Source organism: Gastrolobium bilobum, unplaced genomic scaffold (assembly GCF_033153095.1).
Source record: "Gastrolobium bilobum isolate Gb01-03AN ecotype WA unplaced genomic scaffold, APGP_CSIRO_Gbil_v1 utg3205, whole genome shotgun sequence".
Lineage (NCBI taxonomy): Eukaryota > Viridiplantae > Streptophyta > Magnoliopsida > Fabales > Fabaceae > Gastrolobium > Gastrolobium bilobum.
In genome coordinates this window covers 189,413-333,591 of record NW_026899186.1, presented here as the reverse complement: position 1 = coordinate 333,591, position 144,179 = coordinate 189,413, and the positions used below count along the sequence as shown (strand labels likewise).

The window sequence follows — 144,179 nt, the reverse complement described above, 5'->3', positions numbered from 1 at the left end:
TCGGCCGCCTCAAAATCTAGATTCTTTCAATTCAATTCTCAAAATTAAATACAAATTATAGCAAAACACAATTACATAATCTCCATTATTCAAATTATGTGCGAATTAGAATAATAAGTGGAGTCAAAAGAGGGGAATTAAGTTGATCTTGTAAGGGCCAAAAATACTACATCCGTTGTTTCACAAGATATTTTATACTTATAATGTCACAAGTATAGGGTCAAAAAAATATAATTAAGATGTATAAGTCACCAAATCACTCACATATTAATATGCATGGATAAACTATATATTTTGTGACTTTATCATATTGATACTAACAATAATATTGAAATATATAATATAATATTCGTTATTGTACAAATTAATGATTGTAAGATTGTCTTTGTTTACCGAAGTAGCTTATGTTCAACCAAAACCATTGTTTCTTCCACCATCACATCCACACAATCCCAAAGTTTGTAATTGTGAAAAAGAAAATAACTTTTGAAGTTATTGTCTTGAATAGAATTATAGAAACCTGTTCCACTGCTATTTTCCCTAGACTAGACCATAATATATATGCTACTTTTATATGGTGGTGGGGAGTGTTAGTGTGTTATATTATTTTGAGAAAAGTTCACCGATGTTTCTGTGGTTTGCTTCAAAATCACATATGTTCTTGTGATTTTTTCTATCACATATGTTCCTGTAGTTTGTAAAAGGGTATGTTTTTTATCACATATGTCCTTGTGGTTTTTTATTCTTTACAAAACATAAGAACATATGTGATAAAAAAAAAAACCACAACGACATAGGTGATTCTGAAACAAATCTCGGAAACATTTTCCCTATTACTTTTCATCTTTGGACAAGGTATCTTTCTGCAATAAGGATTGGGCTTTTTCATTTCCTTCTCACTGGAGAAATAAGAGATAGAGAGAGAGAAATCCATCTGTAAATTAGGTAACAAAAATTGGTATTATATTTTGCTACTTTATCAACAAAATAAATAATTGTTATGAAATGGAAGATTGAAAACGAAACGACGAATGCATAATTGGCAGGGGTCGGGGGTCCATCTTGGGAGGAGGGTGTCGTTTAGCGAGTTAGCAAATGGAGTTAGGAAGCTGACACGTGGCACTCACTCCCACTTTGTAGTGGAGCAAAGCTTGTTGTCGTTTTCTTATCTTTTGCTGATTAGGTCTCGACATTCTCACGCGCATACCCCCACAAATCATTTGGTGGCGCGTGGGATCCACTCCTGTTCCTCCACTCACTTCATTATCTTGTATTATACCCTAGTCCCACAAACGATATGTTATTTTAATTTTTAATTATATATATATATATATATATATATATATATATATATATATATATGAGGATGGTATTCTTCATAAGATGGAAGATGGTAATTAGGAGAGTACAAAATAACTAAAAAATGAATTGAATCGTGAATCGAATAGAACTGTTCTTAAAATAATCGATTTTTAAAAAATAAGTAATGAACCAAACTAGTTTTTAAAGAACTAGTTCATAAACCGAACTGGTTTTTAAAAACAGTTCAAGAACTGAATCATTTTTAAACCGGACTGATTTTTATTATTTTTTTTTTTCAAAATAGGGTCAACCTGAACCGGTTTCAAACCGAGCCGTTTCCAACCGAACCGAACTATTTTCGAACCGAACCAAATCAATTTTGAACCGAACCGAACCGTTTTTGAACCAAGCCATTTAAATCAATTCGATTCGATTTTTTAAAAAATTCGATCCATATACACTTCTGATGGTAATGCCATACTCGAGTTTCAAATAAGAGGAGAGTGAATTAAAAAAAAAATAGAATTGGATACCTATGAAACAAGCCTATAAGCATGGATTGGATTTCTAAATTTCTTTTTTGGATATATCGTTAGGTCATATTTAATGTAATTGAGATCAAATATTTTCTTTGCACTTCCCTAACCTTTTAAATTTAAGTCTATCCTTAGTGAGATTTGTATAATATAAATGAAAAATGACATGCCACTAGATCTTAATTTAGTGGTCACTCAATTGATTATAGGTATTTTATTTACTCTTTAAAATAGTACATATAATATTGACAAAATATGTAGTATCATTTTAAAAATATATATAAAAACATCTTTATTGAAAAATATAGTAGCTTTTTTACTAATAATATAAAATATTTCATCAAATGTAAATTCATAACATAAAAGAGAAGAAAATGGATCACTTCCTAAGTTCTGTCTTTTTCTTCTGCCATTACAAATTGGCTGGTTGTCCTTTTCTTTGAGGTTAAGTTTAACAGTTTCACATATCTTTAATTACAATAATTGATGCTTTGTAGTGTTGACTCCTTTCAACCTATAGAACATTTACAAACAACATTATTAAAAATAGACGTAGGATCTTCTTTGGGTTCTGAAATTAATGATAATGCTAATATATTGGATCACCTTCTAATTAAAATTACGAAAGGACAAACTGCTGATATATACAAGGTTGAAAATATAAGATACTTAACCTAAACAAGTGGCTGACCTTGATCTCATTCTCATTTTTTTATACCCACGCATCTTAATTTGTTATGTACTAATCTCTTTGATCAGCACGTTAATATTCACTTGTTCGTATAATACAATATCCTTTGCAATAACACATTAATGTGTGATGTGACACAACAAGTGATCCAACTTGTAAAGTCGTTTTACAGCTTATACCAGTATCTTAATGACTGAGAATTTATTTTATCTAACAATGGAGAATATATTTCAACTTTCTTTTTACATTAGTGTTATAATTAATTCTTTTCAAACAAAATAGGATCCTTGCGCCGAAAACAAAACTAAATATAATCTTCATCGATCAAATCAATAAATCATGAGGAAAAAAAGAGAGGAGATATAGATATTCTAATTAAGTTGTCGGTGCACGAGTGATTAATCGCTGCTTTAGTTCGAATTCCTTCGAATACAATATATGGAATAGATTTGAATCTTAATATTCTTTTAAAAATTGTTTTAATTTTGACTCAGTAATAAAATAAATGTTATGCCTTGAACTTTATGATAATATAATCAATTCATATAGTATAAATAAATTACATGGTTGTCAAAAGCTTGTTCGGAGGGCGTCCCGACTAGAGATAATTAAAATTTATTTAAAATTAAATAAAAAGTGTAGTTGCTATTAATTTTATTTAAATAAAAAACTGGAAAAAAAATTATTTTGAAAATTGATATATCTTTAAAAGTTGAAATTGGGTTCACAGTCTAATTATGCTCAAAAAGGTTAAAAACTTAATTTTATTGCACTCTGAATACATACATTTAAAAATAATTACTTAAGTTAATTATGAAAATTATTAATAAACTTCAAATATTTTTTTAATTAAGAATAAAATAAATACATAAATAGAATGAAAATATAAATAAATTAAATAAAATGTTATTATTTAGAAAGAAATTTAAATTATAAAAAAATACTTTATTTTGACGGGAAATTCAAATATATATCTTGACCTTAGGAGGTAAAAAGAAAATATTACATTTACCAAAAAAAAAAAAAAATTACAAAAATCCTAGTCTCTCATAAATGAGAAAAAAATAGAAAATTCAATTGAAATATAAAATATATAAAATAACATCTTAAGATTAAGTTACAAGTTTTCAAGATTCCAATCACAGATTATAAAGATCCTACCTTTCCTAGAGTAGGTTAAAAAAATTATAAAAAATTCAATTGAAATACGAAAACATGTAAAACAAAATTTCAATACCAAACCATTAAGTTTTCAAGATTGTAATGGAAGTCGAAGGCTTAATTTGTTGCACACCAGGGATTGTCAATGTTGGATAACGCAGAGCACATAGATGTTAGAGGGACAGATCTAGTTTATGTCCTTACTCTTCACAGATTGATCTTGTGTTGTTGTGATCGTCACAGGTTCAAAGGTGGACGGTGGCATTGCCATACGATGCTAGGACTTATAGGATGACCTTATCAACACACAAATCACGAGTGAAATGCAATTAAGAAATATTACATCAGTCTCTTAAAGATATTTTAAAATAAGTGATAACTCTTATGTATTTTCTTGTCTATAAATTTGTAAATAACTATATACGTATTTTATGTATTTTTGGGTAATTTATTTAATGGAAAAAATGTTTGTCCTTTTAAAGAATATAATTTTTGTGTCATTTTAGATCCTAACCGTTGATTTTTTGTCAATCAACAATTATAATTTATTGAGTCAAACTTATTAATTAATTAGTAATTCGTGATAAATTATAATCGTTGATTAATGAAAATCAACGGTTATGGTCTAAAATGATACAAAGTTATATCATTTAAAAGGATCAACATTTTCCCCTTATTTAATACATATAAATGTTTTTTTTAATTACCCAATCCGCCGTAATCTTTTTTTTCGCGCAATAGAAGGACCTAAACAGAATTCAGAAAAAATATATAAACAAAATAAGGTATCATGAAGTCGTGAACCGAAAGTGTTTTATTTTTATCATTCTTATAGTATAAATGTTGCATTATTTAATTTGAATACAATACCCACCTGATAGATTCTTTTATAAGGGATCAATTTTTATGCTAAAAAATATAATAAAGTGTACAAGAATAATTTTCCGTTGAAGAGAATATTTATTTTAACCTTTGTAACGATGCTTCTAAATGGTATCAAGTTATTACAATTAAAAAAAAAAGCTACAACCCTTCTTGGTTCCCCTTTCTCTTTAATTTACTTGCTCTTTCGGTTCTTTCTTTCCTTGTTCTACAAATGGAGATTATGCATGGGATATATTCCTTGTATTAGTGATACTTTTTTTTTTTTTTGATAGACATGTATTAGTGATACTTTACAACTCATTAGAAAAGAAAAAATAAAAAATTATTTGACATCATGAGTGAGTGTAATTGATCCCAGTATCTTAGCAATCAAAATCATGTATATTTGATTAATGTTATATTAATTTAATTTTGCTTTAATAGATGGTAAATTAGTTTAATTGCAAGGGAATATTTTTCAAGTGGGAGGGATATAGTACAAAAGGTATCCTTCGTTTATGTGACAATTGGAGTCCTCCCATGCCTTTTATTTTTCATGATAAATCCATAGAATCTACTAGCTAGTTCCATCATATAGTAAATCTATCTATAAATTTATAAAATCCCTCCATATCACATAAATTCAAAGCAATGTATGCCATAATAATGATGAATAGCTCTTTTTAAGCAAAAAATGACCAAGTTGGTGTTTCTTTTAAGGACATGGTTAGATTTGAGACGCATGTCCAATTTTTCAAGTTTCTTATAAAGTTCACACGCATGAAGAACCGGTTAAATTGAAATAAAAATCCTTTTCTGTGGGGTGGGTTACGTCCATATGATGAATGTCGTGGAGATCTCAGTCATATATGTAAAACTTTCTTTAATAATGGAGATGACGGACCAACTAAAACTGATTGCGGCACCTGCACTACACTTTCTATTCTCTTTGTAACTCACTTTAATTATATTATCTTTGATTCCAACTCCCTTCCTATGTTTTCAAAAATGATGATGGGAATTATTATTAAACAATGATGATCATCACACTCACAACTTTGGATCACTAATTGACTATATGAATGTAATTAATGTTTGGGTTTACTGTATGCTATTTAAAAGGATACAAATTGTGTCTTTTTAGTGACTTACACAAAATATGACTTTGTGTAGATTTAAAAAGTTATTTTTTTTTATTTTACACGTCAGCGATGTGTTTTACAAGAGAAAAAAAAAATAACTTTTCAAATTTACACAAAATACTATATAAGCTGGTGTAATTTAAAGGAATAGTTTTTTTTTTCCTTATTAATGTTTTTGTAACATTGCATTGATATGTTAGAAGTGGGGGGAATAAAAAGCAGAACTTGCAAGCAGAAAGTTAATTAGCTGTTTCAAAAGAAGCGTTACCGAAAAAGATGCATTTTTTGTTGTCATGATGGATGTTTAGTTATCAGTTGTACTTGAAATTAATGCTACACGGCTTCTCAGAGTAATTATTATTAGATAGAAAAAAGAAAAAAGACAAGGAAAAATAGTGGGGGCATTTCAAGAAGTGATTTATGAGTGAGTTATTTGAGGGGAAACTGCGTAGAAAAGGATTTGACCATAGTTTTAGTATGGATTTTGTTTTACATGGTGGTTGAGTACTGTAGGTTGGAAGCATGTGACAATTTTGTCCCTTGTATTGTTGGAGCAGTAACATATCATATATGCCTCATCAATTTACTTTATTCTCTTCTTAATGTGATTGTGTTTTGTACTACACATGTTTTAATACACATTTTTAGTGATTCAGGAGTAGGTACTCCATTTTCTAAAAAAAAAATATAAAAATAAAGATAATATAATTTTTTTTTATATTTGATAAAAAATGTAATTAGTGTTTGTTATAGGTGTAATATCCGAAAATATTTGGAACACTGACAAAAATATCATTTTTCATTAATTTTTTTATCTAAATATCACGCAAACAGTGTTATTTCTAAATCTGCCACGGGGGCAAATTCGCTACAGCGGGTAGCGAAATCAGTTTGCTGACATGTCACATTTCTAATGGTTAACAAGTACCAAGTAAAAAAAAATAAAAAAATATGAAGTTCGCTACCTTGGGTAGCGAACTTGGTTAAAACCAAGTTCGTTACCCCGTGTAACAAACTTGGTGTTCACTAAAAACGTGACACGTCAGCAAACTGAGTTCGCTACCACGGATAGCAAACTTGCCTCCATGGCAGATTGGGAAATAACACTGTTCACGTGGTATTTAAATAAAAAAGTTGATGGATAGTGATATTTTAATCGCTGTTCCAAAATATTTTCATTGCAATGGCCCATGGGATAGATTCGAGAGCAGGAGAATATCTTCTTCTTCTTTTTTTAAAAATAGTAGAATATCTTTGGTGTCATGATGTATTGAATTTGCAGTAAATCTTTCATTTATTCTTATTTTTTATGAAATTATTTTCTTATCTGATATTAAAATAAATTATTTATTAATAATTTAATAAAAATAAGATAAATATCATATTATGAGTGAAAAATGTATCAAAAATTTCTGATTTTGTTTTTACCAAATCAGGCCCTCTGTACATGAAGGAAAGTGAGGATGATGTGGACTAAAGAAATGACAGAAAGAGCAACCGGCAAATCCAAGGTGCCACTGCACGATTTTCAGACAGCAGAACCCACAGAAAACACGCGTGTGCCTCTCAGGTTTTCTTCCCTTTTCTTACATTTCTCCTTTCTATTTTCCTTTCATTTTTATTTTTATTTTTTTGTGTGTGTGTGTTGAGCTGAGGTGATTTTAAGTATAGTCCCCCACCCATGAAATTATGTAGAATAGAATGTTTTAGCCATGATTGTTGAAATGATGTATAATATTCATGGATCTTGATATTTTGACGGCCACCTGATCAACTTGATGGGATACAGGTGTGAGTCATTGCCTGATCAGAGTTGATAGAGGGAAAAAAATAAAAAAAGTTAAAATAGAATGTACTACATCTTAGATTTGTTGTAAGTGGACAAGAACATGATAATTGGAATGATTGTGTGGCTTGAATATCCGTATAAACAAATCCAGTGCAGCCTCTATGCAATATGCTAGTTGATAAGCTTATAAAGCATGCGCGCATAGATGGCACAGTGTCAATAATAATAATAATAATATATACAATAATATATATAGCACAGCACAATCTCCTAGTCATTCAGTCATTCTGACGTAAGCATTGAGCTGAATTCACACATAGATTACTAGTTGAAAGTAATATAGTTTTCTAGCTAGCGATCTCAATTAATGTTCAATTTGTGCTTTGCTACTACACTACCATAACCAATGATATTAAAATCGACCCAGTAAATGATTTGATTGAGGTTTTATTGGATCAACCAGTGAATTACAGGTTGAAGACTTAGTAATTATATATAAATTTATAATTTATATTAAAAAATTATAAATATATTCAAATAGCTGAAAAAATAATATAAATTCTAAATATTTTAATATAAAAAAAATAAATTATATATTATTGTCCGGATCAAACAAACACATAATGCTTATTATATTGGTGTTTCAGGTTCGGTAAACGACATCTTTAACTATCAAATCAAAATTTCCTGCATAGTGCATAATTGAGATAATATTAAGATTGTAGGTACATAACTTATGTAAGTAAATAAGTAACAGATAACTTAAATATGTCAATTATGATTTTTTTTTTTGGAAAACCTTTTTTTAGGAAAATATTTTTTTAAAAAAAACACGGGTCGGGTCACTCGTTAATCGGCCGAGTCACAGGTTTTTCACCAAAGCCGATTGAGTCGCACCGGGTCATACTGAGTCTAATACTTGACCGATCCAATATGATAATCAGACTGGTCAGATGATCGGTTCACCGGGTTCTAAGTCGACCCGACCGATCCGGTCCAATTTTCACAACATTGACCATAACCACACCTTAGTTAACATTACTAGCAAGCTTCATAGAAGAAACACTGAGGCCTTCGATAAGTGAGAATAAATGAGAGACAAAGACAAAAATAAATTAATAAATAATTGTAATGAAATATTTATGAATATAAAAACTTTTTTATTAATGTATTTGGGGGAAGGATATTGTGACAACCAAGTTGTGTTACTACCAAGTGACTACCAATCAATCTCACCGTTAGATCGATTATGTTGATCCAACGGTTATATTTATTTCCATCTTTGTATGGTCATGATTCTCCATATTTAAAGTGAAAGCATTAAATATGGGCAATCATAACCATACAAAGGAGAAAATAAATATAAAATATTAAATTTGGGGAATCATGACCATACAAAGATGGAAATAAATATAACCGTTGGATCAATATAATCGATTTAACGGTAAGATTGATTGGTAGTCACTTATTAGTAACACAACTTAGTTGTCACAATATCCTTCCCCATGTATTAGTACTTTGCGGATTGCAATTCAATTTTTTTTTTTTTGAACAACAAATAATTCATAATTGCTATAAACGTTTTTTTTTTGGACAACTGCATAAACGTATTTAATTACTTACCTAAATCATGCTATAATATTTCCATTGTTTTTGTCATTTTGATCATTTTCATAATTTGCTTGATATATAAGATGGAATCAATAAAAGGAGAATAAAAGAATTAATGGTAATTTAATTAATTTTCCTTATTTAGAGTTTAGCATATAATGAGAAAATAAGAAAGAATGAAATCAAGCTTCCAAATCTCTTTATAAACTTATCTTTTGTTTTTCCTCTTAAGATTGAGAGGTTTCATAAAACATTTGCCTTCCATTCCCCTCTCTTGCTTATTAAAAAAAAAAATCCCCTTTTTGAGTATGAATCATTGAATTGTGCTAACAACTTTTGTTTTTCGTGAGATATATATATATATATATATATTTTTTTGATAACATGAGATATTATTTTTAAACCATTAGAATAATGTCATATTGAACTAAAAAACGAGAAGATAACATGTGTTCCATCTTTTCAAGTATTATTTTTGGGAGAGATTTAAAGCATTAATTATGGGATCTGTCCTAAATTGGACTAGTCGCGAAGCGATTAACCGATTTGAATATTTTCAAAAAAAAAAGAGGAGATGAGTCTGATAACTACAATCAATGTGATGAGTCTCACATTGATTGGTAATGAGCTAAGTGAAGTGAATATAAGTGAATAGACCCATGAATCAAATGCTTTAAGGTTTTGGGTTTAGATGTGGTGTCAGACCCACTTGGTGTAATTGGAGTAGCTTAGCCCATTAGTGGTGATCCCCCCACGGGCTTTTCCTGGACCCGCTTGATAGTGGTATCAGAGCCGGGTTAGGCTCGAGCTAGTCTGGTGATTGGCTAGGAGGCGAGTTGAGTACTTGGGCCCTGGGGTACTCGGTTGAGGGTGAGCATATCAATATTGTGTTTTACACTTGAGGGGGAGATTGTTGGAATATTCAAGTGTGATGAGTCCTGCATTGGTTGGTAATGGGCTAAGTGATTTGAATATAGGTGGATGGACCTATGAATCCAATGCCTTAAGATTTTGGGTTGAGATGTGGTGTTGGACCCACTTGGTGTAATTGGAGTTGCTTAATCCATTGGTGGTGGTCCCCCACGGGCTGGGGAAGATTGTTGAAATATTCAAGTGTGATGAGTCCTACATTGGCTGGTAATGGGCTAAGTGAATTGAATATAAGTGGATGGACCTATAAACCCAATATACCTTAAGATTTTGGGTTGAGATGTGGTGTCGGACCCACTTGGTGTAATTGGAGTAGCCTAACCCATTGGTGGTGGTCCCCTACAGGCTGGGGGAGATTGTTGGAATATTCAAGTGTGATGAGTCCTACATTGGTTGGTAATGGGTTAAGTGAATTGAATATAAGTGGATGGACCTATGAACCAAATACCTTAAAGTTTTTGGTTGAGATGTGGTGTCGGACCCACTTGGTGTAATTAGAGTAGCTTAAACCATTGGTGGTGGTCCCCCCACAGGCTTTCCCTAGACTGTCTGACAATGATGATAATGATAGAAGTGATAATATATATATATATATATATATATATATATATATATATATATGGTTATATACTTCTTCTGTCACTGCAGATGGGAAAAAGTGCAGCAACACTTATTTTTATCAGGATACACGTCCAGATCCTGATGTATTTTTTTTTTAGGCCAGGATACGACCCTGTATCCTAGTGTTAATAATTTGCTACAACTTTTCTTATCAGTAGCGAAAGGAGAAGCGACGAACCCATATATATATATATTATATAATAGAAGTGATAATATTAGTCCTGATGATTGATGAGTAAGAGAATAACTCGTTTACACTTTAGTAACTTATGTATTTTGCTAATTGGATCCTTTTTGTAATTTAAATTTTCACAATATTAATTATATTATATATTTTTAAATTATTTTATTATATTTCTGTATCTTACGTTTCGATACGATTCACAATACAAACGATATAAGATATGTATTAAGATTCAACAACCTTTGTTGAATATCAATTACAGCATTGGTTTATTTTATTTTTTGGAAACTGATCATAATTATCTCTTTGAGGCGAATAAGAACCTCCCGGTATTTCCACGGGTTCAACTCTTTGAGCCGCCTAAGGGACTAATCCAGAGTTCGGTTGCGAGTCTAAAGATTACGGTACTTATGCCCCTCCCCAGATGGAGTTGATGGGATTCGAACCGAAATTCTCTCCTACCACTCAGTCCCCATGCTACCAACTGAGCCACCACACTTGAGTAGCATTGGTTTATTTGACTCATAAATTTGTTTCGCAATGTATGCTTAATAAGAACTGTTATAGTCCCCTTTTAAATCTAATCATGAATGTTAAGTAAGAAAACACTATATTAATCATGATAATGCATCCTTTCGGATTACTTTTGACCAGATCAATGCTAATATAATCTAGACTTATACAATTCAATTTCTCATTCTCAAAATGCTTAAATTCTCTCTCATGGGTATCCGAATATGTATCTCCAACGTACCTTATTATATTTAATTCACCATCTATGTAACTGAATATCTTTATTATATCTTTTTTACCAATTATATAATTAACAAGGACAAGTGCTAGATTAAAGAAGGTCTTATGGCTTTCCCAAAAAAAAGAAGGAGGAGGTCTTATGGTACCAAGTTTGCCAAAGATACTTTTATTTATGATAAAATATTATATAAAAGAAGAAAAAACCTCAACTAAAGGAGAACATATTTAGTGTTCCTCGAGCACACAATAATCAATGAAGCGAAGAAGTGAAAAAGACAAAAAAAAAATTGATGAACAAAGAGAGAGAAAAAAAAATTAAATCTTTCTAAAACAAATGTCAAAATTTTAATTAAAGGATCAAGGTGATCCTTGCATCATAAAATTTTTCCAACTAAAGACGTGATATCATACTTAACAAAGACAAGTGCTATCTAAAAGAAGGTTTTATGGTACAAAGTTCGAGAAAGATATTTTATCTTAAACTATTATATAAAAGAAGAAAAACTTCAACTAAAGGATGTGATACCATATATATTTTGTGCGAACTAGCTAGAGAAGCACTGATTCCTGCTCCCTTGCATGGTAGGCCGGGAGATAATAATTTTTTTTTATGACCGTACCATCTGTCTCTGTTGCTTTTCTGCACATAAATCTATTCCGATGTGTTTATGTATATTAGTTTTAGGAATAATGATTCTTATATTATAGATAATTTTATTCGTTAAATATATAAAAATACGTGAAATTTATATGAAGGCATATAAAAAAAAGAGAAATTTGTTTTATAAATCTTATATATTTTTATATATATAAAAAATAATTTTATCTGAGACGTTAAACCCATTAGTTTTTTCGTGATTCACAGTGTTTGAGCCAAGTAACGTACGTTGTCAGTAACACTTTGTGGTAATTAGATGTCCGAGTCACGACAGGAGTGTACAATTGATGTAATATCTACGACCATTGGACTAAACAACATAGGACATGTTCCTTTACAGCTAAATGTGTCCAAATGCATGTACGATGTAGTGCTTTGTTATTTTTCTATTTTATGAACTTTATATTTTGGAGACAGCGAAGAAATTAAGCATGCTTTTAATATTCGAAAGCGTTTTTTATTTTTGTTAATAATTACAAATTTTTTTATAATAATAAAATTATTTTTTTTATTTCTATTATTTCAAGTAAAATTATTTGAAAAATAAAAGCAACTTGATATTTTTCTATTAATTAATGGAAATAAAAAATATTTTCAAAAACCAAACATATTATAAATTAAGGTAAAATCATTTCTTCAGCCGCTTTACGTACACCAATGACAGGTATATGGTTATGGTTCTCCATATTTAATGCTTTCATCCTTTGTATGTTATGATTCCTCATATTTAATACTTTCAAATATATATATGAAAAATATTTGATTGTTGCACGTACAACAGCTGCAGAAATGTAAACCCCATAAATTAAAGGGAAAAGTATTTTTTCAAGCACCGAAAATAAAATTATTTTCAATGAGCCCAAAACGATATCGTTTTGGGTTATAAGATTAAAAAACTATAATGATAAAGACTAATATAATCCTGCAATAAATTAGAATTACAAAAACACTTTAATTTCTGCTTCAAAACGATGTCATTTTGAGCTCACCGAAAATAACTTATCTCTGTTCACTTAAGAAATCTTTTACCCAAAATTAAATACACTGTGACATACTTATTTATCTTTATAATTGGGCCAGGCACATTGAGTGAAATGTTAATGCTATTGGGCTTTTAGCAAAAAAATATTATTTGACAACCCAGCCCAATTAAACTGAGTTAAATATTAAAACAAGCACGTTAAACCGGAATCCACCACACATCAGACCGGTTCATCCGGAACCGGGTTTAACGAACAAAATTGGAAGAACCGAAGAAGCAGCTTAGTTAGATCAAAGATCTGAACACAGATCGGAGAAGAAGAAGAAGAAGAGAATGGGAACGACGGTGGCGGGTCTGGCGCCGGGTTTGTCTCGGAAGCTGAAGAAGGTTCTAGAATCGAGGATCGACACCCCTGATCTCTTGTCTTCGCTCAACACGATCTCTTCCTTCTACGACGAGAACACTCCTCAAGCACGCCGCAACCTCCGATCCACCATCGAGAAGCGCGCCCTCTCAATTAACAGCGAGTTCCTCGACGCTTCCCACGCCGCGCAACTGGTAATTCCTCCTCGCATATCGATGATGCCAATCTTCTTTTTCATACGAACTTCACTTGCTTCTGCTGTTCTGATCCGGTCCGGTTCCTTTCTCTCCGAATTTTCTTTGTTAGGCTCTGGATAGCGTTGAGAACGAGGTCAATGCGCTCGCCGAGTGCTGTGATAGGTGTGGCTTTCCTTTCCAGAAGGTTCCTTAGTTGCAGTTCATTGTTTACATATTTATCATAAGCAGTAGATGTGTGTAAAAGATATTGTGTGCTTTGATTTCGAATGTTGTTGAATGGTGCTCAGTTTATGTGCTTAGTAGTGATATTGAGCTGCATTCACTTCGGCTTCTGCAGGAACTGCTCATATGGACACTAATCACTTTCTGTCCAAGTAATTGATTATGAGATACGAAACAAGCATGTCATACAGGAATGCTTAGTAGTTCTCGTGTATCAATGTACCGCTGAAAAAATATTCAAAGTGACATAACAGTTAGAAAGCATGACTATTTAAATATTTTTCCATCCAATTAATGAATGCATCGGTGGAAACATAGTGAACATATTCACTCAAAGATTATGAGATACAGGAAGCGTCAAAACAATGCTTGTTCCGTGTATTGGAATAGGTTATTGGGTTTTAGGAAAAATGATACCAATTTGTTGGAGAATGAGGTTTCCGGTTTGTTTAGGAAATGACTAATATGTATGATCTCTAGAATCATAATTTAATTGAGAAACTGTATGGCAAGATTTTTCATTCGCTGCATTGTGGGCTTGTAAAATGTAGGTGAAGGAGAAAAATGCAGTTAGGAGGAGATAATTTGTAATCTGGCATTCAACATTTTAGGGGATACACTTATTATTACTTACAATTAGGATTATCAGTTTCTTGTTTGTATCTATTTAATTGTATTATTCTGATGCCTAGTACATAGATGCCTTTCAACATGAAAATATCAATGTTTTATTTGCAGAAAATAAGTCAAAAAATTCACTAGTAAAAAATAGATTGCTCAGCACGTAGTGTGTGTCCCTAGAGTTCTGGTTCATATTGATAATGCTGTGCAATCACTTAATAGGAAGCTCTAGGAAATGTTGTGAGTGATTTGGTTGAATTAATTAGGAAAAGTTTGCTAAGCTATGTACAAGGTAGTTCCATTGTAGCAAGCATGTTAGAGCTGAGTATGGTTTGTGATCGATAGATTCAATTTCTCTATTTGGTGTAGGTGTGGGCTTATAATTCTGCATTATGGTTTAGTAGTGCAGCACCAGAAACATTAGTTCATGAGTCATGCTCTGTCCAGCACTTTGTTGTGGCTAGGATTTTAAATTTGGCCTCATAGCATATCAAGTTTTCCTTTGAAAATTTCTTGTTCTTTCAATTAGAATAAATTTTTTATTTTTCTATTCTGTTGATCTTTTGATAAAATTTTAGGTGTTATATTTTTACAGGATAGCAAAGGCTTTGAACAGTTGTAGTGCTAGCACTGGGGACATTATCAGTACCACAGAGAGGCTCAAACAGGAGCTTGAAACTACTACACAAAGACAAGAGATTGTGGCATGTTTCCTACGTGATTATCAGCTCTCCCCTGAAGAGGTTTAAATTATCGTTTTATGTCTACCTATTACTGAACCATCGCTTTATGAATTAAATATGAGATACATGTATTATGTTCTTCTTACAATTAATTGTTGATCATCTGTAGATAAATGCACTTAGAGATGAAGAGCTGAATGAAAACTTTTTTAAGGCACTGTCTCATGTCCAAGAAATTCATGCTAACTGCAAAGTGTTGCTCAGAACACATCATCAGGTAATCTTCTTGTCCTCTCAACCTCCCCCTTATGATGTGTGCAATTCTGTACCTGTTGTCTGAAGTCTGAATTCTGAACCCAAAATGCCTATTATAATTATGAGTTTACTTGGCAATACTATGCATCCTATTAGGCAATATTTTCTATCCTTGACTTAAGTGGTAAGAGTTCTGCTAACTGAGTTGCTGGAAATTTGGAAAAATCATTACAAAGATGAATGTGGAAACAGACTTGTGTAATATCTAGAATTTAGAATATTTGTAGATTTTCTTATGGGTTTGGGGAAGGAGGAGGTGCACATCTCTGGGACAAATATGAAAGTTTCCTGGATGCATAAGCTCTCTATTCTTATGATCTTATCCATTAATTGGAATCAATTAATCCTTAATCAACACTAGTCCCTGTTATATGACTTCCAAAGATTCCCAGTATGGACAATTCAAAATCCACTAAGATGTTTTACTGGAGGCTACATTCATATTATCGGTGTACTTAATTTTTGAGCAAAAATTATGCTAAATTGATTAACGTGGCAAATAGAAATTGAATAAATCAGGTTCTACAATCATCAAATAAAATATATGTATCTATAAATCAGTATAGAATAACAAGTTATCTAGTGGGCAGGAATCTGCATGATGAGACTTTAGGAAACAGGGGTTTTCTTACTTGTAATTTTTTTAAAACAATTATCTCTTTTTGAGGGTAACATGCTTCAATCACTTGATAAATTTCTTCTGGCATTAGTATGGCCCTATGTGCGTCATTGACCTAAACAAGTTGGATCAAGGTTTGCTGTACTAATGATTGTTCTTTTGCTGTATAAGTAATTTGTGCTATATGCCGAGAGCTATCTTTATGCAATGCCAATTCTCATTGAATATGATTAAGTAGCATTAGACAAATATTATTCGCTTTATATTTTATTTATTTCTGAAAAGTGTGCTTAAATTCAATAACTTCAGGGGGACATAGATATTTAAATTTCCTTTAAATTATTAATGATTGAAGCAGCTGCATCTTTCTGTCTCTTCTTGTTAATAATTGTTATATGTTGCTTGCTTTACTGTCACAATTTACGCTTATTATTGATCTTGTTCAGGCAGAGGTTCTGTCCCATACTTTCTTGCTACTTTATCTGTTTTTTCTTTCTTTCTTTTTTAACAATTGGAATCTTAATTGAACTAAGGAGTTTCATTGCAGCGTGCTGGTTTAGAGCTGATGGATATGATGGCTGTGTATCAAGAAGGAGCTTATGAGCGCCTATGCAGGTGAAGATTCGTCCACTTCAGCATCATGTGGCTAGAGCATGCATTATATTTTCTGTGATTTACAATTTTACATACACATATGAAGTGTGAGTTTTAACCTTTGTATGTATTGTTGATATAAATTTCTAAAATAGACATTTACTGTCTGGTAAGTTTTCTCAAAGACACTTGCAAGTTGTTTCTTGGTATCAAGATCCGCTAGTTTGATGATATATATAACTACTTATAATCTTTACTTCTAGGTGGGTTCAGGCCGAATGTAGAAAATTGGGTGACACTGACAATCCAGAAGTTAGCGAGCTTCTGAAAACAGCTGTGCGCTACCTTAGGGAAAGATCTGTCCTTTTCAAGTATTGTGCAGAAGAGGTGATTTCATTGTAGATTTGACAAAATTGACAAATCTAGTTTTCCTGGGATTAGAAATCGGTCATCTTCCATATGTAAATTGAGATATTTCATATTCTGGAACATATTATCTTGCACCATCTAATGGTGACTATGATAAAATGATTGCTAGTAGACCTAAATACCTAATGTTGATAATAAAATCTTAAAGAATGTTCTTATTTGTCAAATTGAAACTTGGATTGTCTTTATCACCATTTACTTGTGCATCATAAATTATTGATTTACTGATTTTGTAGGTAGCCAATATGAGACACAATGCACTGTTTAGAAGATTTATAAGTGCTCTTACACGTGGAGGACCTGGTGGATTGCCTCGACCAATTGAAGTGCATGCTCATGACCCGTTACGATATGTTGGTGATATGCTAGGCTGGTTGCATCAGGTATGACGTGAAAGCCTTCTGGATGAATGCTTGAAGCCTCTTCTGAATGCTATTTTTCTACCATGGTTTATTTATTCATCATATATTTTTTGTATGCATGCAGGCCTTAGCATCTGAACGTGAACTTGTACTTGTATTACTTGATCCAGATGCTGTTACGGATACTGGACCAACGGCAAAGCAATTCTCCAATAACACTGAGAATGTCTCTGGGAAGACGGAATCTGACTTGATGTTTGTTCTTGATAGAATTTTTGAAGGAGTATGTCGGCCGTTTAAATTGAGAGTTGAACAAGTTTTACAGTCGCAACCAAGTCTTATAGTCTCTTACAAACTCAGTAATACACTTGAATTTTACTGCTACACTGTGAGTTGTCATCTCAGTCCTTTTTTCTTGATAGTAATAATACCATATTTTTATATATCTTTATGACTTTTTATGTTCTTATAGATCTCAGATTTACTTGGGCGAGAAACTGCACTTTGTAATACACTATGGGTACTGAAAGATGCTGCTCAGAAAACATTTTTTGATATTTTGAAAGGTCGAGGGGAAAAGCTTTTACGATATCCTCCACTTGTTGCTGTTGATCTTTCTCCGCCACCAGCAGTGAGGGAAGGAGTATCTGTACTTCTTGAAATTATTGACAACTACAACAGCATGATGGTTCCTGCTTCTGGCCAAAAACCTGCTTTTGATCCAGTTATATCTGCTATACTGGATCCAATAATTCAGGTATTTTTCTCAATCTGGTACCTGCATTTGATAACATGACCATTCTGTGTAATCATGAAAGAGAATGATGTGAAATTGTGAATATTTTCTCAATCTGGTAAATTTTTTTTTTTTTTGGTACCTGCATTTGATAGCATGACCATTCTGTGTAATCATGAAAGAGAATGATGTGAAATTGTGAATATTATTCTAAAATTTGACCTTTGTGATTTCATATGGTTACTTACATAATGGTAGTCTTTGAAAATCTTTGTACTTGGCAGCTGTATATAACACTATGAGATGGTGTAAATATCTATGTAGAACTGCTGCCCTTGGGTTCCAAAATGTTGCTGTTATTTGAAAGTTTGAGAGTTTCTTCCTGGTTCTTGTGAGCTAAATTCTGCTGTTTGATAATGTTGTCACTGTTTCGTTTGCACATTATAGTAAATTTATGTGGTTTCCTTCCCATGTTTCTATCCTTTGTTGTTCCAAACATGATATCACTTGAACTAAATTTGTGCAATTTTTTTGGTTCTTACCTGAGGTTTTTTAAAATCATGCTTGCGTACTCCATCTGCGAACTAGATGCTTTAGTGCAGAACTCAAGGAAAGTATCGAATTAAAGACATTTCTAAATGCTGGCTATTCATTTTGAGAAGTCTTTGTATTGGCTGTAACTTTAATGAATCATTAGATATGTTAGCTTTAGGTTCCTATTTATTGCAGATGTGTGAACGAGCAGCGGAGGCACACAAGTCAAAAGGAGTTGGTCACTCATCAAGAAGGAGTAGGATGAGTTCTGACTCTGGTCAACTCACTAGGTCATCAGTTGATGCAATCTTGTCAAATAGCAGCTCTGCTTCATCTTCACAGGTCCATTCTTGTTCCCCCCCACCCCCCCTAAAAACTTATTTTTCCTTCTCTTTTGGGTTTTACACATATTTGCTGCTTATAGGATTTTAGGTATTTTTAATTCCCCGATAATGAACTTCTGCTTTTGATACGAACTTTATTACTGTGCATTTTAATAAATTATTATTCCCATTTTATCCAAGAAAAACCCCAATGATCTATAGTTATATGGGATAGGTTATTCTACCTACCATTTTTTCTGCCTACCTTTACTTACCACTCTAAAACACCATTAGATCAGAATCTTAACTAACATTTATCTTTCTCTCTCTTCTTGAGATTATGATCTAATGGTGTTTTAGGGTGGTAGGCAAAGGTAGACAGAAAAAATGGTAGGTAGAATAACCTATCCCTAGTTATATATATGCTTTAAATGTGCCCATGTTGTTGCATGAGTCCATGTTTACAACCCTTTAAAATCAGTCCTGCAAGAAATTAAATTAAAACTTTATTTGGAAACTGGAGACCAAAATTGAAATATTCCATCTTAAAGAAATCCCAAGTGATATTGTAAATGTAAAATCTTGTGGACCAAGAAATAAAATGGAAGAACTCTTAACATCGTCAACCTCTGGACTTTTTTATTAGTTCATTGTAAAACTTTTATCCAATATACTAGCTTTTGATTCTGTGCGACATTTGCCTTAACCTACGTCATGTTTTGGCAGACTAGTGAAACCCCCTCCAAGATCTTTCTCATTAACTGCTTGTGTGCTATTCAACAACCTCTATCTGGATATGAGGTTGCTGCTGAGTATGTGAAAAGGCTTGGAATAATGATCGATAATCACTTGCGAGTTCTTGTGGAAAAAGAAGCTGATGCAATCTTAAGAAGATGTAATTTGTCAGAAAAGATGCCTCAGTTCCTTAATTCAATCCATAAGGAGGGGGACAATGAAGTTGGGACCCCATTGGCTGAGATGGAGGACACAAGTCCAGCCATTCTTTCAGAATGTTTAAAGGCTCTGTTTAGTCTTATTTTGGGAAGCGAAAGTTCCCTGCCTGAATTTGAGCAGATGCAGGTTCCAAGGTTGCGTTCTGAAGCTTCTATAGGCGTAGCCAGGTCACTGGCCGAAGCTTATGAGCTTATTTATAAGGCAATTATGGATCCCAAGAATGGCTATCCAGACCCCAGGTCGTTGGCAAGGCATCCTCCGAATCAGATAAGAACTATATTAGGAATTTGATAACGATACCTCTAAAGGTGTACGGCCAAAAGCAGTCTTGAGTTCTTTTCTTCCTTATTATGTGATCCAGTTTTATCAGAATATGAGTTCTATTGATATGTTTTGCTCCTACCCCTTGCTCATTATGTTTGTTAATTACGTAAATAACCTTCCTTATCTATCTTTCTCATTTGAAATTGTATTATACAACAAATAAATTCTGTGATCTACTTCTCTGAACTTTTTGAGATACCTCTAAGGGTCTGCTTGATGTTTTGATTTTTTTTTCTTAAAAATGCTTTGCAGAATAGTCATAGAAACGTGTTTTTTTTTTTTTTTTTTGAAAGTTAAAAATAAAAACACAAAACAAAAACAACTTAGACATGCTTTTTAAATTTGATTCTAAAAATAAAATAATTTTTTTTTTTTTTACAAAACAGGTCTTATAAAATGGGTTTTTTTTTATTCTGAAAACCAAAAAATTGTTTTTAGAAATAGTATCCAAACACGGCCTAAATCTTGGAATTTTAGCATTTTTGTTGTTGATGAATTAATTGTGGATATTCATGATTAAATTCCAGGAAATGCTTTAGAAATTTCTATATTTAAGGTCATTTTTTGGTGTTATAAACCTCTTCCTCCTAAACCCCTAGGGGGTGTTTGGTTCAAGTTATATTTTTATTTCCCCATGCATCTCATTTTGGTAAATTTGGATGTCCATGTTTGGCAAAAGTTTTTGAAATACATCCCCATCTAACACATTTCCCTAGCATTTCAAGCATGTGCGTAAAATGAGGAATAAATCACTATTTAAAAAGACCACTTGGATGGTGGTATTTGTAATTAGATGGGTAAATGAAAAAAAGGACAACATGCATTGAACCAAAATACCCCTAATCTAAAGTGCCAAAGAAAAAATTCCGTACACTAGACCAAAAAATTCCATAAAGTGTAAGAGTTAATTTTGTCATTTCAACCCACTTCTTCATCTTTATTTTATCTTCAACCAAACAAACACTCAGAAAATTTAACTCAATTTTCCTGGTAAAACTTTGGCCAACCAAACAACTTTTTTTACATTTTCCTACCAAATTCACTTTCCAACCATTTCCCCAGTATTTAAAAAATTTCTCCTCAACCAAACGCCCCCCTAAAAAAAAAAGTGAGCTCGATGGTATGTCCCATCGAATGTTGTTTGGTTCCCGGAGCCGAAAAACATAATTATGATAATATCGGTGTGGGTCAACTTCTTGATAGTACATTTGATGAAAAAGAAGAAAGACATAATGGCAATTGGATTGGATCTTGAAAAGACAAATGAACGATTAGAGTAGGGTTTTGTAAATGTAAAGGATCCTTTTTGGAAGTTCGTCTTTTTTTATCTCACTATTTTTAAATCGGTTCGACAGTTGAACTGAACCCAACCGGTTCAATCCGGTAATTGAATCAGTTATACAGTAGAACTTGAATGATCCGGTTGGTCCATCCAAGAATCGAGTTCCACTAGAATCGATTTTCTAGCTGAATCAATTGATTAGAGTAGAGTTTTGTAGAGAATCCTTTTTTTGGAAGTTTGTCTTTTAATTTTGGTAATTTAGGGAACGCTTTTCTCTCTCTTCTGTTGCCACGAACTGGAAATGGTATAGTGATGTCAAGTTTAATCCGACTTATCGTAAACTATTCAAAAATTAAATTTAAATTTATCTTGCAAATGTTTTTAAAAAAACTGAATCTCTGTTTATACATATTTGTGAATATTTCACATTAAAAATATGCAATGATTAAATACAATTTTAAAATTCTTATTATTTTATACAAGCTAAAAAATACGATCAAGATAAGAGTTAAATTCATGGAATTAATCAATCATCATTTCATAGAAGCTTTCGTTGTTGATGTGATATCTTTTACTTTAAACTCTTTTGAAGTTATTGTCTTGAATATAGTTACAAAAGCCTGTTCCATTGCTATTTTTCCTAGACTAGACCATAATATATATACCACTTTTATATGGTGGTGGGGAGTGTTAGCGTGTTATATTATTTTCTATCTTTGGACAAGGTATCTTTCTGCAATAAGGATTTTGCTATTTCATTTCTTTCTCACTAAAGAAATAAAAGAGAGAGAAAGAAATCCATCTGTAAAATAATTTGAGGAAAATAATTACTTTCCATAGAGTGATATTAAAAAAATGAATTATTTGAGGCAAATTGTAATATTAAAATATTACAATTCTGTTCAGCCATTTATGTGACAACTAGAACTCTGATTACCAAATAATGTCGGAGCAGTAATCATTTGGCCAAACAGAAAGAAAGAAGGAAACAAGAATTGCGAGAAAACACTTTTCTCTTTTCTTAATTTTATTTAACCAAAAATAACCTAATGATAATAGAGTTCTCCAAGCCTTAAATATACAAAATAAAATAACAAAAAAGTAAATAACTATAATAATACGCAATCAAATGAGATAACGCACAATCAACGCACACTCAAACATAATCTAAAAATAATAAAAGAGGAAATAATTAACAAGTATTGAAAAGCCATAAACTATAGAATAAATTATAGAAAAGCCCAATGTAAGTCAGTCATCCAGGTGCATCATTCTCCCCTGACAAGGAGACAAGTCAACAACATTGAAAGTACTAGAAATGTTATATTCCCCAAGAAGTTTAATTTTGTAAGCATTGTTGTTGATCTTCCCGAGCACCCTGATAAACCTCTAGTTTATCATGTTTACAGGGCTAATATTGCATGGATTATATAATCAAGAGTATGAATACTTAGGTTTTATATTGAAAATCATGGAAATTAGATTTCTATCTAACATATCTTATTCTTATTGGTTTTGAAGGCAAATTACTACAAATTTGAGCAAGAATGGATTTAAAGATTGAAGTTGGAATTAGAAGATCATTGTTCATCCAAGAAGTTAAATCTATAGTGATGAAGCACATTTAAATGTTATTTAGCACGTTAAAATGTGCTAACTATTGAGCAAATATGAAGGAAGTTTCTGGAAAAGAACATTCAAATGTCATAACTCAACATTCAAATGCTCAAACATGAAGAAAAACCTTTGTTGGAGCACATTTGAATGTCACTAGCAACATTCAAACGCACTGAAAGAAAGGAAGAGCTAAAAAAGAGCGTGTTTTAACGCGGGTTTCAACATTTGAACGCTTTGTGGCATAACAAATTTCAAGATCTAGCACGTTCAATTGTTGATTTCAACATTTGAATGTCCAGTTGCGATGCAATTCAGATTCATTTATAAAATCATCTAATTGAAGATATGATTGGAGATTTCAGTGATGATTCCATAAGATCCTATGGGAAATTAAAAGATATGGTTTCTTCACTATAAATAAGGGATTCATTCAGAAAGAAAGAAGTTTTTGAACAATTGGGAGAGAGAGAATTCTAAATTGAGGAGAGAGAAACACGTTCTTCATGCTTTGGAGCATTAGGAGCGGTGGAACTCACAAAAACACTGGAAGAATTGAAGATTCAACTGCCACCACACCAATGAAGTTTAGGGGATTTTTTTACCTTCTCTTGTTTTTGATTTTGTTATGCTAAGCTAGATTTTTATGTAGTTAAGGGTAGATGGAACCTAATTGAATTCTTATGTAGATGGATTAAATTTTCTTTATAATTTTTCTTTTTATAATTGAATGAATTTATCTATATTTAATACTTTATATGAGTTTGCTCCTTGTAGATTGATTTAGGAGAACTGTATGACAATAGGGATGTTGGTGCATAAATCCTGATTTGATAAATTCATCATAATCTTTGTGATCTAGGGATTGACATAGGGCAATTATGCAATCTTTAGATTCTTGTTGTTAATGCATGTTTTCTTGGGGAATAGTCGGGGAACTGAGGTTCTTTTAAGATCACAAGTTTAGGGGATTTTTTTTACCTTCTCTTATTTTTGATTTTGCTATGCTAAGCTAGATTTTTATGTAGTTAAGGGTAGATGGAACCTAATTGAATTCTTATGTAGATGGATTAAATTGTCTTTATAATTTTTCATTTTATAATTGAATGAGTTTATCTATATTTAATACTTTCTATGAGTTTGCTCCTTGTAGATTGATTTAGGAGAACTGTATGACAATAGAGATGTTGGTGCATAAATCCTGATTTGATAAATTCATCATAATCTTTGTGATCTAGGGATAGACATAGGGCAATTATGCAATCTTTAGATTCTTGTTGTTAATGCATGTTTTCTTGGGGAATAGCCGGGGAACTGAGGTTCTTCCAAGATCACATAGAATTAAGGTAACAAGGGATTGATCCTTTATTACTTTAGAGGAATTGATTGAATTTATATTAAGAACGGTTACTTGATTGTTTAATCCATAACATAAGAAAGATATTGGGGAAAATCGAAACCTTAACTAAGCTCTTTCTTGATTTTGAAAACCAATTTCTTTTTAATAGCTTGTTTAAATTCTAAAATTGAATGCTACTACTTATTTTTAAATTCTATTCTCTTCATCTCAATCTTGATTGTCCAACTAAACCGCGATTAGTGAACTAGTGATTGAAATCCAATCCTCGTGGGAACGATCTCGTACTCCGTACATTTTTATTACTTTCACGACCGGTGCACTTGCCGAAGTTGCAACACACCCTAAAGGGACCATTAGCTCTAGGTAGTTTGTCAATCCAAATAATGCTAAAGCAGTAACCAATTGGCTAAACAGAAAGAAAGAACGAAACAAGAATTACGAAAAAACACTTTTCTCTTTTCTTAATGTTATTTAACCAAAAATAACTTAATAATAATAGGGTTCTCCAAGCCCTAAATAGGAAAAATAAAATAACAAAAAGGTAAATAACTATAATCATGCGCAATCAAATAATATAATGCACAATCAACGCACACTCAAACATAATCTAAAAATAACAAAAAGAGAAATAATTAACAAGTATTAAAAAGCCCTAAACTATGGAATAAATTATAAAAAAGTCCAATCCAAGTCAGTCACCCAGGTGCATCATTCTCCCCTGTCAAAAGAAGATTCGTCCTCAAACCTAACGAGTCTTTATGGTTACTCTCACACGTTATGCCCTCTTCATCATATGACAAGGAGACAAGTCATCAACATTGAAAGTACTAGAAATATTATATTCCCCAAGAAGTTCAATCTTGTAAGCATTGTTGTTGATCTTCCCGAGCACCCTGAAGGGACCATTAGCTCTAAGTAGTTTGACAATCCTGTAAGCCAAAAAATGTTCCTTCCTAAGGTGGATGCGCACCATATCGCTTTCTTTGAAAATGACTTAATTTCTATGCGTGTCAGCTTGCTTCTTATATTTCACATTCTGCTTCTGAATATGATCTTGAGCCCGTGAATGTAATTTCTTTTGCTCCTCAGTGCTCATCCTATATATAACTTTGTTGGAAATAACAACTCCTGGTATAAGGTCAATATAATACTGGATGTATATCGTAGGTGGCATTTCCGATGGCATCTCCTCAGGAACCACATCAACAAGTCCTCTAGCAATGGCTTAACTTGCAAAGGAATGTCAAAAATACCAGAATTTTATTCTATCACCACACAAGCAAATATCTCAATGGCATTGGTAGATTGCTCTTGGGAACCTACTATGGACAACATAGTGTTCTTTGCCTTCTCTTTCAATTCAGATAGACCTAAGGTATTTGTTAGTCCGTCCTTCTTGAAAGTGTAAGTAAGTTCCACATTGTTGGGAGTCTTGGAATTCTAGTATTGTTGTTGTTGATGAATTAATTATGGATATTCATGATTAGATTCCAATAAATGATTTAGAAATTTCTATATTTAAGGTCATCTTTTGGTGTTATAAACATCCTCCTCCTAGGCCCCCTAAAGAAATATGTGAGCTCGATGGTATGTCCCATCGAATGTTGTTTGGTGCCCAGAGCCGGAAGACATAATTCTGATAATATCGGTGTGGGTCAACTTCTTGATAGTACATTTGATGAAAAAGAAGAAAGGCATAATGACAATTAGACTGGACCTTGAAAAAGCAAATGAACTATTAGAGTGGGGTTTTGTAGAGAATCCCTTTTTTGGAAGTTTGTCTTTTAATTTTGATAATTTAGGGAACGTTTTTCTCCCTCTTCTGTTGCTACGAACTGGCAATGGGGTAATAATGTCAAGTTTAATCCAACCTACTGTAAACTCTTCGGATATTAAATTTAAATTTATCTTGCAATTTTTTTTAAAAAAAACTGGATCTGTGTTTATCCATATTTGTGAATATTTCAAATTAAAAATATGCAATGATTAAGTACAATTTTAAAATTAACTTATTATTTTATACAAACTAAAAAATATGATCAAGATAAGAGTTAAATTCATGGAATTAATCAAGGGAAAAATGTTTATCCTTTTAAATAACACAACTTACATCCTTTAACTCTCACAAAGAGGTGGGATCCACACCTTTATTTTTTTGTCAACTCTCTCTCCTCCTTTATCTATCTCTTTCTCTCTCTTAAAATGACACAATTTTATATCCTTTAAAATGACACACTTTTCCCATTAATCAATCATGATTTCATAGAAGCTTTCATTGTTGATGTGATATCTTTTGCTTTAAACTCTTTTGAAGTTATTATTTTGAATAGAATTACAGAAGCCTATTCCACTGCTATTTGCCCTAGACTAGACCATAATATATATACTACTTTTATATGGCGGTGGGGAGTGTTAGTGTGTTATATTATTTTTCATGAATGGGCAAGGTATCTTTCTGCAATAAGGATTGCCCTTTTTCATTTCTTTCTTACTAAAGAAATAAAAGAGAGAGAAAGAGAGAAAGAAATCCATATGTAAAATAATTTGAGGCAAAATAATTACTTTTCATAGAATGATATTAAAAAAATTAATTATTTGAGGCAAATAGTAATATTAAAGTATTACAATTTTAATAAATAATTACGAATATATAAAAAAATATTTCTGCCTACCTTTGTCTATCACCCTCCAACACCGTTAGATCCGAATCTCAAGAAGAGAGAGAAAGATAAATGTTAGTTAAGATTCTGATCTAATGATATTTTAAAGTGGTAGACAAATGTAGGCAATAAAATGGTAGATAAAATAACCTATCCGTTATAAAAAATTAAAATATTACAATTTGAGTATAATAGAGGGATTAAAGTATCTGCACTTTAGATAAACATATCTGTTGTGCACTTAAATGTCGCCGTTTTTGTCTTTTTTTAATTAAAACATCGTGCTTCCGTCTTCTTCACATATCGCTATACCTATCGAGCTTCCATCTTCTTTGCAACAATGGCGTCCCTGCAGAATTCTCCTACACTCCACCAAATCCTTTTTCACGAAAAGTACCATGCTTCTGTAACAATGACATATGTCAGAAACAGAGGAAAATGAATCAAATTATCAAATTAAAGCATAAGAGAGTACCTGGAGGAAAAGAGTTGTGAAAGAGGGTTTGGTGGAGTGTAGAGAATTCTGCAAGGACGCCATTGTTGCAAAGAAGACGGAAGCACGACAGGCAAGGAAGCGCAAGAAAAAATAGCCAAATGTGAAGAAGACGGAAACACGATGTTTTAATTAAAAAAAAAAAGACGAAAACGGCGGCGTTTAAGTGCACAACAGATATATTTATCTAAAGTTACAGTAGAAACTTTAATCCCATAAATTGTCTTTATAAAATATTATGCAACATCTAACAATTAATTTGATGACAACTGATCTAATAGTACTATAATATATACTCTATGGTGGTGTTACTGTTAACCCTCAATATCCAGAATTATATTCCTTGAGTTCACATGTGAAGAATTATATTTTTTATCTGAATATTATTTATAAGGCAAATATGGATCCCAAGAATGGCTATCCAGATCCCAGGTCGTTGGCAAGGCGTCCTCCGAATTAGATAAGAACTATATTAGGAATTTGATAACAATACCTCTAAAGGTGTACGGCCAAAAACAGTCTTGAGTTCTTTTCTTCCTTATTATGTGATCCATTTTTTATCAGAATATGAGTTATATTGATATGTTTTGCTCCTACCCCTTGCTCATTATGTTTATTAATTACGTAAATAACCTTTCTTATCTCTCTTTCTCATTTGAAATTGTATTGCTATACAACAAATAAATTCTGTGATCTACTTCTCTGACTGGCATGCTTGTTATTGTTCATGTTGATGTGATATCGTCATTTAAAAAGGAATCATGCTTGTTATTGTTCATGTTAATCAATCGTCATTTCATAGAAGCTTCCATTGTTCATGTTGATGTGATATCGTTTGCTTTGAACTCTTTATCAATCAAGGAAAGTGAACAATAAACAATTTTGATGCACCCAACTTCGTTTGTTTGGATTGAGCTTTTTCATAATTTATTTCTTTATTTAAAGATTTTTAATTATTATTAATATTTTCTTTTTGTTATTTTTTTATTATGTTGAGTGTACAGAAATTGTGCATTATCTCTTTTGAGTATGCATGATTCTTTTTTGATTCCGTTTTGTTTTGTTTTATTTATTTATGTAAGACTTGAAGAACTTTATTGTTATTATGTTATTTTTTGGTTAATTAAAATTGAGAAATGTGTTTTCTTGTAATTCTTGTTTTATTTTTTGTTTTTGTTTAGTCAATTAATTATGGGATTAGATCCTCTCTCATTAGTCAAGTTTCTGGCTGCCGAAATAACTTATCTTTAGGGTGACGTGACCCAAGGGATTAGACATATCTATCTTTTCATGTACCAAAAAATAACTTATTTTCGCCTTAATATTCTTTGTCTATTAGCCTATCTGAACCTTTGTTCTCAAATGTTTGGAGGGGGAATCTGTAGTTGCAAGAATATAATTATTTAATATGAGATTGGTTTGATTCTGAGGTTCCAATTTACATAATTATTTAATATAATCACTTAAAAACAAAGTATAACATTAATTTTGAAAAAAAAAAAAAACACACTAAAGATTGAAGGTATGGAGTTAAGAGGTTTATAAAAAAGTGAATTAAAATATTTTCAAAGCCAATGAGAGTTGGTTATCGAACAGCCATGATAAAAGAAATTTGGATTTGAATTGGAACATGTTCCGTGATAGGTCATTTGTAAATATTACTAAAGCTCAAAGCATAGGTCAACTTTTTCTTTTCCAAACTTAATCTTCATAAAAAAAAAAGTAAAAATAATTAAAGATTTTAAAAGTGTAAACTGTAATTAGTATTTATTTATTGAAAATAGTCACTTTACTCTTAACTTTCCTCTTCTAAACTTTAATTTTCCTAAATAATAATTAAAATTACTTTAAAAGAGTAAATTGTAATTAGGATTTATTGATTGCAAACAGTCATTTGACTCTCTTGGCTCCCCTGTGAATACCAGTCAAATATCACTAGGCTACAACTACAAGTTTTTGTTCGAGGACAAATAAAATAGATGTTAGAAGGTAAAAGATAGAGAAGAATGATTTTAATTGATTGAGTAAAATGGATAAATAAGTGAATATAAAGGAATGAAATTCTACAACTCACCCTAATATAAAATAACAAACATACTAAAATAAAATTAAATAAAATGTTATTTATATCTCTAATAATAGAGATAAACAAAATATATATGCTTAAAAATCTTGATAGCTTACTAGGTGCAAGTGACCCCACTCCTAGCAACCTGCATCCACCCAAATTGGTTTATATGGGTGTGTTGTTCTTCACTTAACAATGAATGATTTATGTGTAATCAACTTGGACTTTGTGACTCAACGGTAGGTAGATGGGGACTATGACCAGCACAAATTGTAGATGAAATTCGATGGCCTCCTTATCCACTCTGTTAAGGTGAACTACCTTATAGTACTTCCTCAACTACATTTCATCTAACACTTTGAAACTGCTGCAAATTCACTCAAGTACTCAACTATATATACCCATTAAGATTTGCTATGTTCCAACTCAAAACAATAGCATAAAAAAAAGTTCTTCAATCAGTTAAAGGAACTCATCCCTAATCTTTCAAAAATGGTTATTTCAAAGCATTCTCTCATCTTTTGTATGCTAGTGACAATTTTATTGTCAAGCCCCAGAATAAGCCTAGGAGCACGTCACCTCATGCAAACACAAGCAGCACCACCCCCAGCAATGAAACTTCCTACACTCCCACCACTCCCCATGGCCACATTGCCCCCCCTGCCCCCTCAGCCAAGTTTACCTAAACCCACCACACTCCCACCATTGTCTAACATGCCATTACCAACACTGCCAAAACTCTCATTGCCACCATTACCAAGCACCCAAATACCATCTCAGTTTCCCAACACATTGCCACCTTTGCCAAATCTAAACATGCCAACAACACCTAAGGTAACACTGCCTTCTGTGCCAACCCTCCCAACAGCTCCTTTTCTTGCTCCACCCCCATCAAACTAAGAACCTTTGGAGTAGTTTCATATATTGTGGCATGGTGCTTTACAGTGTTTATTGGAATGTTTGAGTTTGTTTATTGTTCAATAGCTGATCCTGCTTTGGCCGTGTGCAAGTGTCCTCAGAGTGCTTTCAGTGATTCCATATGCAGCATATTATTTGTTTTAATTTTTTGTTTCTTGTAGAGTCATTCTATATATGATGATGATGAGCGTCTAATATTGAAGGTTGCTTTGTCTATTTCTTCTTTTCAATATTTATAATTTTGTATGATTGCTGGTATTAATCGAGTTTACTTTAACATTAATTATGAGAATTAAAATATATACATAGACAGGCATATACATTATAAGCTCAAAATAAAAGGATAAAATTGTGCCCTTAACTGGAAATTGTTTCAAATTTAATAATAGTTTTAAATAAATTTATTAATGTTTGTTTAATACATTGAATATTTTTTTTTAATTCAAATTAAGTAAAGAGGAAAAAGTAACCCTTGATTTTTTTATTTTTTTTGGGTACAGTCGAAAAGGAAAAAAAAAAAAAAAAAGAAACTTTTGATTTAAAATGATCTTACTATTATTTTTAATTAAAAACTAATTAAAGGTTTAAGTTTTACTTGATTACCAAAGACTACATGGTAAAGGTTTATCACATCTCTAAAATTTTCTTATTCATCTTCTTAACAAAATTTAACAAGTACCGTATAAATTAAATTTTGATGGATTATTATCTACACTAAGATGATCAAGTTTTAAATTAAAAAAAAAAAATGTTATGAAATTTTTCTAATCCAGACCTCGTATTTAAAATGTTAGTCTCAAAATAATATTTGTGTATATACTTAACCAAAGTAAGAAAAAAAAAATTAACTTAAGATAATTTAAATCGAAGTTGGAGCTTGCCAGTTGCGACAAAATAGTCGCTAGACTTTTGCATGTCGGGGGTTAAAATCTATGAAAATACATTAACCCCAACGAATATTAATTTCACGCATAAAGAAAAATGGAAAACAAAGCAATAATTGTAAAGTAATTTTTTGATTTCACAAACACCCAAAGCAGTTTAACCTTAGGATGAACGTCATCAATCATAGTGAGTTCGTGATTTCTGACAAGTACCACGTCGTAATCACATCAAAAATGTCAAGAAAAAAAGAAGCAGAAAAGGACAAAAACAATACCACGTTGTGTGTTTCTTATTTTCATATGTTGTTAATCTTATCAACAATTTTTTTTTTTATAAATATTTCAATCGGTTCGTTGCTTCGTAATTAATTCGATCTAGGATAAATTCAGAATTAAGATTTTAAATTCCTTTCAAAAATAATACTATAGATATTCGAACAGATGCTCTCGTCCCAACCTACTAACTCCTGTATATCAACTAAGCTACTACTTCCATTTGGTACAATTTCCTTTCTCTGTTTGATTGTTTAATATTCTTGCTAGTGTATGTCTTTCAAACCAAGCATTTTATTTTATTTGGTGTTTCCTTCATTATCCAATCATTGTTTCAACCATCATCAACCACCCCATTTTTCCTCTCTCTTTCTTTCTCTCTATTCTGTGAGTGTTGTGAGGAGAGTTGCAGAGAGCAAAAATAGTGGATTCTAATGGCAGCAGCTTCAGGATCAGTGGGGGGTGACACAAGGAAGGCCCATTTGGCCATGGCGATGGTGCAGCTATTGTATGGAGGCTACCATGTCATCACCAAAGTGGCTCTTAATGTTGGGGTCAACCAATTCGTCTTCTGTGTTTACCGGGATCTCATTGCCCTTGCTATTCTTGCTCCTCTCGCTTTTTTCTATGAAAGGCATGTTCTTTCAACCATTTACCATTATGCTATATTTCTCAAGTTCTAAAATTCCCTCTAATTTGCATAGGTTATACATGCTTTGCACATTTAACTGACCTACAAATTCAGACTTTAGAATTGGAGTTTTAACTTTAAAAAATAAAATAAATTGAAATTGTGCCCTCTTATATCACTTTATCGCTAATGTGTGAGTATCCTAATTATACCATGCTGGCTGTAGACAGACAAGACCACCCATTACTAAGCAGCTACTGTTGTCATTCTTCTTTCTTGGATTAACTGGGTAAGGTTCTTGCTATAATCACTTATTTCCTATTTTCATTATATATGAATGGGACAGTGTTTTATTGATGCATATGGTGTTTTTTCTTCTTGATTCATGATCAGGATATTTGGCAACCAGCTCTTGTTTCTTATTGGTTTAGGCTATACTAATCCAACTTATGCTGCTGCCATACAGCCAGCCATTCCAGTCTTTACATTTCTTTTTACTGTCATGATGGGGTCAGTTTCACTCTTCTCAATTTCTACTTTAGTGTTTTATGTATGTGTGTACAAATATATACCACTAGTTCCATCTTTTTCTAGTACAATAGACACAAACACAAGTTCATAATTATAGTACAGAAATATGTACACTAATAAAAATTATTCAGATAGATACAGGAGGACTTAAAATAATGTGCAGCTTAATAAACTTATTCATGCAGTACAGAAAGAGTGAACGTGCTCAGATATGAAGGTCTGGCAAAGGTTGGAGGAACTCTTATCTGTGTTTGTGGTGCCATATTGATGGTTTTGTATCGTGGTCCAGCCTTGATAGGACATGCAGAAATTGTCCATGTAGCACAAAGTGAAATAAGTGCCAGGGGTCAGCCAGAGCCTTCTGGATGGTTAATCAGTGGTTTACAGGATCTTGGATTAGACCATTTTCAACTTGGGGTTATGTGCTTGATAGGGAATTGCATGTGCATGGCTGCTTTTCTAGCCATTCAGGTATCTATCTTTTTGTTCTATCTATTAAATGATACTTTTATTGAATAAAAATCCATTAAATTGCTGTTGATTATAGCGTTAAGGAAAAAAATAGTGATCAGTGTCACTTCTTGCCTCTGTTACCCATTCACTAAGCCACAGCTTCTATTCATTATACACCTGGGAGGCTGGGATGAATCTTAGTTCTTATTAGGAATTATCCTTTCAACATAAATTCCGATGATTTGAATCAAGGTCTTCGTTAATGGTTTCTCTTTGAGTCTTCTTAGGTTTTTCTCCCCTTTTAATCAAACTATTTTCCGTTTGATCCACTTACTCATAGGAGTTTATTTTGGTCTTCTTCTAACACGACGAAACCACCATAGGCGAGTTGGAAGTGAAAGGAAGGGGAGGTTAAATGATGACTTTCTTTTCCCTTGGATATATGTTTAAAATCAGATATTTGTCATCCAAAAGCCCTCCAAATTAGGGGGAAAAGTTTGGGGGTGAGGGCAGAACAGTTGTGATATATTGATTTAGCTACCATAAAATAAAAAATCCTCCCAAACAAGGGACAACTTATGAAGAAACCTTCCATTTTTCATCTTTCCCCCCACTGTCCTCCATCTAGACACACTCACTGTAAACTCATACACTTTGATATTCGACGAATTCACAAAACTTTCATATCTTCTTTTGGTCAAACCAATCCTTTCATACTTGTTATCACATTAAATGACTCATTGCCAGAAGCACCAATCTTAACATTAGATCAATTGTGCTAACTCAACTTTTGTGAACCCGTTTATTATGAGCTTCGGTTGTTTTATTTGTGAGATCATTGGTGTGTTTAATTTATTGTCATTTATTTTCAGGCACCAGTATTAAAAAAGTATCCCACAAACCTATCTGTCACAGCGTATTCATTCTTCTTTGGAGCTGTACTAATGGTGATAGTATCGTTATTCGTGACTAATGAGTCAACTGACTGGATTTTGACTCAATCAGAAATACTTGCTGTTATTTATGCCGTGAGTCACTAGAATTTTCAATTAATCTCCAATCTCTTGAACTCTTATTAGTCATTGCTATCATTTGATCAATATTACTTCATGGAACTATTTAAGTTGTCTTCTAAACTTTGCCCCTGTTTATTGTTTGTATTGTTTCATTCAACACATAAGATGTCAATTATTGATGTTTGGTAAAGGGAGGCACTCTCAATGAAATGGGAGACAATATTATGAATTTGTGATGCTCCTACTTTGTTGATCAAGGTGCTCTAATTTTCAGGGCGTTGCTATTATGGAAGTTGGGAAAATGAGGAAGAAATAGTTGTTCTTGCATGTGATTTTACAAGTTTTCCTTAGTTTTAGGTTTTAACTTGGATTTAGTTTTGATACACCATTAGTGTAAAAAGTTTTATCTATTTTAAAACCATATGGTGCCACCTGTTTAAAAAACTGTTAGTAGGTTTCTTACTGAAAGTGAAAAACCTTTTGTAAGATTGAAAATTCAAGATTAGCTCCTCTCACGCTCTCACTTGATATGCTATGCCCCCTAAATATATATAACTTTAACGATTTGTTGAAGTAGTTCAAATATTTCTTATATATTGTATATTGGTAACTCAAATCATAAAACATAGTTGTTGACACTTGAGCAGTTAACAGTGGCTCAGACATGATACATTACAAACATCATGCCATCATTCAAATATAATCACTTTTTGCTATTTTGTATGTCAGATCTAAATTTGGAATTTTGGTTCTTGAGTCTTTATTGGTTTACTAACATGTAGGTATTAATGAAAGAAAAAAAAAGCAAAGAACAAATCTGTTGGGATTAGATGAAACCAAATGTTTGCGTTGCATATGGTGACTATAATTCTATTTTACTGATGATCTCTTGGCCACTCTCATGCCAGGCAGTTCAAAAAAAAATGCACAAAATCACTAAAAAGTTTCTGTAAAGCATTACACCCATGTTCTAGGTTAATTTTTGCGACCAAACTAGTGTGATCCCATCTCATTTGTATGAACCACATAGATAGACCACCTTTTTGTTACCTAAGCAACTCAACTTGGCATTGGCCTTATTAGCAAAAGCCACAAAACTGTTTCTACTCTGGGAGCAGCAAAAGTTGAGAATAAGATGGGATTTTAATGTTATGGTTCAGGGATTTGTTCTGTCTGGTGAAGCAAGATTATTAAATGGAGGGCAAAAATAACTTGTAGTCTTGCACAGAAGTCAAAGAGGTCATCATATGTCATTGAAAATTGTGTTTCGGTAATATGTCCTAAAGTGGTGAACAGAGGAATGAAAACAACTGGGGTAAAGAAATGAGGGTATTTTTTATTTTTATTTTTTTGGAGGATTACAAGATTTAAAGTATCCTGTGCTCTTACAAATATTTTGATAGTAGATTGTTTTAGTGGATTTTTAACATGTAGATTTTGACAAATCTTTTCCTTATTTGTTCAGGGAACTATTGCATCTGCCCTTAACTATGGACTCGTCACATGGTGCAACAAGATCTTGGGGCCAGCTTTAGTTTCCCTTTATAATCCACTTCAACCTGCGTTTTCTGCCCTTCTGTCCCAAATTTTCCTTGGAAGTCCAATTTACTTGGGAAGGTATAGCTCCTATTACTTCCTGTTATTGATGCATTCTATTCTAACTAGACCAAGTGGCTAAAACCTACTCACCAACCGCAAAAGAGTAAGACATTTGAAAAAAAAAAAAAAGGGCAATCCAGCACTTCATTTTTTGTAACAACTTTACTATTTAGGACTTATAAAATGTGTTATCTAGTTGAACTTAATAAAGTTCTTCCTCTTTCTCTAGCATTGCACCCTGAAATTTATTGTGAAGTTTCTTATTATTATTATTTTTTTATCCATGTGATGACAGTATCATAGGTGGATCTTTTATCATTGCGGGTCTATATACGGTTACTTGGGCATCTTATAGAGAAAGACAGGCAACTGTTGGAGTCACTGAACCACTTATTCATGAAAGAAGTGCATACCAGAGAGGTCAAATATTTTCGGAGTCCTCCAGCGTATCACCAAACCCCAAGTCATCAGAAGATTAAGGAAATGAATTGTAGAATGCCAATGCCTTGTTAAAAATGGTCTCATGATTCTTCAATCTGTTACTGCTATCATTTTAATTGGTAAATCTATATTTGATCAAGTCCAGTAAAAGCCTACAACCTTGTATAAGTACTTTTAAATTCACTATTGCACCATCAAGTATCATCTATAAATACTTCCATCTTAATTTAAGCATCCCATTTATAATATTTTATGTCGAATTCATATATAATTCATCTTTGTATATTAAATCAGAGTTCACTGTTGCTGAGTACTTAACTCTCATTTTTTTTTTACACTTCCTTATAGTTCTTTCTTTTTTAAATTTTAAAAATATACATATGATATTCTTGGTGGTTATGTACACGACCATGCAAAAGTTGACTAACGATAATAAATTAATAATATATATATATTGGTCGGCTGATTAAAAAACTGTATTATTTATTTATTATTTTACTAAAAAAATCAAATTTTATTCCCATCACTCAATCGCTTCCTCCATCGCCAAAAGACAAAAGTTACGGTCTTTGGTTAAAGCATGGCATTTACTTTCACATGATTGCCAACCCCACATCATCGCTCACTTTTTCAGTTTCCGACAATGTGTTGAAGCTCACCACTGTCATTATTAATCTTTGTGAATTCATGGTTTTTAACAAATGCCACGTTGGATCACTTACAAACTACAGATAAACAAAAACAATCCACAACTACAACCACTAGGTTATTGTTGTACCTGTTCTCATCAATTATTTACCAGCAACCACAAATTAGAGCTTATCAACCCAAGAAATTAATCAAATTCAAGCACCTTTGATTCAAAAGCTCAACACTTTTTTTATCCCCTTTGTCATTCTGTTTGTATCTTTCAGACCAAGCATTGAGTTTGGTGTTCTGTTCATTCTCCTATCACTGTTTCATCAACCAACCATCACCAACCACCCCATCTTCTCTCTTCTCTCTCTCTCTCTATCTTTAACTTTTGTGTGGGAGTTGCAGAGAGCAAGATAGTGGATTCTAATGGCAGCAGCTTCAGGATCAGTGGGGGGTGACACATGGAAGGCCCATTTGGCCATGGCACTGGTGCAACTATTCAATGGCGGCTACCATGTCATCACCAAGGTGGCCCTTAATGTTGGGGTTAACCAATTCGTCTTCTGTGTCTTCAGGGATCTCCTTGCCCTTGCTATCCTTGCACCCCTTGCTTATATCCGTGAAAAGTATGCTCTCTTTTTTTCTTCCTTTCTCTTTATTCTTTCAAATCAACCATTAGTGATTTTATTTGTACTGTATTTCAAAAGCTATAAAAATGCACCCTTTTACTCTTTTGGTTTTTCTCGTTGGAATCAATTGAAAGATGCGGTACTCATCAGAAGGAATTCCTCGCTGACTCCCCTTTGCCTTCAAAAACTTTCACAATTTATTCTTTGATTCCCCCTTTTGTAAAGTTTTGAGTTTTGTGTATTAATTTCCATTTGGTTCTAGAAGACTTTAATCAGTTAGAATTGGATGCTTAAGCGCCTTTCTTTTTCCCCACATGTCCCAATGCATAATTTGGAGGGTTACTGCCTTCGTTGGTTAGTCATGTTTGCAACACTGACCTATCATATGTGAATGTTATACTACCATTTCTGTGACCTTCATTTTTTTACCATTGGATTTTAGGTGGTAGGTTAATCCTATTTGTATGAAAATATACACGTTTATTGCTATATAGAGCTTTCCACCTGCTAATTTAGAGCGTGCTCAATATTTAACTAATATTATAAAGCATATCCTTTTTGACATTAGTTAGAGGTAATTAATTGTCATCTAATATCTGGTTCTAGAAATGTTAATGTTTGTTTGTGGCTAATGGTTCCAGACTTCAATACTATCATCATATATATGAGGATGACTGATTGACTGTAATTTTGATTGTTGACAGCATAGGTTATACGGTATACCTGCTTTGCACATTAAACTGTGCTACGCATTCAAAGTTTAGAAGTGAAATTTTAACTTCCAACTTTTTTGTGTCCACTAAATCATATCATATTCTTCACTTTATTTCAAATGTATGAGTATCTTAAGCATACCATGTTGGATGCAGACGGACACGACCACCCATTACTAAGAACCTCCTGATGTCATTCTTCTTTCTTGGATTAACTGGGTGAGGTTCTTGATACTAGTCACTTATTTCCTATTTCCATTATATTGAATGGTACAGTGTTTTGTTGATGCATTTGGTATTTTTGCTTCTTGCTTCATGATCAGGATATTTGGCAACCAGCTTTTGTTTCTTATTGGTTTAAGCTATACTAATCCAACTTATGCTGCTGCCATACAGCCAGCCATTCCAGTCTTCACTTTTCTGCTTGCTGTGATGATGGGGTCAGTTCCATTCCTATCATTTATCATTTCAACTTTAAACTTTATGATACACACACAATCCTTTTATTAGAACACAGAGACCCAAATGCACAATCTTAATTGTAGTGCAGAAATGTGTACATTAATAAACTTATTTGGATACACTAAGTGTCTGTTTGGATCCTCTTATTTTTAGCTTCTCTTCTCCTTATAAGCAGAAGCTAGGCCAAACATGTTTTAAAAAAAGATTTTATAAGAAAAAAACTCTTTTTTAATAATGAAGAAAAAAGCCAAAAGCCAAAAGCTCCTAGGAGGAGCTTTTTTGGAATTATGTGCTTTTTTTGAAATGAAAAGCCATAGAAATAGAGAGAGAGAGAGGCTTTTCTTGAAATGTGTGTTTTTAATTAACTTTTAAGCTAAATTTTTTATGTAATCACCAAACAACTTTTAACTTCTTTTTTTAAGCTCTTTTTTTAGCTTTTGCTTAAAAATAGCTTCTAACAACTTAAAAAAGAGAGGATCCAAACAGGCTCTAAGACACAAGATAATGCGTACCTTAATAAACTTTTTTATGCAGTACAGAAAGAGTGAACTTACTCAGATATGATGGTCTGGCAAAGGTTGGAGGAACTCTGATATGTGTTTCTGGTGCCATATTGATGGTTTTGTATCGCGGTCCAGCTTTGATAGGATATACAGAAATGGACCTTTTAGTACAAGGTGAAATAAGTGCCAGAGGTCAGCCAGAGCCTTCTGGATGGTTAATCAGTGGTTTACAGGGTATTGGGTTAGACAATTTTCATCTTGGGGTTCTGTGCTTGATAGGGAACTGTATATGCATGGCTGCTTTTCTAGCCATTCAGGTCTGCATCTTTTTGTTATGTCCATTAAATGACTGTTGATTATAGCATTAAGGGAAAAATGTAGTGATCTGTGTCACTTTTTGCACTTGTTACCCATTTATTAAGCCCCTGCTTCTATGTGTTATATGCCTGGGAGGCTGGGATGACTCTAAATGTTCTTACTTATTAGGAACTACATTTTCAAATAAATCCCGATGATAGGAAACTTGTGATACTCTGTAACTTCTGAACAATCCATGTTCTTTTCACATTGTTTATGATTTAGATTTAAGAGTGTGAACTTCGGATAGTTGTAGTTCCTTCTATTGTAAGCACTTCTTTCATGTCCTAAGTCAATTTATGAACTGGGTTCACTTCTCTATACCTAATTTACTTTGGAACATTGAGGTTCTCTGTAAGGCTAAGGCTAATGCTTGATGATACAAATTTCAAAATGTAGCTTGGTCTCAATAGAATTGATACAAATTATCTGTTTCCAGTTTGGGGGCCTACCAAGGTTTGGTCCGCTAATATTTTGATAAAAGTGTTTGTAGAATTATGAAAAAAAATTTGGTGTTCTTCACAATTCCATTATGTGGAGTTTGGAGATTTTAGTGAGCGCTGAAACTGCCTATAAACTGTTGAATCGAAGAGTTATATCATGTTTTCTTTTTATATGAATTTGAAATTCTTTGGAGCTATGTTAGGTTGTAGTATTACAGTTCTTTGGTTGAAAGGAATAGCTACATTTATTGAAGATTAGTTCTTCCCACTTTACTTGCTTTATGACTGTATTTCATATAGTATACTGGTGGCATATCACTGTGGGTGGGTTCTTTAATGAAAATTTCTCCTAAAGCTTTATTACGTCTTTTTCTTTCCCTTTTAATTGGACTATTTTCCATTTGATCCACTTTTCTCATTGGATACTCTATTGATCTTCTTCTGACATGACCAAATCACCTTGGGAAGTTGGAAGTGAAGGGAAGGAGCTGTTAAATGATGACTTTCATTTCCCCTGTTTGTATGTTTAAAATTAGACATTCTTCCTCCAAAAAAGCCCCCACAGAAATCCCACCATACAAGGCAGAAGTTACAAAGAAACCTTCCTTTTTTTCCTCTTTTGCCCACATTCCCCTCCATCCAAACACACTCATAACAAACTCACATACTTAGATATTGGATGACTTCCCTATGCTTTCATATTTGTTAGCACATTAAATGACATAGTCAGAAGCATCATTCTTAAAATTAGGTCATTACTCATTCCAAATCTATTCATTATGAGATTAATTGTGCTTACTCCTAAATTTCTCTTAACCAATTTATTGTGATTTCAGGTTCTTTTATGTGGCAATGTTGGCGTATTAATTCATTGCCATTAATTATTTTCAGGCACCAGTATTAAAAAAATATCCCGCAAACCTATCTGTCACAGCGTATTCATACTTCTTTGGAGCTTTACTGATGGTGACAGTGTCGTTATTCATGACTAATGAGTCAACTGAATGGAGTTTGACACCGTCAGAAATACTCGCCGTTACTTATGCTGTGAGTCACTAGAATTTTAATATCAAAATACCCTTATCAGTTATTGCTGATGATTTTGGCCCATCTTACTACATTGAATTATTTGAGTTGTCTTCTAAAATTGGCCCTTGTTCATTGTTTGCATTTTTTCATTCAACACATCAGCTATCAATTATTGACGGTTTGGTAAAGAAAGGCAGTCTCACTTAATGAAGTGGGAGTCAATTTTGTTGTGGTCCTACTTTGTTGATCAAGGTGTTTTGCATTCAACACATCCTACTTTCTTGCATGTGGTTTTACAAGTTTAACCTAGTTTTGCGTTTTAGCTTTGTATTTGATTTTGATCCCCGTTAGTCTAAAATGTTTCAACTATTTATAGATTTTTTGGTTCCGCCTGTTAAATTTTTTTTGAAGGTTTTACTGGAAGTGAAAAACCTATTTTACTTAAATGATGTGGCACTTTATGGTTTATTAATAGTGTAAAAATTTGTACTCTGATAATGAATTATAATTAAACTATTCTAGTTTTGTTTTTAACTTCAATACTGAATCTGTTTCTGTTGTAACTCATCTACTACCTTCAGAAAACAGTTATGCTTATTCTAAAATCTTGTTGCATTTTATGATTGATGAGAATATTTAACTTCATATCAATTCCTTGATTTTTTTTTTGGTGTTACTTTCACTAGTTGTTAAAGCGGTCCGAATTTTGTTGGTATTTTGGTAATTCATATAGAAAATCTTAGTTCTTGACATCTTGTGCTGTTGACAATGGCTCAGACGTGATAGATCACAAATATCATGCCATCATTTAAATATTATTATAGAAATTACCCAATTCTATTTTGTATTTCTGATCTGAATCTGAAATTTTGGAACGAGAAGAAAACAAATGTTTGCAATGCATGTGGTGACTATAGTTCTTTAGCTAATGATTTTTTAGCCACTGTCATGCCTGGCAAAAAAATCCACAAAATCACTAAATAAGTTTCTCTAAAGAATTTACACCCCTAAGGCATATTCTAGTTTACTTGTAGTAACCAAGCAAGTGTGACCCTGATAGATACCAAAGAATTAAACATTCAAATCAAAACAAACACTGTCAAACAAGATGAACAGGCCTCCTGTAATTTCACATATACAAGTTCAAACGATATCCACCATACAATTTATCAGCTCATTACTAGAGAAAACTAGCTCTCCCTCCCACACACTCTCCTTCATCTTCATACATTCCTTTCCCCAACTGTTTTCCCTCCTGCCCACTATCTGTTTTCGAGGTGTCCCTCCACCCCATGCAATGAAACAAATCCAGCCTACTCTAGGCTAGGGACTAACCGCCCTTTGAAGTGTTAAACCTCTACATACCATTCCTCTCCTGCGAGTGTAGACCCCATATCATTTGCATGAACCATAGATAGGCTACCTTTTTTTGTACTAAAAAAAGAGAGTTGGAATTGGCCTTATTGGCAAAAAGCCACAAAACTGTTTCTACCTGGGAGCATCCATACTTGCAGACTTGCAGTCTTGCACAGAAGTCAAGGAGGACATTATTATGTCATTGAAAATTGTATTTATGTAATATGGTCTAAGGTGGTGAACCGAGGAAAGAAAAATACTGGAGTGAAGTAATGAGGGTATTTTTTTTTTTTTTTTTCTTAAGGATGAAAAGATTGAAAGTATCCTATGTTCTTACAAATATTTTAATGGATTTATCTTCTAATAGAAAATATTGGTGGATTTTTAACATGTAGATTTTGACAAATATTTTCCTTATTTGTTCAGGGAACCATTGCATCTGCCCTTAACTATGGACTCATTACATGGTGCAACAAGATTTTGGGGCCAGCTTTAGTTGCCCTTTATAATCCTCTTCAACCTGGGTTTTCTGCCCTCCTTTCCCAAATTTTCCTTGGAAGCCCAATTTACTTGGGAAGGTATAGCCCCTATTACTACCAGTTTATTTTTTGAAAAAAAGTTTACTATTTAGGAGTTAATAACATGTGTTATCTAGTTGAACTTAATGAAGTTTTTCTTTCAATAGCATTCTATTCTGAAATTATTTCATTGTGAAGTGTCTTATTATTATTATTAATATTATTTATCCATGTGACAACAGTATCATAGGTGGATCTTTTATCATTGCGGGTCTATATACGGTTACTTGGGCATCTTATAGAGAAAGACAGACAAGTGCTGGAGCTACTGTTCATGGCTCTTGGGTCTCTGAACCACTTATTCATGAAAAAGGTGCATTCCAGAGAGGTCACACTTTATCGGGGTCCTCCAGCGTATCCCCTAACGCAAAGCCATCAGATTGAAGAAAATGAACGTAGAAATTGGTGTCATCATTCTTCAATCTGTTACTGCTTATTGGTAAATCTATATTTTGATCAAGTCTATATGGAATGTTATTTCAGGACAAATCGTCAATGTTGTCCTGTCAAAATTATATCTAAAATTTGGAGTACAATATTATGTCTGAATTTTAAGACCAGTTTCGAAATGTGTTTTTATACGAACAGTGGCCACAGTGGCCAAAGTGCCACTGTTAGAAAAAAAAATAGCAAAATGTTAAGCCAACAGTAAATTTTGTCAAAATGTCACATGGCATATTTCGCTACACTATGTAGCGAAATACGTGTGCAAATAATTCTCTCCACGGTGTAGCGAAATATGCTAGGTCAGAACCAAAAGTGCCACGTGTCAAACAGGGAGAATTTCGCTACATAGTGTAGTGAAATTTTCCCAGTCTTACACGTGATATTTTTGGTTCTGTGCATTCTGACGCGGCATATTTTGCTACATCGCTATACAGTGTAGCGAAATATGCCACGTGGTATTTTGACAAAATTTACTATTGACGTAACATTTTGGTATTTTTTTTGCCAACGGTGACACCACTGTTCCGTAATGTGTTTTTATATCTTCGTTCAAATTTATATCTGAATTTTGAAATGCAATTTTGTGGGCTCACCGAACAAACTTTGGTGTGTGGAAAACTATTTACTAAAGGGTGGCTCCATCCCTTATTTTTTATTTTCTTTCATAAAAAGGCACAATCTAGTTGACCCATTTCTTTTCTCATTCTCCATTTTATAAAATACTCGCATCCTCGTATTCAGTCATTCACTTCAAATATTAAATAATTAAAATTATTAATTATTAAATAATTAAAATGTTTAATTAATAAATAGTTATAATTATTAATTATTACATAATAATTTACAATCAATACTAATGATTAATTATTTAAAAATTACTTAAATTAATAACTACTAACTACTAATCACTGAAATTAATAATCAATAAAATCGCCAATTACTATAATTATTATTTGATTGTAATAATATCAATTAATATATCATATAAAGATTTGTGTATTATTATAACAAATTAATGGATAGAAATTTTGTGTAAATCAATCGTAATTAACTATTAATTTATACTTTTGTATTATAATTGATTTATACAAAATTTTCATTCATTAATTATTATAAAATTACACAAATCTTTTATATGATAGACTTATCTTATATATATTATATATGAGATTTGTATTTGTCATTTAACATGACACAATAAATTTTTCTACACACACAACATTTTGTGGGACCCACACTTTTTGAAGAAAAAAAGAAAAAAAAGAATTACGGCACGCAAAACGAATCTCTATAATATTACACAATCACTTTTCCTACAACATAACTCTTGTAAAACCCATTATATATATATAAGAGGAGTATATTTACAATTTTTTTGTTTACAAACTATATTCTGTACTCCTGGGAGAACATGGAATACATAGTATAATTTCCAAAAATTTGTAAAAAAAAATTATAAACGGATCCTTCCCCATATATATAATATATATATATATATATATATATATATATATATATTAATTTATGTAACAAAATAATAATTATTAATAATTATTAATTGTAGTAGTTCTAATAAAGGGTAATTTTTTATTTTATTGGTTACTATTTTAGTAATTATCAATTATTAAATTAAGTAGTTATTAATTAATAATTATAAATTGTATTGATGAGTGATTTGTAAGTTAATTATTAAAGATTATTTGTCTATCAAAAAAAATTATTAAAGATTATTTTAATAATTATTATTTGTAATGGTTAGAAATTAATTAATTATTAGTTTAATATAGTAACAAATAGTTGGACTTATATATTATTTAATAATTTTAATTATTTAATATTTGAAGTGAATGAATATAGAAATTGAGTATTTTACCCGATGGGTGTAGTTCAGTTGGTAACTTGGAGCTGAGTTAGTGGGGTTGGATATGTGTTCGATTCCCGCTGAATGCATTCTTGGGGAGGGGGGCTGAACTTTTAGCCATCACTGTTTTCCCGCACTCCGGATTAGTCTCATAGCCGGCTCAAAGAGTCGAAGCTCATGGGGATACCGGAGGGAGCCAACTCGTCTCAAAGAGATAATTAGGGTTGAGTAACTCCAAAAAAAAAAAAAAAATTTGAGTATTTTATAAAATAAAAAAAAAAAAAGGAGGAAAGGAATGTGCACGTCAAATTGCTTTGTGGCACAATGTGATTGGCCTGTTTCCTTTTTTTTGAAAAAAAAAGGAAAAAAACGAAAAGAGTAGTGTCATTGACTATACTTTTTGATATATTTTCCCACAAACCCAAGGTGTGAATTTTTAGACGAAAACACCCCACTTTGGTCAATAAACCCAATTTTGTGTACCCTGACTACCTAAATACTTCCTACAAAATATTTTTTCTATTTAAAAAAAAAAAATTCAATCTTCTCTCCTCATTTTGGAAACTGGAGACTAAACTTGCTTCCTCATCATTATCTTAATATTACGGCCATCTTCTGTAAATTTTTTCGCCCTCTACCTATCTTTTCCACCCTTCCTCTTCCCGAATGGTGTTACACTGTTACCCCTTTTATTTTTCATTGAATTTTAACACTAACCAATTAAACGGTGTGCTTTAAATTTAAAGCTAGCATACAGAGACAGCGAAAATTATAGCAAGAGAAAAAATTAAGATGCAAAATTAATTACGTAATACTTAATAAGTTAATAGCGAGACTGACCAATGAAAATAAAGCATATCTTTTTGAGCCGCCTCTCATTTTTATATCAGAAAAATATTTTTACAATTAATGCAAATAAGTTATTTGCATTTATTTTTTAAAACGATATTGTTTTGAGATTGAAATATTAAAAATTATAATTATAAATACTATAATAATTCTGAAATAAATTAAAATTACAAAAATATTATAATTTTCGTCTCAAAATGACGTCGCAGTGAGTTTATTAGAGATAACTTATATGCCACAGAAAAAACGAATCTATTTATAATTAAGGAAAGTATAAAACAATTTGTCGAATTTTCAACTTTTCAATTTGAAAAATATTACTCTTTTTTTTTTTTTTTTTTTTTTTGATAACAAATATTACTCTTCTTTTACATAAGATAACTTCTCTCGTACTCTCTCACTCCGATTTTCGCACCTCGCCTTTTTCTTTTTTTTTTTCTTATAATGGTAGGACCATCTATTTTCTCTCTACAATATAAGATAAGTAAAAGGAGAATAATAAAACCCTTTCAATTTTCCACAAATGTCATTTTCCCTACTTAGACTCAAAATTCAAATAGATAATAATGACAATGTCCAATTTTAAACAAGCTAATAATTCATAGGTCCTTTGGATAAAGAAGAAGGGGCAAAAATGTTCTTTTCTTTTATGGGTTTTATTAATCTCCTTTTACATAAGATAATTATCTTATGTTGTAGAGAGAAAATGGGTAGGTCCCACCATTGTAAGAAAAAAGAAAAAAAGAAGAAAAAGGTGAGGTGCGAAAATCGAAGTGAGAGAAAATAAGATAAGATGTCTCATGTGAAATGAGAGTAATATTTCCCTTCTTTTATCTTCATTTTGTTTTTCAGTCAGCAAGACAAATTGGTCATCTTCCTCGTCCCTTTTTTATTTTTATTTTTTATTTTTTTATTTCGACATAACCGACGACCTTCCCAGATCTCTCTCTCTGTTCAATTTCACTATCTATCTTCCAATTCACTGCACTTTTCTCTTGAAAACTCTAACTAACATGACCAAACCCCGTTGTGCCCTTTTTTTTCTTCCCCCCTAAAACCTCACTTTTTTTTTTTCTCCCTAAAATCTCAGTGGGTTAAAGTTTCATCACGAGAAATGCCATGCTTTCTTCAACCACATAACCCCGTTTCTTCAATCCAACTGGGCATTCTCTCCATCGCAAAAAGACATGGTCTTTGGTAAAATCGCTGCACTATTATCCACTAGATTATTGCCCACCCCGCAATCCTCACCCGACCCACTTGCTTTCGGATTCCTCAACAACAACAACAACAACAACCTGCGAATCTCTTCCTCTCTTCAGGATCTCTCCTCGTACCGCCACCTTGATCTCGAACGCGCCGATGCTGAACATGTTTCAACCCATTTGAAGCAACCCCTTCACAAGGTTCAAGGGGGAACAACCAAGAGGTTCATCAGGCTTGCACTGTGCCTTACATTGTTTCTTTTCCTAGTATACTTGGTTTTGATGCTTGCTTATTCTTATTGGAATCAAGGGTATGGGAAATATTATGTTGTGCTTGATTGTGGGAGTACTGGGACTCGGGTTTATGTGTATCATGCTTCCATTCAACACAAGAGGTATAATAGTCTCCCTATAGCTATTAAGTCATTGAGGGATGGTTTGCACAAGAAACCTAGTGGGCGTGCATATGACAGAATGGAAACTGAACCTGGCATTGATAAGTTGGTGTATAATGTGTCTGGGTTGAAGGGTGCATTGAAACCATTGCTCATATGGGCAAAGAAGCAAATACCAGTGCATGCTCATAAGAGTACTTCTCTGTTCCTTTATGCTACTGCTGGTGTAAGGAGGCTTCCTGGGAATGACTCTAAATGGCTGCTTGATAATGCCTGGTCTGTGCTGAAGGAATCTCCTTTTATGTGTAGGAAGGATTGGGTTAAGATTATCTCTGGCACTGAGGAAGCTTACTTTGGATGGATATCCCTTAATTATCATAGTGGCATCTTGGGTGTTAGACCTAGGAAGGCAACTTATGGTGCGCTTGATTTGGGTGGTTCGTCATTGCAGGTTACGTTCGAGAGTGATCAACAATTGAATAGTGAGACTAGCTTGTATGTTAGGATTGGATCAGTGAACCATCATCTCACTGCATACTCTCTCTCGGGCTATGGTCTCAATGAGGCATTTGGTAAGTCTGTGGTGCATCTCTTTAAGAAAGAGTTTGGATCCACGAATGCAGATATGGCTAATAAAAAAATAGAGCTCAAACATCCTTGCTTGCAGTCTGGGTACAGGGAACAGTACATGTGTTCTCATTGTCCTTCCAATAACAAAGGTGGATCAGGAACACCGGTAGTGCTTATTGGTGCTCCAAATTGGCAACAATGCAGTGCACTTGCAAAAGCTGCTGTAAATTTGTCTGACTGGTCCAATCTCAGTGCAGGACTTGACTGTGAAGTAAAACCTTGCGCTTTGCGTGATAATCTCCCTCGCCCGTATGGCCACTTTTATGTGATTTCTGGATTTTATGTGGTGTATCGGTTTTTCAACTTGAGTTCTGAAGCTACGCTTGATGATGTATTGGAAAAGGGTAAGGATTTCTGTGAAAAAAGATGGGATGTTGCAAAGAAAAGTGTTGCTCCTCAACCCTTTATTGAGCAGTATTGCTTTAGGGCACCATACATTGCCTTACTGCTGAGAGAGGGTTTGCACATTAAGGATAACCAAATAACTGTTGGCTCTGGAAGTATCACTTGGACACTTGGGGTTGCCTTGTTGGAAGCTGGGAAAGCATATTCCACTAGATTTGGGCTTCGTGACTTGGAATTGCTCCAGATGCAGATAAATCCTCTTATTCTTCTGCCCATTTTGTTGCTTTCTTTTATTCTACTTCTTTGTGCTTTATCATGTGCTGGCAATTGGGTGCCAAGGTTTTTCCGGAGGCAATATCTTCCCATTTTCAGGCATAACAGTGTTTCCAATGCTTCTGTTCTTAATATCCCATCTCCTTTTCGGTTCCAGCGATGGAGTCCAATGAACTCTGGTAAGCTATTTACACAAATGATGATTTCCGATTACCTAATACCAATAACTTAACAGATGAACTGTTTAGTTCAAAGCTTTTTCAAGATGCTTACTGATCAGTCTTTTTTTTGTTTCTCTTGTAATTTTTACTATTAAATGTAGTATAATGGCCAACATTCAATTATATATCCTGGTAAATATTTTACTACTATGACTTATTTTTGTTGCGTGCTCATCTTGTATCAACGCTTGCAGTTGTCCCAAATATGGATGAACTCCAATTTTCACTTATTCTGTGGATGATTTCAGCTTCTTCTTTTTTTTTTTGTAAATTATAACCAAGTTGCTCCTTTGGGATGGTTTGTGCATTCTGTATACAGTGTACTTGAGATTCCTTTTTAGAATTGACCTTTGAAGCCACTATGGTACTGCAGGGGATGGAAGAATAAAGATGCCACTCAGCCCAAGAATTGCAGGTCCACAAGAAAGCCCATTTGGCCTGGGGCATGGTCTTGGTGATAACAGTGGTGGCATCCAGCTTATGGAGTCTTCCTTGTATCCATCAGCTAGTAGCGTCTCACATAGTTATTCCTCAAATAATTTAGGGCAGATGCAGTCTGACAGCAGTAGTATGCCTGCCTTCTGGTCCCCCCACAGAAGTCAGATGCGCCTACAGAGTAGGAGGTCACAATCTCGAGAAGACCTGAATTCCTCCGTGGCTGAAGCACACTTGGTGAAGGTTTAGGGCACATCATCTTCTGGAAACATTGGTATGATTACGTTAATATATCTCTTTTTAATCGACCAATATTTCCTTCTGAGTTTTGCTTTACCAAGTTTTACATGGGAATTCTTTTGTAACATCGAATCGCCTATTGGTAAGTAATAGTCAAGCTAATGCATATTCTTTTTGTTGAATGTTCCTTTTGTATTTTATTAAGTAATTACAAATTCCTTACATATTAAGATTTCCACACTTTTCTCCTAAGTTTGTAAATTTTGGACTAAAACTTGTACATGAGCAATAACTGTCAAAATTGTACATCAGTTGTAGACCAATAAAATTGGACTGGCCAAGTTGAAAATTTTCTGGGCAATTGATCCTCGACATCTTGTCATTGTACTGGCATCAGTAAAGATGTTCCTAGTTCGTAAAGGATATCTCTGAGTCCATCTATATGTAATGTTTCTCTCAATCTTCACTGCAACTTGTAAGAATTTATCTGTCCTAGCATTTCAGAGGTTTTTGTCATGGAGATGACTGGAGCTAAAGATGCAACCAGATCAATTGATTCCAAATGAATTTGCTTGTCCTGGATTTCACTTCCGAACTGGATTCCTCTACAAGTTGCAACGCACAAAAAAGCTCTCTTATTCTAGGAATCTGCATCATCAAGAGCACTCTCCCCAATGGCTACTTGATGTCTCCATGTTCTGCCTCAGTGGTGTAGTTTTTCTGGTGCCACTTAGGCTTCGGAAGTCAATTCAAGCATCAAAGACTAACCAGCACAAGAAAACCTTTTATTTTTCATCAAATTGCCAATATCAATTAATTTGTGACAGTTTATATACCATTCTTTAGACTAATTTAACTGTCAGTACTACAGAAAATCTCCTCTTGTTTTCATAGGTGAATGATGACTTGGGAAAACCAATTGAAAATGATGAACCACGGGGAGAAGTTGTAACATAGTACAATGCTCACATCTTATACATCAAATAAGCTATTGAATTAATTGCACAACTTGCAAGCAACTTTCGCTTTCAAAAGATGACTGCCATTGCATTTACTATTTTAAGTAAAGCATTTTTGGTTTGAAGATTTAAGCTGCATTTCCATTACTCTTCAGTATTTGCTTTCATTGCAAACCTGAGTTATGGTTTTGGTTTATGAATGGTTACTACTAAACCTTATCCCTACCATGCATTAATTAATTATCAAACTCAACTAATCACTTATTTACATATTGTTATCTTTAAATTTTGATGCAACGGGTATTAATTATCAAACTGAACAAAGCATACGGGTATTTTTATATTCAAATAAAAGACATTTACAGACAAAAAGTACTATTTTAGACAAAAAGTACTATTTTAGACAAAAAGTACTATTTTTTTTTTTTAAGTTATGTTGTGGTTTATTTGATTGTTTCAAAAATTGTTCAACCGATTGCTTTGGGTCAAATTATCTCCACTGTCATTAAAATCTACGAGGCATAAAGAAGTTGTGGATGTTGTTATTTTAATCGAAGAGTCAAGGTTCCTCTGCATTTCATATTCTTAATATCTTATTCACATAGGGAGCCCGATAACCGTGTCCAAAATCCAAAGGTGTCTGAAGTTAAAAACAAAAACAGAAAACAAAAACAACTCAGACATGTTCTCTAAATTTGATTTTAAAAACAAAAAAACAGTTGTAGTTTTCAAAACAATTTTTACAAGACAGGTCTTACCAAACGAGTTTTTTTGTTTTTTTGTTATGAAAACTAAAAAACTGTTTTGCAAAATAGAAATCAAACCCTTTGTTTTGGAGTTTGGAAGGAAAGAAAACCAAAGAAATTCAAGGGAGAAAAAGAGGAAAGAAATGAAGGATATTCTCTTCCCTTATTTGGGAATTAAAATCCTCCAAATTAGAGAAACTTTAATTTTAAGAACAAGAAAGATTTTGGAGAGTTTTGTAAAAATACCAAATTCTTTTCCTTATTCTTTTTAAACTCACAAACAAAAAAAGATATTAATAAAATTCTTTTCTTCTTTTTCTTTTCTTTTCTTCTTTTTCTTCTTTTTCTTAAAACTAACTCCCAAACAAGTCCAAAAGGATCTTCTCCTTGCTTCAGGGCGAATGTATCACTTACAAAGCTAATTAAGATATGCGCATGGTTGCTTTATAAGGCTTCTTCGCAAGGTTTAAGTTATGTTGAACTAAACGGAAGCTGCAAAATTTTAAAACAAGATGTGTGCATTGCGTTAATAGAGGACAAATTCTGTTGCATTTTGCACTAGTACAAGATCATGTTGTGGTCCAATTAGACATAAATTGATAGGGTAATGAGGAATTATTTTTGGATTATATCAATTATCTCAAATTTTGGTATCCATCGTGGTCTAGACGCATTTGTCCAATCAACGGGTGTCAAGGAATCCTTGAACTCATTTGATCCCAACCAATTCATGTGCAAGGGATAGAATAAACATAAGTACACAAGTAGGTGAATTTTTTATTTTATTTTTTTGATAAATAATGTGTGGAATCTTCAGGTATACTAAAAATATTTTCGTTGCGAGAATTGACAGGTGGAACCTACAAGCATAAGCACGTTGTCCTTACCAAGCAGTTATTGACTTGAATAATATTATTGATACTAAAATATAATATATACTTATTCTATTATATAAGATGAATCTTTAAAGATAAAAACTTATTAAAAATTGAGAATAAAGCATATTACTTCTGATAATAATTTAAAAAAATTAAACACTTAACGAATTTTTAAAATATTAAATGATTATATAACATGTATACTAGAAAATCCAAAAAAAAAAAAAATGCAAACTCGTTCATCAACTATTGGTTAATGTTTATCATTTTAAAAAAATTAATTTTGTATCATTTTAAATGAAATAATTATCTTTTAATATATTATCTTTTCTTTCTTCTATAATATTTATTATTTTGGGAATAAAAAATTATCAAATGTATATCAAAATACGATAATTTTACCTAAAATAGTACAAAGATATAATTTTACGGTGGGATGGGGAATGGATGTTGTAATTTTTGTGTTTATAACTTTTATATATATTTACAAATTTTAATATGACGTATAGATAAACATAAAAATTTCAGTAGTAGCGGTAACAAATAATAATAATGGGTGCCTGCATGACTCGGACGCGTGAATCAAGATACTGATTCACGTGTATGGAAACAGGAATACTAAAAATATTTTCGTTGCGAGAATTGACAGGTGGAACCTACAAGCATAAGCACATTGTCCTTACCAAGCAGTGATTGAGTTCAATAATATTATTGATAGTAAAATATAATATATACTTATTCTATTATATAAGATAATTCTTTTAGAGTGAATCTTTAAAGATAAAAACTTTATTAAAAATTGAAAATAATGCATATTACTTCTCATAATAATTTTAAAAAAAATAAACACTTAATGAATTTTTGATATTAAATAATTATATAACATGTATCCTAGAAAATCCAAAAAAAAAATGCAAACTCGTTCATCAACTATTGATTAAGTATATATCATTTTTAAAAAATATTTTATGTCATTTTAAATAAAATAATTATATTTTAATAATATATTACCTTTTTTTCTTCTATAATTTTTTTTTAAATTTTGCAGATGAAAAAAAATAAAAAAATTATTAAATATATATCAAAATAGGATAATTTCACTTAAAATAATACAAAGATATAATTTTACGGTGGGTTGGGGAATGGATGTTGAGATTTTTGTGTTTATCTCAATTTTTATATATATTTACAAATTTTAATATGACGTATAGATGAACATAAAAATAAATTTCAGTAGTAGCGGTAACCAATAATTAATAATAGTGGGTGCCTGGGTGGACCGACACATGAATCAAGATAGTGACACCTTCCTGAGCTCACTGTCTCCCACAAAGAATCCATGAAAACAATACGGCACTCGCCGTGAAAGCTTCACCGCCGCCACAACATCTAACTCCGGCGACTTTGCATCCATCAGACATCACCAAGAACTTCGACTCTACCTTTTTCTTATCGTGAATTTTATTAAAATATTTTATTTTTAATCTTTTAACTTCACAATGACGTTTTGCAAAAGCTACTTGCTGTGACAAGAGAAGAAATTAAACACTAAGTCAATTTTTAGAATATTAAATAATTATATAAAATGTACAATTGAAAATCCAAAAAAAATAAAAATAAAAACTCATTCATCAACTATTATTACTTGCACTATAAACTATATTCGAAATATTTTTTTTACAGCAGAAATTTTTTATCTACCATAAGAAAAGAGGTAAAATTCATTAATTACCATATTTTTTTTATTTATGGATTTCTCTATTCTTCTTTTTTGGTCCTCAGCAGATTTCATGACACCCATTTTACTCTCTAGCAAATAAAAAGGTCATCGTGGTCTTTAAGAAATTTAAAATGGACCCGTTTAGTTAAAATCGTGGTCCCTCACAAATACAAAAAAAATCCATATTGATCCCTAAAAGAACTAAAATGGGTCCATTTTGAATTTCTTAAGAACCATGATGGACTTTTTTATTTGCTAGGGACTAAAGCGGACATCGTAAAATTTGCTGAGAACCAAAAATGATATTTATTCTTTTTTCTATGTGACAGATAATAAAAAATTTCTACAGGAAATGAAAAAAAAAACATTTTCCCATAAACTATATACTTCGTAGTTTGAACCACTCGCTAGCAATTACATACGGAGGGGAATGGATCCTTGAGATTTTTGTATTTATCTCAATTTTTTAATGTATTCACAAATTTTAATACGACATAGAGATAAAAGGAATACTAATCTTATGTCATAAGAAATTAATATTTCATTTCATAGATATAAAATATATCTGATCCACTTATTTATTTATTTATTTTAAAAGAGTGGATTTCACTTTATATCTATAATATGAGATATTAATTTTCTGAAATTAATATTTCTTTAGAGATAAATATTTTTTTCTGGTGTGGAGAGATAAATATATTAATTTTTAAATCAGATTCTTATAATTGATTTTTTTATTATCATTTCATTACCACTCTAATTACTATTGAATAACAGGAAAAGCTCGATGAAAAGAAAAAAAAAAAAAAAAATTTGAATCAAATAATAATTAGAGTGGTAGTAAAGTGAAAAAAAAAACTAATAATAAGAACATACCTCTTCAATAGTACCGATAAGCAATAATAATAATAGTGGATTGGAAGGTAGGACCCGGACCCGGGGACCCATGAATCATCACAGTGACAATTTTCTGAGCTCACTGTCTGTCACAAACAATCCATGAAAACCGTACGGCACCCGCCGTGGAAGCTTCACCGCCGCCACAATATCCAACTCCGGCGACTTCGCATCCATCACCAAGAAGTTCGACTCTCCCTTCCTCTCATCGTGCACGTAACTCACCAAGTACCCATCATCTTCTTCAATCTCAGGGTTATCAGGTTCCCTCGCCACAAAAAACGGTTCACCGCCGTAGCACCCTTCGCCGTACATCCTGCACCCCACCGTACGCTCCTCCTCTTTCGACACGTCAAGCTTAACCACCCCCGAAATCTTCGGCATTGGATCCCCAACCGCCGCGTACACGAACCTGTTCTTCTTCCCAACGAAAGCTTGGTTTATCACCGCGAAATCAAGGTTCCTTTCCGACATGGGTTTCCTCGTGACTATCCCCGTGTCAAGCTCGATCGTCACCTTCTCAACCATGGCGTGAACAAGATCCATTCTCTCCATCGTGTGCTCCACCGACAGAATATTGGGTGCCACCAAAGTCACCGTTTTTCCATCATCATCTTCATCCCACGCGTTAATGGCGTGGATTATGTTGAACCCCGGAACATCGAACCACTTTATCTGGGACTCATCAATGGCGTAACGAGGTAGAATTCCAAGCCTGGATATTTTTGACGGGTCGGATCCCACCGGAGATCCACCGGCGATCATGTCAAGAGGGTTCATTCCGAGCTGAATGTCTGCGAAGATGGCGTGTTTCTTCGTGATGGCGAAGTCGTGGAGGAATGAAGGTCTTGTCATGGAGAATATAGGAACATCTTGGTGTTTTCTTCCATTTGAATCAAACCGGAAATAGGTGAGAAAAGGTGGCACAGGACCATAACGAAAGGCGAAGCATTCACCAGTTTCAGGGTCAATCTTAGGATGTGCGGTCATGCTCATGAACAGTTTTCCATCAAAATCATGGCGACCGAGTGTTTCAATGTCAGCATTTGGGGTTAATCGAATCATATAAGGAAGATCAGATTCACCTAATGCAAAAAGACGGTTCCCAAACAGAGCCAAACTTGTGTTTGCTAAGCCAATACCATTGGAGGGGTTGTATTGACCCGTTAACACTCTCGCTGCAGACACAGAACCGCGTGCTGCTGATGCTACCAAACTGTTGAATCCTGAGAACACGTTTGGAATGAGAGGGTAACCAGCTTCGTTTTCTATGTTGTACTTGTAGGTCTTCACATAGCGGCTGCAGAGTGTGGCTTTGCCTTTTGAGATTCTGAGAGAGTGAAGCATTCCATCGCCGTCGAAGAGATGGTAAGGTCCTCGAGGGAGGAATTGTGGGTTGGGACCGTTTCTGATGTATGCACCGTCAAGGCAAGGTGGGAGTGTTCCTTGTGTTATCTCGCACTCTGTTGGAGGTAGCTCGTTAACGGGTGCAAAGTTTTGGGACAAGACGTGTCTTGGGTCAACAGATGGTTTCAGTGGAGGGTCTATGAAGTTGTTGATGATGTCGTCGAATGCATTGAAGATTAGTGCCGGCACTGATGTTTCTGTTCTTTTTGATGTCTTTACATGTTGTGGTCTCTTGGTCACGGTTTTTTGGGTAGGAGGAGGGGGTGTTGTTGGGATGGTTCTTGTTGTGATGTTATGGGTTTGGGGCTTTTCTTCGGTTCTGGCAGATGATATATTAAGGAGAGGGAAATGTTGAGATGAGGATGGTGTTGTTGCCATGATGGGTTTGGGGACCATGTTGCTGTGGCTGTGTTAAGGAAATGTTTGAGATGGAGAGGGCTTAACTACTGAGTGATACTCATCTTGTGCTCTGAGTTTTTATTTATGGAGTGCCTGGAGGAAGTAAATGCCAAAACAGATTCTTAAAATTGTTGGACGGATTGGATTTTACTTGCTTCCCACCGATTAAAATTTAAGATATTTCAACATAATAATAAAACAAAAGAAAAAGTATTTATGGATACAACTTTGTGACATTTTAAATAAAATAATAATATTTTAGGAAATAGGTTATTCTACCTATCATTCTTTCTGCCTACTACTCTAAAACACCATTAGATCAGAATCTTAATTAACATTTATTTTTCTCTCTTCTTGAGATTCTGATCTAACAGTGTTCGAGGGTGACCATTAGATCAGAATCTTAACTAACATTTATCTTTCTCTTTCTTCTTGAGATTCTAATCTAACAGTGTGGGAGGGTGGTAGACAAATCTAGGCAGAAAAAATAGTAGATAGAATAACATATCTCATATTTTGGTACATAATTAATAATTTTATACATTTTTTCTCCTCTACTTTTTCTAATTTTATAAATGAGAGATAATGTTAAAAATCACTAAATATATACCAAAATTATTTTGTTTCTTATAAAATAATATAAAGTTACATTTTAAAAGAATTACAAATGTTTTTTGGAAAAAAACAAAACTTAATTTGTGTTAAGTTTAGACAACCTTCCCATAATCATTTTTTTTTACAATTTTTATTCCCATGAATAGAATTGGATAGAAATAATATTTGACAAAATTGATTTATTTTTTATTCATGAGAATGAACTGGTACAATTTCTATGCTAAGGAACAGAAAAAAGTAATTTTTTTTTTTTCCCTGGCACAAAATGAGAAACATTTGTCTCTTTGAATCATTTTCCACAACTACATCATCACCATCACCCAAACCATCCCTACACGACCACCGCCACCATCGTTGTCGTCGTCCTCGTACCACAACCACCACGATACCACCACCTCCACGCATCACTACTAGAGCTGACAAAATGGGCTCGGCTCGGCGGGCCAACCCGCCCAACCCGCTAAACGGGGTGGGGCGGGCTGAGTTTTTCAACCCATCTCAAAGGCGGGGCGGGGCAGGGCAGGTTCATTTTCTGGTGGGTTGATGGCGAGTTGATGGCGGGCATAGGCGGGTCAGTGTAAAATAGGCTCAGGATGGCCGGCCAACCCGCCCAACCCGCCAAACAGGGCGGGGCGGGCTGACTCATTTTTTGGCGGGTTGATGGCGGAGAGGGATGGGCCGCCCACTTTGCCACCTCTTATCACTACTACCATGCCACCGTCACCACCACCACTACCATTATCTCCACCTCCACCATTGCCACCACTACGATCATCGTCACAGTCGCTGTCGTCACCACCACCACCACTACCATCACTACGCCATCGCAACCATCAATACCACCATCGCCACCGCCACCATTACCACCACCACCACCACCATGCCACAACCACCGTCACCAAACCATATTAAAAGAAAAGTGATGATCCGAAAAAAAATTATGCTTAATAGAATGATTTTTTATTTTATTCGTTGTGTTATAAAACGTAATTTTCATTCTCAGAATAAAAATAGAACATTCCTCACAAACTGTTTCAAGGGACAGAAATAGAAAAGAATTTTTTCTTTTCAGAAATAGCGTCGGGAAACAGAATAGTTGTCATGACACCCTTAATATTTTGAATTTTTACTCGGTTGTACTTTTAGGAGGTGTATTGGATTGAGATTTCAAATGATTTTAATGGATTATTTTTGGACAAAAAAATCTATTGGTATTCAATTAGAATTTTAAAGGACTGAAACAAAGTCACGTGATATTCGATTAGGATTTTAAAAAATTATTTTAGAGTTCGTCCAAATTTGTTGGTATTCAATAAGGATTTTAAACAAAGAAAAAACAATCACGTGGTATTAAAAAATCTGGCGATTTTAATGGATTTTCTATTGGTATGGATTTCGTGAGACTTTTTAGTGAGAAATATAAATAGTATGCCTTTCTCACAATCTCACCTTAAACCCTAGAATTTCTTGAGATTTCTCTATTGTAATGTCTTCTTCTTCTTTTAGTGGATTGACCCGCTCGAAACCGAATTCCGCAATGGGAGCTTCGTCAAAGCTCAAAAACAACAGATTTTTGAGCGATTTTTGTCACAAAACAATCCAGAAATAACAAACCAACAAGATTATAATATAATTCATCTCAAAAACAACAGATTTTTTAGAGCTTTTAGAAGTTTAAAAAATGATTTTCAAGCTATGAGTCACGATTTTTCATGGTACAAAAGGTATGACTTTTGTATTAAAAACAACATAAAACAATGGAAAAACTAAAACCATCAAACCAATTTTTGTTTTACATCAATGAAACAAGATCAATTTAAAGAAAGATGGAAAATTTCATAATATAAATTCTGTATTTCGTAACAATACATTCATAAACAAAATTTCTTTGCTATAGAAAACAATTTCAAATAATTTTTGTGTCAATAGATAACTAAAAACCTGTTTTTCAAAAGCCCTAAAGCAATTTAAGGTTTCAATGTATCGATTGAAAATAATTTGAGAAATTTTCTAAACTTTCTTGTAAAAAAATCCACAAATTCAGATTCGAAATTTCTTCTAAATGAAAACATGCATATGATGTATGGTTAGAAAACTCTCATCTTGTAGAACAAAAAATTCCAAAATTTTCAAGATCAATTGCAAAAATTTCCAAATGAAAATTTAACATGAACTTTAGGTTCTATATGCAAATTTAGAATTATTTTAATAAATAATAAAAATTTGGGTCTTATAATCATATATTAATAACTCTGATACCAAATGAAGAAGATAATTTTTAACTCATTGGTCAAACCCAGTAGCATGAACGAGAAAATGTTAATGCATTGAGGACTAGTATAAATTTAGATACGTGGAGATTTGTTGCTTAGTATTTTGAATGTTTGTTAAAAATTATATTATATTTTACTGATTGAGAAAATTATATTAGGTTTTACTTTTTTTTAATAATATCATTTCATTTCTTTGTTATTTTTTATTGACTCTTATAATTTTGAATATTTGTTAAAAGTTCATATAGTTTTTTAAAATCTTATAAATCCATATTGTCCTTTCAAATTTTATAAATTTTATTAAAATCCTTTAAAATCAAATCTCATGAAATCTTGATTTTAAAAAAAGTCTTTTAAAAAAGTCTTTAAAGTCCTTCCATTTCTAAATAGTCTTTTAAAATCTATAAGATTTTTTATCTCAGAAAAAATGTTTTAAAATCATAATCCAATACACCTCCTTATATTAAAAAATAATTTTGTTTTATACATACGTTAATTAAGTTTTTTACCTGTGTTAAAAGAGATTGGAGAGGATCGATCCAAATATTACCAATTAATTTAAAATCAGACAGAATTAACCATTTAAAGAGAACTAATAAATTGATCATATTAATTGTCTGCACAGTAGAAATCGAGAATGAGAATGAGAAATGATAATAGTTGAATTGTTTATAAAAAAATTATGATCATTTTATATGATTTCAGAGAATCCATTAAAAATTATGAAAATTGATGGTTTTTCACTTTCAATCAAATTTTTTTACTTTATTTTTTCCAATTTTTTATTTCACCAAAATCAATTTTTTAATATAAATAAAAACTTAAGTATGAGGTCCAGGAACATATTCTCGGTACTCAAGTAAGTACTTCCTTTAATGAAATGGAAAAAATATATATAGAAAAGTAATCATAAAAATAAAGATAGGTTAAATATATTACTTTTTCTATATTTGATAAAAGATAATGTATCGAAAATATTTTCGAGGTTCAGATATTTTGACATAGGAAATCGGTCAAATACTATTCTTGGCTTTAATTTTCTTTATATTCTTTTAAGAATAATAGAGTGGTATCTTCTTTTTGTCATGCATGTCACTATCTGCGATTCTTCCGCTAACACGCGTAACACTAGATTATTTCTTTACTCTTCAGTCTCCATGGAAACTCAATCATGTGTCCGCTTGAGATCAACTATAATATCAGTGTACTATAGTGAGTTGAGGGTAAATTTCTAACAATTGAATAATATAAATTACATTTCAGGTGACAGTACCATTGCTGCTGTATCCTAAACATACTTCGATTATTTTGAACATCCCTAGACAGTACCATTGCTGGACCAATCTGAAATTTAATATGAGTACTACTGTCTAATGACACTGAATTTAACCAATCTTCAGTGACTGAGCTATAAATAACAGAAGTATGTTTATGATATAGTAGAGATCACATGAACTAATCAGAACTTGGATCCATGACACTAAATAAATAAAGCGGGAAAGATTCTCTCATGTTTAAAAGTGATTATGTGGTCATGTTATTTAATTACAATCATTCATTGATAATGACATAAGAGAAAAATATATATATAATATTTAAATAAGTAGTTGTAATCAAATAACATGACCACATGATCACTTTTACCCATGAGAAAATCCATTCCTAAATAAAGCTGCTGATTTGTTTGATGTAAGAGAGGAAGAAACCCACCACCTTGCCCTTAATTAAATTCAAAAAGGCCCCTCTGTTTGTTTCACCCTTAGCCTCAATCATATTTTCAGCAATCCAACGCATGAATAGCGTACAAAGCTGGCAAAGAGGTTGAAAGTTAAAATCATGTAGATAAGAGCACTGTAGTACGAAGAATCCGAGAATATTTATATTTTGGTAATACATGCATCGAAAATTTGGTGTATCTTTTACTTATATTGTAACACGTGTCTTATTTTATATTAAATTAAAATATCTCTTAATTTTAAAATAAATTATTTATTATTGATTTGACAAAGCAAGACACATGTCACAATATATATGAGTGAAAGATATAACGAATTTAAGATGCATCGGTAGCACCAAAAAAATTTCCGAAGAATCCATAAATGCCCAGATGGTTCCTATCAGTTTTGCTATCAGTTTTGCTAACCACATTGTGCTCGATTTCACAGGGACCACAACTATTTTGCGTATTTTTCTATCACCCAAGTAGAGTGGTTCTCAAAATTAAACAGAAATGGGGAATCTGATCAGTTCTCGTTTGTCAAATACTATACCACAAAAATCAAGGAATGACATTGTTGGCGTGTCTATGGAAAACAAAGTAGTTTCTTTCATCTATGTGGATATTTTATCAAAAGATTTCAGCTATAAATTATTCTACCTATTTTTTTTTATGTCTATTTTTTATTATTTTTTAATATTATTATATCAGAATATTAAAAGAATAGAAAAATAATAAAAATTAATTAAAATTTTGATCTAAAAATGTTAGAAAATAATAGACAATATTTATAAACAATATATATTTTTGGCAAACGAGGGCCAATCACATGAAGAATTGACCTGTTATCCACCAATGGGATAAGCAGATAAAAGTTGTCTGCCTACGGTTTTAGTAGCACTCATTTTCATGCCATTTGGATTTGGGAATGCGAGAGCATATTTAATGCCGTTGAAGTATACGAGAGAGAGGGGAAAGAAATTAAAAAATATTTAAGTCAAAAGACAAATTTTCGATTGAAGGAGTATAAATTTTATCTGGGGATGCTAGCACAAGTACAAAGTGATTGGATTCTTCAAAGACAAATAATAGGTGGGGTACTTAATCCATTACCACTTTCCCTATCCTATGTGGTCCCAACTTCCCATATGTAGAAATCCTGAATTTTTAATAATAGTTCTAGCTTCTACAAAACTTCTTGCCAAACCTTACGGAATTTATAAACGTTGAGTTTACGTTACTTTCATGGCTCAAATGTCTGTTACGCCACACCAATAACCCACCAAAGTAAGCTTATGCGACTCATGCAATAATTCCATCATTTCCATGAAAAGAGCGACTCATTATAATCGGAGGAGTTCAACTGACCATCTAGTGCAAATACCTTCTCAACAAGAAAATTTTAATTGGTTAATTTTTTTCACCAAGTGATCTATTCTTCGCTTCTTATCCTTTATAGAAATCTTCTCTTTTCAACGATATTAATTCTTTTTGGATAGGTAAGTCACACTTTACCTTCGTCATCAAGTTTTCCCTTCAATAATTTAGATAAGCATAAAAATTTCAATAGAAACGGTAACCAATAATAATAGTGGGCGCCTAGATGGGTGCATGACCCGGACCCATGAATCAAGATAGTGACACCCAACAAGTATAGACACGCAAATTTTAGTAAAAAATACATGTCGGACATCGACATGTTTCGACACGCGTTCGACATATGATGAAGATTTAAAAAGATAAAGATTTAATTGAGAATTGATAGAGATTCATGGGGATATTTGATGAAGAATTAAAAGATATGACTTCAAAGGTTATAAATAGGGAGCTTGAGGGTCAATGGAATGAACCAACGAATTCACAGACACACCACGGGAAATACACAGAGACCCAACGGAGGAATCCTGTTGTGGAGCGTTGGAGCAATGGAGAGCCAAGTCAACATCACACCAATGGAAGCTTGGCGAACTATTTTCTTTCTTATTGTTTTTGAATTTAGTATGCTAGGCTAGACTTTTATGTAGTTAGGGGTAGATGGAACCCAATTGAATCGTATGTTTTGAGTTAAATTGTCTCTGAATTCTTTTCTTTTTATATTTGAATAAATTTATCTGTCTTTGATACTTTCTATGAGTTTGCTCTTTATAGATTGATTTAGTGGAATTGTATGATAATAGGGATGTTGGTGCATGAACCCTGACTTGTGTAAATTTATCACAATCCTTGTGATCTAGGGATAGACATAGGGTAATTGTGCAATCTTTAAATTCTTGATCTTAATGCATGTTTTCTTGGGTAATAATCGGGAAACTAGAGTTCTTTCAAGATCACATAGATTTAGGGTAACTAGGAATTGAGCCCTAATTAACTTAGAAAGAATTGATTGGCATTATATTAAGAGCAGATTCTTAACAGTTTAATTCATAACATATAGAGGAGATTGAGAGAAGTCGAAACCCTAACTACACTTGTTTTTAATATTTAAATCAATCATCTTTCCAATTGCTTTTTAATTCTGAATTTTAATTTGCATGTTATTAATTGTTTTCTTTTTAATTTCAATTTTCTTCATCTAAATATTGATTGTCCAACTTAACCGCGATTAGCGAACTATTGTTTGAAACCCAATCATCGTGGGAACGATCTCGTACTCCGGTAAACTTTTATTACTTAACGACTGACGCACTTGTCGAGTCGTAACAAGTTTCTGCATGGAATTCAACAGGAATGATTCAATCAGAGACATGATTACAAAGATAACAACATAATATATGGGAAATGGAGGGTGGGTATAAATATCACTAAACTCGCTGGACCTACTGGCGAGTAAGACATGTGACTGACACAAATATACTCATTGTCAAGGATACCAAGTTTGTCAGAGACTGCCACATGTCGTACTTTTGGTTAGAGGAGGCTGACACAACATATTCCTAATTAGAGGTGGGTAAGCAGTAGGGGTGTTCATCAACCATCTAAACCGATTCAAATCGTAGTGACCGAACAACAAAATTGATAACCGAATTAACCAAAAATCGAAAAACCAAAATATCAAAAAAAAAATCACATATTTTAATTGGATTGGGTTGATTTTCGTTTTGGTTGGTAGAAATCGATCCAATCCAAACTGATCCAATATATTATGAATTTATTATTTTTGAAATATAGTGACTTGAGGAATCCTTTTGTTTTGTAGACTTAGAATCTTGGATATTATTGATAGCAAACTATTTTAGTTTAGTTTTTTTATTGTCTATTAATATATCTTAACTTTTCATTAGTTTTAAGACTTGTCTTAGTTTGAAGACTTGAATTTTTCAGTGGTTTGTAACTTTGAATGGCTATATTTTGATATAGTTAATGATTTGTATGGTTGAAATTTTAGATTTTTAAAAAATCAAAAATCAATTCAATCCAAACCGAATTGAATTGAATTAGATTAGATAATTTTTACTTCAAAACCGATATAATCTAGACCGTGAACACCCATACAAAAAAAGAGTCTGTTTAGATCATTTCTTTTTTAAGCTAGAAGCTATTTTTAACCTAAAGTTAAAAAAAAAAACTTAAAAACAAGCTAAAAGTTGTTTGGTTATTACATAAAGTTTTTACCTTAAAAATTACTTAAAAGCACACATTTCGAGAAAAGACTTCCTCTTTCTCTTTCTCTTTCTTATATCTCTACGACTTTTCATTTAAAAAAAATATACAATTCAAGAAAAGCTGATAAGAGGTTAAAATAAAGCTCCTCTTGGGAGCTTTTGAGTTTTGGTTTTTTTTTTTTTCATTATCAAAAAAGAGCTTTTCATTAGAAGAGCTTTTCTGAAAATCTGTTTTACCAAACTTCTGCTTATAAAAAAAAGAAGGTAAAAATAAAAGGATCCAAACAGGCACAAAACAGGTCGCCCGTCTCACTTTATGATCATTTTATATGATTTTATGTCACATTAGAAAATCATAAAAAATTATGAAACTTGACGGTTTTCACTTTCAATCAATTTTTTTTTTTAATTTTTTTTTTTTTTTCCAATTTTGCATTTCACCAAAACCATTTTTTTAATATAAATAAAAACTTAAGTATGAGGATCGGATATTGACATAGAAAATCTTTCAAATACTATTCTTGGCTTTTATTTTCTTTATATTCTTTTAAGAATAATAGTGGTATCTTCTTTTTGTCATGTCACCGTCTGCGATTCTGCAGCTAACACGAATTATTTCTTTACTCTTCAGTCTCCGTGGAAACTCAATGATGTGTCCACTTCAGCTCAACTATAATATCTATGGAAGCTCGTCCATGTGTCCACTTGAGATCAACTATAATATCAGTGTACTATAGTGAATTGAGGGTAAATTTCTAACAATTGAATAATATAAATTACATTTCAGATGACAGTACCATTGCTGCTGTATCATAAACATACTTGGGTTATTTTGAACATCCCTAGACAGTACAGTACCAGTACTGGACCAATCTGAAATGTAATATGAGTACTACTGTCTAATACCACAGAATTTAACCAATCTTCAGTGACTGAGCTATAAATAACAGAAGTATGTTTCTGATACAGTAGAGATCACATGAACTAATAATCACAACTTGGATCCATGACACTAAATAAAGCTGCTGATTTGTTTGATGTAAGAGAGGAAGAAACCCACCAACTTGCACCTAATTAAATTCAAAAAGGCCCCTCTATTAGTTTCACCCTTAGCCCTCAGTCATATTTTCAGCAATCCAAAGCATGAATAGCGTACAGGGCATGCAAAGAGGTTGAAAGTTAAAATCATGCAGATAAGAGCAGTGTAGTATGACGAATCCATAAATGCGCAGAGGGTCCACCTTTCTTGTAGCCACTCTTTAAGAAAAGGGTCTCTATCAGTTTTGCTAACCACATTATGCTCGATTTCACAGGGACCACAACTATTTTTGCGTATTTTTCTCTCACAGAAGCAGAGTGATTCTCAAAATTGAACAGAAATGGGAACTCAGATCAGTCCTCGTTTGTCAAATACTATACCAGAAAAATCAAGGGATTATATTGTTGGCGTGTCTATGGAAAACAAAGCAGTTTCTTTCATGTATGTGGATATTTTATCAAATGATTTCAGCCTAAAATAATTTGCTTATAGGAGAAGAATTATAAAGGCTCTGGTTTTGTGGCAAACGAGGGCCAATCACGTGAAGAATTGTGGCAAACGGGGGCCAATCACGTGAAGAATTGACCTATTATCCACCGATGGGATAAGCAGATAAAAGTTGTCTGCCTCCGGTTTTAGTAGCTCTCATTTTCAAGCCATTTGGATCACGGGATGCTACCACAAGTACAAGGAAGAGGAAGAGTGACCATTTTGTCACATCTGGCAAAAAAATTTACCAGACTGTCACGTCAACAGTAAATTTTGTCAAAATGTCACGCTGCACCCTTAGCCGTCGTTGAAGAAGTCTGAAAATAATTAAGAGTTAAGATAAGATAATGCGAATTAGTTATATTTTCAGACTTCTTCAACGACGGCTAAGGGTACAGCGTGGTATTTTGGCAAAATTTACTGTTGACGTGACTGAGAATTTTTTTTTTTTAAAGTGTAGCAAAATGGTGACTCTTCCCAAGTACAAAGTGATAGGGTTTAGGGAGGTTGACTAATTATTCAAAGTTAAATAATAAGTGAGGTACTCAGGGAGCGAAGATAAATTTGTTTTTACTAAAATATAATTATTAGAGTTACGATGAGAAAAGAAGTTTGGTAGAAAAATTAAAAAAAAATTGTTTAATTGACAAAAATTTTACCGAGAAAATTGGGTAGAATTTTATAAGTCTATGTTTAATTGAAGATAAAATATTGATGGAGAAATGAGATAAGATTATCAAATTAACCCCTTTTTAATTTTTGAATGTCAAGTACATCTCTCCTCCAAATTCACGTTTTCATCGTCCATATCTCTGTCTCTCCTCCAAATCCATTGTCGAGCATCGTTATGGACAAAACTTCATATTAATCAACCGTCGTAATCAATCTTTAAAGCAAAAAATAATCAAAATCGTCCAATATCATAAGACCCATAGTTAATGTTGGACAGTTTACATCAAAAAACGAATCAATCTTTAAAGCAAAAAAACGAATTAATCACTACAAAACCAGATAGCTATTTCATCTTGCAGAAACACCTTCACAGGAGGGTATTTTTGTCATGCTTTTGTGTCTCACTTCTCCATTTAGTCATTCATCTTGCAATACCATCTTCAAAGTGGCATTTTGGCTGAGTTCTTTAGATCACTTTTTCCAAACAATTTCCAAACAATTCTAAAAGTCTAGGCAAGTTGGTTTGCTACTAATATTTTTAAAAACTTGAACCAAACATGGATCACACAAAATTCTAATATGTAATGGCTAGGCATCCTCTAACAAAACTTGAATCAAACACCTCCTTAGTGATTGGGATGAAAACTTTCTGTATACCGTACATTTTTACTAAAAAACAAAAGTTTTTGGGACGAAGACTTTGGAGTTTATCATTTTAAATGATATAGAGTTATGTCATTTTAAGTGAACAACAAAAATTATGCGAGAAAAAGTGAGTTATTTTTTTTCAATTTAAATTTTAAATAAAAAATATTAGTTTGTATCTTTTTCTCTCCCAAAATGACACAACTCTATGTTATTTAAAATGATAAACATTTTTTCCTAAGGGAGCGTTTGATAGAGGGAAATTTTTTTTTTTGTTTTGTAATCACGATTATTAGGAATATGGTGGGAAAATGAATTTACTGGGAATGTTATCAAAAAATTATTTGGTAGATCAAAATATTACCGAATATATTGGCTCAAATTTTCTGATTCTATGTTTAGTTGATTGTCAAATATTATCAGGAAAGTGAAGTGATTTTATAAAAATGTCCAAAAATCAAGATTAACAGGAATATGTTGAAAAAATGAATTTTCCAGTATTGTGACCAAAAAACTATTTGATAGGTCAAAAAATTATTGAAAATATTGACTCAAATTCACTTATTCTATTTTTGATTGATTATTAAATATCATGCAGAATGATTATACAAAAATAACGTAAAACTTATAACAGCTATTGAAGATTCCAATTAGCAAGATTTACAGATTTCAATATTTTGCAGAACTTTGTTCCTTTGGTATGTCTTCCCATTGCCAGTAGCCCCGTTAGCAAACACCATGGCATTGTAGTCATTGAATATCTGACCCACATTGTTATCTTCTTGGCCAAGAATCCAACTGGTAGCACTCATTTCGGCCAAAGATCAAAGAAAAACATATAGAACCACATATCATCGAAATCAAAGAATTCACAAATTTCTTTCACATAAAATAAAATAAAAAAATGGAAAGAAAAAAATTTCAGACCTGGTTTGTGGGTCTTTGAGATAAATGGCTACTTCTTCTTCTAGGTACTCAAAATCTTGGTCGAGCACAGAGATACACGAAATTGGGTCACCATTTTTTTTTATGAGATTTCGTGAGCAAAGGTTTGACCCTGACCATGGAAATTGAAATGTCCCAGTAGGGTTAATTTTATCCGAAAATTCGTGTGACATTTTCCACTATCCGAGATTTCAAGAATATTATTCCCTTGGTGGCATTTTAGGTTACAAATTATTCACAAATCAAAATCTTGCAAAAAATCATATTCCCGCAAAAAAATTACAAATCTTATACAAATTGATAAATAGAATTCTCAATATGATTTTTCCATGAATGGAAAAAAAAAAATCTCACCTACCAAAGAGCTCGTAAAGTATTATTTTTAACAAAAACTATTTGACGGTGTTTCTTCAATTACTTTGCAGAGATATTAAGAGACGTTTGGTACAGGAGAAATTTTTATTTATCCGAAAATCTCGATTTTCAAAAATATAATTTTTGTATTCAGTTTATGTAATATCCAAAAATTAAAAATTTAGAAAAATTCAATTTATTAAGAATCCCAAAAAATCACGCATACCAAACAGTGCTTATGAAAAACATGAAAATGACGTATGTGTGTGGTATATTTAAAGCGTGGTTAACGTGTAATAAGATTCCTCACCAAAAAAAAAGGTGTAATAAGACTGGTAACCATAATTTGGAAAAAGTTGACGAGGAATTCAAGTGTAAGTAAGTAAAGTATTACATTGATTAGCTTACCAAAAAAAAAAAAATTACATTAATTAAGAATGAATTAAATAAATATAATATAAGTGGAAAGAAACATGGAGGATGTCATTTTTATCTCTTACTCTGTTGGAGGTAGCTCGTTAACGGGTGGGACAACACGTGTCAACAGAGGGTTTCAATGGAGGGTACGGTCTATGAAGTTGTCGTCGAATGCATTGAAGATTAGTGATGGCACTGATGTTTCTGTTCTTTTTAATCTCTTTACATATTGTGCTCTCTCGATCACTGTTTCTGGTTTGATTTTTTGGGTAGGAGGGGGTGTTGTTTTGTTGGGGTGGTTCTTGTGATGTTAGGGTTTGCGGCTTTTCTTCGGTTCTGACAGTTAAGGAGAGGAAAATGTGGAGATGAGGGTGGTGTTGTTACTATGATGGGTTTGGGGACCATGTTGCTGTGGCTGTGTAAGGAAATGTTTTGAGATGGAGAGGGCTTAACTACTGATGAGTGATACTCATCCTGTGCTTTGAGTTTTTATTTATGGAGTGCATGCCTCGTGGAAGTAAATACCAAAACACATTCTTAATTGTTGGATGGATTGGATTTTACTTGTTTGGCGCCAATTAAAATTTTAGATATTTCAAAATAATAATGAAATAAGGACAAAAAGTTTCTACAATTGCTCCAAAAGTTTTTATCCTCCGTACACAATGTATTTTTCAAAGTACATGGGCAAAAAATTTTAAATGAACTCTATTGTATGATAATCATTTTCTCTTTTTTGTGGGACCCACTGCTTTATTTGTGAGAGTGGCCGATAAACTTTTTTGCAAAAAAGTTAAACCCATAAGATAAAGAGAAAATTATTTGTCATTTTAAAAAATACAATTTTGTATCACTTTAAATAAAATAATTTTGATACATAATTACATTCTTTCTCCTCCGCTTTATCTCTTTTTCTAATCTTATAAATGAGAGATAACATAAAAAATACTAAATATACAACAAAATTACTTCGTTTTATTTAAAATAATATAAAAAGATTTTATAAGAGTTATGTTGTAGGAAAAGTGATTGTGTTATGTTATAGAGATTCGTTTTGCGTGCTGAAGTTTTTTTCTTTTTTTTGCTGCGGGCCCCACAAAATATTATGTGTGTAAGAAATTTTTCATAATCATATTAAATGATAGATGATAAACCTAGTATAAAATTACATTTTTTGAAATGACAAACGTTTTTTCTTTTTTTAAAAAAATCCGTGTTAAAATTGTTTTAATGCTCGAAATTTTTAGCCGGCTGTACTTTTATTTATAGTAAAAGTTAAGGGATTGATTTTTTTCATTTTGGTGGTGAAAAGTTGGATTGTTTGAGCTGACAAATTCAGCCATGGGTCCCATTGTTTTAAAAAAAAAACAAAAAAGAGATTGCACATTTTTCTATGGGAAATCATGCTCTCGTCAGAGCATGATTTTTTTCTACACAAATTCGTTTTTCGTGCTAATTAATTTTCTTTTTCTTTTATAATATAAAATGTGAAACTCACATTTAATTTATCTCTACTTTTTTTATCTCATGCAATTCTACAACATAAGAAAATATGAACCATTTTTCTATTATGTATAGCAGAAGACAATTATGTACCGTAACAGAAGAGTAGTAAAATTCAAAAGTTAATCGATAAAATATTTATCCTTTTAAAGGATAGTTTTTGTTGTTGTTAAAATTAGAGTTTTTTATTTAAAATTTAACTTAAAAAATCTTTCACTTTTTTCTCTATAAATTTTGTTTTATATTTTTTTTTTCACTTATAATGATACAATTTTATATTGTTTAAAAGAATAATCACTAATCCCAAATTAATTTTATTTTATACATACATTAAATAAGTTTTTTAACCTGTGTTAAAAGAGATCGGAGAGGATCAACCCATATATTACCAATTAATTTAAAATCATACAGAATTAACCATTTGAAAAGAGAACTAATAAATCGATCATGTTAATTATTTGCACAATAGAAATCGAGAATAAATTCTCTCACATGTAATATGAGACATGATGCTGCTGATGGGTTGGTTACTTGCTTGTCGTGCTGTCTTCACTCTCCAGAGAGACAAAGAACGGAACAAGAAAAACAAAGAGGTTGTTTGCTTCTGACTCTGAGTCGGACACCAACACGTGTATGATATGTGGTCAACATTTTTCAACACATAATTAATATTTATGCATATTCAAATTTTATTTTATTTTATTTTATTAATTAAATATGAAAAATTAATTTATAAATTAAATATTTTTTTATGAAATTTAACATGAAGAATTAATAAGGTATGAATTATTATTTTTTACTTTTTATTTATGTTATGAAATTTAAATATCTGATTGGTTATATGACTTATTATAGGCTGCTGTATGTATTAAATGTAAAATATATATTATATATTAAAAATATTATTTAATATCAAAATGTGTTTTAACGTGTCAAAATCTAATATTTTTTAAAATTAATGTTTCAAAGTTTTGAGTCATATTTCGTGTAGATGCAATATAGGTTCGGAGGAAAATTTCTTTCGTGCTATGGAGCACCGAATTTTCGATGCATCTTCTACTCATAATGTGACACGTATTTTGCTTTTTATTAAATCACTCTCTCATCTTATGTTAAAATAAATTATTTATTAATAATTAGACAAAAGTAAGAGGCATGTTATATTGTGAGTGAAAAATACACAAAAAAAAAAAAAAAAGTCGTTACATCCGTGACACTAAAAATTGCTGACATATTTACTTAAGCTCTCCATCCTACGCAGTTTTACTTGCTTCTCTATAAGATGGGAGTGCACAATATTGAATATCAAGAACAAAGACTCTCTGATATCATGTAAAGAATCTTGGGATACACTACCTTAAAAGCTAGTTCAAAAGGTGAGAGTGCTCAAGACATTATAAACTTCACATTAGTTGCACATACAACGTGGGACTATATATCTCAACACACAATATCCATTATATATTTTATATTTTTTTTGGGTTATGTGAAGTAGTGGATTTTTAGTTTGTTACGCAAGTAGTGGATTTCTTCAGTAGCACCTTACACACCTCTGTTAGCAGCACTATACATAATTTGCATTCTGTTATTTTTTTACTCACTCAGTTGTATATAAACAGACTCATTTGTACGGAAAATCAATGAGAGAAATGAAATACATTCAGTTCCTTTCTCATAATAATAGGCAAAGTCAACATCAAAATATTTTTTATAGTCTTAAAGACTCGTTTAAACTAAAGCTTAGCTCATCTCAACTTATTTACTACCCTTAAACAGAGGGTCTCGATGGAGGGTCTATGAAGTTGTCGTCGAATGCTTTGAAGATTACTGACGGCACTGATGTTTCTGTTATTTTTTCATCTCTTTACATATTGTGGTCTCTTGATTAATGTGTCTGTTTTGGTTTTTTGGGTAGGAGGGGGGTGTTGTTAGGGTGGCTCTTGTGATGTTATGGGTTTGGGACTTTTCTTCGGTTTTGACGGATGATATGTTAAGGAGAGGAAAATGTGGAGAGGAGGCTGGTCCTGTTACTATGATGGGTTTGGGGACCATGTTGCTGTGGCTGAGGCTGAGTAAGGAAATGTTTGAGATGGAGAGGGCTGAACTACCGAGTGATACTTATCTTGTGCTTGAGTTTTTATTTATGGAGTGAGTGCCTGGTGGAAATAAATGCCAAAACATATTCTTAATTGTTGGATGGATTGGATTTTACTTGCTTCGCCCCAATCAAAATTTAAGATATTTTAAAATAATAATTAAACAAAGAGAAAAATGTTTACAAAAAAAAACAAAGATAATAGAAGTATTTGTCATTTAAAAAAATATAATTTTGTGTTATTTTAAATAAAATAATTTTAATGTATAATTGGTAGTTTTTTATATTCCTTCTCGTCTATTTTATCTCTCTTTCTAATTTTATAAAGGAGAGATAATATAAAAAAATTTATTAAATATATACCAAAATTACTTCGTTTCGTTTAAAAGTTTGTGGGAGATAATTTTATCTCATATAACATAAAAGACATTAAATCCAAAAAAATAATTAAAAAATATATTTATCCTTTTAAATGATTGTTATTTTAGTTAAAATTAATATTTTTTGTTTAAAATTTAAATTAATAAGAACCTCTCGCTTTTTACCTCCATGATTTCTATTGTGGAGTGAGTGTGGAGATGAAGGAAGGAGACATGTTCCAGCAAGGTTTTTCGTTTACATTGGTTTCCGATTAGCCGTGCCTATGATTTGGAAAACCCCTTTGTGTTCGGGCTGGATGTGGTTGTAGAACAACATATATTTTTTGAGCTTAAAAAGGAATTTTTCCTTTCATTATTATCTTTTACTCTCTTACCTTTCTCGATCACACCTATACAGATCTTTTGAACCATCTTCGACTATAGTACTCAAATTGCTAATTTTCTCTTTTCCATTTATTTTTAATCTTGGAAAAAATTTCATTTGGAGATCTGTGGTGGAAATCAGCACATGGTTGCTGCCAAACATATAGGTAATAAGAAAGTAATATCTTTCCAAGTCCATGTTGGGTTGGGTCGTGTAAAAAATAGATTGTGCTCAAATTTGTATCATATCATGTGAATTCGTTTAATCAACGGGTTGTGTTTGGGTTCAGAGATATAACATTAATTGTTAATTGTATCGTGTTCGGGTTGAGGCTATTCGTGTTCGTGTCAAACCCAAACCGACCCGTGAACACGAATTGCAACCCCTGTTGCCCAGGCACGCAACGCGATAAAATAGGCCTGCATCAGAAATAGGTGGATCTCCTCAAATATATCCTCATGATAATGTGTGGCAGTGTGTCTAACATTGATTACATGATCCTGCACGTCTTGATCCTCAGAGATATTCCACACATGCATAGATATTTGTTTCTCTTGTAATGTCAGGAGAGAACGGTCGGATGGAATGGGGTCAATCATGTTCCATGAATCTATTTAGAAGAATAATTAAATGATATTAGCCTTTATTTTTATTTATAATTAATAACCTAAACAATCACAATAACATATAATAAAAGTAGCAATAATATAAAAATATAAAATATAAAACATAATTTGAATTTTAAATTTTAAAATATTAAATAATTCACCAATTATCCTAGATATTAATTCATCAAAAAATAACTTGTCCTATAACCCAAGGTTTCGAGACCTAAAATAAAATTTGTTAAAATAATGACTACAAAATATAATTTAAAATTATATTTTTAAAATATATAATAATTCACCAACTATCCTAGAGTTTCAATTAATATAATAACATTAACATATGGGCTCTATCCTAGAGTTTTTTTTTTTAAATATCTTCTAATCTAAGGTGTCAAGTCCTAAAATAGATCTTATTAAAATAAAAAATATAAAACATACTTAAATGGCTTTTATAAATTTAACTTTAAAATGTAAAATAATACATCAACTATCCTATGGTTCTATTCTATGATTTCAAAAAAATAACATATCTTCTGTTTCAACTCTTGAAATAAATAATATCAAAAATCTAACAATGCATAAATAATAAAATATAAAACACTAATAATGCATAAATAACAATTTATAAAACATTAATCTTGTGAGAGATAAAATGAAGACCTTGCTGTACAAAGAGAGAGTAGAGAGAGACTGGAAAAGTATTTTAATTAGAAGAATGAGAGAGAGCTCGGGTGGGGAGAATATAGGCTACCAACTAGTGGGTATCCATTGGATATAGTTCGCTACACAGTGTAACAAATTTGTGTTTGTCTACCATGTGTCTTGAATTTCTCTGACATTTGACTACTTAGTTCGCTTGTACTAATAATAAATTAGGTTGCCACCAGAAACATATTATATCAACAAAAGAAGTTTACTGCATGATGTAGCAAATTTGTACGTATAACATAATTACTATTCACATGGTATATATTGAAAAATAATTTTGAGGGACAGTGATATTATGGTCAATGTTGCTCCACCTTTCTTGTAGCCACTCTAAAGAAAAGGGTTCCTATCAGTTTTGCTAACCACATTATGCTCGATTTCACATGGACCACAATTATTTTGCGTATTTTTCTCTCACAGAAGCAGAGTGATTCTCAAAATTGAACAGAGTTAATGGGGAATCAGATCAGTTCTCGTTTGTCAAATACAATACCAAAAAAAATCAAGGAATTATATTGTTGCCGTGTCTACGGAAAACAAAGCAGTTTCTTTCATTTACGTGGATATTTTATGAAATGATTTCAGCCTAAAATAATTGGGTAATACTTTTCTTACGTTACATGACAAAAGTATTATTTCTTAGTTAAATAATAAATAGGAGAGAAAAAAATTCTCGTGAGACCCATTTAAAAAATGTGAGTATAAAAGATAATACTTCTCTTATGCAACATAAGAAAAGTAATTCTCAAAATAATTTGCTATAGATTAGAATATCTATTTTTTTTAACATTTATCTTATCTATCACTCTCCAATTAATACTATTAGATCAGAATATTACGAGGAGAGAAAAATGATAAATGTTAATTAAAATTATGATATAACCTCCCAAGCACCGACACACTCTTTTTTTTCAAAATGTGTGTCGGACACGTGTTGGACACCGACACGTTCCGACACGCGTCCTACACGTGGTCAACATTTTGGGACACACGATTAACGCTTCGACACGCAGTCAATTTTTTATGACACGTATCCGACACGTTTTTTTTTACTTCTTAATTTTATTTTATTAACTAAAAATAAAAATAATAATTTATAAATCAATTTTTTTTATGTTATAAAATTTACATGAAAAATTAACAAAATACGAAAATTATTTTTGTTTATATTTATGTTATGAAATTTGAATATTTGATTGGTTATATGACTTATTATTTGATTGGTTATATGATTTATTATAGGCTGTTATATGTATTAAATATAAATTATATTATATATATTAAAAATATTATTTAATATCAAAACGTGTCCCAACGTGTCGAAATATGATATTTTTTAGAATTAATGTGTCGGTGTATCGTATCGTGTCGTGTCCCGTGTGAGTGTCGGTGCATCATAGGATATAACGATGTTGAAAAATAATAAAATAAGTATAAAAAAAATAACCGACCTCTTACTAGGATTATAAAGCTTTGGTTTTGCGGCAAGCGGGGGTCAATCACGTGAAGAATTGACCTATTATCCACGGATGGGATAAGCAGATAAAATTTGTCTGCCTCCGGTTTTAGTAGCACTCATTTTCATGCCATTTGGCTTCAGAGGTTCACTAATTCTTCAAAGATAAATAATAGGTGGGGTACTTAATCCATTACCACTTTCCCTATCCTATGTGGTCCAAACTTCCCAAATATATAAATCCTGAATTTTTAATAATAGTCCTTGCTTCTACAAAAACTTCTTGTCAAACCTTACGGAATTCATAAACATTGAGTTTACGTTAAGATGTCAACTTTCATGGCTCAAATGTCTGTTACGCTACACCAATTACCCACCAAAGTAAGCTTATGCGACTCATGCAATAATTCCATCATTTCCATAATTCCATTGAATGAGCGACTCGTTATAATCGGAGAAGTTTAACTGACTATCTAGTGCAAATACCTTTCAACAAGAAAATTTTAAATGGTTAAATTTTTTCACCAAGTGATCTATTCTACGCTTCTTACACTTTATAGAAAAATATAAAAAATCAATTCAATCTAAAAATTTAAGTTGTTGAGTATGATTACATTAATAATAATATATTTTTAACATGCTTTAAACCCGTAACATTGGAGTTTTGATATTATGAAAAAAAAACCAATTCAGTCCAAAATCTTAAGCTATTATATATCTCTAACATAAAATTCTTCTCTTTTCAACGATATTTTTTTTAGATAGATAAATCACACTTTACCTTCATCGTCAAGTTTTCCCTTCAAAACAACTTTAGTTATAACCATAACGTGCGGTTTAGTTGGGAACTACAAGATATTATGTAGGTGGACCTACCACACAGATTTTATGATCAAAAGTCGAGCTATCAAGATTAATTACATCTTGAGAGAAAAAAAATTAAAAATGTATGTTTTAAACCTTGTACACACAAATTGCAGTTGATTGGAACGAGATATTTTTTGTTTAAAAAAATATACACTTCTCAACAATTATTTGTTAAAGTGATAAGTACTGAATTCTTATGGATCCCACAGTACTTAATTAAAGTGATAGGTACATAATTATTGGTTAAAGTGATAAGTACTTAATTCTTAAACAGGATTAAACCGATTTGGATGCAATAATAAACTGTGTAATAACTTTCCATGCCTAAAATCATTTCATTGGCAGAAATTCAGTAACAAAGGACATATTTTTTTTAATGGCTCTCTCTCTCTCTCTCGGTGTTTTACAAGCAAAACTCATAGCATATTGCATTATTCTCTTTTCTACAGTTTGAGGCACAGAGCACACTATGTCATACTAGTATGTTTTACAAGACAATTGTCAATGCATCTTGGTAATTGGAAATTCCATACAAGTTAGGCAAAAAAAAAATTGTATAAATATTGAAGGATATATAATTTTGCTTTTGAAACTTGATGGGTATAAAATATCGGAATTAAAAGTTCGTGAACTATATACCAAAAAAAAAGTTCGTGAACTAATATTGATTTGGAAAAGAAATTTCTAGCATAACTTACCCCCTCCCCCCCTCCCTTTTTTTTCCGGTAAATATAACTTACCCCTTTTTACCCTAAAGTATTATTTTCAACAAAAACTATTTGACGGTGTTTTTTTCAATTACTTTGCAGAGGCATTAAGTGCTTCTCAAAAACATGGAAATGACTTATGGTGTGTGCTATATTTAAAGGGTGGTTAAGGAGTAATAAGACCGGTAACCATAAATTGGAAAAAATTGTTGAGGAATTCAAGTGTGATTGGGTGAACTTTCACATTAGTTAAGAATAAACTAAGAGAATATCATATAAATGAAAAGACTCATGTACCTAATGCTTTAAGATTTTGAATTTAATTGTAATATCCAAGCTCAATTAATGTCGTTGTCCACCTAGTCCATGGATGATGTTCTCCCCTCACCATAAGCTCCCTCTGCTAGGCTTGGAAAACCAAGGTTTTGATGAGTATAGCCAACTTTGATGAAAGAAGCTTCTCCTTGGGGGATAAGAATATGGGCTTAGAACTCATACTTGAGGGGAGAGATGTTAAGGAAGGGTGGGTGAAATCTCACATTGGTTAAAAATGAACTAAGTGAGCATCATATAATTGAAAGGACCATGCACCTAATGCATGTTTTGGGTTTGATTATTGTGTCTAAACTCACTTAATGTCATTGCTCACTAAACCCATGGATGACAGTCTCCCCTAGGGGTGTTCATCAATCGATTCAAACTGCGGTAACCGAACCGAAAAATCAAAAACTAAAAAAAAAAATAGCATATTTTAATTAGATCGATTTTCGGTTTAGTTGATGAAAGTTGATCCAACCCAAACCGATCCAATATATTATAAATTTATTATTTTTAAAAGATGGTGACTTAAAATCTTGTTATTTTGTAGAGTTTGAATCTTGTATGTTATTGATAGCAAACTATCTTGTTTTAGTTTTTTGTTTGTCTATTAATTTAATTTTAACTCTTCATGAGTTTTAAACTTGTTTTAGTTTGAATACTTGAACTTTTCAATAGTTTGTAACTTTAAATGGCTTCATTTTGATATAGCTAGTGATTTGTATTACTAAAATTTTAGGCTTTTCGAAAAACCGAAAACGATCCAATCCAACCCGAATAAAATTGGATTGGATTGGATCTGATTTAAAAAAAAAAAATCTAAACCGAATGAATGATTAAATAATCAAACCGAAAGAATTTAATCGGATAATTTTTACTTCAAAATCGATCTAATCCAAATCATAAACACCCTAACCTCCCCCCCATGAGCTCCCCGGACCACAAAAGTTACGAATTCAAATCCCTTTCCTTGCAAGTGTGTATTAGATAAGGTTATGATTACTTCTTTGATTTTCCAGTAGTCTCAACTTACCTATTGGCATCCATCTCTCTCTCAGTTGTGAAGAACATCAGGTAGCTGAGTACATCAGGTAGCTCGTATACAAAGCCAACGCAGCACTGAGTGAATGCTTTGGGCCTTTTATTTGATCCATTCAATCCTAACTATAAACTAGATCAATTTTATTATTCGGCCTACTTTATTCGAGGCACAAGGTTAGATGAGAGCTTATGCGTTCGTGTTACTTTTCATTACACTATTTAAAATAAAGTATTTTCTCACTAGTACAACAATTTTTTTCTCATTATAAATTGAGTATCACTAGCATGAAGTTCATGAGTTGTTAATTTAAGCTCTTACGAAGTAAATCCTTGACTCCCTTGTACTTTGTTTTTTGGCAGACTACTCGACTTGTTTTTTAGTTAATATATATTAGCATCTACGAATTTATTAAGCTATCAGCTTTTTTATTTTATTTTCCCCCAATCCAGATTCTCATTCACCTGCATATTTACTCTTTTTAGTGAGGAATTCAAATTAGAGTTGTGTATAATAAGATTTTTATATGCAATTGGGGAGTAGCATCCGTTTGAAACAAAAAGAACGATCATTTATAAAAAAAAAAAAAGTGTGTGTAAAATTTAAGGCTATTTTAACTCTCAAGCAAATTGAAGAAAAGTTTCCATTCAACATTTTAACTGTCTATGTACAATCTATTTCCTAGTTAGTTCATGCTTGAGTAGGTAATACTACCACAAGCAATTCTTACTTTATTAAGCAGAGATTCTTGGGGTTGCATTCCAGCTGCTTTCATCTGATACAGAAACTTGACAGCTTCAAAGTATAAACCATTCTGTATGTAACCCATAAGCATGGCATTCCAACAATCAACTTTTCTTTCATTCTGGGTCATCTCAAACATCTGTTTTGCATCTCTCAGTAACCCACTTCTTCCATACATGGCTATCAAACTACACTGCACATAATCATCCGAGACCAGCCCAAGTTTGACGGCATCAGCATGGACCTGTTCACCACATCGTTCATGATCCAGCATCTTTCCACATGCCTTGAGAACACTGGAAAACGTAAAGCTGTCCTTTTTTATCCCTTGCCTCCCCATCTCCTTGAAGTCACCAAGAACCTCAGAGAAATGTCTTTCCCTGCAATCACTGATCATTTTAGCAGTCCAAGTCAAGGTGTTATGTCGTGACACTTGATCAAAGACAACGTTTGCATCTTCCAAGCACTTCAATCTCCCATAAAAGCTGATCAAGGAGCTACTGAGAAGCACATGGTCATAAATTCCCAACTTTAATAACCATCCATGAACTTGCATTCCTAGGGAGATATTCACAGTGCAGGCACATGCCTTGAGAAGGCAAGCCCAGATCCATGGAGGAAAATCCAACATACCCAATTGGCCTAGCATGCTGACAAAAACACCTATGGCCTCCTCATAATCAGCAATATCATAATAAGCAACAAATAAGATTGCCCAAGAGTTGAAGTCCCTCACAGTCATTGAGTCAAACAGATTGCGTGCACTCTCCAACAGACCGCACGACACAAACATAATGAGAATCCGATTGAGCAATGGCAAGGGAGGTTTGATGCCACTGCGGGTGATGTGGGCATGCAACTCAATGGCAGTTTCTGGGTCCCCAGAAACAGTGCACTCTTTTATCAAAGAGGTATAGATGTCAATGGGTATGGGAAATGACAGAGAATTCATCAGGCGCAAGATGTCTAAGGTTGTAGCCCCTTTTCTTTTCTTCTTATTGTTATTGTTCTTCTTCCTCAAAATAGTAGTTAGAGGTGTAAGGGTTTGGAGGGGTTGTGAAGAAATGTGATAAGGTAAGTTGTGAAAGAGAGATAGATTGAGTTTAGGGTTGCGCTGTGGTAATCGAAGCTCAAGATGGTGGTTGGGAGAAGGACAAGTACTTGAGCTGCTGCTGATGTTGTTGTTGTTCTTTGCATCCAACTTGTCGTCGAAGAATACATAGGAGGGAGTGGTGGCTGTTGGCGTCGGAGCAACCATGAGTTCCATTCTTCAAGTTGACAGACAACCTAGGATTCACTAAACACGTTTTTCTCCTGTCAGCGCTATCTTTCCTTATTGGGTGACGCAATAGATTTAAAAAAAAAAATTATCACCGCAATAAATTATAAATATTTTGTTGCTCAAATTATTTTTATTAATTTTACAAATAATGAGAAAAATATTGCAGCTTTGAAACTCAAAATATAAGAACTCGTTCATCACATATCTATTATTTATTTATTTTTTTGATTGTTGGGTATTTTTGTTTGTAGCAAAATAAAAAATAAAAAAATCAAGCGTGATAAGGGACCAGTCGTGTCTCATTTTGAGTGCAATCGGTCACGCTCAAAACGAGGCACGTTTGAACCCAAAAATAAAAGTCATTTAATCAAGCCAATTTGGAGAGTAAAGTATCTTTATAATCTTATTTAAAAAATAAAAGTAGTTTAGTCAAGTCAATTTGAAGGACGATAATAATAAAATAATAACTAGAAATTAATTTCATATTTAAAAAATTATATGATAATAATTTTGAGTTATTATTATATACGAATAAATAAATTTAAGTACAAAAATATTTTCTTAGTAAAAGAAAAATACAAACAAAAATATAGTTTAAATAATTACATATGGCTTCCACCTAAATCTTGGACAATGAGCTTGTGGAAAATAAATTATAGTAGGCTAAGCTGACCCTATATAGACTGAGGACCAGAGTGACAGATTTCATAGAGAAGATTAGGGAAGAGTGACCATTTTGTTACGTTTGACAAAAAAATTTACCAGATTGTCATGTTAACAGTAAATTTTGTCAAAATGTCACGCGGTATATTTCGCTACATTGTGTAGCGAAATAAGTTTGCAAGTAATTTGTTACACAGTGTAGCGAAATATGCCATGTCAGTATGCATAGTCAGCAAAAAAATGACACGTGTCAAGTAAGCTGAAATTCGCTACACTGTGTAGCGAATTATGCTTGAATTTTGTCTGCTTGACATTTGTCATTTTTGCTAACTGTGCAGCCTGACATGGCATATTTCGCTACACTGAGTAGCGAACGCGTGTCATTTTGGCAAAATTTACTGTTGGCGTGGTAGTTTAGTAAAAAAAATTGTCAAACGTGACAAAATGGTCACTGTTCCAGCTATTGACCCAAGTGCCACTATTTTGATAAAATGTACATGTATGCCACACAGAAGAAATATTATTTCAAAGTGCCACATCACAAAAGTTGTTGTGTACTACAGCTATTATGGACCGGCTACGTGGCACGTCAATTGAGGTCACAAAAGTCACCAAATTGACTAGCGACTAAAGTAGTTAATATTGCAAACTTTTTCTGCATTCTTTTCTGACATGTGATAGATAGAGGATTAAAATAGCTGGACAGTGTAAAGACTATAGTGCAATGTGCCAGACCAGTCTACAGCTGCTATATTTGCAACGTGTACTTTTCTGACATGTTACATTATAGTCTCTACATTGTCCAACTACTTTAGTTCAATATAAACCCCCAGTTGCCCCCATTCCATTCATCTGTAGGTGGCAACATACAAATCTTACTATGTTACTACTAAATTTTAATAAATTTGATTGATATAATTCTTTTATGTGTGGATCAACCTCAAATTTAACATGTTACTAAATAATATGGACTGGTCACGTGGAACGTCAATTGTGGCCACAAAAATCGCCTCATTGACCAACAACTAAAGTAGTCAATGTTGCAATCTTTTTTTGCATGCTTTTTTGACACGTGGTAGATAGAGGATTAAAGTAGTTGGACAGTGTAGAGACCATAGTGCAACGTGTCAGACCCGTTCACAGCCGCTGTACTATGCAGCATGTACTGTTCTAATATGTTACACTATAGTCTCTACATTATCCAACTACTTTGGCTCAATATAAACCTCTTGTTTCTCCATTCCACTCATCTGTGGGTGGCAACATACAAATCTTAATAAGTTACTAATAAATTTGATTGATATAATTCTTTTATATATAGATCAACCTTAAATTTAACATGTTACTAATTATGAAAAGTATAATTTAATAACGGATTTCACTCTATCTCTTTAGTTGATAATCCTCCCTACTACAACTTAAAAATAGTTTTAACGATATATTGTAAAATAACATTTATCATTTATGACGAATTCATCATGATGAGTTTAGTAGCGTTAATTTTTCCAATAGATAATTTAATCAAGCCAATTTAGAGAGTAAAATATATTTGTAATCTTATTTTAAAAATAAAGTAGTTTAGTCAAGTCAATTTGGAGGGACGATAATAATAAAATAATTATTTGGAATTAATTTCATATTTAAAAAACTATATGAAAACTATTTAACAAAATGTAAAACATTGCTCATTTGATTTTATCTATATAGAAATGTAATTTTCATTTATTATTATATACGAATAAATAAATCTAAGTACATAAGTATTTTCTTAGTAAATGAAAAATACAAACAAAAAGATAGTTTAAATAATTAAGTGTGGCTTCCACCCAAATCGTGGTCAATGCGCTCGTGGAGAATAAATTATAGTAGGCTAGGTTGACTCTGTATTCTTGAGGATCAGAGTGGCATATTCTATATTGAAAACTATATATATATATATATATATATATATATATATATATATATATATATATAGAGGTAAGATCATTTGACACCGGTGTCAAATTTGAAGTTTGACACCTTATCTTAGAGCCGTTAGATCGAAAAAGACCAACGACTCTGATTTGTAAGCATGTGACACCATTGATCTCTTTGAATCCAACGGTTCTCAGATGAGGTGTCAAATTTAAAATTTGACACCGGTGTCAAAGGATCCTACCTCATATATATATATATATATATGGAAAAATATTTCTACAGCCACTCTAGATAAGGTTGTTTACAACTACTCCTTTTTTACTAAGTACGACTGGTCGTACTTAGTGATAACAATAAAGTTGTTTTTTTTTTCTCTTTCCTCATACATTGTCGGCTGACGTGGCGGAGAGAGAAAATACAATTTTAATATATGACCGGTCGTACTTAATGAAAAAAGGATAGCGGGAGAAAAATTTATCTAAAGTGACTGCAGAAATATTTTATATATATATATATATATATATATATATATATAAATATAAGTAAGGTGGCATTGACCTAAGTGCCATGTTTTCTGATAAAGCGTACCTATTTTTTTTCATATATATAAATATATATATATATATAGAAGTAAGGTGGCATTGACCTAAGGGGGCGTTTGGTTGAGGAATTTTTTTTTGAATACTAGGAAAATGTAATTGATAGGGAAATGATTGAAAAGTGAATTTGATAGGAAAATATAAAAAAAGTTGTTTGGTTGGAAAAAATTTAACCAGGCAAATTATGTAAGATTTATAAAATCTATGTTTGGTTTGAAGTAAAATATAGACGGGGAAATAAGTTACAATTACAAAAATGTACATATTTTTAAAATAACTATAAATTATGAAAATGTCCCTCTTCTTACCGCTGAATAGTAGCATCCTTGTGTCTTGTTTGCCATTTTTTTTTAATTCCTGTTGTTATAAAAAAATAAAAAATAGAGGACCAGGCCTCGGAGGGGGCAGAGAGCACAGCTCTCAAAGGAGGCTTTAGAAGTAGATATTATAATGTGTATGATTTGATTAAAATATTTTAAGTAGGATCCATTTGCATAAAGCCCAACCTTTTATCCCCTCAGCCATTTGCATAAGCTCCAACTGCACAATCGAATCTGAAGCACGATAATATCATAGCATCTCTCATACAAGTTGTCAGAGGGTATAATGGTCTGATTTGTTACCCAACTATCTATATAAAACCACCTCTCACAATGCTTTCTAAACAGTGCCAAAGTCTAGCATTCTTTCACAAAATTGAAAATGCTATGCATTATGGTTGCCTAGGAAATCAGCCATTTCTCTCTATACCAAACAAGTGCAAATCAGATTGCCAACTTCATTTGCATGGGATAATCTGAAAAAGCTCTCAACCAAACACCACCTAAGTGCCATGTTTTCTGATAAAGCGTACCTATATGTCATGCAAAAAAAAATATTTTTCTAAAGAATCACGACACCAAAATCGTTGTGTATTGTACAACTATAGACTGGCCACTTGACACGTCAATTGAGGCCATAAAAGTTGCCTCATTAACCAGCGACTAAGGGTGTGTTTGATTCCAATTCTCAAAAACAGTTTTTAAGATTTTAAAACAAAAAAAAACAAAAAAGTCTGTTTGGAAATGATTCTTTTACAAAATACTTCCCAAAACAATGATTCTTTTTCAGTTTTAAAAACCAAAAAACGAAAACAACCTGGCGATGTTCTCCCGTGGTGTTTTTGCTTTTTTTTGTTTAGGCGGTGACAATTTTGTAAATTTCAAGATTCATTAATGGCAATTTTGTAAATTCAGGAGCAAAAACAATTACTTTATAGTGACATTTTTGTAATTCTAAAACTTCATTAATGGCATTTTTGTAAATAATTACAATTTTTTTATAACTTTAATTTAACTACATTCAAACAAGTTTTTTTATTTTTTTACTCTCAAAATCAGTTTTTAAAATTCATATTCAAAACAGTTTTTGAAAACAAAAAAACTAAAACACTTTCAAACACACCCTAAAGCAGTCATAACCTTTTTTTTGCATGCTTTTCTGACACATGGCAAATAGAGTATTAAAATAGATGAACAATGTAGAAACTATAGGGAACAGTGACCAAAATGTCACTGTTTATCAATTTTTTTACTTAAATGCCCCGCGAACAATGTTATTTTCCAATCTGCCACGGCGACAAGTTCGCTACCCGGTGTAGCGAACTCGGTTTGCTGACGTGTCACGTTTCTAGTGGACACCAACTTAATTTTAACCAAGTTTGCCTACATGGTAGGCGACCTTCATTTTTTTTATTATTATTATTTTTTTAAATTTGATACTTGTTATCCATTAAAAATGTGACACGTCAACAAACCGAGTTCGTTAAACAGGGTAGCGAACTTGCCCCCGTGGCATATTGAAAAGTAACACTGTTCGCGTGACATTTAGGTAAAAAAGTTGGTGAACAGTGACATTTTGGTCAGTGTTCCAAACTATAGTGCAATGTGTCTGACCAATCCATATTCATTGTACTATATAACGTGTATTTTTTTTACTAACAAATCTTAACCGTTGATTTTTGTCAATTTAACGATTATAATTTATTAAAAATTAAAAATTAATTAATAAGTATGACCTAATAAGTTACAACCATTAGATTGACGAAAATCAACGGTTAAAATTTAATAATAAGAGATGGATTTTGACCATTTTGCCCCTAATTAAATAAAAAATAACCATTTTACCCTCATCTGAGAACTATACACTCATTTGTCCCTTTAATCGATTAAATAAAATAGTTAATCAATTAAATGTTGGAAATTTATTTTAATCGATTACCTAATCGATTAACTGGTTGCAGGTATTGCAGCAGCAAAGCAAAAGGTAATCCCAAAATGATTAACAACAATAAAAACATTGCATAACATGGATCAGTGTTCCTAATATTTCCACTTAGTGAATCATCATCAATTCATCATCATAATTAACATCAATCTATACAGCTTGTTGAATATTTCCCATTAGAAAAGTTTTCAGAAGCCACAATTGTTAGCAAAAGAATGAACTCGTACATGCGGAAGTGGTTGGAGGAATGAGGATAGTCGGAATCTTCGTTGGAGTCCACCGGTTGTTATGGGGGAGATATCTATGCATGAGGGTATCATCGGAAAACATGTCGCCACCAATGAAGAGCTTCCTTGGTGGAATGTCAATGTCTCTTAGTGATTTCTTATTCGAGAGGAGTTGGTGGGTGTGTTGAAACTTGTGATTACGTTGTTCTACATAGACATTGCTCATTTTTGATAATCTTAATCGGAGATTCTCACTATTTATTTATGAAAGAATGAGTAATGACAAGGGGAGAATGAAGATTGGGTAGAGAAAAACAACACAGGTGAGCTATATAAGATGGTTTAGGATCATTGGGATTAATCGATTACGTAATTGATTAAAATAAATTTTTTACACTTAATCGATTAGATATATTATGTAATCAATTAAGTGGGGGCAGATGAGTATATAGTTTTGAGACGGAGATAAAGTGATTATTTTTTATTTTATTAGGATAAAAAGGTCAAAAAAATCAATAAGAAATAGTAAGAAAAAAAAAAAAGTATAACCTTCACCTTTTTTCTTACTGTTGAGGTTCTGTATTTCAAAGCCACGAGACCGAATTTTCTCGGAGGCATACACAAGATAGCGGAAACAAGTACAAATGGATAAAAAAGTGAGTTGGCACAAATTATGTACAATAATAATGGGTAATTACATAAAAACAAATATTATCTCCTACACTCACATTTTTTAAATGAGCCCACAAGAATTTTTTCTCTCTTATCTCCAACTCTTTTCTCTCTTCTATTTATTATTTGGATAGGAAATAATATTTTTCCAACATAAGAAAAATATTATCCAATAATAATTTGAGAAAAGTGAAAAACAATTAGAAGAATCCAATGTAAAAAAAGAAGCTGGAAAAGTAAATGATGAATAGGAAAATTGATATCATATGATATAAATGAAGGATAAAAACAAAATTGTGTTGGCACTTGGCCGCTTGTTCTGGGAAAGAATGTTTCGCCCACACGGTTTCCATAAATAGTTTGCTCAAGTAGCAACTTTTGGTCTTGAGCATTTGCTTGAATCCCCCACATTGCCAAAGAGCATCGCTGACAAATGAAGAATTCATCTAGTATCCTAAGCTAACAACTGATAAATATTAAACAACTCATGACAAGATTGTACACGTAATTATTCGACAGTTCTATAAAATAACTCATGGGTAGCATAACAATTCATAATTGAATGGAGGTTGGGGCAGTATATGCCATTGCTATTCCTACAACTTTCCACACAGAATTTGCATCAAATTTGCCTTGGATCTAAAATTCTGCTCAAGTCCCCTCTTTCAAGCTCAAGTCTTATCCACACAAGTGTGTGCATCAATGGCTAGCCTTTTAATAGACCTCATACTTGAGTCGGTAAGACCTGAGCTTGAAAGACAGGACTTGAGCAGAATTTTAAATCCAAAGCTCCAAGGCAAATTTGACCCAAATTCTGCATTGAAAGTTGTAAGAATAATAATGGAATGCACCGCATCAACCTCCCATCAAAAACCTGCAATTATTCAATGTGAGTTGTTATGCTACACATAAGTAATCTTATATGGCTATCAAATGATTCAAATGGTTTTGGGGTACAACCTCGTCTTATTTTATGTCATATGAGTTGTTTAATATTTATTGATTGTTAGTTTTATTAAAATCAGGACCTGAATCAATCTCGTCAGACAATTTCTCATTCATCATTGGCCTCGGAGTGAGTCGGTAATGAATAGATTGTAAGAAGTTGAAATAAGCATACTTAATGTCAAACTGCATATCGTACCCTGCATAAAATATTAACTTGCATGAAAATTTCTGATTAACATTGATTATGGACTTTAAAAGAGAAGGGTTGGTCCTTACAATAGTTTACTGCAATAGTTAATCCTCCATCATCCGTACTCTGTCTAACATGATGAAACCACATACTTGGCCTGCAATAATTCCATCCTGTCAGCCTGGGCATTACTCAAGAATAAGATGAGATAGAATTTGAGCACTTGGATAATTCCCAGTTCCAGTACTCTTCTTTCAAGTAACAGTCCGGTACTCTTTTATACAACCAAATAAAGCAAACACCAAAGTTCTCAAACCAGGTTACCAAAATATTCCCATTAAACTGGATTAAACCCATTAAACTCAGTATCAAAACCAGTAGTAATATTTGATATGTATTATTGTGGTCATGAACCGTCATAGCTCCTCAGCTAACGAAATTAACTCATTTCAGTAAGTTAATGTATTGGCAACTGATTTCATAAAAACATAGGTAATCTATAAACCATGGAGTGCAGGAACTGTGGCGAAGTCCATAAGAGACCTTCAGTTTGATTCCTGTCTCAACAATTATAAAGCTAACAGAAATCAGAAATTTCTATAGAATTTTTCTTAAGTGGTGATTAGTAAGCATGCCAAAGATTTTCAAGTTTATTCCAATAAACTAGTAAAACTGCTCATATGAATCATCACATTCACATCCAATAAGTTCAATAGCATCTGAGAAAACTGATTAGCAGAAAGAAGTTAATGCATGAATGACTAGGAACCTAACATGGATTTATGTTATTTTAAAAGAGTAATAACATCATACTGACATCCTAAAATTTAGACCGAGATTCTAAATTAATGGATGAAAGATCCCACGTCTCATGGGCTTGACATATTGTTTCACAAATAAATCTAAATTCTTTTTCAAATAACTTCTCGTTTAGCAGCTGGGCTTTGCAATATTCATCGATCAAAATATTCAAAATAAAATAGAAGTTCCAGGGAAATTCGTAGTAGAATTTATGCAATAGATAAGCTTTTTTTAGAGTATCCCTACTGATATTTATATTAGTTCTAAGTGACAAATTTATTCATAAGGAAAGACAAGTTGCTTAAACATGAATTGATTGACAAGTTATGGTACCACAAATTGGTTTGAATTTGCTTCAGAATAGCATCAAAACTGGTGGTGCACCGTGCAATGGTGCATTTTCTTCCCAGTAAATAACGCAAAACCAGTGCTTAAGGATCAGTTGATACAATGGCAATATACACAGTAAAACAAGCAAAACACTTGGAAATAAAGAGTATATGATAAGGATATCCAACAGAAGAAAGAAAAAGATAAGATTAAAACCCAAATACATGGAGCAATGGAAGGCAAGGGTAATCTTACAGGTAGAGAATCTCGCCAGCCTTCACAGTACACTCAAACGGGGGAGGACCATTGAAGTACAAGGGAAACTTGGACATCTCATCATCCATGGTCTCAGGAGAAGGATAAGGGTCCACACTGCACCAAGGCACATACCTAGTTGGCTTCTCAAGTTCCAAATCAAACTCTCCAGTATCCTACAAACCAACAACACCCCAAATGAAACCAACTCCAAAAGGTGTTACCTTTAGCACCAAAACACACACCCCATCAACAACAACAACAAAACTAAAAATAAAAAAATCATGGGTGGAAAAGAAAATAGTAAAAATACCAAAGAATATGTATAAGTGGCAGCAGGGTAATGACGAATGTACAAGCGATGAACATCAGTGGGTGGCAAAAGGAGGAAGTGCTTCTCGCCAGTGACAACAGCGTAGAGATTCTCATAGTGATCCTTGTGGAATGAGGTTTGAGAGTGTTGGTTACCAATCCAAAGGTTCACAGCTTCAGGCATTGAGCCAAGAGCTTCAGTGGCCCAAGAAATGTGAGGATCACAATCAGCGGCAAGAGAAGAGTACTCGGAACGAAAGCAATCGTTTTGGTGCTGCGCGTAAGCCACCAACTGCGGTGGCTGCGAAGACGAGATGAGGCGGAGAGCGTCGGGGAAAAGCATGCGCTGCACGTGAGCGGAGGCGAAGCAGAGAGAGGAGGAGGAGGAGGAGGAAGGGAGAGGGGAGAGGGCGTCGGCGTGTCCGGTTGGGGTGAGGTGGACGGAGACGGTGGCGGAGGAGAGTTTTCCGGCGAGGTAGGAGTGGTGGGGCCATGAAGAGAGTGCGGGCCAGTGGTTGATGGTGTTGGAGATGATGAAGGGTTTGTTTGGGTTGATGAAGTCTCTGAGGAACTCAAGAGGGGTTGGTGGAGTTTCTAGTCTTTCTATTTTCCTACTGTTTCCTAAGCTAAGTTCCCTCACTTCCCTCCACAGTGTCTCTATCTCATCCTTCATTTTCTCTTTTCAAAGTGCCAGTTTTTCTGGTGTGTGTGTGTGTGTCTTTGTGAGGAACAGCTTTCTGGGGTTTATATATTCGGTTCTTGATGATATAGCTTTATATTTATGATCACATGTAATGAAATGTAATGAATAGTCATGTAAAGTCCGAATTTATGATCACATTGAATAAATTGATAATTGTGTTTGCACCTTCCTTTTCAATTGGCAAGACAGCATTCCGAGAGTAGCAACTGTGTGTCTTTAAAGTCCACTGCATCATTCCTACTTTGATTGAGAAGGAAATCAAAATTTGGAAATTCTATTGAAAGCCATTGACAACAAAATTATACGAAATTATGACCATGTTCTTTTCATAAAATTTGAATCACTTCGCTCCATAATGCTTCAGTTTTGGTATTGAGAAATTATGAATACGTTCTTTTTTAAAATAACATTATGCAGTCTACCTTTTATAAGTTGTTGACTCACCGATTTATTTTTACAAAATTTATAGGTAATGGGGTGAAGACATTTGTATCAGTTGTGGCAAAAAGGCAATCTATAATGGTTAAGAAACATCAAATTTGTGTATGAAAGCGCACTTGTGTGAGATACTGTGCCAACTACATGTATTAGGTATTAATTTTGCTTACGAAAAGAGCAAAACACATTTTACTGCACATCTCAAACTATAAACAGTTTTCTGAACTATCCATGGGGTGCAATCTCCCGAGTAAAAGCCGTCACTTTTTCCCAATTATTTGATCGTTTCCGGGTCATTCCATTCATTGACATTGACAACAGGTAGGCAAGTTGGCACTTTAACTTGTGGTTTTTTTTCACACCATGTGGCTTCAACCATTTGTAGCTGTCTTCCCGCCATTAAACCCATTGAGTTGCATGCTTTGCTCAACAACAATGGCAGAGAACCAACCAATGTCCTCGATCTCCAAGACATCTTGATTCCACTTGCTTCCTCATGGAAAACAACGCAGCCATGCATGAAAACCACCAGCCATTCATTCACCATATCAGCTACTCACTGAGTATGCTGTGTTGCCTGGACGAATCCTATTAGGCAAAGGCCTTGCAATTAGCCCATCTGTGACCCAACCTACTGATTCTCCATCATTTCTAACATGGTTGAATTCCCTTTCCACATAATCCAGAGATATATGCAGCCTCCCACCAGGTTTGGAATCATTAAGGACTCCTCTTCCTTCAATTCCTGCCTTCTTCTCTAACCAATAAAGGTAATTGACCTGAAACAATGCTTTGAGCATATCTAGCTGTGAACAGTTTTCTTTAAGCACAACCTGAATCAGGAGGATGTGTTAGTTACAACCCATAAAACATAATAGCATATGTTTGCGGTTATAATTGCCTCTAATATTGAGATAAAAGTAAACTTGATGTACCAATTTCCTAATGCCTCGAAGAGGGAAAACCGTTTGACAAGAAAATAACATTTTCCAGCCTCTAGCTCTCAATCGAAGAGCAGCTCAGAAAGGAAAAGAAATGCTACTAAACAAAAATTAATTATGTAGCATTCTGCCTCCAAATCCACTAACAAAGTCATGCTTTCTTAAATCCCATTACATTTGGAACTCCCCATAAAGTAAGTTTGTTAACCATAACTCCACAATAGTTGGGACCAAAAATAAGGATAGCAGTTGGAAGTCCTTGAAAAATTGCTTTCTCATAAGGGAAGTTAATTTGTCCATTTAATTCTAAAATATTGCACTCATTTGTTCTCTAATTTAAAAAAGTATTCAATAACTCTTAAGCATATACATACACATCAAAACATAAATGTAAAAAGCACGTTATCCCCGCCCTACTTGTCAGACAATCAAGGAACTAGGGAGAGAAAAACAATCCAATGAAATTAAAAGTGAAGATGGTTGTCAACTTACACAGAATTTTCCCATGTGCTCAGACAAGATGTAGCCTTCTTTTTCGTAAAGCCTAAAGAGAGCAAGCACATCCTCCTTGCTGTTGACAATTTCACTGAGCTTGGATCCAAGCTGCAGACGGCCTTCAATTTCCGCTGCTGCATCCTTTGCTTCAGATGATAAAACAATTGATTGTGCCTATTACAAAAGTTAACAGGACATAATACATACAAATCAGATCGTGCAAAATATAATACAATCATTTCTTATACATGTCCAACCTTGTACTCAGCCTGATCAATTGATGTTAGCAGAGAACATATAATGTTATTTTAGACAGGGAAAGTCCCACTAATCTTCTATCTAATACTTCCTAGAATTACTCAGTATTTACAATGAGTGGTGAAGAGCACATAATATTATCATAGATAGGACAAGTCCCACATATCTTATGTCTAATACTTCCTGGATTCAATCCACATATACAAGAGCAATGAAGAAGGAATGACAGAAGACAGTGGTAAAAGTATAATGACCATATTAAACTTCTGAAAATTGCAAAAGTACCCTTCCCCTCGAGTTATCATATCAAGGGACAGATGGATATGTGTGACCTGATACTCCCCTTCATCAACTGAGTAGTATTATTAGAAGAGGCCAGAAAGAACCTTAATATAATGTATACCATTACCAAAATAAATAAATCAATCTAATTTTAGAATGCAGCAAATTTCTAATCTTATTTTAAAGGTTTAAATTTCATATAACTAATAACACAAGCAAGATTAACTCACTCTGTTTGCAAAAGTTGCATTTAACATGGGTACAGCAGGAAATAGTGGCTCCTCGTCATTGACCTCTTTAACTGGAGGCGCCTGGCCACTCAGTAGATATTCGCTGAAAACCAAACCTGTTAAAACAATCCATGAACAAGATGTATAAATTTCAACCTTTTAACAAACAAATCAACCCCTGGTAGCATTTCCAGGTTTCCAATACCTCCAACAATTGGTTGCAAAAACATTTCTAGAACTGCTGCATTATTGCAACCTACAAGTACTTAGATTCTATAATGAAATTAAATCTAGGTAGAATAGACAACATGGCAGAATATTTGATGTTTCATCAACAGTATAAACTAATTCTTTCCAACTTCCAAGAGTAATAGAACACAGCTCCCACATGATTGGGTGTGAATGATTGTGAGAGAGAGATCAGAAATTACTTGCACGATAAGGGTTTAAAGTTCGTATTTGAATGGACTGATATGACTTCAGATTGCAATACATGTGAACCCAAGTCACAACACCAAAAGAAGCAAGAACGAGAGGCGTGGATGAGCCCACACAGTTAGCCAGTCCAATACCAAGCATGATACCAATAAACCTGCTTGCCATTCCTTGGACTTCACCTTTAGCAATTACCTACAATTAACAATTATTTTCAGAAAGAAAACTATATATAATATATATAAGTGATTATTGTGCTGCAACATTATATCAATACACCTATTCATTCGTAGTGAAAAGGATATAATTTTCACCTCAGCAAAATTCCTTTGAGCAGCAAAACCAGCGTAGAAACAGCTCCTGGTAGAAGCCTGTGAAGACAAAATCAGCTTGAACTATCAATTGGGTGCTGATACCTAAATTGTTCAACATTCTCAACGCAAATAAATAAAGCATAGGAATAGAAATCAACTACTGTTGCTGGATAGGCATAAAAATATATTTTTACACACATTCACCCACCCCCAATCACACAGGAGTGTATGGTGTAGATTTCATTGTGTCGTTTAATGTGGGAACACTACAAGTTCAAATTAATTGAAGGGAAAGCAACACATGCAGATTGAAATATTTGAAAATATATGCAGATTTAGTGAAACAATTTTCATATTACTGGGAAACAGTTTAAGATCAATTCTGTAAACATGCAGATGAATGGGAATGAAATCCAAGAGACCAAGACTACTCAATGGTAAGCTAACAAGCCCTTTCTGCATATCATTATTATACTTAAACAGTTAATTTTGATATCCTTCGTATTTATTGAAATTACTGTTCTCACACACCTAAAAACCAAATCAAAACCACTCCCCATTTAACCTTGACCAAGGTGAGGGCAATCCTTATAAGTAGCCTTATTGGTCTCACACCTGAAAGGCTGAAATTGAATCATTATGTAAATTATGGCTTCTGCACTACACTCAACTGGTTTGACTGACACTATAAAAGCCAAATCCTTTAAAGGCATTGCAACATAGATGTTAGGTGTGTTTGTACATGTTGATACACTAAAAATTGCCATCACCTGAATCAATGCAGCCGCAGAACGCGATGCCCCAGCTACAGCACCAATAAGAACAAAAAAATGAGGGAAGGCAGGAGTACAAATCTCCAAACCAAAGGCAGCATTTTCAAGAAGATCAGCAAACAATCTCCACCCTTTTGGGTCGACATCAAAATGGCGACCAAAGTTGGACAACAAGATCTTGCTGAGGTATCCAATTCCATCCTTGAGTACCCAATTGATGGCAGCAGCAGTGGGAATAGCTCCTTTTCCCAATCCAACAGCAAAAAGCAAGGCTTGTGTTGCCAGCACCCCACTAACCTGGCTTGCAACACCTTGAACTCCTCTCCACAGGGAATACTTCAAGTAATCACTAGTTACACTATTGGGAAAACCTTCAGGGAGCATCAAGCGCACCAAGAGGTCCCTCAACTTGAACCATAGAAAGCTCGGAACTTGTGAAGCATTGAGGGATGATAATTCAGTAAAGAGGTCAGGTTGTGCGGAAACAAAAGCATCCTTGACATGATCAGGGATGAACCTAGTAAAGTTTCCACCTTTCACTACCCAAACTGTCTCATTCTCAATGGAAGAAGAAGACAAACTTTTCGCCTTTGCGAGTTTGGCCAGTAGGAGCTGGCAGAAGAAAAAGATAGCGGAAGAGCAGAGCAAGGAAAATAAAAGGGTGTGATGAGAACCTGAAGAAGAATCCGAATCCCCAGAGTCAAAGGGGTAACCCCAATCACCACCACCACCACCATTGTTGTTGTTGTTATTGTGGTTGTTGCCGCCGCCACTGGCTTCTGACAAGAGAGGAAGGACCCAAAGGCGAAAGGGGTGAGAAGGGGTTGTGTTGATTAGTTGTTTGGAGGGAAATGAGTAAAAATGGACGGTGGCGGCGGTGAAATGTAGGGGTGGCGGCGGCGGCGGCGAGTGGCGGCGGAGAAGTGGAAAAGAAGCGTAAAGGGAGGAGGGCATGCAAGTGCAGCCCATGATGCGTGTACCCGTGAAGCCACGTCGTTACGCCGGAACTGGAATCGAACGGCGAAAAAGTTCAGAACTTGGAAATCATCGCATCCAACCAATCATGTTCAAATTCGACGTTGAATCTATAAATTTCTTGAATATTTGGAAGGGAAGGGATAAATTTCTTAAATATTCAACTTAATTTCTATAAATTTATTCCAAAAGGTAAGGGAGAGACTAAAAAATTGTAATTGATTCAAAATATTTATGAAGTTCATGCGATATGTAACTATTTTAACTTCTTTAAAATTGTAATAGAGGAAAACAAGTCTTATGCAACAGGGTTAGCCTACTGGTGTGGGGTGTGTTAAGATTGTGTGTAGTGTAGGGTGTTGTGTTCAATTCCTTGTAACTTCCAAAAAAAAAAGGAAAACAAGTCTTATGCAATTTTCGGGAAAATGCATAATATCTTGACCCTAAAAATAATTACATTGTAATGCAAAAAATTAATTAAAAAAATTATTTTACGAATTTTTAACTATAAAATTAGAGACCGGTTTTTTATGCTTATAATTTTTATTATCAATTTTATTATGATCGGATCAAATTTAAATCCAACGTTTGCAATCTTTCACTCACCTCTTTTATTAATTGAATTGAAATGAAAATAATAGTAAAGAGATGATAAATATATTCAATCTCATGAAAAGTAATAATTGAACCCTAGTTTTTTTTTAGTAATTGCGAATGATCTAATCTAGGGTTTAGGGTTATTATAGTTTATTGGGTTTTTTGACCCTTATGCCCCTTAATTAATAATTAATTACCAAATTGCCCCTCATTCAAAACTATTTCGAAAATTTACCCTTCCCAACAAACATAACACCAATCTGCCCCTGTTTGACCGTTGACCACGAAGCCTACCCGGGTACACCATTACCTACCCGGGTAATTTTTGAAACTTTTTATCTACCCGAGTATGTAGGGGTGTACCCGGGTAGAGTTCTTGAATCTGGGAAAATGTTTGAATTATTTACCCGGGTACGTAGCAGTGTACCCGGGTAAATCGCGTCCAGAAACCCCAATATGTATGGGTTTCGGCCATTGTTGCGAGGTATAGGGTTTTTGAAACCCCAAATCTTTCTCTCTTACCCTCTCTAATCCGAAACATCACACATATTTCATCTCATCATTTCAGAAAGCTGAATCTTGGGGGGACATTGAGATTACATCTCCACACTCCCATTTTGTGCTAAAAAATCTGAACCAACCTCCAAACCCAAAACCTAGATCTAATTTTTGTGTGAAAGATGAGTTCAAGTCCAAACATGGTTCCTATAGTTGTTTACTACAATGGGAGGCATTTTGAAGGTCCGAACGGTGTCCGATTTGAAGGAAAAACAAAAACGATGAAAATCAAAGTGGGCACTACATGCAATGAACTGAAGGAGAGAATTCTTCAAAAAATGGGGTCAGAAGGCATACATTCCATCCACCGCATGATAGCCAGGTTAGAGACTGTAGTGGATATGGATACAATATACTACATTGGAAACGATATAAATGATGATGAAGATGTGGAGTTCGTAACAGATGCGTTTGTTGAATGGAAAGTATTAAAATATATTGAGATATATGTTGAAGTTGATGTTGGACAATCTTCATCTTTACCGGTGCATACAACCACTACTGCACACTGTACCGGTCAAGAAGATACAGTTGTACGATCTTCTGCACCTCCTCAGGTAGCATGGGATGAGGATGAAGAGGATGAAGACGAGGACTATGTGGACAGCGAAGAGGAGGGAGAACCTGAAAGTGCTATTCCAGAAGGTGATTCGTCAGACACTGATGTGGACGGTAATTTTGAGGCTGACATGAGCGCCGTAAGTCTCGGTACCCCAGCCTTGTCACCACTTCATGTCGACCCAGTCAGGTAAGTTATTAAATTTGAATATTTGCTTTAGACAATTTATTATTTGTGGTAAGTTATTAAATTTGACATGATCTTTAGATGCAGGGTCTGAGGAGCCATTCTGGAATGAAAGCCAACATTATTCATTCATTAACTGGGCGCACCCTAATGACGAGTTGGAGATCCTATATGGCGATGATGACTTGCACGGAGGTTGGAAGTTAGGAGATCCGTTATTTGTGCAACAAGAATTTGGGTCCAAACCAGAATTGCAACATGCTGTGAAGATACATTGTATGAAGGGGCGCAGGACAGCCATAGTTGAAACCCTTGTGTCCAACCGCCATGCTGTGAAGATACATTGTCATCATCCTCCTCCTCCTCCTCCTCCTCCTGAGTATGGGCACCCTCGCCAATTAAACCCTCCAAGCGTGAAACCCTTGTGTCCAACCGTGCAACCCTTGTGTCCATCTGGTTTCGCCACTTGCTCGTGCTCTGTCTATATCCTCTAAAGTCAGTAGTCAGATCATATAAGGATGCCATGACATGATCAAGTGTCCATCCACCCTCAGGAGGAGCTGGTGGTCGCCGACTGCGGGTGGGACGTGTCGGTCTGACATCAACCTCAGCAACGCCATCATCATCGTCATCATCATCAAGGCCTACATCATAAACCATGAAAAACAAACTTCAATACCACATTAAAAATTAAACAACACAAAATTGCATAAACTCATAAAGACCAACACATCACCTGCAGGTGCATCCTCCATCTCAGCATCGTGGTGGAATGGGATCTCAGGTGGTTCTGGTGCCTTCTTCCACGTCCAGATACCCGCTCTGTTCGGTAGGATCCCACACTGCTTCAGGAGCCTCTCACCAAATATAGCATTCCAGCCTCTGGCGGTCTTCAAGGTCTCTGTTGCCATAGGCACTCCAAATCTATGCAGAATCTTCTGCACCAGAAATGCAAAAGGCAATTCAGCCTTCTTTGACTTGGCTGCCTTCCACATCAGTATGCATATGTAATGCCTCCAGTTCACCTGCTGACTGTGAAGGAGGGCCCACAGGATGACAAAGTCCCCTTCCAGCACCTTTGAGTGATTATGCGGGCGCTGGAAAATAATATGTGTCACCACATAATGAAGAATGCGAGCAGAAACTGACAAGTTGCTAACAGGATAATGAGCAAAATGACCGGGCTCAGCGTCTGCCCTCCTAGTCTCTGTAACAATGGTCTCCCGGTTATAATCACCAAATATATGATGGCTGTCTCCATCATATAGTGCTGCTCCTGTGACACCATCAAAATCGAACCCCAGTAGCTCCGTCCAGATAGGAGCAGTCATGATGATATCAATCCCGCAGACACGGGAAGTCAGCTCGCCTTGCGAGTAGCCAAGGTTCTGGTAGAAGGCTCTTACCATAACCTCCGAGTATGGGCACCGCATCTCCGCCAGGTGAAGTAAATGTGTCTGCTCAAGAAGCGGCACGATGTCAAAACGCTCTAGGTTGAAGAATGCCGAATCCAGTGATTTCGGTTCGCAGATCTTCCGGGTCATGAAAAACTTCACGAACTTCTCGTGTGAAGGAATGTCATCCTCAAACAAATATCCTAACGTCAAGTCCGGAGCCTGACTCGAAGCAGCCTGGGGCTGATAGGATGACGACCCATCGCGACGACTCTTGGTTCTTCTCTCGGAATGGGTCACTGGCAGCTTTGAAACGCGTCGAGAGGTCATTGTGTCACACTATTAAACTGAAAAAATAACCAAAATCAGAAATTAGATACATGTTAGGGTTAGGGTTAGGGTTAGGGTTAGGGTTAGGGTTAGGGTTAGGGTTAGGGTTAGGGTTAGGGTTAGATTCAGGGTTAGGGTTAGGGTTAGACAAATTGATAAAATAATTCGGACAGAATCAAATGATATAAACGAAAATACAATGAATCAGAACAGAAATCATAACATAATTGAAAAAACTGAAAAAAAAATTCACCTTTGATCGATTTCAATCGGTAGAAGGCAGAGAGGTTGCAAGGTCCGCGAATGATGATCACAAACAAGACGAATTAGTGCAAGATTCTGCCTGAAATCGCTCAAGATGACACTCCTCCAGCAGCTCTACTCGGGTACCCCTTTTGTGGGTTTTCGAAATGGGGCTGCTGGGGTATTTTAAAACCCTACCGTCGATGTTTACCCGGGTACACTGCTCCGTACCCGGGTAAATAATTCAAACATTTTCCCAGATTCAAGAACTCTACCTGGGTACACCCCTACATACTCGGGTAGATAAAAAGTTTCAAAATTTACCCGGGTAGGTAATGGTGTACCCGGGTAGGCTTCGCGGTCAACGGTCAAACAGGGGCAGATTGGTGTTATGTTTGTTGGGAAGGGTAAATTTTCGAAATAGTTTTGAATGAGGGGCAATTTGGTAATTAATTATTAATTAAGGGGCATAAGTGTCAAAAAGCCTAGTTTATTGTGATCGGATCAGCCCTTGAGATTCACGAACTGACGTTATTAGTTATTATATCCATAAATTAATATTTAAGGGATATTTGGTAGAGAAGTTTTGATTTTTTTTTTTTTGGAAATAAGAAGTTTTGATTTCTTGTATGGAAAAGTGCACATGGATTCAAAGAAAGTTGCGTTTGATAGGGGTTTTATAAATATTCGACTAGAATTCTAATTTGTACGGAAAAGTGATATTATGTGTAAAATTGAGAGCAAATTACCACTTAAAAATACCAAATAGAGGATGGTAATGGTATTGTGAATTTGTACGGAAAAGTTGCCTTTGCTTTTTTTTTCAATTTTTTTTTTCCAGCTTTATAAAGAGTTTAAAAAAAATTACTTTTTAGACAAATATTATTTTCGTAATTTCAATCCATTTTTCCAGCAGTATTATTTTTTCGATAATATTTCAGCCTGTCAAATAAATTTTTTTTTTTAACTTTTTCAATAAACTCACTTTCCTATCATATTTTCAATAATTATAATTTTCGGATAAAAAAAATTTCTCTTCTACCAAACGCATGTTTCGATTAACAAATTTAAATTTTGAAACATTGTTGTTGTCTGTTGAGAGTGGCACGTTTCTAAATGTAAACCAGCAATCAGCTACATTTAATTTTACCAAATCGCAATTTCTCAGTCTCCTAGTAAGCCATTACATAATATTGATGGCCCATACCTTCCCCTAATGGGCTTGATGAAGTACACCGCAAATTCGAGGAAATCTGTACTTTCATGGAGAAATTAAGCAATTTCGGTAGAAGTTTTCCGAAACCATAAGATCAATTTCTTTGTATCTATCAAGGTTAATAGTTTTGATCTATTTTTATTATTCAATTATTTGTTTAAAATGTTTTTGCAAAAGAGGCGCCCTTGTAATTGATGATTGAGAACAAGTTATTGGGTTATTTGTGATAATGTTTTGGTAGCTTTTGGGTTTAATACTTTTGAATTTTGATTGTAGGTATATTCTATTGGTGTGTTTGTTTTAAGATAAATGTTAATCATATACTCATTAACATTTTTAATTTTTTGATAAGTTTTTATATTTATTCCTTGAATAGAAAGTAAATTCAAGTTACTTAATATAATTAGTATAAAATTTTACCTAATGATATGGAGAATGTAAAAAAAATACGTTTCCGGCATTTATCTTGTTTCAATGTTTAAAACACTCCATGTATAAAATAAAAAAATAAAAATAAAAAACACTCCAAATGGATTTTGGTGAAGGAGATAAATTTTTACTAAAAAGATGTGTTATACGAAATGTGATCTAAAGTGGGTAGGTAATTGTAAGTTGGTAACGGATTCACAAGTGATTTATGCTGAAATTTCTACTATATATAGATATATATTTGGTTAAAAGATCCCCCTAATCTTATTTATCTGTTGTTGTGTTTGGATCCTATAAATTAGTGCTGAGTAGAGTTTTCTTTTTCTTTTTGGGTACAAGAGTAGAGTTGATTTAAATAAGGAAAATTTGGTGCCATTAGAATACATGGGTTCATAGTGATGGGCTACCCTATTGACCAGCTCAAATGGAGAGGGGTTAATATTGTAAAACCTCAACATCAATAACATTTTTATTTCAAATTAGTTGTGTTGAGTCGTTGAGTGTATGTTTGAAAAATCTTATTTTAATTTTTTTTTCCTTAGGGGACGTTTGGTATGTGGCAAAAAAAAATTTGCCATGGAAAGTGTGATATGAAAAATGAATTTGATTTGTTTGGTACGGGGAAGAAATGAAGTGAAGGTTGCAAATGAATTTTGCGGTCAATTTGTTTTCCACCATTTTACGTTGTTGAACTTTGTCATTGAAAACATGGAAAATGGAATTGGCGACGCGGGGGGAAAATGGAAACATTTTTTTGAGACAAAAACACCCTCAGCCCTAGATATCAGCAAAGGGGTGAGAGAAAAGTTAATCACAAGTATCCTTTGAACCACAATCGTTTTGCTCTCTGTCGGCTGCCTTTCCACCGTGTTGCTCGTAGGTTTTGGAATCACATGCACTTTCTTTTATAACTAACACTTGAATGTTCATCGATTATTGTTGACCTTCTTTCTCATTTCGCAGATTTGACGAAGACGAAAAGTGACCTATTCGAACTTCACAGCAGGAAAAAAATACTTCGCTTTGTTTGATTGAGGTACGAAGTGTTCGTTGTGGTCTATAACTACAAAGGTTTGATTTTTGCTTAGAAATGTGTTTTCATGAAGCATTTAGTTTACGTAAATGCTAACAGTTTGTTGTTTTTCTTCCACTTATCTTTTGATTTTGAACATTCGACCTATTTTCCCTTTATTTCAGTTGCTCGATAAGTTCCCATCAAGCAATGTTATATGTTTACTACTTACTTTTTCAGCATTTCATTACAATTGTCATACATAAAACTCGAAATATTTCTTCAATTTTTGTGTTTTTGATTTTATTTTTCGACGAGTTCTTTACAAGTGTGAAAAATTTACTTTTTTGAGTTATGTTCGATGTATAGAAGGGATATTTATTCCACAAACAATGTGGTGTACCTTCTGGTTGAGGGTTTGTTTGTGAAACTATGAACAAAAGAGAGATGGGCTTGTGTCTTGAAGAAGCACGAGTGGATGTTGTTGTTCGAAAAATAGTACAACTTCTTTTTTCATTCCTCTACGACTGATATATATGAATTAGTATGCATCTGTTACCTGTTTTGCTAATCCTCTGGATTCACGGAGAGGGTTTTGGCAGATCCTTAAATGCCCAATTTTGTTTCTTTGGTTTTGAATTATTTTATCTTTTTCCCTATTTTTCCAGTATAATGACCCTAACTGGTAAATCTTAGTTAGAGATTTAATTTAAGGATTTAAATGCCATAATTAGATTCAGTGAGCGATTTCGAGTATTTTGACTGTAATCATGACTATGTTATGAACAGTGCGTTCTGCCGGAGAATTTACAGTTTTGTGAATTAACCAGTAGAGCTTAAAATGAGCAAAATAATTTTAGGAACATAATTTGAAAATTCTGAGGACAAATATGAGTTCAGAACGAAAAATTGTATAGTCTGGCACTTTCCGTGAAAATCTCGTGAATAGTGTTTCTACCGGGTATTTTGTACTGCTGTTTAAGCAACCGGTAGAGTCCAGAAATAAATAATTGATGAAATAAGAATAAGAAAGTCCAATATATGCCAAGCAAGTCAATATAGGCCCAAGAAAATGATAAGTTTATAAGTTTTAAGTTTCGTAAGTAAATGAAGTACAATTAGTGATGCACAGTGCATTTCGTCAAAAACGGTGCAAAAACCATACTGTGAATTATGAATATTGTTCCTTAGGAAATAAAAATTAATGTAAATGATTTTAGGAAATAAAAATATGTTTGTAGCTTTGAGTTAGTTCCGGGTCAGTCTAAGTGAAAATACGCGAAAGAAAAATATCTGTTAAAAGGTCACATGTGTTATAAAGCCTTGTCACTTTAAAGATCACTATTCACATAAGCTTTCCATTCTTCTCTTTCTTCCAAAACCGATCTGCACTTGGACAAGGGGGGGCTTAGGGTTTGGTTTTTCTTTCTTTGATTTCTACATCATCCATCCACCAAATCCAATGATCCACCACATGAAATTGATTGGAAACCACTCAATGAATCCATTCCACCCATTTATTTGAGCTATCATTGGTTGTGTGAGGAGATATTTCCTTCCCCAAATTCGTGCACTATTCATCAAGAGGGCAGAATGAAGTTTTTGATGGAGATTCTCTTGGTGTAGGTCTTCTAGGCTTTGGGTAGTTGATTTGAGGTAACAAACCTCTATTTACATGATGTTGTTTTGATAATTTAAGTTATAAAATTGTGTATATGCCTTGGGTGGGAAAGCATGATGTGTTAGAATATGCATTGATGAGGAATAGTTGATATTTTGATGTATGAAATGAAAAGAAGCTTTGTAAGTATGTAAAAAAATTAGAGAAAAATCATGTATTTCCTCTCTATGTTCGGCCTTTGATAGAGTTAATAGGATTTATTGTGCCAATTTAGTTGATGCTTTAAGAGGGGTTTTATTTGTTCAAGTAAGTAGAATTTGGATGAATTAGTAAGAATATTACATTGGAAAGAAAATCCTTGGAAACATACCTTGATGTTTCGGCCTTGATGTGTTGTGAAGGACTTGGTGTCTAAACTCAAAATAGGAACCTAGTGGATGCATGCCTAGGTGTTTGCAAGTTGTAAGGAAGTAAAGAAAATGTATTGTAAAAGAGATGGATCTTTGGAAATCCCCCTTATAGGATTCGACCTATAGGGTATTTAGGGATATATTTGTACATTTTATTTTAAATAAAATGTGTAGTAATAAATTGTATAAAAGTGATGAGTTTTGAAGAAAAGTAGCATGACTTATGTTGAAAATTCCTAAGGGAATGGTTGATTAAATTAAAGAACACCAACGGTTATAAAGGGGTCTAGACTTGTGTATTGGCATAGGATTGGCAAAAATGCAAAGAAAGGAAAATAAGCGATAAAATGTATGCTTATGAAATAATTATGGTATTGCATCATTTTATTGATGCATTGTAAATTATTCTCTAGGTGTGCCTAGGGATTGAGAAGGATCGGAAATCTCTTGAAGTGATAAAAGTAACTTGTTCCACAAGTAAGCGTATTGGTAAAGCTTCAAGAGGTAAGCTCTATGTTTAAGGAGTCTTTTCCTGCTTGAGTGCTCCACCATGGTTAGTGAACTATGGTTGGACTGTATGACTGTGATTTAGATGCTTTGTATAGATGCATTCATATAGAGTTATTTGATAACATGATATGTTTTGCTCTGATATGACTTCTGTAATATGATTTCTGTAACAATCTCTGGCCATTGATTGTATAGTACCCGGATGTCCGCTTTGGGGTCCTCCCTCGGGACTGATGGTGTACGCCTCTGATATGTCTGGTTCCGCTTTGGGGTCCTCCCTCGGGAACACGTGCGTTGATTTCCGCTTGGGGTCCTCCCTTGGGAATGACGGCGCACATCTCTGATATGATATGGATATATGCTCTGTTCTGTTATGATATCTGTTATATGTTGTATTTGTATACTCTGTATCTGACTTTCATGCAGGAGTGAGCCAGGGGTATGGAGAATTCTCTATAAACCTGGAGCTTATTGAGATTTGTAATCTCACCCCTCTTTGGGGACATATTTTCAGGTGCCCAGATTCCCGGTGAGTCCTCACTAGGCAGGGACACGACACGTGGCTGAGGCAGTTGACAGATTGGATTTTGAGTGGCTGTAGGCTACTACCTTTTTGGAGTGTTTGATGTATTTTAGTATTTTCGCATTTGATGGATCATGATATTGATCCTTTATTGTGTATATGGCCTGTATATGTTTTGTACATGTCTGTCGCTTTGATGCATGTACATTTGGGTATTCAGGCACGTTATATGATGAGGTAGTATTCAGATATGTTTACGTGTTGGATTGCATGCTGTTAGATATAGTGGCACTGAGCCAAGTTATGCATGCGCCCATGGATGGGCATTTGATTATATTTGTATAAATTGTTTATCAGGAAATGCTTCTGCGAGGGATTGGAAAATCCCCAGTTGTCCGATTTATAGAGGAAACTCTGCCCGATTTTCGTTTACGACGAATGAGAATTTAAAAAGAAAAAGAAAAAGTTAGCTCGTATTTTCAGAAGTTAAGTCTTCCGCTGTTTTCTGTTTTATCATATGTATGTTAATTGAACCGGCTCGAGACGGGGATGTTACATCCAGCATCTTTTTAATTTTCTTCTAATCCACTTCTCAATTGTATATATATAAGAATAATACGGTTACTAATTTTACAAAATAAGGTATAAAATAGGATCTTGTCATTTTAGTTGTTATGTAAAATTATATTTGAAATAGGGATAAAACTTTAAAGAATTACTGAACAAGTCTGGCAATGGCAAACCAGAATGGTGAACAAAGATAGGTCCTTTGTAGCTAAATCAAACACTGAATGTACTCATATTCTTCGACGTTTAGGTCGTATATTGTTTTTGTGCCTGCTAACTAATATCACTTATTTTATGTCCAAGCAATTTTTACTTTTATTAGTATGGAAGGTCAAGCTTGTGTATATTTCGAAGTTTTAAGGCCACGTCATATCAAACACAACTCTGCGAAAATCAATTAGTTATTGCAATGTACCGAGTGAGGTCAAATAGCCTTTCACCTTTTTTGAAAGGGTTACTGGGTAACTTTGAATATTATAAGTCCCAAAAAAAAATTATCGTATAGGTCTATGTCTCTTTACATCATGCTATGAACAGGTTGTTTAGTGGAAGAAGTGAAAGCATGCCATAATCTCTTCTACATGTTCTTTATTATTGAAAATGATAAAAAAGGGTTGCCCTTATTGCGTTCCATGAACTGCCATGGCCGCAATCTGCATTATGATTGATAAATGTTTGTCATGAGTGAAAATAGTGGGTTTTTCTTAATGATTGAAAATATGATAAATGTAATATGATTGGATTTGAATTCAATATCAAAATTGGTGTCATGACATGATGATAAGTATGCCACCCGTGCCCATCATTGTAGTAGTCATTGTGTGGCCATGTCAACCCTGTTGACATTACTGACAGCCAATAATGTGTAGCATTTTGATCTCTAAGAAAAGAAAGCTCTGATTTTCTCTATACCACTATCCTTTTTGTTATTCTCGTGCTTTGCACTCAGCAATGAGTGGGCATCACACAAAATTTATTAACCATAATCTTTGTAGCTTGCAGAGAACGAAACTAACAAACATGAATGGAATGGAGTGCAGTCTCATTGTTGTAGTCATAGGTTACTTGGAGTCTTTGAATGAACTTACAATGATGTTTATTACTATACTTGCTTTATTATTAGCTGATCTCGAAAAAAGGAGAAATGGTAGGAAAAGAGTCACACAGAATTGTTATAGAAGGGCGAATTTAAGGACTATAAATTTCCATATAATAGTTTACATAAGTGAAACGGCTTGTATTGAGAATACCAGGATGGACAGGAGATCTTTCATTAAGTTGTGAGAATTACTTAAAGCTGTTGGGGGCCTTGAACCAACGAAGCACATGGCTGTGGAAGAGCTCGTTGCAATATTTCTACACATTTTGGTTCATGACGTTAAGAATAGGGTCATTAAAAGACAATTTTTACGGTCCGGCGAAACAATAAGTAGACAGTTCGCCAAGGTTTTGCAGGTTGTGCTACGGTGCCATACGGTTTTACTTAAAAGATTATGGGAGCATTTTCTAATTGTGGGAACATATACTAATTTAATAATATACATACCAAAGGATTTCCCACATAATAATGTCTCTCTTGCTCCAGCAACAACATCTGAGTAGAACCCGCTGAATATACTTCAAAATATTAGAAGTAGTACCTATGCATAAGAGGGCATACAATAATCAAGGGTAAGTAGGAATTCTATACTAACATGATTTATATTTTTCACTCCAATGAAAAATTTAACAGCTTACATGACAACAGCTTCATCCCCATTTAATTCCACTAAGTACTTGAAACTTATGCCATATACATCCATTATAAATTACAAAAACATAAATATCCATCCAAGTATTAGTAGCCACAACCACTGTCATTTATGCATGTGAATCACAGACTACGTCAAACCCAAGAAAGACATCATCTACAAATACTATTTACAGATGACAATACCAACTTCAAGTTATTACTTACATGGTTCTTAGCACACAACTGTAGATAAAAATTTACATCCAAGTCGTAAAGGACATGTTACATAATACACAAACAAAAAGACCACAAAATCTTCCACACTAACCAAAATGTTTCTACAGACCTTACAACTTGGTACGTTACTGCCTAAAATACAAATCAACAAGCATTCTTCATTGTAGAAACCACAATCCCAAATACTATTACAAGTACAATAAACAAAACCATATAAAGTTTCAACAATTTATCCTTTTGTATGCAATTAACACATGTGGGTTCATCAACCCACTCAAAAAAATTACATTTCCGACCCCCTTTGAAATTAGCACATCCTAAGAACTTCCTTTTTGGGTTCTTTTTTGTCCCACTCTTGCGTACCACAACGGTCAGACCACAATCGCACATCTTCAAGTTTGATGAGGATAAACATGAAGAATGGCCACTAAAAACACTTTGACACCCATCTCCACCCATTATCCCTTCGACCACAATTGTTTGCGTGAGACACAGAAACGCACAACAGCTAAACCCTACATCATTACCAAACACTTATTATTATTATTACTATACCACAAGCAGATAGTGAGAATTACTTGCATATATAAATATCAAAATAACAAAGTGTGGATATTTGTGGAGAGTTACTAGTAAGTCCAAACTTCAACATTACAAATCTCAAATTGACAAAGTGTGGATATTTGTGGAGAGTTACCTCAAAGACAACCTCCGAATGTCGATTATACAAGAAAAAAATTTACCAACGTTTCAAGTTCGGATATGCAGCTTGCAGCGTCGTTGAGGTTCAGCGTTAGTGCCTTTCCACAGCTTCGCGATGCAGGCGTACCAGACCGTGTGGGTGGCGGACGGACATGTCTGGCACTAGGCGGGCTTGGCGGTGTGCAGCATCTTCAGCAACCCTAGTTCTAGCCCCACGGACAGAGGTGAGGGAAATTGTGCGCAAAGAAGCAAACAAACCTCGTCAGCACTAGAGAGACAAAGAGCGAAAGAGTTGAACCGTGCCTAAATTATAACGTTGGGTGACACAAGGAAAATCAACAATATTCCAAATTTACGGGTATTTTGGTAAAGATTTCCATCATTTTTTTTATAATTAACCAAACATAGTTAGTAAAATTAATCCAACTTTCCTGTCAAAATTTTTGGCCTACCAAACATCTTTTCGTAACTTATCCCGTAAAACATTTTTCCCACATTTTTTCGGACAATTTTTTTTCCAGATAAAAAAAATTTCCTCCTATACCAAACGCTCCCTTAATTTGCCTTAACTTCCTCTTTCCATTGACTTTTCTTAGGCTTTCTAGACGAAAATTAATTTGATGATATTTCTCTTTTTTTCTCTTTTTCTTTTTCTTTCTCTCCCTCTCCTCTCTTTTCACATTCTCTTTATCTCTCTCTTCTCTCGAACCATGTATCCGGAGCATGTTAAATTTGCTCCTTCTAAACGGCCTCTCATATGGGCCGTAACAAAAATAAACAAGTATCTCACCTATCAAGTGCGCAAGACGATAAATCCAACCACTGTAGCAAATCCCATGGCATAGTATATAGATGGTTTTGCACCAAAAAAGAAGGATATAGATCATTTCAAGAAAAAATATATGCACCCAGGATATTTTTTTTTGGAGATTGCACCCAAGATTTCAAGTAAACGAAATCAGTAAAGTCCAAAACATTTTATATCAGACAAACAACAAATCCAAACTACTCGGCACATTCCACTCAAAATGTAGCCTGGACAAGACAATGTATCACTAAATTAAAGTTGTCAAATAACTCGCATGAATATGACAAACACTGTATTTTTTTATTTTATTTTTGGTAGGTACAATTACAAACACTGTATTTCAATTAGCTTATTTTTAGAAAACATTTGTTTTTAATTTTTAAAGATAACTTAAAAAAAAGTTTTTCTTTGATAAACTTTTTGAAACGTGCTTCCACGTTATCTACCGTTCGTATGCTCGGCTCCCGCTAAAGAAAGCATGATTTCATGTTACTTGTTCGCGTCACCAAAAGGCCATGAATTATAACACGGTCATCATATCAGCTACGTACTATATTGTTTGTAACAAACATATTTAAATTGGAAACTTCAAAGTTAAAAGAGAGTAACCTTAAATGGGCCAGCATTGCGCCTTGAATTTGGCATCATTGTTAATTTCTACAATCATATAGTACTTTTTTTTTATAAATAATAATGAAAGTGGATCAAATAAAGATTTTTTTTATTAAATTACAATATTTGCCGAGAATTTTCAACCGAAACCAAGAGAAGAGTCTGCTAGGCGAAACCAGACCTTGAACTTGAATGCTACAAAATTAGCCATTTTAACAGCACAATTTCCCCCCGTTGAATGCAAGTTGAAATCCCTACACCAATCATTGTTTGTTGACAATTAACACAAGGCGTTCTAAATTTTTTGTGTGTGGATAAAACCTAAATATACTCACGGGAGATAATTTTGTTGAGAGCAAATCTATGATTAAGGTTTTAAACCATTTTCAAAGGTGATACTGGAAATGATCGAACACATACTCTCATCCCCACGTGCTCAGTTTTCATTTGCCAACTGAGCTACTATCATTTGGTGACGAGCTTGTTTACTATGGTCCGGAAGCAAGTGCTCTTTTTCTAAATATAGGAGGAAAAAAGGATTAAGAGTGTTAGAGATATATAAAATCATTAATGTAACCTCACCTATCAGCTTAAGTTTTTAGGTTGAATTGGTTCTTTACATAGTATCAGAGTCTCGGTGTCACGAGTTCGATCCTCACCGCCCCCATTTAATTAATAATTAATCAAGTCTTGTGAAGTTTCTCAGCACAGGTAAGTGAACCTGTGCATTGTCCACCCTTCAAATCCATTAGACTTTCGTGTGAGGGGGCGTGTTAGATATATATAAAACCATTAATATAACTTCATCCATCAGCTTAAGCTTTTGGTTGAATTGATTCTTTAGAAAGAGAAAATTTGAAAAGAAGAAAGGGATATAAATAAGATGAAATTTTATCTTTTTTGGAAAAGGATCACAAAATAGTAACATAGTCCTGCAGCACAATACAAAAATCCTTAGGTGGCATTTTAAAATATAATTGGTAGTTATCCTCCTTTGATTAAATGAAATTTATAATAATTACAAACATTTTTCTTTTAAGTTGTTGCAAAAGTTTGCCTTTCCCAACTCCTTCTGATCATATCAATCAAGCTTAGTTTCTTTTACACTCTTATTGCAATTTGGTCCCCTCCAGTAGAGTAGAGATAATTGCTCCTCATCTTTCTCATGCTTGTCTTAATTGCCTAACTTGCATTGCTCTGGTTGATAGGTTGTTGGGCGTGGGGTAATTCCTAAGGTTGGCTTCCAAGTAACTTCTCATAATTTTTTTGCAGATATGAAAACAAGGACATAACTGTTGCAGTTGCACAATTTTGCTCAAAATGGAAATGAAATGTTCGTTCAGTGGCCATTCTCGTGAATCTTATAACTACACATTTATTGAACCCATTATTGCTTTATCCCATTGCAATCTCTAGAAACTCAATTTTTTTATTTTTTCTACAGGCCCTGGCCGGCACCGTGGGCAGATAACAGGGTGCAACTTTGGCTATTAGGATCATTCATACATGTTTTGGTTTATTTGCTTACACTTTTGACTCTTCTAACTTTGAATGGGTCCATTTTTTTTTCATTCATTTACATATATAAATATGGTTATATATAGTTCTGCGGCATTATAATGTACACTTGGAGACAAGTTGATATTACTAAGAAAAATTCATGAATTACATTTTCTAAGTAACCGCGAGCAATGCCAATGAGTACGTGTTTCCCAATGACAAGAACAAGTCACATTTTTAAAAATAACATTATCACAGTAACGCGTATGTAGTGTGTACGAGAGATACCATAATTAAATTTTTTTACCAAAAGCAAATTAATTACCTTTGTTAAAAAAAAAACACATAATCAAAGTAAACCTACAATTTCCACAATTATTAATTAAGCTGAAATGTGTGATTATGAATAGTATTAATTGTTTGCACTTTTTTGGAACCACATTTATTGTTAGTTGAACTTTAGACTCGTAAACCCTCAATAATTTTTGTCCTAAACTAACGCATATTTCCACAAACATTGCACTCATATGTTATGCTGTGAAAAAATTTAGGTATGAAGCAGTTGCTGTTCTGGTAGTTGTGTTTTTTATAGTTTGTTGAAAATATAAAATGTGATTGATTGCCATTTAAAACGCATTGGTCCAAATTCAACAAAATTCGGGCAAACGGTGTCTATACTTATAAATAAGACAATTTCCAAAAACAAAAACGAACTGAATTATTTGTAGAAATTCCTAGCTTTTTAGCAATCAACAGAAATATACAAATATTATTATTTATCTTCAATATTTTTAAATCAGAATCTTAACAAACTTTCATAATTTATCTCTTCTCTTAAAATTCTAATAAGTAGAATAAAGATAGAAAAGACATACACAATATTCTATTTCTAAATGGGATAGGATCTTTGACACCGGTGTCAAATTTAAAGTTTGACACTTCATCTGAGAGTCGTTAGATCAAGAAAGATCAATGGTATCACATGTTTACAAATCAGAGTCGTAGATCTTTTTTGATCTAACGGCTCTCAGATGAGGTGTCAAACTTTAAATTTGTCACCGGTGTCGAAGGGATCTTATCCCTTTCTAAATATATTTATTAAAATTAAGGTGGGACCAACAGACCCTCTGTGCTTGAAAGTGGAAAGTGAGAGAGGACCGAGCACGAATCTTTTGGTGGCCTCTTCCCGCCGGAGACAGACAGTGACAAATTTTGTACAAAGGTTGTGGGGGTCCATTCTGGCCTCTTCAAATTTGATTTATTTATTGTTTCTACATTTTATATTGTCCTATGATATATTAATATTGTTTTGAAACAAAAACAATAAGATTATAATAATGATTATAGACATGAAAATAAGGAAATGCAAGAGGTGTAACATAAATCATATGAACCCGGTTACGTATATATGGTATTTATAATAATTTTTTTATGTCTTTATGAGTTTTGTTAATGTCAAACTTGTTAATGAGTGAAGAAGAAGAAAGGAGAAAGTGGTTTGGTTTCCCAAAAAGCTTTGGTGTTTAATAATGGACTCGTGACTTTCGTTCACTTGTCTTTGCTCATCTGTATCCGTTTCATTAACGAATCAAAACTCTCTTTTTCTTTCATTTGTAACCAAATCCACTCTTATTCACTTCACGCCTTAGATCTCTCTCTCCTCTCTCTCCGTCTGTCTTACACTACACATCACAAAGTCGCAATCTGTGTCATTGCTCTTACAAAGGTTGGATTTTTCTCTCTTTTTTGTTGGAATTTATTTTCATGTTTTGTTGTTTTTAATCCTCTGTTCCGGGGCTTGTTCCATCTATGTTTTCTTTTTTTTTTTGTGGGTGTGTTATATATGTATGGGTAGCAAAACTGAGGTACTTGAAAGTTGGAAATGCTAAAGCTTCTGACTTTTGCCAATCTTGTTCTTACTAGTTTAATTGTTGAAGCATTTCAATTCCTGGGTAATTCTGTCTTTGCCCTTCATCGTTTCTTTATTTTTTATTTTTTATTTTTGACAAATTTCATCACTATCCAACTTTTTATGCATTTTTGTTACTATGATGGTTTGTTGGTTTCTCTTCCATTTATTGATGATTTGGACTAGAAGTGTGTTTTAGGCCGCAGTTCCCAAGTTCCATGCTTTATTGTATTGCAAATGGTTGCAAGTATGTGGGAGTTTTTTCACTTGTCACTCACTCTCACTTCTTCTCTGATTTTATTCCTAATTCAACAGAGCTCAGATGGGGTATGTAGTTTATTTTGTACTTATGTTTCAGATTTTACTTTTTATCATGCAGTGGAGGAGCTTAAAGAAGAGCAAACTTTGTTGCTTTGACTAGTTTCAGTTTGTGTGTTGGCAAACAAAATGACTATTGATATGCCACCATCCGTGGCCCAAAGTGTGAGGACAAACAGATCTTCCTTTAGCTCTAGCAACGGCTATGAGGATACTCCAGTGCACAGCTCTGCTGCTGTTACCAATGGTGTTGACTATGACAGTGATGGCTCCAATTTCGCACCACCGTGAGTATCTTCCTTTTCTTTTGAACATATATTGGAATTTTTAATATAACGATTTACATTCTGTTGTTTAATAACTTCTATTATTTGGTAAAAAGGAAATGAGCATGTTATGATTTGGGATGTTGGCAAATGTTGATCCCTGAAATACAAGAGGAAGGCAAAATTTCTGAATCACATTAGCAAATTTTACTTATTAAGCCTATTAATTTTCTTTTTATTTAAGTTGGACCACTAGGAAAGCTTTTGTCCTGTTTTGCTATATACTCAAGCTTAATTCATGCATTCTTTTCTTATGGACAACGATCAACCATGATGTTTACAACTTTTTTTTTCTGATTCCCCCCTTGACCTGATTAGCTAGTTGATGACAAAACCATAATGAGTTTTCTGTTTGCCCATTTGCAATCTTCTTCAATTTTTAATTTTGTAATTTTGTTTATTACAGCACACCAACAAATCTATCAATGGCTATTCCAGCGGAACTTGCCGGAGCTGTACCCTTGATTGATAGATTCCAGGTGGGGAGATGGGGAGATATATACTTTAATCTAGCTATAAATATAAATTTCTTGAATAATATTGCTTATCTATTAATTTTGTGTCTGAATGATCTTTGTCTGACTAAGTTCCTTCCTGCAATCAACGGTAGTTTTTAATTTATTGCTTTATATGCATGATCATTTGTTATCACTGAGTTTTTCTTAATGTCATTTGTTCTAGGTGGAAGGGTTTTTAAAATTGATGCAAAAACAAATTCAATCTGCTGGGAAACGTGGGTTTTTTTCTAAAAGATCTGTAGGCCCCCAAGTTCGAGAGAAATTTACATTTGAGGATATGCTTTGTTTCCAAAAGGTAATCAAATATCAAATTTTCCATAATAAGTAGTTAAATTTTTGTAAAACACATGAAAAGCTAACTCTCAAGTTCCTGCAGGATCCAATACCAACGTCATTGCTTAAGCTGAATGGCGATTTGGCCAGCCGAGCATCAAAATTATTCCAAATAATTTTGAAATATATGGGAATTGATTCATCTGATCGTGTAACTCCAATAAACTTGGATGAACGAGTTGAGCTTGTGAGTAAACTATACAAGCAAAGTTTGAAGCACTCGGAACTCCGAGATGAACTATTTGTCCAGATATCAAAACAAACGAGAAATAATCCTGAGAAGTATGCAATTTTTTTTAGTATTGAGTGTTTTTTCCTGGCCTTTGTTCATTGAAGCTATATATTCTGTGGTTTGTACATTAGTGGTTAATACATTTCTTGTCTCAAAAACAGGGAATACTTGATTAAAGCATGGGAGCTAATGTATTTATGTGCATCATTCATGCCTCCTAGTAAAGACATTGGAGGATATTTGTCAGAATATGTTCATAATGTGGCACATAGCGTGACTACTGATCCTGAGATTCGAGCCCGTGCATTAAACACGTTAAATGCTTTGAAGCACTCTGTCAAGGCTGGTCCTAGGCATATTATACCTGGGCCTAAGGAGATTGAAGCTCTGTTGACTGGAAGAAAGCTTACAACTATAGTTTTTTTCCTCGATGAAACATTTGAAGAAATTACATATGACATGTCAACGACAGTTGCTGATGCTGTTGAGGTTCTTTGAAATATTCATCTGTTTTTATCTCCAATATCTGATAGAAATATGCATAGAGTATATGGAAGTGTGAGAAAATTGAAGTAGGTGAAATAAACAAGACTTTTACTAAACTAGGAATGACTTGAATGAAAGTAATTAGGAAAGGTTAGAGAAAAATTTAGTCTTTTGACTGATTCTACTTAATCTAATTATGGAATTGTATGTGCATCCAATTTCATGTTGGTCCCAGATAAACTCAAAAGGGGTGAATTGAGTTTATTGAAAAAAATTGAATTTAAAAAAACACAACTGCGATAAAATAAAGAGTAAAGGGAAGAAGTGACACAGTTATTTTAACGTGCAAAAAACTCCAACCGGAGGAAAAAAAACTCATGACCCTATTCTACCCTTACACCCTTATCGATCAATTTGGATACTCTATCTAATTTGGAGACAAATCCACTATCGATCAATTCAAAGTACAAGAATAGACCCTATTCTACCCTTATACAAGAATTAACCCAAAACTTTACCCAAGGTTTCCGGAGCCCTACCCTTAGAATTCTCACGAAGTCTAATCAAAGACTCTCCGAAGTCAAACGACTCCTGTCTTTTTTCGCACTGAACAAAGACCGACTTATTTTTAAGCCACGACCTTTTCCAAAGTCAAGAAGAAAATCCAATTTAAAATTAGTTACCTTACCACTTCTAAATAATAAGCAAATAGGTACAAATAAAACCTAAGCGGTGGACTCAATGAATCTGCTCATGCCTTTTTCTATTGAAAGCTCACACTTTTTTTAAATTAGCTTTCCAAATATTGACTTTACAAAAATTAGATGAAATCAAATAATTTAAAAAGGAAATTAATCTCAAATCAATTTTTTCTTTTTCAAATCAAAAATCAAATCTTAAAAATATATTTGGATTAAAAATAAAACTTTTTAAATCTTCTAACCCAAGGCATGATCATGATTCACCTCATCCAACCATTACATGAAATCTAAGATTTTATTTTATTTTGCAACTTTGATTTTCACGATTTCATGACAAGTGTGTTGCATTCTCTTCATCATGATTCATCACAAATGAAGTCCTGCAACAACTTTTCAAAAACTAAACAAAACTAGATTTGTTATAATCAAAACTAGAGAAGGTGTGGGACCCAACATTTCATACTTTTTTGGGATTTAGGCTTGTAGTTGCTTTGTATCTAATACTAGAAAAATAAAATTGCAAGGCTTGAGTTGGCTACACGACAATATTTTTACTGTAATACTAGGGTTTAAAAAACTTGAAATTAACATAACTTTCAAATTTCACTAAGATGCTAGAAGAGCATGAGCAAAATATTTCAATTCTTTCTCCAAGCTTTATACGAAGGATTCAGCCCAGCAATTTAGTTTTTCAGTGGATGTTTCCTCTTTCCAGAGTGTTAACATTCAATGAGTTGCACAAAGATTTTTGCTAGTGGTTAATACTTGTAGGGCTTACCTGTATAAGATCTTCTTTGGGCTTGATACTTAATGCTAATAAATAACCTTTCTTCTCTTTCAACTGAGTAAACAACAATAAATTGTTGTGACAATCTTTGTGTCCTCTATGTGACTAAGTTGCTGTCAGGTTTGAGTGTGGCCCTAAAAATGTCAGTTTATTAGTCTTTTGGGAAAACTAGGTCTTGCAAATTCATGACCTCCTGCAGTGACTAGGTCTTGCAAATTCACGACCCCCTGCAGTGATTAAGATGTCATCTTTATGTTTTGTAGATAGAGTTGAAAAATGCAAATTTTAACTCGTCAAATAAGTTGGGAAATGTGCCTTCTTTTTTTGGATTATACAGTTCATAAAACTATTATGGTTTTATTTATGAATATTTGATTGATAGAATGATTTATTCAGCAATTGATGGAATGGGAACATTGCTTCTTATGCTACTAATAAGATGAAACTTCTGTTGACAGAATAACAGCAGTGTCCATTTAATTATGATTCGGCCTTAATTGCCCTACTGCTCTTCTGTCTTAGACATAGTCATTTTTCTATCATGGTGTTCATTAATTAACTTACATTTGCTTCAGGAACTTGCAGCTATCATTAAACTGTCAACATACTCTAGCTTTAGCCTGTTTGAATGCCGTAAAGTTGTTACTGGCTCCAAATCATCTGATTCTGGGAATGGCATGTCTTTTTACTCTCCTTGCTTGTTAATATCATTAAACTAGTTGAGATAAGTAGTCTAACCGTTCTTTTATTGTCACTCAGAGGAGTACATTGGGTTAGATGATAATAAACATATTGGGGATCTCCTGGCGGAATTTAAGGCAGTGAAAGATCGAAGTAAGGGAGAAGTTTTGCACTGTAAGCTGATATTCAAGAAAAAGTTATTTCGTGAATCAGATGAAGCTGTAACAGATCCAATGTTTTTGCAATTGTCCTATGTACAAGTATGCCTTTTTGTTTTTTTACTTTATGAATGAAATAAAAGCATATTTAGTTTTTGAATGAAACTGCAATTGCCATCAAGGTATTAATTTGTTGGTGGCTGGATGTGTTGTTACAGTTACAGCATGATTATATTTTGGGTAATTATCCTATTGGAAGGGATGATGCTTCTAAGCTTTCCGCATTGCAAATCTTGGCAGAGATTGGATATGTTAGAAGACCTGAATCATGCGCGTAAGCATCTTTCAATGAACTTCATCTTATTTTGAAGTATCTTCAATAGTGTTTAGAGCATCTTTTGATTGATGTTCTTGTGAGTGAATTTCACATTTTCTAATCTCTTGTGACTTCAAATGACTGAGATTTTTGTATTTATCAGTGACTGGAATTCATTTCTGGAGCGATTTCTGCCTAGACAAATTGCAATGACACGTGCGAAGCGGGAATGGGAGTTGGACATTATTTCTTGCTATCATTCACTGGTATGAGACTGGGATACTTTCTTAAAGAGACTAGATCCATCTGCTTATTTTTCTTTAACCTTCAATCACTGATAAGTATGAGAAATTTCTTCTTTTTGTAGTTTGTGTTATTGGTTTTATTTCAAACCCTTCATTGCACATCTAACATTAGTCATTTTCCACTTATGTATCTATTTTAATTACGGAATTCGATATTTGTTTCTAGTATACTTATTACATTTGATGAAATATACTGCTGAATTTCTTTCTTCTCTGATATAAAATGATGTTTCCTTTTCAGGAGCATATGATGAAAGATGACGCAAGACAGCAATTTCTGCATATGTTGAGAACACTTCCTTATGGGTATTCTGTTTTCTTCAATGTTCGCAAGATTGATGATCCTATTGGACTTCTACCTGGACGAATAATATTGGGAATTAACAAGAGAGGGGTAAGACTGAAAAAATGATTAAATTATAATATTATAAGGTTTAAAACTTTCATTAAATTATTATCAATTGTCCACAGATTCATTTTTTCCGTCCAGTTCCCAAGGAATATATGCACTCGGCTGAGTTGAGAGACATAATGCAATTTGGAAGCAGCAATACTGCAGTATTTTTTAAAATGCGAGTTGCAGGTGTTCTTCACATATTCCAGTTTGAAACTAAGCAGGTATTATTAACACCTTCATTGACATTTTAATCTTCATATTCTTAAGTTGTTCCTTTGGACTTGATTAATGTCTTTGTCACTTTGGAATTATTTAATGTCATTGGCATCCTTCTTTGTAGGGAGAAGAAATTTGTGTAGCTCTTCAGACACACATAAATGATGTAATGCTGCGGCGCTATTCCAAAGCACGTTCCCCTGTGGTTGGTTCTTTGAATGAAGATATTTCTAATAATTTCAAGCCTCCTAATTTGGAATTATATGAGAAGCGTGTTCAAGATTTATCAAAAGTTGTTGAAGAGTCTCAAAGGAATGCTGATCAAGTAAGTCTAAGATTATAATTATGCTAGATTATGCTATGCAGGATGTACAACAAATACCAAACTGAACCATTAAACCTATAGGACTTTTTTTATTAGTTATTGCATAGTAAAAGAAACCTGTAGGGCTTATTTGCTTCCACCTGAAGAGTGAAGAATATTGCTTATCCTAATTTGGTTTTATAGACTAGAGAGCCCCAAGGCTCAAAATTATGCTTTGGTGCTAGTTTTCTTTTCATAGAGTAAGGAGACTTGTTCTTTCTAAAGTTATGTATAGACATGATATGTTAGATGCACGAATCTTTTGATATAAGCCTACTTAGATGTATCAATCAGTTGAATAAAAGAATTTTATTCCTTTACTTTTTAGTATACCTGGAGGGTGAGTCTTGGTGCAACTTGCCTTATGTCCGGGTAGTCACAGGTTCTAGTTTTGGAGAACGTCCCTCTGCTCACAGGGGTAAGGTTGTGTGCATCTGACCCTCCCTAACCCCTACCATGTCGCGAAGTAGGAACCTCATGCACTGGGCTACCCTTTTACTGTTAGGATGTATAATGCACATTTCTCAGTCAATTGTTATAAAATTTTGTATCTTGAATAGTTGCTGGAAGAATTGCATGAGAAGCAAAAACAAGAAGAGGAAATGCTACAAGAATTGGAGGACTTGAAAGAATCCTTGAAAGCGGATAAGCATCGTCTTGCGGAAGTTACAGATGACTGTGATAGGCTTAGATCATTATGCGATGAAAAAGATAAGGCACTTCAGGTAAAGTTTTTAATTCTTAATTGCATGTGATCAGTCTTATTTTTATCCTTTCATTATTGTCCCGTCTTAATAATTATGCAATCTACTAGGCTAAAATTCAAGAGAAAAGAAACATGGAAGCAAAAATGGCTGAGTTGAGTAATCTGGTGATAGAGAACACTATAAAAAAGGACCCAATTGGAGTAAATAACCAGGTAAGATACTTTTTGAAACAGGTTATTCACTTGTTCATTGCTTTCTGATTTATATAGTTTTTTTCAATATTGATGTATGAATTGTGGATTTTGCTGGTACCTAATAGGTGTTACAAAAACTTGAAGATGAGATAAAACTTTGTAAAGATGAGCTGCTTGTAGCTGAAGAGACTGTCAAAAGCTTGACAAATGAAAAGTTGATTTTGGAGCAGAAGCTATCTGTGCTTGAGAAGAAGAATGCTGAAGAGGTAAAATAGAATATTGAATCCTGGTATTTAAAATTAAAATATATAATTTTAAGATGATGCTTAATCAACATCATTTTGGTGGGGGTAATGCAGATTAGTTCTCTTCAACGGAAACTAGAGCAAGAACGCAAAGCTCTGAACTATAAAGTGTATAACCTTGAAAATGAACTGGATGCGTTTAGACAACAATTAGTTGTGGCTGAGTCTAAACTTACAGTCAAGGACTCGGAATTGGCTGCATTGAAGAGCAATATAAAAGAACTAGAAGAATTGAGAGAAACGAAAGAGGTTTTGATCCCCATGTTATTTATTTTCAGTGCTTCTGTTGTATAATAACAAATAGAGGTCTCAACATGCTATGTATATTCACTTTATTTGTGTTAATTTTAAAAAAAAAATTTAAAATTTAGATTTGCTTTATGTAGGACATTGATAGAAAGAACGAACAAGCAGCTTCGATATTGAAGATGCAAGGGGCTCAACTAGCAGAAATGGAAATTCTTTATAAGGAAGAGCAGGTTCTAAGGAAGCGATATTTTAATACTATAGAAGGTGGTTGACAGAAAGTATCATAAAAGAGTTATTATGTCTATGTGAATGTGTGGATTTAAATATATAACTGACATTATAATGACATTGGAATTTGGTTATATATTTCAGATATGAAAGGCAAGATAAGAGTTTACTGTCGGCTAAGACCTCTTAGTGAAAAAGAGATTGCTGACAAAGAAAGAGATGCTCTTACTACTGTAGATGAGTTTACGGTTGAGCATCCATGGAAAGATGATAAAACAAAACAGCACATATATGATCGTGTGTTTGATGGTGATGCCACTCAAGAAGATGTATTTGAGGATACAAGGGCAAGTCTTAGTATAACAACTTAAAAGATCACTTTAGATAATAGATACATTGAAATATATTTAATATTTTCTTACACTCATTACTAATGTTTTTGTTGTGGTCATTTACAATGCAGTACTTGGTGCAATCTGCTGTAGATGGTTATAATGTCTGCATATTTGCTTATGGTCAAACTGGCTCTGGAAAGACATTTACAATCTATGGATCTGAAAACAATCCTGGCCTTACTCTACGTGCTACTGCTGAACTTTTTAGAATTTTAAGGAGAGATAGTAACAAGTTTTCTTTTTCCTTGAAGGTAACAATTGCAAAATGGGGATTAATAAAAATTTCTCTTTGCATTTTAAAAATTTGTTGTCATTAAATCTACTTAATATACATATAATTATTTTGTACGTTTTAAAAATTATCAATGATGCAGGCATACATGTTGGAATTATATCAAGATACACTCGTAGATCTACTGTTACCTAAGAATGCAAAGCGTTTAAAATTGGAAATTAAGAAGGATTCAAAGGTAATCATTCTATTTTATGGTTTGTAAATTTCCATTTCTAGGTATTTTGTTTCTTAAATGCAAATAATTTAAAATTGGATATGTATAAAGATTTAAGCTGTTTCCGAAATTGTGGACTTACAAAATTTCTTATTTTCATGGACTGCTCTCCCAATTGCAATTTATTTTACTCTTATGTCAGGGAATGGTAAATGTGGAAAATGTAACAATTGTATCAATTTCTACTATGGAGGAACTGAATAGCATAATACAGAGGGGATCTGAACGACGACATACATCAGAGACACAAATGAATGAAGAAAGCTCAAGATCTCATCTTATACTATCAATTGTAGTTGAAAGTACCAATCTTCAAAGTCAATCAGCTGCAAGGGGAAAGGTATTATCTATGCGTTACTTGTCCTTTACCTTTGAATGACAGTGTATCATATCCCTTTATTGTGTAACAATTTGAAAATGATGATTTTATAAACTCCAAGCATTGTGGATGTTTACTTATTTTGTGTTGGATTTATCATACAGCTGAGTTTTGTGGATCTTGCTGGTTCAGAAAGAGTAAAAAAGTCAGGCTCCGCGGGTAATCAACTCAAAGAAGCTCAAAGTATCAACAAATCATTATCAGCACTGGGAGATGTTATTAGTGCTTTGTCTTCTGGTGGCCAACACATACCTTACAGAAATCACAAGTTAACAATGTTGATGAGTGATTCTCTTGGGGGTAATGCCAAAACTCTCATGTTCGTGAATGTATCTCCTATAGAATCAAGCTTGGATGAGACGCACAACTCTCTCATGTATGTTCGTTGTTATCTTTTTTCTGAACCTTAAAAAAATATGTTTGACTTTTGAATCTTTAATAGTTTCTTTCTCTTTCCCTTTAATATTTTAATGTTAATTCAGGTATGCATCACGAGTGAGATCAATTGTGAATGATCCAAGCAAAAATGTTTCTTCAAAAGAGATAGCTAGACTGAAGAAATTAGTTGCGTATTGGAAGGAACAAGCAGGTAAGAGAGGGGAGGCTGAAGATTTAGAAGAAATTCAAGAAGACCGACCAACCAAAGACAAGACTGATGGTCGTCATTCTATGTAGTAACTCTAGGCTAATAGGATCTCACAATTGTAATTTTTTTTAGAGGGGTGCTAGCTGTATAGTTTGAATAATGTATATATTTTAAATCTTTCACTCATACTCGTATAAATATATATTTATGCTACCTAAATATAATATTTGTTAAAAAATATTATTATAGTGATGACATGCCAAAAAAGCAAATAAATAAAAGCACTGATATAAGAAAAAACTATAACAAAAAAGAAAACTATCGATGACATGCCATTTTGTAATCATAATAAGGAAAAATAAATCTTCCTGAGAAGTGAGAAGAACCAATATCCAAAGTCCACTTTGAGAAGAAGCGAACAAAGACACGTCAGCAGCAGTTTATTTAATTAGCAATTTATTAAAAAGTGATTAATCTCATTTTATTTTCCTTAATAATGATAATATGGTATTTCCAAAACAGACGAGTTGCGGACAGAAGACGTTTCGCTATGGAATTTCCGGTCATAGAAAAATGGGGGGACAAAAAAAAACAGGTTTCCCTTTTCCATGTATTTTGATTCATTGAAAGGATTTGGGGATTGAATATGTCTTCTCATATTAACAACAACAACGTAAACGCAACAAACAATGTTTGTTGAAGTATGCAAGAACGGACCCACCCTTATATTCTCCGCTTGTCGTTTACACTTTACAGTTAAGGACAGACAATTTGGCTTCAAAGGCAATTAATAAAGATAGGATTTAATATTTCTCCTCTTACTTTCGTATAAAATTTTTGCAACAACACATTGAAAATTAAAATTTACATGCGGATCCTAGCTTTTACAATCTACATGCGGCTTCTATTTTTTTTTTAATGTCAGGATTCGTGTAAATATATTTGATGCAAAAAATTTCATTTGCTATTATTGCAGAAATGATGAACCCACGAAGATATTGACCTCTTAAGTAACGTATTAAAATCATTATATTTTTCTATTAATATCAATTAAAATAATAAATAATATAATTGAATTATAAAAGAAAGATTTAATATTTTTCATATTATAAAGGCTTTAATGTTTCTATAGTGACTTATTTATATTTACTCCTAAAATAATATCGTTTTAGATTGAAAATTAAAAAATTATAATGAGAACGATTATTATAATCTTAAAATAAATTTTAATTATAAAAATATCTTAATTTCTATTTCAAAACAAAGTTATTTTGAATTCAATGTAATGTAGATAATTTATCTTGGTTGACGACAGAAAAAACGAACACATTATCAAAACATAAAAATATGTGGATTCATATAAGTTCACAACGAGAAAAGAGAAAAAAAGAAAAAGAAAATACAAATCTCACGCAGACATATATATATATATATATATATATATATATATATATATATATATATCATATGAAATAAATTTATTGTGAATAGGTGTCTCGCTGCACCATATAAGTTGAAGTGCGTTTTTTATTGCTTTACCTCTCACGCTCATATCCACAAGAACAAAAAAGAATAGAAAATGGAGGAGACCATTCCAGTGATTGATCTTGTGAAGATTTCAGACCAAGTGGAGTGTAACAAGCTAAGAGAGGCATGTGAAAAATGGGGTTGTTTCAGGATCATTAACCACTCTATTCCTGTTACCCTCATGGCGGAGATGAAGGTGGTTATTGGAGCTCTGCTTGACCTTCCTATGGAGATCAAGAAGCGCAACAAAGATGTCATTGCTGGCAGTGGTTACATGGCACCAAGTGCAGTCAATCCTCTTTATGAGGCCTTGGGGCTCTATGACTTGGGTTCCTCACAAGCTGTGCAGGACTTCTGCTCTCAATTGGATGCCACACCTCATCAGAGGTTTGATTACTCTCTAGATCTCTCTCTTCTCTTTTTTGGAATTATTTTGTGGTTAAATTTAATTGACAATTAATTTTCGTGATCCCCCCTCCCCCAAAAAAAAGTTAGAAGGGGGTAGAAAAGTAGAGCTCAAGTTGCTGTTTTTATATTCATGTGGTTGTTAGATCCATAATACATGTTGTACTTGCATTTGAGTTTGATCACTTCAACTTGATGTGACATCGTACAAATTAAATCTAACTAGAAAGGGGTATTAAAAAAAAAAATCTTTCTATGATGGATTAGATTAAAATTGATCTTATTTACTGCATACAGTTTTGATATTTAGCACAGTTTACAGTTTTTATTTTGTTCCCACTTGCGGACAACTTGAATCATTGGCTTTTTTCTTTTCTTAGTTGAGTGTGAACGGTTGATTTTGTTTGCTTCCCAGGCAAATAATGGAGGCATATGGCCATGCAATTTATGATTTGGCAGTAAATATAGGAGAAAAGATGGCTCAATCTCTGGGCATAGTGGGTGCTGATTTCAAGGAATGGCCATGCCAATTTAGAATTAACAAATATAACTTCACCCCAGAAGCTGTAGGGTCCTCTGGAGTTCAATTGCACACAGATTCAGGGTTCCTAACCATTCTTCAAGATGATGAAAATGTTGGTGGTCTTGAAGTGATGGACAGTTCTGGTTCATTTGTGGCAGTCCCTCCTTTATCAGGGTCTCTCCTTGCCAATCTTGGAGATATTGCTCGTGTAAGTATATATAGCAATCAATAATTCTAATAACTAATTCAACCTAACAGCTTGCCTTATATTAATACTTTTATATTATTTTTATGTACTAGTAATTATATAAAAAAATCAATTCAACCCAAAAGCTTAAATTGTTGGATAAAGTTACATTAATAGTTTTATATATTTTTAATATACCCCCTCACAAGAGAACCATTAAATTTGAAAGGTGAATAATGCATCATTTTCAGTCTATCTGTACTAAGAAATTCTATAAAGAAAATAGTGACGGCGAGAATTGAATCTGGACACCAAGGCTCTGATTAAGTTTTTGAGTTGAATTGGTTCTTTACAAATCATTTTCATTTGAACTAAAGACTTAAATTTGGATAATAAAAAAATCTCCTTACCGTATTTGTAAACTATGTGCATGCCCTTGGAATATAAATTCATATGCAGGTATGGAGCAATGGAAGATTTTGCAATGTGAAGCACCGTGTACAATGCAAGGAAGCAACCACCCGTCTTTCAATTGCTACATTTATGTTAGCACCGAGGAACCGAAATGTTGAGGCACCATCAGAGGTGGTGGACCACGATCACCCACGTCTATATCACCCTTTTGTTTATGAAGATTATAGGAAGCTCAGAGTCTCCAACAAGATGCATGCTGGTGAAGCCCTTGAGCTAGTTCGCTTGACCTAGTGATAGGAGCTAGGAAGGTCACATTGCCAAGGAAATTTATAGGTCCATGTTTTTGTTTGCCAATTAATTAAGCAATTAAGTAGAAAGAGAGGGTAATGGTTATATTGTAAGTGATAAGAAACTCTTAAGGATACTAAAAAAAAAACTAACTCCATGTTAGTAGACCTCTTATAGTCATATTTATTTTTACATGGAGTTAATTCATATGGAGAAGGTTATATTTATAAATTTTTTGTTTATAAACTACACTAAGTATGACCGGTCATATTTCAATGACCGGTCATACTTAGTATAATTTGTAAAAAAAGTTTGTAAAGAGGCCCTTCTCCAATTTATATATGGATCTTTATTATGTACTCAATCGACACTGCTATATTAAAGATTACAATATGTTTTGTGAATTGTCTTATTTTTTGAGTTTCCTCAAGGTATCTCCCAATCGACAGCCGAAAACTAATTTTTTCGAAGCGTAGAGATTATCGAAGTAGATTTTGCCTCTACTAATAAAGTATTTTCCATACACACAGTCAAAGATCAAACCCCTGTCATTGTGAATTGTCTTAATTATAGTAAAAAAATAAAAAAAATTTAATGAGTATTTAAATATTAGGTTTAAGTGCACGTGAATTTCAACACTCAACTTTAACTTATCTTTTTTCAGGCGCTCACTACGACTTGCAACTTTCTTTATCATAAGAAAATGATGCAATAGCCCCATACCACTCATTTCATACCTTTTCATCATGTATTCTTTAAATTCTTCAATCATTCTTTGATTATTACCAGTAAAGACCAAATCGTCAACATACGAAGCAATCACAAGAATATTCATACCTTGATTCTTCACATACAAATTTGGTTCACTCGTGCTTTTTTTGAATCCATTGTTGGTGAAGTAGCTATCAATTTGACCTTGCTTTATTTTTCTGAACATACCCGTCTGCATTATGCTTCACTTTGTAAACACATTTGACACCAATGACTTCTCTATTTTTTTAACTATCAACAATGTCCCAAGTCTTATTCTTTTCAATGACTTCTATCTCTTCTTTCATTGCTTTTCTCCAATCTTCTTCTTTCATGACTTCTTCAAAATTTTCTGGTTCAACAAGGCATAAGTTGCATCTTGCATAAATATCACTCAATGATCTCATTTTAATTGGAGTTGAACTAGGTGATGAAGAGCTTGAACTAGGCAAACTTGGTTGTACTTCTGGACTAATTGCATCTTCTCCATCTTCATTTTCCATTAGCTTTTGTTGAAAAATAATCTTGGATTCTGGCACCAGATAGTATAGCCCATCGTGCTCCTTAACACCCCCAATTGTCTTCCCAGTGGCGAGATCCTGAAAAACACAGTGAGTAAGAAAAAAGGTTAAAATGCAATTCAAATATCTAGTAATTTTATGGACAGAAAGAAGATTTGTAGAGAGTTTGGGAACATGAAGAGTATTTTAGAGATGTAAGGAAAGCTTTAAGGATATGTTACCAGAACCCGCAACTAATGTATATGAGCCATCAACTACAGATATTGTATGGGTGTCAACAGTAGGGTTATAAAAGGAAAAAGAGTAAGCACAACAAGCCATATGATCAGTAGCACCAGAATCAATAATCCAAGAATGTTTTAAATTAGTACATGAACTAAGAAAAGAATGAGAAGTGAAGATCATACCATTCATAGCCAAAGCACTAATACTAGATGGCTTACTCAGAGAATAAAGCATGGTCTGAATCCACTCTAACTCATCTCAGCGAATAGAAATAAATTCCAAAGATGCACCATTGGAATTCGTCTTAATGCTAAAATTACCCTGAAGGTATCCGGAAAGTCCAAATTGAGGCAGAATTCTCAGATTTGCCAAAAGAAACCAAAAAGGGCCAAAAAGACTATAACTTGAGGCAAAAAATCACACAAACGCACAATCAAATGATGTCGGATAAAATTAACAAGCACAGATTTAGAAAAAGCAAGAAAAGGAGAGCATAACCGAAGTGGGCGTCACACACAAGGGAATTATGGCGCGTGAGAGTAGAGGTGACAATATGGGTTGAATTTGACTCGTCAACCCGCCAAAATAGGGTGGGTCGGGTTATGCATCTCAACCCACTAACTCGCCCCACTTAGTTATGGGTCAAAATGAGTTGGCGGTGGGTCGAGGCGGGTTTGCCCGCGAGTCATTTTTTTTATACTATTAGGTAGTATTTTATTTGTCACCTAACTTTTGTGATATAACTTTTTTGTATCTTAATACTCCCCTAGAAAAAATAAAGAAGAATTTTTTTTTTTTATGACAAAAGACTATCTATATATAGAGGCAAAAATAAGTTTCTAAAAAATATTTGACATAATATTAGCTTATATTTAGGCTTGAGATTGGAAAAAAACTAAGAGAAATGTGAAATAAAAATAATTAACATTATATAAATTAATAAAATATAATTTATTTATTTAATTTTTAGGCGGGTCGACCTGCCAATAGGGGTGAAACTGGGTCGAGCCGGCCTACAGGGGCCTACGACTCGGCCTACGTCAGGCCAGACCAGACCTAGTATATTTCATAAAATATGCCGGGTTTAGGCTTTGAAAAAGTGTAACACCCCGTTCTAGAACCGGTTTGTTAACATCGCATTATGATATTAAGCGCAGTTACAATCACATTGGCTCAATTAAAAATCCGGATAAATTTTTCTTTTTAAAACGACGCCGAATTTAAAATATCCAATTGCGTGATCATAACCATATTACCTTGCGGAATCAGATAAACCAAGCTTAACATCATGTTCTTATTCCATTTTTAAACCATTAATTTACTTCTTGTTTATTTCACAACTTCTACTATATTGTAGATTTCTTCGTTAGCTACGCGTGGGTTCAAACCGCGCTCAAATCGGAGCACTGTAGCCCAAGTTATGGGTTTTCTAAGAAACGAGCGCGTGAATCCTGCCGATCCCGGCGCGACCGGCGCCAGATGTGGCGCGGCGGGCGCCAGCGAAACAGAAGCTCCCGATCGAAATGGCGCTGGAGGCGCCAAGGTTGGCGCCAGGTGCGCCAGCTGGTGATCCCAGCGCGATTTGCGCCAACGCCGGCGTGATTTGCGCTACGAAACAGAAGCTTTCGAGCAAAATGGCGTGATGTGCGCCAAGGTTGGCGCCAGGTGCGCCAAAGCTCTGAAGGTTTCACCAATTCTTAGTATTTTACCTCTAACTAGAGTTGTACTTGCCCAATTCACACAATATTGGTCTCTATGGAAAGCTAAGAAAAATATCTACAACTTCCATACATACACCACGGTCCAAATCTATCATATAAATTCCTCTCCATAATTGGTTCTTAGTTCTTGCATAATACAAACACATCTAAAGGGACATACATGCCCTTTTCCTCATGGCTTGTACTAAAATTTGGGCAGCATAATCCTTGTTTTCTCAACAATTCCCGGTTTAGAACTAGGTACCTAATATGATTTCTCAGTCCAACCAATTCAATAACTCAATACATAAAAGCATGCATATATTGAATTTCAAGTAGGCATCATTTACAGTACATATTCATTACAAATCATGGAACTTAGCTTACAAAACACTATGATCATTCCCTTGGCTCCCATCAAGAAAAGAAATGACCAAAGGCATGAGCATAGGCTAAGTCCATTCCAATATACAAATCATAAATCTATCATTGCCTATTAATTACAATTCTATACATGTGAGCTACAAAACAACATGTATAATCTCAAAAATTGCAACACTTCATGCATATGCTAATCCAGATATGGCCACTTGCCACTGGTGGCTCCTGCAGCATCCTTACCTGAAAGGGGGGTCCCCACAACACGGGGTGAGATATACGAATATATCCAGTAAACCAGGGGTCCTTGGAGCATCTCTCCACCCCACAGTTCCATATCAGTGTAATAGCAATAACAATAATAATGCAGTAAATACATATCCATGCAAAGTGCAATAACATCTCCAGGAGAAATCCCTCGAGCTCTCAAGCTGTCCGAAGGAAACTCAGATGCAAATAGTCCTACTGGCCAGCTAACTACCAAGTATGATTTACGCATCGTCATGCCACATACCAACATAGGGAAACACCATCCTATGCCACACCAAATGCATACACATACGTATAACAAAGCATTACACTATTTTATTGCATTTATATACACTATAATCACCACTACCCTTTCAGGGCTTGGTGGAACAATCAAGGGAATTACACCCAAGGTCCGAAGGCTTACCTCAAAGCTTCCGTTCAACCTTTGTTCACCACCAACGGTTCAGCAACCAATCAACTTTCAACTACTCAATTCAAAACACAACACAAGTATGAGCTTACCTATTCCAAGGAGCTAGTCAAGCTCCATAGTTTGCTCCAATGGTTGATCACTCACGGTTGGTCCAAATGTCTCAATCCTAGACATCACAAGGATCCAATCATCAATCAACCAAGCCAACCCATTGATCATAATTGCAAGAAAACTCTTCAACAAGCATGATAATCTTGCAATATACCAAGTATAGTCATTTAACTAACTAGGCTCATTTTCACCGATTAAATGACATTCCTAGCATTTTCCATAACATGCTCTAAGCTCCATTCTTCCTAGAACATAGCTAATTTAACAACATTTCATCAAAACCCCAATTTACTATTCATTGAACCCTAACTCATGCAATTTTTCATGAAAATAAGGTTCAAGGGGTAGAATCTTACCACCAATGGTTGCACAACCAAGGATTGATGGCTCCTCAAGCTTCAATGGAGGTTGAAGCCCTCAAAACCCCAATTTTCACCAAAGGGCCGAATTTTTGAGAGTCAAAATCTCTCTCCACAATGCTCCCCACTCAAAACTAAGCTTAGATTATGAAAGAGGGCGAGATTCTAAGCGATTTAGGCTTTTGAATCACCCAAAACGGTCAAGGTTTGATCTCTCTCTCTCTTCCTCCCTTCCTTCTCCCTCCTTTCTCCTTCTTTTCTTCTCTTCTGGCGTCGACGGGGGATGGGGGAAAATGGGTTCTTTTTGGCTTTTAGTCACTTAACATAGGTTAAGTGGCTTTAAGCGGGTATTGGTTCGTCTATCTATTCAACTCCAATAATTACCAAACTTTACCCAAAAGTCTGGAATATTATTCTAGGAATATTACTATTTTTATTTTTATATTTTGGGTACTTTTGCCAGTACCCATTTATACCCCTTAATTTTCACTGAGTACACTTTTTAACTCCAAAGTGACTCAGATTCATTTAATTAAGCATTATACTTAATTTCACTCAGTAAAACATGCTTAATTAATTAATTACACTTGATTTACTAATTAATTAAGATGGGCTATTATAAAAAGTTTATTTAATAAAAAGGCTGTAGGCTCGCATTCACAAGGCCTGGCCTATAAGCCTACAGGCCGGCCTATATTGTACTATTTATTTTAAATAAAATAAAATATAATAAGTATGCCTTGAAGAAAAATAAAAGATATAAATGTAATCAATTGCAATTATTTATAACTTAATTATATTTTAAAATAGAAATATGACTTTATTTCTTATGTATGAGGAACCAACATCTCAGGATGTTAGATTGTATATATGAATATATTAAAAGGTTTTTGAGAGAGATTATACTTACTACAAGCATCATGATGTGTTTGTTGGATTCATGTAGTTATTTTAATTTACATGGTATGGGTTTATTTGTTGGATCTGATGAAATATATGTAATTTAGTTTGAGCATTTTTCTTTTGAAAGTGACTTAAATACAGATTGTATGAGTTTTGTTGTGATTCATGATTCTATTTAGACGTTGAAATTATGATTTTTGGTTTAGCAATAGAATTTGAGTATTTTATAAAGTTTCTTCATAGTTCTGTTTGGAAGTTAAAAATTAACAGGCTAACGGGTTAGGCCAGGCCATTTGTTTTTTTTAATAAACGAGTCAAATCAGGCTAACAATTAGACTCGTACTAGGCTTGGGCCAAGCCAAATTGAAATTTTTTGGCGTAGGATTGGGCTTTTCGGGGCAAAGCTTGGCCCAGCCCAGTTCACCCCTACCTGCCAACCCACCATAAAACGTGATGAGTTGGGCTTTTTAACCCATATTCAAGAGGCGGGGCGCGGCAGGCCAACCCGTTTTTGGCGAGTTGGCGACGGGTCGGGGCGGGCCGACCATTTTGCCACCTCTACGTGAGAGTGCGTGGGAGGTCTGTCGGAGTTGGGCTTTTCACGACGAGGTTGTCCAGCGGTTGCGATCCTATCTGTGGTTGGTCGAAGTTCAAAAGCTCACTGGAACAGTGTTTTGCGGAGATGAATAGGGGCACAAACATTGTTTTTGGGCTGTTTGGGTCGTATGAATAGTGTCTTGGGGCTGTTTTGTGACTGGGAAATGTCCATAAATTGATAGATTTGGGAAAAAGAAGTCTAACGATGGTCCTCTCAGTCCAAAAGTTTTTGGGTGGCGACGAGAGGCAAACAAATAGGGTTCCACTCCAACGGTGACAGTCGTAGAAGTAGAGCACTCAAAATCGAGAACTCTGATATCAACTTGAAAAGGGAATGGATAATATTATATTGAAAATTATATATACAACTGTACAAAAGGTTCTCTATTTAAAGATAATGAATGACCAAATGTGCTAAGCCCAAAGAAGATTCTATAATAAATTAATAATACAACTATTATGTACAACAACCACCATAGACACACATAACTCTTGAGAAACTTAAAAGAAACAAAACTTAACATTAAAGCTAAAATACTAAAACAGCCTTGGCACTTAAACTAAATTAAATTGACACATTGCTGTAACATAAAGGCGGGTGCTGAGTAGACCAGAGAGTTGCTATATGAGAATTCAACATGCAAAGAAGAAGATAGTGTATTAGTGGTAATGGGCAGTGGCTTAGCAGCAAAAAATATTAGCTCGTGCCAAAAAATTTAGCCTTTATTATCACTTCATCTGTTTTGCATAGCTGTCAAGTTTTAGCCTCTACTCATGCCAAATTCTAACAAGTTTGAAAACTAGCTGGTGCCTTGACACGAGCTAGCCCCAATGTGGTTCCACCACTGGTAATGGATGTGTATTGAGAAGTGGTTGTTCCTGATATGTCAATTGCAACGCTTTCTAGATCCATAGCTGGCCACACAAAAGATGGTTTGAATGGTGGCACATGAGGCACATTCACTGACCCAGATATGATTTGAACAATGTTTTGCATTTTTGGTCTCTCACATGCAATAGGATGAGAGCATGCAAGTCCTAATTTCAATATCCTCTCTGCCTCTTCAACCACATAGTCATTCCCAAGTCTAGGGTCATTCCCAAGTCTAGGGTCCACTGCCTCTAGTATCCTTCCTTCACGATGCAAGTGCCACACCCAATCCACCAAAAACTGATACCCCTCAATCTTTGTCCATGGCTTTTGACCACACACAACCTCTAGTAGGACAGCCCCGAATCCATAAACATCTGACTCACGTGTGGCCTTGCCTGTGTGAAAGCATTCTGGTGCTATGTATCCCATGGTGCCATGCACTCCTTCCAACTCTGCGTATGATGTTCTCTCATTCTCCAATGCACGTGCCAAACCAAAGTCACCTAAACGTGCATTGAAGTCTGAGTCCAGCATGATGTTGCTTGCTTTAAGGTCTCTGTGAACCACTTTCTGATCATACTCGTTATGTAGGTAATTCAATGCAGAAGCCACCCCTGATATGATCTTGTATCTTAGATGCCAACCCAGTGGGGTAGTGCTTGTCCCTTCCTCACAGAAAATGTGTTTGTCCAAGCTTCCATTAGGCATGTAATCATACACTAAGAGCAATACCCCGTTTTTATGGCACCATCCTGCATATTAATTCCAAATTACTAAAGTCAATTGCCTAAATAAAAACATTGATATATATTATATGACGGAAATGGCAGATAAAACTATTGACATTGGCCACATTTTAGTTTTATATTATACAAGCTGGCAATGCCTTTAAGTCCAAGGAAAGCTGAATCGGTATGTGCATTTGAAGATAATGACTTCGGCTTTTTATCATACTAAAATTACAAAGACTTAGGGAAACACGGGCCGGCCGAATGGTTGTGACTGTGACCTCAACTAGAAAAATAATAAACTTCGTTGACAATGCAATAAGATTATGTTGGAAATTCAAATTAAAAAAAAGAAGATTACGCAGGGAAGTTTTTGCCTTAGTCTAGGATAAGGGGGACAAAGGAAGCTTCAACGAATCATCTTTCACTACGGGGCCAAAAGGGCTGAAAAAGTTCTCTAATGGAAGCGCAATTAATATTCACCAAGGACAGAAGGAATAAAAGATCACTTTCAAAGCATGATTCGGGCCAAATATCACGAGCAAGGCCTTCTAAAAGAAGTTCTCTATTTAGCTATTATTCATTTATCCTAAATCCTAACTCCTAACTCCTGACCCTAATTTCTTCTTTTGTGCACTGCTGCTTCTCAGTTCTCATCCTAAGAGCACCAATTCATTTGTCGAAAATTCTAATTAGAAAGAAAAAAAATTTAGGCCATATTGTCACCCAAATTTGTTGGTTTCATATGATTTTATTGGTTTCATATTATTTTTATAAATAAAACATAATTGGTAGGCCTAAAAGGCATACAAGTCATGTTAGGTTTATTATTTTTTAACAGTAAGTTAAACCTGACTTATAAACTAAATCTTTAATAGGTTAATAAACTAGATAGGCTCAACATATTTTACGTAAACTTGGCCATGAAAGCTAAAGTCTGAGCGAACCTAACTATTTACACCCATCTGTAGACACCATCAACTATAGGTGGTCAAAATTTTCGCCCCACAGAATTTCATCAATAATGGCCTCCTAACTAATCCAACATATTGGTGTCAATTAATGTCAGATCTAAACTCGAATTTAAAAAGCGGTACACGAAAGTGTAAGAATTTCTGCCAAATCGAACATAAACGAAACAAAACTGTTGATAGAGCACGTGAGTGGAAGTAATTAAATCAGGAAGGAAAACTATGTTCATTATAAGAATTAAAAAAGAACTGAATCATTATTCTTCAAGCAGTGGAAAGGGAAACTTTACCTAGTAACCGAACAAGGTGTTTATGACGGAGACGATTAATAATGGTGAGCTCAGCCAAGAAATCATCAGTGCTTTTCATCTTGTCCCTCGAGAACATCTTAACAGCCACTTCCAACTTCTCCTTCAACAGTGTTCCTCTATAAACAACACCATACCCACCTTCTCCAAGTTTGAGCCTTTCATCAAAATTGTTTGTTGCTTTCTTCAATTCCTGGAACCTAAACTCTCTTGGTGTTCCCGGAAGGCTCTTGAGGGTCCCAACAATATGAGAATCAGAGTCACTTTCCCTTCTTTTCCTGCTTACATAATAATAAACCAACACAACAACACCAACCACAACAAGAATCACCAGAGGCGCCCCAACCCCCAAACCAATCTTCAACAAGTTCCCATCTTTACTCTTATGAGGAAAAACCTCAATAGATATATTCCATCTAAGAACACAGTTCAACTCATAGGTTGTCCCAGTTGAAGCAGAGAACCCAAAATACGACCACTGATTCACCAAACTTTTGAGATCAAGAGCCGAACTCAACACAGGCTTCGTTGGTTTCGCTACAATGGGAGCGTTCTTATCATCCTGCGCCGCCATGTACACATCAATCACCTTCCGTACACCGTCGTACTCCACCCACAGCGCGTAGAACTTAGGAACGTTGGGAGCGATCTGAAACCCAAACGGAGACAGCGGAACACTAACTTTGTGACGAACGCTGTTGATGTCGAGTCCGATGTGGTTGTTGTCGGGGTCAAAGTCCTGTTTCACGGTGTCCAATTCGACGGCGACGAATTGGTTTGTGACGTTACCGTCGGTGGTGGCGTTGGTGAGACCAAGATACTGACCGTAACTGTTGAGAGGGATCGAAAGAGAAGGTGAAATAACGAAGGCGAGACCTTCACCTGGGGTAGCGTTGTTGACGGGAAACACGTTGACGAGGTAGGAGGTGTTGAAGGAAGCTAGTTTTCCGTTGAAGTCACCGTTGTCGTCGTCCCAGAGCTGGAACCGCTCGTTGAAGAGGACTCTGCCGGAGTTGTTGGTCAGATTGACGTTGTTGCTGTCCGGCGTGACTTGGAGGGCGCCGGCGCCGAGGTTGTTGATCGTTGCAGAGGCTATAGTGTTGAACATGTTAGAGTTAGAGGAGTTGAAGTAACCAAAGACGTGATTTTCTATTTTGAGAATCTGGGCTTGTCTTGTCGCCTCCGGGAACAGCAGCAGAATGCTAATGACGGCGGTGAAGTATCGCCGTGGAGACATGTCAGGCTTGTGGTGGCTGCATTGGAACTGAAGCATAGCTAGCTAGCAATATTTGAATAATCAATAATCAATAGCTAGCTAGCTTCCTTCTTTACGTTTGCTAATTTTCTTGGAACCTTCCATCTTTGAACTCAATATTCATAATCAACTTTTATTTTATTTTGCATTCCATAAAAAAAAATATTTTTTTTATAATGTATGATGACGACGTTTTTAATTGAAGTGGTTATATAATAATCTAATCTGCACAGTTTTGTGATCTTCTTCTCTCTTGTAGAGATAAAAAATAAAAAAAATAATGGGAGTTATTAATCTTACGACAAATGAAATAAATATTTTAAAAACAAAGTTGTGGGCCAATAATTTTTAAAATAATATAAAAATAAAAGAAAAAATAAGCATAAGATTCCATAAATGTGTAATATAAAAATACTATTTTATGTGACATAACACACTTATTTCCCATAAATAAAAGTTGCCTTTGAAACTAAGAATTTTATTCCTTTACTGTTTAGTATACATGGAGGGCGAGTCTTGGTGCAATATTGTCTTATTTTCAGTTAGTCACAGGTTCTAGTTTTGGAGACCGTCCCTCTGCTCACAGGGGTAAGGTTGTGTACATCTTACCATCCCTAATTAACCCCTACCATATATGTCGCGAAGTAGGAACCTCATGCAGTGGGTTACCCTTTTACTGTTAGGATGTATAATGCACATTTCTCAGTCAATTGTTATAATATTTTGTATGTTGAATAGTTGCTGGAAGAATTGCGTGAGAAGCAAAAAGAAGAAGAGGAAATGCTACAAGAGTTGGAGGACTTGAAAGAATCCTTGAAAGCGGAATAAGTATCGTCTTGCGGAAGTTATAAATGAATGTGAAAAGCTTAGATCAGTATGCGATGAAAAAGATAACGTGTTGGAAAATTTTATTTAGCAATATAAATTAATTAATTCTGTGTTTGTAAAAATTAATTGGGTTAATGGATGTCCCAATTATATTATTTTAATTAGCTTATTGTAATTATATTGAGTTGGGCTTTTGGCATATGTTGTTATTGGACTTAGTTGGACAGCATTATAGACTTTAGTGTGACCCTGAATTTTCATGGTGAGTGAGTGGACACAAACTCTTTTCAAGAATTTGGCTAGATCCCCTCTTCACCAAATGCTTGCTCCGAGGACCAAAATATCACACCAAAGATTTATTCACAAATCACACCTAGGCTTGAAATCACTCAAGTCTCCAAATCAATATCCATTGGCTCCTCCAATCTTGATCAATCAAGTGTCCACAAGTCTCAATCCATAAATAGCTTCACAATGGCTCAAGGAATGTCTTCCAACTCCCAATAAGACAATGCACCACCTCTAGCTTTTTGGACAACTCAAAAAAACCACTTTCTCCAAGGGATTTCTCTACACAAAAGGTTCCACAATGGATTCTAAGGCTGGGGATTTGTTCACACAAGAATCTTATACATTTTTGCTTCCAACAATGTTTGATTCCATTGAGTATAAAAGAAACTCAATTTTCAAGGGTTCTTTAAGGCTCTTTAATGGTTTCCCTCGATTTGGTAAAGAAGAAAATGAGTTTGGTGAAGCAAGGAAGTCAATTAAGTGAATTTTAACAAATTTTACATCTGCTCGTTGGGCTCCTCGCTTCAGCGAGCAATTACAATACTCGTTGAATAGCTCGTTTCAGCAAGCATGCCTGGGAGGAGTAATTGACAAAGATTTTTAACATAGTTTCCTACTTTCTCACTTAATCAAACACAACCACTCAAATTGAGTATTTATTTCATAAATCTCTCCCAATATTTATTTAATTTATTAAGCCTCTTACTTAATTAATCTCCATCATGCATGATTAAATCCAATGCAATTTGACATTTTACAAATTAAAGTTATTATATACAGTATTTCTCAACCTTTGACCTTGAGGACAGGGTCCTTAAATTAGGGAGAATATTGATATAGGCCTAACCCACAAAGTTTATTCGCGCAAGAGGTACAAGGCCCAAGTGAGCCATGCTGAGTCAACAATCAATTTGTTAGACAGGGAATGTTTTGTTACTGGTGTTGAATAGAAAACGGTTGGAGTGGGAAGAGGGGAAATAAGTAGGAAAGGCGTGGAATGAGAGGGACATTTGGAGAATGGATTGGAATTGAACCTGGAAGGGACTAGAACCTCTAAAACTGCTCAAGGGGTTCATTGCACTATTGTTTGTATTTTCCTTACTGTAATCTGTATCAAAACTTGTTTAGTGTTGACATTTCCAATAACATAAGTCTTTGTTGTCTTTCTATTTCTCTGTATTGAGTGAAATCCCTATCAGATTCACTTGGGGCTAATGCCAAAACTCTTATGTTTGCATATCTCCAACATAACCAAGCTTGGATGAGACGCATAACTATCTCGTGTATGTTTCTTTGATCCTTGTTATCTTTTTTCTGAACTTAAAAAAGAAAAGTTTGACTTTCAAATTTTTTAATAATTTCTCTCTCATGTTCTAAATCTTGCTTTATATTGTTATACTGATTTAGGTATTGTTCTCTGTGAAAGACAGAGATGTCCAACCGGTGACTGGTATATTTTATGTAGGATCTAGGTGCCTTCTATCCAGTATCTATGAATGAGATACCCTTGCGGGTAGGCCGATCACTGTGCACAATAATACTCGACATAGTCAAGGCGTGGGGTGTGTGCACAGTGACAAGCTAAGAGAGAGGGTTTTGAGAGTGTGTACCTTATTGGTTTAACCCTTTATTTATAGAAGGGTTACCTGATAGGAGTGTACTGTCGTGCCTCTTAGGAATATTGAGGGCCCAAGTCCGACTGCTTAGCTGTCTGGATAGGATTGTCATTAATAGGAGATTCCCTTCCTTTTGTGCTGTCCTTTATTGGTCCTTCTAAAATATGGGTCTTTGTCAGGTCCATAACAGGTATGCATCACGAGTGAGATCAATTGTGAATGATCCAAGCAAAAATATTTCTTCAAAAGAGATAGCTAGATTGAAGAAATTGGTTGTATATTGGAAGAAACAAGCAGGTAAGAGAGGAGATGATGAAGATTTAGAAGATTTAGAAGAAATTTCATAAGACAGACGAACTAAAGACAAGGTTGATGGCCGTCATTCTATGTAGTAACTCTGGGTAATAGGATCTCTTGTAATTTTTTTTAAAGGGATGCAAGTTGTATAGTTGAAGGGTTCATTTAATCTTGTGTTACATGAGGGATCTTCTCTTATGTTGTAGAGATACATATGGTGAGGTCCGCCATTTAAAGGAAAAAAAGAGGAGTGTCACGGTTTTCGATGAGTGTATAGGAGATAAAACTACTCTTATGTTGCATAAGAGTAGTTTTCCTATAGTTGAATCATGAATATGTTTTAAATCTTTCACTCATTCACATAAATACTAGTCTCTCATGTTGTAAGAAACTAATATCTCATGTCATAGATACAGAGTATGTGGGCCTATTCATTTATTTATTTATTTTTTAAAAAAGTGAACCACATATGTTTTGTGCCTATGACAAGATATATGAGTCTCCTACAACATGATACTAATATTTTCCAAATATATACCTTATGCTATCTAAATATAATATTTGTTAAAAAATATATTATTATATGGGGAAAACATTTCTGCAGCTACTTTAGATAAGGTTGTCTGCAGCTACCCTTTTTTCATTAAGTACGACCGGTCGTATATTAAAATTGCATTTTCTCTCTCTGCCACGTCAGCCGATAATGTCTGAGGAAAGAGAAAAAAAGAACAGCTTTATTGTTATAACTAGGAGCCTGTTTGGATCATCTTATTTTTAAGCTAGAAGCTACTTATAAGCTAAAGCTAAAAAAAAGAGCTTAAAAAAATAAGCTAAAAACTGTTTGGAAATTACATAAAAAAATTTAGCTTAAAAGCACATATTTCAAGAAAATTATCTCTCTCTCTCTTTATCACTCTTCATTTTGAAAAAAAAAAACACACAATTCAAGAAAGACAGATAAGAGCTTAAAAAAAAGCTCCTCTCAGGGGCTTTTAGTTTTCAGCTTTTTTCTTCATTATAAAAAAAAAGAGCTTTTCGTTATAAGAGTTTTTCCCAAAACCTGTTTGGCCTAACTTATGCTTATAAACAGTTTCTAGCTTAAAAAAGAGAGGATCCAAACAGGCACTAAGTACGACCGGTCGTACTTAGTGAAAAAAGAGCAGTTGTAGACAACTTTATCTAAAATGACTGTAGAAATACTTTTCTCTTATTATATACTTATTTGACATGACATGCCAAAAAAGTAAAAGAAAATAAATAAATGCACTTTGAGAAGAAGTGAGAAGAACCAATATCCAAAGTCCACTTGGAGAAGAAGCGAACAAAGACACCACTCAGCAACAATTTATTTAGTTAGCAATTTAATAAAAAGTGATTAATATTTTTGTTTTTTCATGTAGAATTAATCTCCTTTTAATTTTCCTAATTATGGTAATATGATTTATCTTAGGGAGTTATTAATCTTATGTCAGATAAGATAAATATCTTATGTAGATGAAACAAAGTTGTGGGTCCACAATTTTTTAAAAAATATAAAAGAAAAAAAATAAACATAAAATTTCATAAATATACAACATAAGATAGTTGTCTTATGTGACATAAGATAACTATTTCTCTTTATGTTAAATCTTAATAGTATAATCTTTCCAAATCATTCCATGCATTGGGAGGAGTTATTCTATAGACCGGTCCTATATAATTGACAAATGCTCCATCTCACATGCAAAAAACAAAAACAGAAAACAAAAGAAAAGGTAGAGGTAGAATAGTAAAAACAAAGTGTTGACTGTGAGTGGGATCACGAAAATATAAAATGAGCCGAGATTGCGTAAAATTTTTTCATTCATTAGAATCAGAACCAAGTCCAACCAAAGTCCTTTTGGGAATCAAGGGAGTCTCCAAAACAGATGAGTTGGAGACAGAAGACGTTTCGCTCTTGAATTTCCTATCAAAGAAAAAAGAAGGGACAAAATGTTTTTCCCTTTTCGATGTACTTTTGGTCCATTGACGGGAAGTGGGGGTTAATTCTGTCTTATCATATTGGCAATCACAACACAACAACTTAAAAACGTAAACGCAACAAACAATATTTGTTAAATTAACGATAGTTGAGTCTGTGTACGAGAGTTCAATATAGGGTGGGTGATACCCGCCGCTTCAAGAATCAATAGTTATTTCCATGTATTAACATAAAAAAATTTAATGTGTTTTTTATTCAATCGCATACTTTCTAGGAAATTTTTTTAGGAAGTTATTCATTCCAGAATTACTGCAAGTCAAACACTAACTATGAAGTTTTTCTATTTCGGACAACCAAAAAATAGATGCATTTTGTTAGTATAGATAGTACCAATTAATTCTTATAAGTTATTTCTAACTGTGTAGTCTCATACCTGCACAGTCTTTGGAATCTCTTTTTCGGGTGTGAATTTGATTCATTCATGTAACCTCTGGAAGCCTGTCAGAAATTGTTCTGTGTCCTTTCACACCATGTCCTTTCGTATCGGTAATCACTTCCCGCCCTCGTTAGCTCGGGATATTACAGGGTGAAAAAATATCGATTTGATTTTCATTAATATTATCCCTGATAAAAGTATAAAATCTTAATCTATAATTCGCTCTGAACTCGTGATTAGTCATATAGTCAGTTCAAAGAGCATAAATTTATAAAAATACTCAAAAACCTTTCTTGTCTCAAACAATAATCAGAATTGGTATAAAAAATGGAGTTTTCGTTTGTCCTTTAACATGACATGGTGAAGTTTTCTACACACAATATTTTGTGGGGCTCACATTTTTTTAAGTAAAAAAAAAACTAAAGCATGAAAAACAAATATCAATAACATGACACAGTCACTTATAACTCTTATAAAAGTCATAAAAAATATATATTT

The 144,179-nt window shown here is 33.7% G+C and overlaps 10 protein-coding genes across 19 annotated transcripts; 5 read left to right on the top strand and 5 right to left on the bottom strand.

Moving 5' to 3' along the window:
* The first annotated feature begins 13,453 nt into the window (after positions 1-13,453).
* On the top strand, positions 13,454-20,666 carry LOC133288064 (conserved oligomeric Golgi complex subunit 6). The gene is made up of 11 exons (XM_061485761.1): positions 13,454-13,782; positions 13,895-13,947; positions 15,224-15,371; positions 15,481-15,588; positions 16,793-16,860; positions 17,103-17,226; positions 17,505-17,651; positions 17,755-18,018; positions 18,103-18,387; positions 19,096-19,242; positions 19,950-20,666. The coding sequence occupies exons 1-11, from the start codon at positions 13,558-13,560 to the stop codon at positions 20,466-20,468; spliced, it is 2,088 nt and encodes a 695-aa protein (XP_061341745.1). The 5' UTR covers positions 13,454-13,557; the 3' UTR covers positions 20,469-20,666.
* An 11,500-nt stretch (positions 20,667-32,166) lies between these two features.
* On the top strand, positions 32,167-44,345 carry LOC133288038 (WAT1-related protein At4g19185-like). 6 transcript variants are annotated; one of them, XM_061485729.1, is made up of 8 exons: positions 32,167-32,279; positions 32,504-32,687; positions 32,911-32,973; positions 33,078-33,194; positions 33,401-33,686; positions 34,541-34,696; positions 36,150-36,301; positions 36,579-36,960. In XM_061485729.1, exons 1-8 carry the CDS (start codon positions 32,222-32,224, stop codon positions 36,760-36,762), a joined length of 1,200 nt encoding a protein of 399 aa, XP_061341713.1. In that variant the 5' UTR covers positions 32,167-32,221; the 3' UTR covers positions 36,763-36,960. The 6 variants fall into 6 exon arrangements, with proteins under 6 accessions (XP_061341713.1, XP_061341715.1, XP_061341716.1 ...); XM_061485733.1 differs by lacking the exons at positions 32,167-32,279; positions 32,504-32,687; positions 32,911-32,973; ... (3 more) ...; positions 36,150-36,301; positions 36,579-36,960 and adding exons at positions 37,516-37,986; positions 38,859-38,921; positions 39,026-39,142; ... (3 more) ...; positions 43,279-43,430; positions 43,613-44,345; XM_061485731.1 differs by lacking the exon at positions 32,167-32,279 and having other exon boundaries at positions 32,421-32,687.
* Positions 44,346-47,570: 3,225 nt separating this feature from the next.
* On the top strand, positions 47,571-51,094 carry LOC133288087 (probable apyrase 7). 4 transcript variants are annotated; one of them, XM_061485787.1, is made up of 3 exons: positions 47,571-49,614; positions 50,030-50,365; positions 50,836-51,094. In XM_061485787.1, exons 1-2 carry the CDS (start codon positions 47,775-47,777, stop codon positions 50,338-50,340), a joined length of 2,151 nt encoding a protein of 716 aa, XP_061341771.1. In that variant the 5' UTR covers positions 47,571-47,774; the 3' UTR covers positions 50,341-50,365; positions 50,836-51,094. The 4 variants fall into 4 exon arrangements, with proteins under 4 accessions (XP_061341771.1, XP_061341770.1, XP_061341769.1 ...); XM_061485786.1 differs by having other exon boundaries at positions 50,828-51,094; XM_061485785.1 differs by having other exon boundaries at positions 50,644-51,094.
* Positions 51,095-54,027: 2,933 nt separating this feature from the next.
* On the bottom strand, positions 54,028-57,387 carry LOC133288089 (probable carotenoid cleavage dioxygenase 4, chloroplastic). The gene is made up of 2 exons (XM_061485788.1): positions 55,511-57,387; positions 54,028-54,437 (listed from the first exon to the last, which is right to left on the bottom strand). The coding sequence occupies exon 1, from the start codon at positions 57,332-57,334 to the stop codon at positions 55,589-55,591; it is 1,746 nt and encodes a 581-aa protein (XP_061341772.1). The 5' UTR covers positions 57,335-57,387; the 3' UTR covers positions 54,028-54,437; positions 55,511-55,588.
* Positions 57,388-80,782: 23,395 nt separating this feature from the next.
* Positions 80,783-82,161, bottom strand: LOC133288053 (pentatricopeptide repeat-containing protein At1g31790). Its single transcript, XM_061485750.1, has one exon. The coding sequence runs from the start codon at positions 82,159-82,161 to the stop codon at positions 80,836-80,838; it is 1,326 nt and encodes a 441-aa protein (XP_061341734.1). The 3' UTR covers positions 80,783-80,835.
* Positions 82,162-88,816: 6,655 nt separating this feature from the next.
* On the bottom strand, positions 88,817-92,050 carry LOC133288080 (lysine-specific demethylase JMJ32). Its single transcript, XM_061485777.1, has 4 exons — positions 91,357-92,050; positions 91,044-91,219; positions 89,744-89,814; positions 88,817-89,664 (listed from the first exon to the last, which is right to left on the bottom strand). Exons 1-4 carry the CDS (start codon positions 92,026-92,028, stop codon positions 89,516-89,518), a joined length of 1,068 nt encoding a protein of 355 aa, XP_061341761.1. The 5' UTR covers positions 92,029-92,050; the 3' UTR covers positions 88,817-89,515.
* Positions 92,051-92,562: 512 nt separating this feature from the next.
* Positions 92,563-97,377, bottom strand: LOC133288070 (protein root UVB sensitive 1, chloroplastic). The gene is made up of 6 exons (XM_061485768.1): positions 96,222-97,377; positions 95,452-95,508; positions 95,134-95,332; positions 94,703-94,818; positions 93,930-94,106; positions 92,563-93,329 (listed from the first exon to the last, which is right to left on the bottom strand). Exons 1-6 carry the CDS (start codon positions 97,191-97,193, stop codon positions 93,045-93,047), a joined length of 1,806 nt encoding a protein of 601 aa, XP_061341752.1. The 5' UTR covers positions 97,194-97,377; the 3' UTR covers positions 92,563-93,044.
* Positions 97,378-114,857: 17,480 nt separating this feature from the next.
* Positions 114,858-124,686, top strand: LOC133288061 (kinesin-like protein KIN-14E). The gene is made up of 24 exons (XM_061485758.1): positions 114,858-114,897; positions 115,234-115,459; positions 115,905-115,977; positions 116,180-116,311; positions 116,393-116,631; positions 116,743-117,070; positions 119,131-119,230; positions 119,315-119,496; positions 119,613-119,728; positions 119,874-119,976; positions 120,257-120,409; positions 120,487-120,633; positions 120,753-120,953; positions 121,553-121,717; positions 121,807-121,911; positions 122,019-122,159; positions 122,253-122,447; positions 122,585-122,711; positions 122,820-123,022; positions 123,139-123,321; positions 123,445-123,540; positions 123,722-123,919; positions 124,063-124,334; positions 124,441-124,686. The coding sequence occupies exons 2-24, from the start codon at positions 115,302-115,304 to the stop codon at positions 124,631-124,633; spliced, it is 3,810 nt and encodes a 1,269-aa protein (XP_061341742.1). The 5' UTR covers positions 114,858-114,897; positions 115,234-115,301; the 3' UTR covers positions 124,634-124,686.
* An 803-nt stretch (positions 124,687-125,489) lies between these two features.
* Positions 125,490-128,258, top strand: LOC133288073 (2-oxoglutarate-dependent dioxygenase DAO-like). 2 transcript variants are annotated; one of them, XM_061485771.1, is made up of 4 exons: positions 125,490-125,507; positions 126,121-126,458; positions 126,892-127,207; positions 127,646-128,258. In XM_061485771.1, the coding sequence occupies exons 1-4, from the start codon at positions 125,490-125,492 to the stop codon at positions 127,889-127,891; spliced, it is 918 nt and encodes a 305-aa protein (XP_061341755.1). In that variant the 3' UTR covers positions 127,892-128,258. The 2 variants fall into 2 exon arrangements, with proteins under 2 accessions (XP_061341755.1, XP_061341756.1); XM_061485772.1 differs by lacking the exon at positions 125,490-125,507 and having other exon boundaries at positions 126,062-126,458.
* A 6,410-nt stretch (positions 128,259-134,668) lies between these two features.
* On the bottom strand, positions 134,669-138,235 carry LOC133288052 (probable L-type lectin-domain containing receptor kinase S.5). The gene is made up of 2 exons (XM_061485748.1): positions 136,981-138,235; positions 134,669-135,743 (listed from the first exon to the last, which is right to left on the bottom strand). Exons 1-2 carry the CDS (start codon positions 138,233-138,235, stop codon positions 134,902-134,904), a joined length of 2,097 nt encoding a protein of 698 aa, XP_061341732.1. The 3' UTR covers positions 134,669-134,901.
* Positions 138,236-144,179: the final 5,944 nt, after the last annotated feature.

What these genes read in the sequence shown, in the direction of transcription:
- LOC133288064 (XM_061485761.1), top strand. Translation starts at nt 13,558, where the DNA reads ATGGGAACGACGGTGGCGGGTCTGGCGCCGGGTTTGTCTCGGAAGCTG. An exon ending in ATCAGCTCTCCCCTGAAGAG is followed by an intron (nt 15,372 to 15,480) that starts GTTTAAATTATC and finishes GATCATCTGTAG; the next exon opens with ATAAATGCACTTAGAGATGA. An exon ending in TGCTCAGAACACATCATCAG is followed by an intron (nt 15,589 to 16,792) that starts GTAATCTTCTTG and finishes GTTTCATTGCAG; the next exon opens with CGTGCTGGTTTAGAGCTGAT.
- LOC133288038 (XM_061485729.1), top strand. Translation starts at nt 32,222, where the DNA reads ATGCTCTCGTCCCAACCTACTAACTCCTGTATATCAACTAAGCTACTA. An exon ending in CTGCTTTTCTAGCCATTCAG is followed by an intron (nt 33,687 to 34,540) that starts GTATCTATCTTT and finishes ATTTATTTTCAG; the next exon opens with GCACCAGTATTAAAAAAGTA. An exon ending in TACTTGCTGTTATTTATGCC is followed by an intron (nt 34,697 to 36,149) that starts GTGAGTCACTAG and finishes TTATTTGTTCAG; the next exon opens with GGAACTATTGCATCTGCCCT.
- LOC133288087 (XM_061485787.1), top strand. Translation starts at nt 47,775, where the DNA reads ATGGTCTTTGGTAAAATCGCTGCACTATTATCCACTAGATTATTGCCC. An exon ending in ATGGAGTCCAATGAACTCTG is followed by an intron (nt 49,615 to 50,029) that starts GTAAGCTATTTA and finishes ATGGTACTGCAG; the next exon opens with GGGATGGAAGAATAAAGATG.
- LOC133288089 (XM_061485788.1), bottom strand. Translation starts at nt 57,334, where the DNA reads ATGGTCCCCAAACCCATCATGGCAACAACACCATCCTCATCTCAACAT.
- LOC133288053 (XM_061485750.1), bottom strand. Translation starts at nt 82,161, where the DNA reads ATGGAACTCATGGTTGCTCCGACGCCAACAGCCACCACTCCCTCCTAT.
- LOC133288080 (XM_061485777.1), bottom strand. Translation starts at nt 92,028, where the DNA reads ATGAAGGATGAGATAGAGACACTGTGGAGGGAAGTGAGGGAACTTAGC. An exon ending in CCACTTATACATATTCTTTG is followed by an intron (nt 91,220 to 91,356) that starts GTATTTTTACTA and finishes GTTGGTTTGTAG; the next exon opens with GATACTGGAGAGTTTGATTT. An exon ending in GCTGGCGAGATTCTCTACCT is followed by an intron (nt 89,815 to 91,043) that starts GTAAGATTACCC and finishes GAATTATTGCAG; the next exon opens with GCCAAGTATGTGGTTTCATC.
- LOC133288070 (XM_061485768.1), bottom strand. Translation starts at nt 97,193, where the DNA reads ATGGGCTGCACTTGCATGCCCTCCTCCCTTTACGCTTCTTTTCCACTT. An exon ending in CTGCGGCTGCATTGATTCAG is followed by an intron (nt 95,509 to 96,221) that starts GTGATGGCAATT and finishes TTGTCTTCACAG; the next exon opens with GCTTCTACCAGGAGCTGTTT. An exon ending in TTTAAACCCTTATCGTGCAA is followed by an intron (nt 94,819 to 95,133) that starts GTAATTTCTGAT and finishes TTGTTTTAACAG; the next exon opens with GTTTGGTTTTCAGCGAATAT.
- LOC133288061 (XM_061485758.1), top strand. Translation starts at nt 115,302, where the DNA reads ATGACTATTGATATGCCACCATCCGTGGCCCAAAGTGTGAGGACAAAC. An exon ending in TTTCTTGCTATCATTCACTG is followed by an intron (nt 119,977 to 120,256) that starts GTATGAGACTGG and finishes TTTCCTTTTCAG; the next exon opens with GAGCATATGATGAAAGATGA. An exon ending in AATTGAGAGAAACGAAAGAG is followed by an intron (nt 122,448 to 122,584) that starts GTTTTGATCCCC and finishes TGCTTTATGTAG; the next exon opens with GACATTGATAGAAAGAACGA.
- LOC133288073 (XM_061485771.1), top strand. An exon ending in GATGCCACACCTCATCAGAG is followed by an intron (nt 126,459 to 126,891) that starts GTTTGATTACTC and finishes TTTGCTTCCCAG; the next exon opens with GCAAATAATGGAGGCATATG. An exon ending in ATCTTGGAGATATTGCTCGT is followed by an intron (nt 127,208 to 127,645) that starts GTAAGTATATAT and finishes ATTCATATGCAG; the next exon opens with GTATGGAGCAATGGAAGATT.
- LOC133288052 (XM_061485748.1), bottom strand. Translation starts at nt 138,235, where the DNA reads ATGTCTCCACGGCGATACTTCACCGCCGTCATTAGCATTCTGCTGCTG. An exon ending in ACACCTTGTTCGGTTACTAG is followed by an intron (nt 135,744 to 136,980) that starts GTAAAGTTTCCC and finishes ATTAATATGCAG; the next exon opens with GATGGTGCCATAAAAACGGG.